Source organism: Vanessa atalanta, chromosome 21 (genome assembly GCF_905147765.1).
Source record: "Vanessa atalanta chromosome 21, ilVanAtal1.2, whole genome shotgun sequence".
In the NCBI taxonomy this organism is placed as follows: Eukaryota; Metazoa; Arthropoda; class Insecta; order Lepidoptera; family Nymphalidae; genus Vanessa; species Vanessa atalanta.
The window spans coordinates 4,969,896-5,101,039 of NC_061891.1; the positions used below are offsets into that span (position 1 = coordinate 4,969,896).

Below are 131,144 nucleotides of genomic sequence, written 5' to 3' on the forward strand. Positions count from 1 at the left end.
TCTTACTTCTGAACTATTAGCATATTTTAATACTGAAATTGTGAAAGTGCTCATTATTGAATAAAATTGTCCAATACGTCTTTGGAAAGACCATTTAATAATGCTAGTATTATTTTGTCGCTTTAGGTGCAAGCCTGGCGGTCTTAAAACTCATGAATTGTTATTCGACGATAGTACTATTAAAATAAAATCTTTTATTTTATTAGAAAATAATATAGATATAAAATATTCTAAGTAGTTGTAAAGGACTGTTTAACAATGGAAGAAGAGCAAGGTTACAGACAATGATATAGCTAGAAATTAAGTTGATGCACCTGAAATGTTTTATTGGGTCTATTCCACTGATTTTTAACTATCTTATGGGTTTAGTGATATCATATATCGCTACAGATTCCGAGATTCTTCTCAAAGTTCAGAGTTCAAACGCCAGGTCGAGCCGATGTAAAGTTATTGAATATTTTAGTTTAAAATTCTCAGATGGAAGCGTGTACACTCCCGTGCCTCGGAAAGCACGTAAAGCCGTTGGTCCTTAACTGGTCCTTTCCGGTCGTGTCGGAGTTGCAGTTCCATCGGATTATGAGAGTGACGTAATAGAGAGTGCACCAATGTTTGCGCAAACACTTACGCACTTTTATATGTCCAGCGTAGTTGGTTGGTCTTCCATAAGATTGGCCAAGGCAGACTGATATTATCACTCAGTGTTCCGACACGGAGATAAAAAATATTGCTGTTTGACTGTAAGGCCGAGAAGGCCTACACAAAACACTGCACACTAAAAGCAATTAAAATACTCAGTAAATTTCGATTTAGAATTATTTAAAAAAATATACAAACATTTACTTTCCTAAATGTAAACGAACGCAGACTATTCTTTGCTAAAGTACATTATTTGATTTCTTCAGTGCAGCTTTAAGGATTCTATTCAATTTTCATTTTTTTCATGGGAAAATTAATTTGCTTCGCGTAATCGAAGTTACACCACCTAACTTTGAAATAATTTATCGTATTTAAACAATAAAAATTGTGTAAATTGTAATGGCTAGGTTTCCTTATATATACGATTAGTTACCATGCATTGACAAAAACGTAGTGAGTATCCATACCTGTATCCTATGAACATGATGAGAAGTTGACTCTCTCAGAGGATACATCCTCTGACCATAGTTTCATAGTATCCATCGAAGAAATAGTCACATCCAATAAAGCATTTAATTCCTCTGAACTACGCTTAGGGTAACTATAAATAGACTCGTCTACAAAGGGTTTCCAAAAAAATGTTTGCGTCATACATGATGATGCTGAATAAATACTATAATAAATTTTTTTGGTCATAATTTTTGCATTATATTGTTAAATTTTATAAGATATTATAACACTGTTGGATTGCCAAATGAAACAATAAATTTAGTTGGATATAGGCAAGAGAATAGTTATTATTATAAATGGAACGGAAAAATAGAACTCCGAAGAAATCTTTTAAGACTTCTGAAGAATAAACTCCGTACTGTATTTGATGTCACACACAAGTTTAATATTAAATATTCCACTTTAGTTCAAGTGAGAATTTAAACAAATCTCTAGACAGACATATAATATTTCAAACAGTATAATTCGAATCAAAAACTTTGCGTACAGGAACGTGTCGTGAAAGGGAGTAGGAATTCCTATTACACGCGAAATTTCCAATTTCCTCGTTCATGCCTGCTTTCATTGGTTTTCAATGGGAAACATAAGTGCGATCAACTGCCGTAATCGGCCCGAGCTAAATTAAAAAAATATTTTTACATTTAATCATTATATACATACACACATTTAAATAATTGTTATGTATGTTAATAAGTAAAACAACATATGTATTGTCATTCATACGAAAAACGGTAAATGAAATCAAATTGATATTTCACAACTTTTAAATAATAAGACAATAATAATTAGACAGACGACGAACATCCAAATGTTCGACCGGATTGATCAGCATATCACTATTTAACAGTTCACGGTCGTATTCTGAGTTTTGAGTTCCGTATTTTGAGTTTGCTATAAAATAGATCTACCGATAAACGTTTTTATTATTGTTAATTTGATACGTGTATTCTTTAAATATTAGGTCCTTACATATGAAATTGGCGTTTTGTCTTACTGACCTTTCGTCAGAAATTCCTTGGTTAAGAATTCCAAATTTAAATTTATAAATTTATTTATCTGGTACATTTCATTTCGTTCAACACTAGTTAGTACATTTGAGTTTTGAAAACAGTCATTCATTTGTTTTTTCCTCATTATTTTTTTCTTTGGCGTCGCTTATTACCGCACAATTGTAAACATGAAATATCAGTATATTTACGAGCACGAGTTCTACCGTGGCACCAGTGCTGCAGAAACAGCTCGAAGGATTAATGATGTTTAGGGCGCTGGTGTCTCAAAAGAAAGCCATTTTTCCGGAATTTGGACAACTTCTTACAAAGTCTAAAAAAAAATCAACTCCGTTGCGGCAGTCCAACCCGCCTTCAAAGAGTTTATTGATTCTCGCCCTCATGGTTTTTTTAGTAAAGGGATCAATGGACTACCTATGAGATGGCAAAAGTTCATAGATAACCACGATGCAAACTTTGATTAATTAAATATATTTTACAAAAAAAATGTCTTCCATACAAAACACCAATTTCATATGTAAGGACCTAACATTATAATTAAGAAAAACGCATGTAAAATATAAGTATTAATTAGATTTTTTTTTATTTTAATGTAATTAAATTAGCGCAACTAAATTTAAAAGTTAAATTGGAATTTTATTGCTTTTTTTTATTTTGTTTATTTGAAAATATCCAAGTTTTAATTTAATATAAACATATAATAAAATAGGAGTGTCTGTTTGTAATATTAAAATAACCGCGTTTTACTAAATGCATATGTATGTATACACGGTACATATACCTAAATATCATTTTTCACAATTTTTGTATGTCTGTCTGTCTTTTTGTTCCGGCTAATCTCTGGAACGGCTGGACCGATTTTGACGGGACTTTAACTGGCAGATAGCTGATGCAATAAAGAGTAACTTAGGCTTAACGTAGTACTTTTATTTTAGAATTATATGTAAAATAATAATAAAGTCACGCTTTTTATTAAATTCAAACGCGCGCGAAGTCGCGGGCACAGCTAGCTTTAATCTAAAAGCCTACTGCCTAAAAGTTAAAGTTCAACATTATCAAAAGAAATTAAAATGAATTCTATTTGAACAGAATACAAACCGATGGTAAAGAAAAAATGATATATTTTTATTATATTACAATATTATTTTAATTGAGAGATTTATATTAAACGTTTGTAAATTAACGATGGTAAACAATTAAAAATTTAATCTAAAAACACTTCATTTAAGATTGAAAATATTACTTCAAAGGATTCGAAAAATTCTGTTTACCTACGTGTGTCTTTTGACTAATGTACCATTTTGACGACATTTAATATTCTTATTTTTGAATGAGTTAAATATTTTGTAGCGAATAGTAAATTATTACAGAGACAGACATAATTATACGTGTACTTATGAAAAATTTTAATAATGACACTGATTTATTATAATATTTATATACGTACATTACTATTCCTTCATAAATTGTTTGATTAATCTTGCCTACACATGTTTGTCTTATATTTTTAAATAAATGAGTTTTGCTTTGCCAATAAAATCGATTTTATACATCCTGACAGAAATCAGTGTAATGGAAATAATCTACCATATACATACATAGTATATATTTTCTATCTCAATAAATATGACAAGCGAAAGATTTTTATATAAATGTTACAAACAGAACTATTTTTCAGTCGAAACTTATTTCGCAACATGGTTTAAAAGACGGATTAGTTTTATTGACTCTGTTCACCTCTCCTGGCGTTCTTACCAGCCATGCCTAAACTACAACATCTAACTAAGATATAATAGGTATGTATATAAGGTATATAGGTAGAAACAAGCTATTAAAAGCAGTAAATCGATGTAATTTAAAATGTTAATTATATTTAAAGCTATTCATGAATGCAGATTGTATCACGATGAACTGCAAGTAATTCCAAGAATTCGATAAGGCCATAACACCCTGCTGAATTTCAAGGCATACTTAGAAATAAAATAATAGCACATTCCGATTAACGATTAAAAATTAATTTCAAATTAAGTATTGAATTCAATTGACTTTAATAGCTCAAAATAAATGAAATGTTAACTGTATTTTTTGGAGAAAAGCTACATTTTTAATTTATATAAATAGCATTAGTGCAATTGATTTGTCTGGAGATATAACTCTTTATGCGGATGACACAAGCTTATTTTACTTTGGTGATAACATTAAAAATATAATTGACGTAGCTCAACGTGATTTAAATGTTATTAGTGAATGGTTTGTTTCTAATTTATTAACTATTAATACCAAAAAGACATCATATATGATCTTCGCGCCTAAAAATAAAAATATACCAAATCATGACCAACTAACAATTTGTAACGAACCAATAAATAAAACTGATCATGAAAAATATTTAGGTCTTATAATGGATAGCAAGTTAACCTGGCAATATCATATTGATCATCTTAAAAATAAAATATCCCCTTTGATAGGTGCACTACGTAAGATTTCCTTATGTATACCTAATAAAATTCGTCCTATTATTTATAATTCTTTAGTAAAACCTCATATCGAATATCTTATTGAAATATGGGGAACTGCTGCGAAGTCTAACATAAAGTCATTACAAACTTTACAAAATAAAATTATTAAAGTTCTTTATAAATATGATTATATGACGCCATCCGTTGAATTATACAAAAAAACAAAATTTTTTAATATAAATCAATTATACACTTTAAAAACCTGCATGTTGATTAGAAAAATAATAACAAATAAAACACATTCACAATTACACTTTCATAAAAAAACACATACATACCACACTAGAAAACGTAATAAACTAGAACTTCCAAAAACCAGAACCAACTATGGAAAGAAAAACATTTTATTTGAAGGAGTTCAAATTTATAATAAATTATCAGACTTAATCATTAATAGCAAGAGTTTTCCTATATTTAAAAAACGTGTAATGGAATATGTGCAAAATAATTTATAAGTTAATGTAACCCCTACCTAAACATGTTTGTGTAATATAACTACCCGCAACATTTTATTTTACTGTATATAATTCATAAGGCAGACTTTTAAATGTACCCCCAAGCAAAATTATTATAATTTCTTATTATAAGTGAACTTTTGTGTTCTTTATGAGAAATAAATGTCTTTAAACCGAAACCTTTCAATTTTTAACCGTCATAGTTTATTTTTAAAAATTCAAATTTCAATTTCCCAATCTTTTTCACTGCGAGTCACAAAATTACTTACCATCGCAAAATTTATTGAAAATAATATCAATATTTTAAACCACGCTCACCGATTATTGCGTCCAATATCGAAATTAAATGTTATAATTTGCCTGAAAAGTTTTCTTTAATCATGTAATTTATTTCAACTTAATAAATTTTTGTATGTTATAAATAATTAATTAGTGAGAACAGACACATATTTTCAGATAAAATATAAGTTGACTTACAAATAAAAATGTGCCAGCCATAGTGTTCGCATGTGTGATGTGTAAAATCTATCTTACGAAATGCCTCCTACTGCTTGTAAAAAAGTGTGACGAATCCGAATATTACAAAGTAGACTCCGTGAGAAACTAAATTATAAGCGACCAAAGCCGCAGCACGTGCTAGTAAGTATTGAAGTTATGTAATGAATACAGTTTTCCTCTGTTAGCACATAATAAATAATATATGTGGACGAAGTTTCCACGTCCGCAAAGTTAAGGCATACGTTAAGGGTGTCACTGTACGTAGGATATCGAGGACAAGAAAAATTATTCAAGGATTTTGGATGTGATTTTTTACTCACAATATTTTTTATAAGCGAATACAAAATCAAACACGAATGCAAATTCCCAGTAGCATGTGTCGTAATTAACAATTTGTTAATAAAGTATTTGTCAAGTATTGTCGTTTCTTTTGATTTTGTATTTTTTGCTGTTTTTGTTGCTTTTCTATAACGTTTCCAGTGCTCCATCGGCCTTTTGTTCTATAATCTGATATGGTATACATTAAAAAGTTCAAAGAGTCCCAGGAAAACCAAAATTATTTGCAGCCCTATCAAACACTAATAGGAAAAGTTGCCAGGATATGACATCATACGACCACAATTCTTGTAATAATATGAATTGTAATTGGAAAAATATTTGAACGATTGTGTAAAGAAAGATGAAACGCACAGAAATGATCACCTATTTATTAAAATTAAGGTACATAATTAGAGGTATTATTTATTGAGTAGACATTCATCACTCACTTAGAAAAGTTTTAACATCATTAAAATGTTAATATATAGTAATAAATAAGAGGTTTTTTTTAAAACATAAATGATAAAACTACTAAATCAACATTTATAACACATAAAATACCTGGTGTTGAGTCATCAGTCCCTTGAGCTAGGTCTCGGTATCGCCGACAACAGTAAAACTACTGAAACAGCACTGTAGTATATGTTTGATAATTTCAATATAGGCCTCAGGCACGCCTTTGAATCGCAACGCTCACGGATTGATGAGGAACTCAGTCAAAGGCCTACTTCCATGCGTAGCGTCCATGGTGCCCAATCCCAGGTGAATCAACTAGGTGTCTCAGGGTGTCACATAAATACTTAAAGGCATTGTTTCAGCACACCCGGCGGAGCCTGAGTTCGATCACTAGTTCCAAGAGCTTTACGATGTGATATATTATTTTGATCCCTCTATAACTATCAAAATCCTGCACACAACCCCTGCATTTCTATATAGAGGCTGATAACATACAATAATTATACATAGATATAATCTCATTGGCAATCTAGAAGGCATTTTTGATTAAGATTTCATTATTATATTTCTGTATCACAAATAGGCAGCTTCGAAATGCACAGAATTGTATACTGATAAGTTGGAAACGAAAAATAAAAATTTTATTACAGAAGCTTTCTATTGACATCATTTTACCATAAACCATATAACCATAGATTATTTTAGATCTCGACTAATGATGTCATACTAATTCAAGGTCAATGTTGTTTATCTCTACTACTATTTGCAGAAGCTATCCGCTAGTAAGTTAAGTTTCATCCAATATTAAGGTATTTTACCTTATTTATATTGAATTAATAAACAACAATAAATTTTAATATCGGATCGTTGTGACGTCCATCGTAATATGCCGTGACATAATTTTTTTCAATGTGCATTCTTGATTTCCACGATACGACAACGCAACGTGCCACATCACGACATCTTCAGTCATCATCTTTCAGTAGTTTCATGGGTTCTTCTCGGTAGAATCTACATTCCGAACCGGTGGTAGCTTTACTTTAAATAGTTTGTTAAATGACGATTAAAAAGTGCTTGTAAAAGCCTACTTGAATAAAGTATATTTTGATTTTGATCGTAACAAGATTTGCACTTGGATGCAATATATCTTTAATAAAAAAAACTACGAATCAAACATATACCTACACCGTTTTGTGTTCATATATAAATTTTATTTAATATAAGGATTACAATTTCAGGAGTTAAATAATGCCTTTTTGATTTTGTACAAATAAATATAAACTTAATGTCCTACACCTTTTGGTTCAATTTCTATCAATTAAGTGAAAATAAATAATATAGATACAATCAAAGAATAATTTTAATTACACTACTATATACTACACTAAATATCCTTAATATTACTGACTTTTATTCACTGATAATATTTAGTGCAAATATAAATCTTACTACCTAATGTACACTAAAATACGTAAAAATAAATAACTTATAAACAATTTGTAAAACAATACCATATAAAAGGCAAAGATAGTTGTCAAATATAATACAGACAAAATTACTTTATGGCACAGATAAATAATAAAATATACATCTTTAATAGATGTATGCCACTATAAAATATCTACAATTATTACTTATAACATCACAATCATAATAAAATAATATCAATAGAAAAAAGCAACAATCTAACAATACAAGACATAAAAAATTTTGTCATGTAAAAAATTATCGTTTATTATTGGAACACATTGAATTCATGCTTAAATATGCATTTTAGAATTTTCAATTAGCATCACATTATTTAGACTTATTTATATTTTCTCTCTTAGTTATATCAGTTACAAAAAGTCATAAGAAAAAGATAGCAATGTAAAACTAAACCGAAGGCGATTATATTACATGTCGACTTCAATTATTACGAAAGGGAAAATTGCATATTAAACCTTTTTACACAAAATTATTTGCATCCAGTAATATAGTGTTATCTCTTTCTTTCTTACACAATTTATATCTTTAGGATTTCAGGATCGTACGATCATTCATGCGAAAGCCTCGATTTTCAAACACCTTTATTATTCTTATTGAATTTGTGCGTATATAAGAGTATTATTTATTATAATAGAGTAATAATTTTGATGAAATCGACGTAATTATTAAATGCAATTCGACTTATAATAATAATATGAAATATTAGGAACTTTTGAGAGTATTAGGAGCGTAGATAGAGGGTTATATAAATTATGGTATTATTATACATCATTCTAATTCTCTTATTATAATCTCGTGCTAAATGTATAATTACCCCCATTACTATATGGGATAATTATATGTTACAAATTATAGTTTAATTTATAATTTGTTACTATATAAATACAACTATTAATGTAAATTATTTACTTGGAAGTAAACTACACGATATAATGTAAGTCAATATTCTATTGACAATGTCCTCACTACAGACAATTCGTGCATATACCTACAAAAGGAAAAAGAATGGGATATAATATAGCAGACAGAAATATATAACATTAGCAGTATAAGAAGGTATGTTAAACTTCAGTATAAAATATTTAAAGAGATAAAACTCTGTATTTTTGCCTCATATTATTGAAAGGAATTTTAAGCTTGTGCTGACTTAGCACAAACACGTAATTTTTTAAATAGTGTAGCAAAGGGCAAATAAATTTTACTCAGAAAAGTACTTTTGGTCCTTTTAACACCAAGTGACAGAAACATTTCTAGTCTATATTCTTAAAATTCACATAAATCCAACTAATAAGACTGGGTCTCCAAGCCATAAAATATAAGCTGGACTTGAAATTAAATTAGATTGAAAACGCTAGAAGTATTTTAAAGCTGGGCACACTTTCAATATATTTAAGGACAAGACTAATAGTAGTATAGTATAACTGTAATACGAGTCGGCATAACCTTTCTATCTGCAAGTATGCTCAGTATAAGATACTGACAACAAACCTAATAAAATGTGCACAGACCTTAACATGTAAATATTTCACTGGCAAACTTGAAGAGCAAGGCCAGACATGTTATACATTCTGTAATATAATGGGTATAAGTAAAATATATAACCATATAATCAACACATCGTAGATTCAACCTGCCCATTATTAACAATGAGAGCATTACATAGAACAGATATTCTACCAATGTTCAATTTCGAACTAGATCACAAAGAACAATAGATTAATAAAAAACACAATTTAACAACAAATACCTTCTACCTCTTCAACATTTTAAACTTATTCTAGACAATTCCAATAGTTTTTCTTCATGTGTGTTTTTTATGACTTTTAAACCACCTCACTATAACTTACAACTATTGCTTTGTGCTTTTAGACTTACTTATATTCGATCATGAAAACTAAATAATGGATCGCTTAAGAACAATTGATTGTACATAGAAAATGAAAACTATACATGATTGAAATTTGAAATCCAAAAACACAACTAAAATTATTATTTATATGATAAAAACATTTAATTAAATTAAATGTATAAAAAAAATCAATAATAAAAAAAGATTTTATTTAGTTTGATTCCTAATTGATTCAATGAGGAAATCTTATACAAAAAAAAATCATTCATTATATTACTTAGACCACCTACAGTTTATAAGAATCAGTTATCTGTTATTAAATATTGTATATTAATACATCAAAAATTGAGAAAATTGAGGCACAGGCTTAAATAACTGCAGTATTACTTAATTTTTTTTAAAATACTGTGTTTTTAAGATAAACTGAAGCTTATTCTAATAAGAAGACACATTCTAAGGCAATACAGACTATAAATTTAAAATTCTATGCCATCTTAATAAATATCTTTGGTACATTTGAATTTATTAAGCTATTTACCTTAAGAAACACGAGGTTTCTATTAAATATTAGATTTAAAAACATTTATAAAATAACATATCAGTTATATTTTAATATATAACTTATACAGTAGGGCTGGTTCATTTTTCGCTAAGAAAGAATCGTAATTGCGATTCAAAGGAGGAAATGCTTGCATTCTTGCCACCAATCCATGCTGTCATTACTGTACACTACTTTTTACACCGCTTGGAAAATGTCAGTTCTGTCAAATGTGAGGCATTTTATTTGACTAAATAAAGGAATTGTAAGATTTGTTTCATAGTCAAGTAGATTGTAGGCTGAGTGAATATGAATCTGTTTGTTTCTAGCTAGTTTGTTCTGCAAGTCTATATAAAAGAGTTACAATATTTCTGTGCATTTTTCAAAAATAACATAAATTTCATTGTTAGCACATATATATTGTGTACTAGTGATACTTATGTACTAGTATGTACTAGTATTAGTATTGTTAAATTTGAGAACTTGTTACAATGTTGCTATTTTACTATAGAATAATAGCAACATCAGGGATAATAATAGTACAATTCTCCTTCGCCAATGGTGATTGTGTACTGTATTTTGGACTTAATTTTTCAACATCAATATGTACTCCCTTCCGTTTTGCCAATTCTAAGATGTAGCGTTGCATTTTTAGGTCACTGAAAATAATAATTTGCACAGTATTAAAATAAAAAAATCAATTTTAATATTTTACAGACAAGCAAATGGGCCACCTGATGGTAAGTGGCCACCACCGCCCATTGACAATGGCATTGTAAGAAATATTAATCATTCCTCACATAACCAATGCGCCTTCAACCTTGGGAACTAAGATGTTACATCCCTTGTGCCTATAGTTACACTAGCTCACTCACTCTTCAAACTGGAACAACAATACTGAGTACTGCTCTTTAGCGGTAGAATATCTGATGAGTGGGTGGTACCTACTCAGACGGGCTTGCACAAAGCCCTACCACCAAGTAAATAACATTTGCATATTTTAAAGTAAAATTATTTCCACCAAAGTTCTACTGATCAGTACATAGCTAAGGAACCAAAATGGCCCAGTGTTTAGAACATGTAAAACTTAGCTGTTAACTCCTAAGCTCCAGTAATCACTACTGAATTTTTATGTGCTTAATTTGTTTTCATAATTCATATCAGGATCAGGAGTGATAGATAACATTTTGTGGAAACATACTGTGTCAGATTAATATTTGCCATAGTTATACTTGGTATTATTGTATTTCAGGCTGTGGAGTGCAGCTACAGAAGCAATTATGAACTAATATGGCACATAGGGAATACCATTGATCCCATGGTTGCATGTTTATGCAATGCAATACTATAATGTGGCACATTTTATAGTCTTCCAAAAATAAATAAAACAATACAATATAAATACTCATTAAACATAAATCATACATAATTTATATAATAATAATCATACATTGAATATAAAAGCAATACACTTACTTATTGATTGTAAAATTAAACACTACCACATAAATACATATATAAGCTATACTAGAATGAATTAAATGAAACAATTAAACAATGATGGGATTAGAATAAATAATAATAAAAACAAGCTTACCTGAATTTCATACACAAACAGCAAAGACAGCTTAATAAAGCCATGGTTAATAAAACACCAAATGTAGTCAAGACTGTGTCAAGTAAACTCATATCCATATTGAGATGGCATTTACACAGTAGGTAAAACTGAAATTTAATTAAAATAAACCTATGTTACTGTGTTTAACATCAGATACATTTATTATAACTAACTCGACAGTACGTTTGTTTATATTTGAGAAAATACTTACTCGTAAAAACATGTAACACTATTTCATAAGCTTAAGGTTCTGAAATGAACATTATATTCTATAAAAATCGGAGTTATTAAGTATTTTTAATTTATTGTTTATCGATCTTTTTCGAAAGACTACAGAGTACAGAGTAATAAGTAGTTTATTTTTTCGTCTGTCATAATAAACTTCAATTCATACGTTTTTTGTTGCTTACAGTAAAAGATGATGATTTAAACAGCCGAGGTAATTCAGGTACAATTATAATACTTTAAATTAAAATATAAACCGTCGACATTAATAAAGTTTCTTATTTTATTTTTTGGTGTATACTTTACGTAAAATTCTAAGCTTTTTAACTTATTTTTAATAAGAACAACATTTAACTAAAAATAGCTAAAAACCTATTTTTAGTTAAATGTTGTTCTTATTGGCAAATATATGGTGGGCTTTGGAGTGTTAGCATAAAATTATCGATCATTTTGTTTTCAATAATTTGACCAAAAGTTATCAGAAATTACGCGTACATCAGTAGGTATGCGTTAATATACTTTGTTACTAAGAAACAAGATAGGCTAGGCTTTATAGTAAGTCGTTTCTTTTAAAAAAACGTGGTGGTTTTTTAAAAAGAAAGTTCCCCAGTCTCTAAGCAAATAAAGCTTCAAAATGGATAACTGTTCTGAATGACTTTTAATAAATTCTAATAAGATAAAACTAAGGCCGACGAAAGCATGTATTGATGACAGTCTAAGAAACATTTTTTATGCTTAAAGATATCTAGAAGTGGCTGGTTTTATCATTATTTTAAATCCATAAAATAAGAAAATTTTATTTTTATTTTTGCCAACAATAAAACATATTTATGAATTCATATAAATATATAATATAAAATAATAAATACAAAAAGGTATGAGACTTTCAATAACTGTTGTGATTTAAGCATAAAATTATGCTTATGTTTAAACATATTGTGCTTCAAGACCCTTCTTGAAAGAATTAATATTCAGGTATTTTTAAATCATATTATACAACAAAAACTCCAGCTTCTTCTACAATAATATTACAACTCTCAGAGGCTGGTTGCGTTGGCTGTTTGGTGGACATGTTTTTAAAGCGACATTCTCTTTTCAACTTGACAGCTAAAGCTTCGACATCGTTTTTAAGGCGTGTATCCCTAAAAAAAAAATAAGAAAATATATATATATATATACGTGCTATAAAATCTCTTATAATTTTAGTATCTAAATGTCGACATTATTTTTTACAAGTTCAGAGAAAATAAAAATAAAAAAAAAACTTGTAAGTACAAAATTCCGACGATATGTAGTATTTCTTTTTATTTATATACTTACTCGTAGTTAATTCGAATACAATAAATACAGGCTGTAATGACGCATAATGAAGCACATGATCCAAATAATATTCCTGAGAATATTACTCCTTGAAAAACTCTTTCAACATTCAGTCGAATCTTATCTGAAATAGCAGCTAATTTAGATTGTAAATCTTTAAATAGGTTGAGGTGAACTTGTCAAATTACCTTGATTATTATATTTTTCCGTCAGCGTTTGTAAAAGTTTCTTTACATTGACAACACATTCATCCAATGTTTCGTTGTAGAATAATACCCTAAAAATTATAAACAACCACTCCCGTCTTATTTTATTCATTAAAATACCAATAATAAATGAGTAAAAATGCATAGAGTAGGTACTTACTCTTGTATAAGATCTTTCAAGACATATAATTATAATATAATATACTTACGCTGATGAACTATCACAGCCGCATTTATTATCACAGTTTATAGTAATACAATCACCAATTTCACCGCATCCAGAGGTCGTTGACTAATAATAATTAAAACCATGTGTTAATTTATAATACAATTTAGAAAAATAACTATGAGTATACTTCAAATTGAAGAACTTACATTTTCCAGGTTGCTAGATTCAGCAACTAAAAAAATAAGAATTTATATTATAAAAATGAATGTAATATATTACATTACCAACGGAATAGTTACAAGTGAACTTACAAGTGTGTGATAATAAACAAAACGAAAAAAATAAAAGTATAAACATTTTCATATAGTTAAATCAAAGTTAACTTTATTGATTAATGACACAATAAAACTTCACACCACTTCTAGTTAAATAATAAGTCATATAATAATTATGTTTTTCATAATTCGTATTTTTCTTATTACTCAGTATCCATTCAAAGGACTTTATTTAAAAACTTGTAGGTATTTAAGAAGACACAGATTTCGTCTGCTTGGGTGGTGACTAAAATAGACTGACCTCGAACGGAATAGTTCGGTTGACGCTACCCAGGTTATTTAGTTAGGATTGTAATAACTTTTATCTTTACACATGAATGAGAACTGTAATCAAGTTGTATTCAAATACTTTAAATAAAATTTAATTACTTGTTTAAAAAAACTCGAATAATCATTATATTTTAGGCTAGTCACGTCATATCAATAATAAAAAACAAACAGATTTTGTTTACTAAAATTAAATATCCAACGTCATTTATTTATTCATTTTCATTCAAGGTTTTAAACGTACAATCAAATTTGGCGGGTCTGCTGCTATTTTGCCTCAGAGTTTAAAATTTAAAACAGTCAAAAATTAAATATATCTGAAATGTTGACACTGCGTTGTCTTTAGAGCTTATAGATTGTATAGTAAAATACATTGACAGACGCTAGGTGGCGTGAGCCGACAAAAAAAATAATACAAACTAAAAATGAATGTAAGCATCTTTTGATCTACAAAGTTAATGTACGGGTTAGATACGGGAATAAAAGATACATTATATAGATTTACATGATTGAAGAAATCAAAGGTACAATTTTATTGGCGCAAGCATATTGGAAAATAAAAAAAAATTCTCATTATCCCTTTTGCCATAAACGTTTAAGAGCTTATGTTAAATCATCATCTAATGTTACACAATACACATAGACATACATTATAACCGGTTCAATCGTTGTTTTTCTATTGTTTTCTTAAATTATTATCGTTCGAATGAATGAATATTTTAGTTTATGATATCTTCGTTATCTGTGGCTAAATATGTCAGTTTTTGATGGTTGTTTCAGGATGCTTGACGTTTGTTTGACGTGACAACACGAAGTTAACTTTTCTTTATCTATGGCATATTAAAGAGTCAAGTCAACTCAAAAAACCAGTTTATTTACTGATCACATTCAGTAAGAATTTACGTCGCGCGCGGCAAAAGTCTACAAGCGCGTTGTGGATCTCATAGGAATTCATTGTTAGCGTAGTTACATTTTATGCGTATTATTAATATGTTTTAAATTACAAATTTGTGTTAACCATTACTAGATACGTTTATTATATGAATAGTTTAGTAACAATTTATTTAAATTAAAAAAAATAGTATTTCAAAACCGAAGGTGTGTCTGTCGTAGGTTTGAATTTCGAATTGCGAGTGAACATTGTTTGTGCATTCAGGTGAAAAGGAAAATTGTTCCGTGCATACAAAGCCGCTAAAAAGAGATGTTAGTTCAGTGTCAAATAGTTCGAAATCAATTGTTTACTTGAATGATTAGTTCGTACTGACATCGGTACGAGTTGTGAACTGAACGTGAGTAAAAGTAACATTTGAATAACTGTAATCTAGCTTAAGTTATTGTAAGTTGTATGGTTGAATAAACACTTTATAATTTCTTAACTAACGATCTTTTTTGGTTCTGGTTACCAAGAAAAATATTGTATCGGTGTTTCTAGTTAGATTCTTTTAAAAAAACACAGTACTTCACAATTCTTACTAGAATTATGAATTATGTTTATCAGATAGATTTCCAAACATTTTCCAATACAAATTTGTATCTTTTAAATATTATTATGAATGTACATGATAGGCTTCTGAAAAAACTTATTTTTTAAATAAATGTATTTTGTTGTAGATGTGCAGGTCACTGGCTTGGTTCAACCAAAAATCTTGATGTTATCTAGAAGGTTCTACGAGATTGGCTAACATGTAGTCATGGCCAGCGGCAAAGTACTATATTCTATAGCCGTTGTAGTACTCGGTTTTATCTGCTTTGTTGTTGGAGCGGTTGCAGTTGGTCTACCGACTTGGGGACATTTTTATAGCTGTAAGTAAACAACATACATTTATTTTCCTTACATATATGCCTAAAGTTTGTAAAGTGATTGATAAGTTGATACTTAATCCCAGTGAGAAACTTGGAAATATGAAATTTGATCTATCTTCTAAAGTTCTAAGCATATATTTATTTAAAGAGGCTGCAGTGTTCATTCAATTGTACAATAAATTCTTTGTTTTATTAATTGAATGAATAGTTGAATGATATTATTTAAAAAAAAAACTATACTTTAGTTAATTTATATTAGATGCTCATATTACATTCTATTATTGGAAGTATGTTATTTTAATTGGTCTATTTCATGATCATATGAAATGAAATATGAATCTCTGTTAAATAATCATGATAAAAAAATAGTGTTATTACTGCTTATTAGCTAATTGTGTACTCGATAATAAATTTTTGATAACAATTTTGCACATCATGGTATATCTGTAATTGGTATGTCTATAAAATGGATGATACTTAATTGCTTGGAATTAACGAGTGCTTAATATAATATGTGCCATGCTCAAATAAATAGATAAATTTGCCACAACAAAAAAAATACAAATTATTAAATGTATATTTACCTATATAAACATAGACTTAAAGTATTAGTTATAAAAGTAAGAGAAAATAAATAATATTAATAAAGATAGCCCAATTCAAGACTATAATCATATTATTTTAATAATAAAATCAAACTTTTACTAAATGTTAACCTGCTGAATTTGTGCTAAATGTGATATTTTTCATTTTTCATAGTCTATATAATTTGAAATTATTTTACTTGACACTTAATGTTTTTCCGCTGTTCTTCACTTTATAAAGTTAGATCTCATTCAAAGTCACACTACCCTTTACAAAAGTATTCTTAATGACTGCTTCATACTTACATTATAAATGCAAAAAATAGATGAATTGATGTATGTTACTCAATAGCACCAGAATGGCCGAGCAAATCTGAATTTAATTTGGCACCGAGATAGATAGAAATCTGGAATAGCATATGTGCTACTTTTTGTCCTCCCATGCCTTTACATTCGGGCGAAGCCGTGTTTATAAACAAGTATTCCACATGATATTACTTTGATGAAATTATAATTGATGAAGCATTTAATATAACAGCTTTGTAATGAGTCTATTAAATATTTTCGTAACTTTGCACATTTAAATCAATTACTAAATACCTTCCATTATTAATTCTACTGGTGTTGTAATGGGAGACCAAAATATTAAATATATTAAAAATTTCAAGTTTACATAATACTATATGCTATATGCATCATAATTAATGCACATCTGAACATAGGCATCTCTGGTGCGCCAATTCTCGCGGTGCTATGCTGAGCGCGCATCCATTGAGTACCTGTCATTTTAATAATATAACCATCGGTTCGTAGGTGTACTATGTCTAGCATATATATCTAGAAAACATGTATGTAAAATTTGATAATTATATTAAAATCTCAGTTGATCTGAAGCCAAGCTGGCTCGTTCGGCTGTTGGGTTAATTCGTATTAACAGCTAACAGTCTGAGAGTTAGCGGTGTTGAGCGGAAGGCACTATCATTATCTAGGTTGTTTTGTAAAGCCATCGATCCTTCGCTTGATCTTCACCCATTGAAGCCGTCGAGACTATTAAAGTCTACAGCATAATACTCTGAAATAGTCCGAACAAAAAAAAAAGTCTACCTGTATTGCGGGTTTCAAGTTGTGCTGAAAAGTGCCTGTAATTTTGTAAAGTAGTATTTTTTTACGTTCAAATGGCCGTTGTGGATGAACTACGTCTTAATCGCTCGATTCTACTCTGCCAATACGGAACCACGATATAAATGATATATTATTTACTGTAAAGTAGTCGTCCGCACTATAGAAACGTCATTTTACGTGACAAATTGTTTTAAAACAATCGATGAACCTTTTTTCTACCGTTTTCCTACCATAATCAATTATATACAATAAAGTTTATACATCCTGTATAGAAACCAACTAATACTAGTCTTTTCTATCGTCTATAAAATTCTGTACTAAGTAATGTATTATTTCATTAATGTTTCATTAAAAAACGATTAAAATTTATAATTAATTTAATATTTAGCAATTATACATGACGCGTAATAATGGTTATACAATAACACAACATTAAAATTTACGAACACTTAGTTTCAAATTGTAATGTATGTATGTAATACATGACGTCACTATTTATCCAAATTTTGATAAGGTAAGGTTAATTTGTATCACTTGTACGTACTGCTTCTCATAGGTCTGGTCTCTTAAGCTCCTTCGGGTCGATTTAATCTCAGTGGTACGTTTCAAAATTGAACCCACGTTCTTTAATTAAGGCCCACGTTCTCCATTTGACCACCTCGGCTATCTAAATGGTTATTATAAAAAGCACATTTATAAAGTTATGTTTTTATTATAAAAATAATTTATACAAAATACAATTCGTATTATAATTAAAACTAAGTTGTTACGAAGAACTTACAATTATAATTTTGTGTTGTGCTCATTTAGTTTATAATTGTTAAAAAAAAGGTAAGCGCACAATAACCGGACTAGAAACGGAAGTTGTACTCAGTGATGTAGGTCAAAGAGGAGTACATACAAATCCAAGTACTGTTATTTTCACCTTTCTAAAGCCCTTCCGTCAGGTATGGGTAACTATTGGGTGTACTATAATGTTATAATCGTGCTAATAATTATTTTATCGATATCGATATAATACTATTTTCAAAAAAGTACGAAAGATGTTATTTACAAGTTATGGTTAAACAGATACATATTATAATACTAGTGTCAAGACAGGCTATATACTCGAATAGCTCGACTATTCGAGTAAGCGTGCATTTTGTAAAAAGTGAACAGTAAGGGCGTGCAATATATATTGAACGAAAATTTTCATTTATGTTTCGAGAAATAAAATAACAAAATAATCATGTTACTTTGTCTTTAAAAATGTTTGTAAACTCTGATGTTACTATCAAAAGAGATTAATTGATTTTCTCAGATAAAATATCTAAGCTTGAAAATTTTATACACCGAAATCTTTAATAATACTCATACCTATTTATTTAAATTTTACTATCATGTACTAGTAATTATTTACTATACTGTTACCTGGCAGCTACGCTAATTGTACGTGGGTAATAACAATGATTAAAACATACAGGAAATAAAAATAAATATATTTGTTTTGTCATCAGTACCAAAAATGTATGTCTATGTTAGGTCATTAGTGGAAGTGGTTCACAAATCAGTTGCAAAGTTTGTCACACATATGAACAGGTGAAGTTACATAATAAGTCATAAAAATGTCCTATTACTAGTATAATTAACGTTCGTGTCCGTTATACAAATATAGCGTGATTGAGCGAGTGACATTCGCATTGAATATTGTTATGTATGTATTTACATATCTAAGTATTATATAACGTCAATTATTAAGCATTTTTATTTGTAACTGTAATTTCGTGTCGTTTATCAAATATTGGTATGAAAAAGATCTCAGCTTTAATATTAGGACTTACTAATCTTATTAGTCTTTTGTATGTTACGTTTGCATATATATATATCTGTTTTGCTATGGCGGCAAGTCGGTCAAATGAAAAACCATTATTCAATATACACACTTCACTTACTTATTGGTTGTCAAGACAAATAATCTACTACGGATTCGGAAAGAAACCTCAGGCCTGAGAAGAACCGGGAAAGAAACTCAGTGGTTAGTGATCTCTATCGTCTATAGACATTAGTGGCGTAAAAAATACTAACCATTCCTTGTAATACCAATGCGACACCAACCTTGGGAACTAACCTTAACAAATCACTATACTTAGTATATATTTCTTAACACAATATTTTTATTAACTGTTGATCAGTCATAGAAATAAAATAAACGAATATATTAGGTCCCTTGTGCCTGTAGTTACGCTCGCTCGAACCGAACCACAATAATACTGAGTATTGCTGTTTGGCGATTGAATACGTGATGAGTGGGTACCTACCCAGACGGGTTTGCACAAAGCCGAACTTATAACAAGTGACGTTATAACATCAATACCAACTTATGTATTACTAGTTTCCCGCGGTTTCGCTTGTGTTTTAGGGGTTGATCGTCCGATGTTAGTCATACAAAGTAGCCTATGTCCTCCTTTGGGGTTCAAGCTTAATTTATGCCAAATTTCATCAAATTCGGTTTAGGGCTTTGACCGTGAAAGAGTAACAGACAAACGGACAGAATTACTTTTAAATTTACAATATTAGTACTATTTTTATTCCGTTAGGAAATCCTACACAACGAATAAAAAAATTATTAACATCTGTAACAGTTACTAGCAGTTTGGAAATGTATACATATAATAATTATATTAAAATATCAATTTAATTAATAATAAAATGTAGTAAAATAATAAATAGATCGAATTAAAATAAAAATCTGCTACTGGAATTAATATTTAGTGTGTTCATTAGACATATTTACATGGAACGAAGTACGAAGTATTGTCTTAACTGGTTTCACGGTCAATAATACAATCACAATAATGGTCGTACCATTGAAATGTAAGATGTATATAATTATAGAGCAGAACAATTCACTCGTTACCCTTAAAACAATGTGGTCTATTGCTATTTATTAAACGTTGTTTTCAATAAACATATATACACATATATAAATAAAAGTGGTTATTTGTATGTGTGCTCTCTTTCAAATCTCTGTTTTTCTTTTTTTATTTGTTTTTAGCTTATTTATTTATTTTTGTCTGGTTTGTTTGTCAATAAAGTTTTTATTTCTTTCGATGCGTTCCAAACCCATTGATCATAACTAGGAACGTTCCCAGTCCCAAAAATCAAGATATACGGTATGATCGGCTGACCTAAACATTGTATATAGACCCTTATTCTACCAGAGCAGAGCTGCCATGCGTAGGTTTAAAAATAAAAACGAGGACATAATGTAAACATTTAAAAAGAGTTTGATTTTACCGATCCAAAATCACATTTTTGTAACGATCTGCAATGTCTGTCTAAACACAGATATCAAAAGTGTACTACTAAATTGTCTTTAATAAAAATATCATAGATAAATAAACGTGATGATTACGTTCATTATCCACTTATTATTCAATACTTAAACAAAAATGGTTTAAAATTTCACACGATGCTAATTTTGTTTATACAAATAACCTCAGTGAGGATTTTAAATATACAATAATGTAGTCTTTTAAGTTGCTTCAATCATCAAAAAGAAAATTTACAACAAAATCAAATTACACGCTGTTATTGTGCAACTTTGAACATGTTTGGCTCTATAACATATTCTTGTGCCTAAACTCGCGTTGCATTTTAAAATGTGGCCCGCCCGCCAAACGGGGCATTGACCCGCGAGACCTTTGTGACAAAACTCGTAGGAGATACAAGAATGCAAACTTATGGAGTCTTTTTGTTGAGATATATCGAACATTCAACTCGATTTAGAATATTAATACGTTTGGATCTAATCGAACACATTTTAAAAGTTAAAATACTGCTAAATAGTTCCCTTTATAGTTTTTACATCGTATTCGTGTACTATAATATATTATTTAGTAACAATATGTAATATATTCTCTTCTCATGAGAAGGTTATGGAGTTGAATCCACTACGCTGCTCCAATATGGGATGTTAGATACATATAGCGTGTAGTGAGTATTTATTGATTTTCAAGCAGGCGTTGTATTTGATTGACATATCTGTCTAATTTAAATGTTAGGAAAGTTCTGCTCGTCATCAGCGTCCTTAATCTCTTCAAAATTTTAAACCGAATAATCTTATATTTGACATAATTTTTTCACGTAATGTTGCTAGAATACTTTTATCTTAACTAGCTGATACACGCCAGAAAAAAAAGCCTCTGAGTTTCTTGGCTGTTTATTCCTGTAAAATCTACGAGTCTTCGGTGGCTTTACATTCATTAGTAAAAAATTCAAAAGGATTTGTAATAGCTTACTGGAATAATGTATATTATGTATTTTAGTAAGTCAAGCGCAAGTGTCATTACAGTTTTCCCTCACAACCGAGTATGAATGAGTAATAAATACAATTTACGCTCATGAAAATTCAGTTAAAAATGTCCGACCTTGAACCCGCAATCTTCGTTAAAGATTCGCGTGTTCTAGCTACTTTGTTATCTCGGTTGCATGCTGTTATTTTTATATTATGTAGTTATATAATTCATTGTCTTTTTGTATGCTTATAAAGATGTGAATTCGTACGACGCTGCCATACTAAGCCAGTAATGCAGTTAATGGATCAAGTAAATATACCAGTCTTCAAAAATACGACAGCTAAGTACATAATATGTTAACTATGTGTAACGTTACACGAGGTTATATGTCAATATTATAATTACAAAATATAGGAGGTTAGGGTAAAATAAGAGACTGGCTCGGTTCTCAAAGATTTATTTATTTAAGAGACTGTCACAGATAAGACATTCACAATCAAATAAAATGAGTTTTACTGGCCAGTAGTAGGCAACTTCTTTAGAGATTCAGTTTTTTCTATAAAAAATATTTGATAAACCAACACAAAACAACTTAATCGTTATTAGTATTATAAATGCGATGGTGAATTTGTTTCGTTGTTGGTTACACTTTCACACATTAACTACTCAATCGAACATAATGAAATTATGCATACACGTTGTCAGGGGTACAGAAAAGGACCCAACAGGACCCCCACGCGGGCATAGCCGCAAGCGGAAACTAATAATTGATAGAAGATCAAGGTTTACCTGTGTAATATAAAGGTTGAGATAAACAATATTTTGTCGTTCACGTTAGAATGTTTTATCAGCGATGACAGAAATAGACAACCGTTCTAAACACCTGCTAAACAAAGCTTGCTTATAGGATTTGGAACGCTTGATCAAACTGATAAAATCTATACGAATGAATGAGGGGACGTTTTTATTTGTGACGTAATGCCTATCTGAAGAAGCTACTAAACCAACATACATACAAGAAAGTGCATCGCGTTTCAGAGAAGCTTTTAGTACTTATATAATTTTATATGTAAGCAGCTGCGCTTCGCAGTTTTCCCTCTCTTTAAATTAAGACTATTAAACAAGTAACAATCGTGAGTTTCCTTTTTTTCTTATAATTACTGACTTATGCGGAAATTAAGGCAAATGATGATCCACGGTACAGTACGGACGTCGTACAAAGGCTTATATATATCACCGTAAAATTGTAAATACCGTTAGATTATAATCTGTGATGTGAACTGTCGAAAGATTGTGAACCGTAACATACTGCTTACAATATAACGCATTATTTTTCGGTAGATTATAATCCTTCGAAGTGCTTAATTTCAGTTAAATTATAAACACTGATCGAACCTAACCGAAATATCATAAACTATCGAAATTTTTGACGTTTTATTTCGAGTTAAATCACCTTTCACAATATTTCGGCAGTTTAAAATCTTGCGAGATAGATTACAATATAACGGTATTTACTATTCTACGATGATATATACAGATTGTATTAGAGAGAAACTGTTTTAAACAATATATTTGTAAACATGAAACACTTTAAGAGCTCTGATTTTACCCGAATGGCTTGCAAATACGGTATTACATTTTTGATATTAGTTTTACATATATTATTGTAGTTTATACGCAATGGCAATTGTGGTTTATGCGAATACGAATATTCTTCTAAAAAGGTAGACGGACGGGCAAATGGGAGATCTGATTGTATATTCCCACAGACATTGACACTGTTCACATTGCAAGAAATTTTAAACAAACCCTTAAATTATAAATGCAATGCCTGCACCACCACACACACACGCACACCTCTGTAAATAAACGCTATGTTTTTACGCCTCTAATTACACTGGCTAACTCACACTTCAAACCGAGAGGTATTATAAGTGTCGTCTAGATGGTACTTATCCAGTTTACGAGAAGTCCCAGTTATATTAAAAACTCTAGGAAACTAATACACCAAACGAAGAAAAAAGTGACTATCATAGAAGTGAGTAAAAAAACCAAACTTCCAACTACAATTACGTCATATCAAGCGCATGATCAATATAGGCGGAGTCGTAGTAAACGGATTGTAGGTACAGTTTAATACAATTTTTATAGCTTTTAGTCTACAGTACCGTTCACATTAACATGCCTAAGTAAAAGTACAGTTATGAAGTTTTTAACTACTCTATTAGTAACTTATCTGTATGTTGCTCTTTCACAATTAAACCACTGAACCGAATTTGATTAAATTTGATATGAAGAATACCTGACGTACAAACCATAAAACGTGAACGAAGCTGCAGGAGCCTACTAGTTTCCCTATATTTATCTGAAAGTAGGATTATTTGTTAACCTAAAAGATCATTGCGATGATTCCAATATAAGTTTGCTAGTAAGAAATTCGTTAGATAAGTAATATTAGTGAAGTTGATTACATGCTAATTCGACTTAAGCGATAATTCATTGGAAACAACGAGTTTTCAACTATAGCAAACTGTAATGTTAAATTTAATTAGCATATACAGTGTATAATATAGTACCTACTTGTTTGAATTAAGTCATCGGTGACTTAATTACAAAATTATTGTCATAATGTTCAATTTATTTTACTATAAGTACTCGGTACCTACCACGACTTGGTACGGTAGAATAAGGGTCGATATAAAACCTTTATATTAAAGAACAAACACACATGTAAACAGATGTATTTTTTGGGCCAGGGTCTTCGTTAGCCTACGCATAACACTTTACAAAAGTTTCATCACGATCGAATGAATAGCTTAGATACGCGAAGAGGACTTACGATCATACAATTTAGTTAATAATAATAAGAAGTGTGTTGTGTATTGCATTTTAATCGAAGTATTTACGATGGATTTCTTAGCTATTATTAGTTCGCCAAGGTTAATTAAATCTCAATTAGTAAAGACATTTTACAGTAGGTGACACGCGAGTCGTTTCCACTTGAACGATACGTAGGCCTAAAGCATTAAGTTACTCGATTGATACGAAATCCACATAAACTTGCATATATAATGTCTTTGTTTCAATGTATTAGAAGATAACAATGTAATTAATACGCACCCACGCTCCTAACGGTATGCGTACAAAACATTGTACAGAAAAAAAAAACGATTTAATTAATAATTAGTATCTTATTTAACGTCTGTTATATAACCATCGATGTAATCGAATGTTATTGAAGAACCTAGAATTCTTTTTTTGAAAAATTCGCATTCGAAATAAAAATAAAAACTTCCATTCATTAAAAGCCAGATCCACATGAACTACATTCGCATTTTTATACTGTATTGTTTCGTTGTTACCTACTTTGTACAAATTCCTACTAGTAAACAAAATTCCTCTTTTTAAATACATAACTGTAATGAGCGATGTTTCGAATTAAATATGAGTGTTACAATAGAATTACTGTTGTATTCGATTGCCTATCGTTTCATCACTGGTCAGTATGACTGCGTCGTTTTTTTTTTTTGCTGTCAGACAATGACCTCGCTTTAAGATGCTCACGAAAAGAGCCTATGAAAGAGATGTTTTTTTTTTATAGATAATTTTGGACTACGATTAGCCGTAGGCATTATTCGTCCGTGACACATGTGTTAAACGTGCAATATGTCTATTATTTTGAGAATAGAATCGATTCCTTTTTTTATTTGCGAATCGCAAATAACTTTCTCTCGTACACATTCTATTGTCAACTATTTATAGCTTTTAATTCGTCTGTTGTGTATTATTTCTTATGCTATACAATAAATAGTTATGAAAATAATAATTCGGCTAAGGACGATTGTTAAATATCTCTATGTTTTTGTATGTGTTATCATTTAAGAGTTTAATCGAATTTCGGAATAATCGTATTACCAATACGATTATTGCGATTAAATTCGATTTTATTTTATATGAAATTTAATTCCTAAGATTATTGAAACAAAGAAACTTTTGCTTATACTAGTATAGATTTAAAGGTGTGTAAGATTATACATAAGTAAGTGTTAGCTTTTTAATCTAGGCCATCGGTAATGAGAACAGAACGCTGTATCGACAAACTTATCGTATATTTAACGACTTATTGTACAGCGTTCGATAATAACCGATCGGTAACCGTGGATAGTAAATTGTAGTTAAGTCACGAATGTTTTTAAATATTTGTGTCGCTTCGTAACAGAGTCGCTGTCAGTGCGTTTGCGTAACCAGTTTTAGTTTGTTTAGTTTTGAAAGGTTGTTCACAGAGCTAAATAATATGCATAGCTTTAAGAAGAAAATCAGGTTTGAATTTCGAATTATTGTGTCATGTTTGAATTACCTAATATTAGTCATGACGTATTACAGGTAGATGAAGATATGTGTACATTGTTTGTTTGTGTGTGTTATTATCCACCTACTTACAGCTTTAATTGTCTAACCGCAATAATATAGGCGTGTTTCGCATAATGATCAGAGTATTTTAGTGTTTAAGATCACCAGAATATGATATCACAAAAAGCAATTGTAGAGATATTCTTAAGAACAAACTCGAATTTCATCGCAGAACACGATGGTAAAATGTTCGAATATGATATGCAATATTGACAACGAAAATTATACAATGTAAAGGACACTCATATCATAATAGCGTAGGTATCACCGTAAATATGTCTTCATAATTTCACAAGTGAGATACGAAGTGAGTGAACCAATGAGAACTGCCTCTTTATTGTGAATGTTATTATAGTCTATTCCAATCGAAGAAGGAATATTGATAAACAAGCCTTAGATTTACGTTTTCCATGAAATTTGCTAACAGTCTAGCTATGTTCACTATTAACTGTACTTGATTAATATATATTTATTAATAATACCGTACTTTTCCACTTAACTACTTTAATTTTAATTCTAAAGTTCCGATAACAGTTTCGTTGACGTTTAAAACGTCATTTTTTGGCAAATCCAATGACATCACGTCAACTCAATGTCAAATGTTTATTTTTGTTTTATTGTCTTGTGGTTGAAACATATTCTTGTGGTAGCTTTTGTGATATATGAAATTTGGCACGGATAAAGTTTATCTGAAGGAGTGCAGGGAGTAAGCATATTTTTCATATTATGTATATATATAAAATAAAAAAAAAAATCACTTCACGCACTGCCATACAATATATATAGGTACCTACTTCATGTCGTATATGAAACTGGACACTGCTACTGATTTTTAATTTAACGTTTTTATATCGACTATAAATTCTATTTCTTAGAACTCCAATAATCTTATTTCCTTGATATCAATAAATCAAGACAATTTATAAATATGTATAAATATGACTCGAGTAAAGTAAATACTGTCTAGACAAAATATAAGCATAGTTTTCAGTATGCGATCTTATTTTACTTCTATAATCAAACAAAGTCTCCTACCGCTGTCTGTCTCTGTGTATGCTTAGATCTTAAAAATTACACAACGGATTTTGATACGGTTTTTTTTAATAGATAGATTGATTCAAGAGGAAGGTTTATATGTATAATACATGCACAATATAGTAGAGAAACACTGGTAATTTTAGAGACATTCTGTAGTATATTTAGTATCAGCATTGCACCCGTGCGAAGCCGGGGCGGGTCGCTAGTAATATTATAAATGCGAATGTAACTTTGTTATTGAACCTGGCGTCTAAAACGCGAGTGAAGGTGCGGTCGACAACTAATCTTATTACTAATGTATGTTCTTATATACTGTTATGTAAACGCTGGTAATTCGCGTTAAGTGATTCAATATTTTTAACTTATTAAAAAAATTAAATATTACGATAGTAATAACACTCATAAACACAATACATGACAATATACCGAGATGATAAAAGGATTTTGTCTTTTATGTCAATTTTACCTGCAGGACATTTAGTTACTAATAATTGGATACTATAGTTTACTATGTGTTTCTTTTGTGAAAAAGCATAACGAATCTTTTGCCGGTTCTCCTCGGTATAATCTACGTACCGAATCGGTGTTGAGCTCAATTCACTTTAAAACTGCAACATAATAGACGTTTTTTTTTTTTTAATTTTCAGTACGCCGATTTCCAAAATATTAATGTATAGTGCGTCCTGCGCTTCTTAAAAGCACGTGAAGTCGTTGATTCTGAGTCTTTAACACTTCCCAGACGTGTTTAATTTGCCGTCTCATCGGATTTAATTTATTTATATTCTAGGACACAAACAGAATAATAACACAATAGACAAAATGAATTCAATAAACCCATAAATCAATGAATTTTCCAGTAATAAATAATACAATATATACAAAACCACACATTAATAAAAAAACATCAAATATATAGCAGCAAGAACAAAAATATGTCAAGTTATATAAAATTGCTTAAAATTAATCATGAAAACGACAGATTTAATAAAATTATAAATAATTATTAAATAATGAAATTATTTTGATTACGATTCACTATTTCAATACAATATATAAATTATTTCATTTCATATTTATTTCTGCAGTTTGTTCTGTTGAGATAGCAATAATAATTAATTATTTATTGTACATTATACAAGCTCTGAGAGGAAGTCTTAGAAATATTTGATTATAGTTTTTGGAATAAAAAAAATAATATAACGTTACTTAATAGATAAGAAGAAAAAAAAATGACGATACAAGTTCCCTCCAAAATAAAACTATGTAATGGATCTTGTGTTAGTGTGAACATACTTATGCATAAAAATCTCTTGAGAACGGTCGTAGCCGAAATCGGTCAGCAGGACATAATTCATTCATACCGAACGATGACTAACGTTATTTCGAGGATGTCAGGTCTCTAGATGTAGGTCATTTTTGATCTAAGCAAGGTCGGTTAATTGACACGTGCCACGTGAGTGAACTTTAATGAGGTGCAAATGTGTCGCCTCTCAACGGAATCCTTCCTAGATACGTGCTAGTAATTAACTACATTGTAACTACTTGATCAATTGTCACCTTTATTACTCACGTCTTAAAGATTATATTTCATCAACTGTAAAAGGTACCGTTCATTGCAGCTAGTACCTTGCAATACGTAAAATGTTGTTAGAATCATTTGAAGTAGTTCGTTCTATGTTGAAGATCAAGAATTTACTTTGGTTTTGCTAATATTAGAACATCAGTGCGTTTCTGTATGAAGTCCCATCGAATCTCATTTGTGAAATGTTGAAATCCTATTCAGATTGTACGCTATTTTTACGCGTATTATATGTTTAAATATTATGATATTTTTTGGCCAGTGTTATATAATATAGGACAGTTTCAATTTTACTTTAACAGAATAGCTCTATGGAACAAGAATCACATAAAAATAATATCTGGGTGGGTACCTACTTCTATTATACCGCTAAACAGTAATACTTTGTTTTACTGTGTTCCGCTTCGTGAGTTAGCCGATGTAAGTTCAGACAGAAGACATTAGGTGTCCTGATGTTTGGGTATAGGAAGTATTAACAAATCCAAATTTACCCAATTTATTAATACACTATAAAGTATTAGGAGTAAAGGAGTATTGTAGTAAAGTATGTGTGATTAAAATCAAGTTATTCTAATCTTACTAATTTATTTAAAAAAAGAAAATAGAAATGCGTAAAGATCTATATTGTATTTGATGCCCGTCTTGATTTCGCACGTACTTCGTAATATCCCGAGAATTCGATCGCAGCTCCACCAATCGTGTCTAAGCTGAACCATCCAAATCAGAAGTTAATTCCTATCATTAAAAAATAAACCCTGGTACCCAATCGCAGCGTAACCTTGCAGAAACTCAGTCAAAACAAAAAAATACAGCAAAATTGATCCAGCTCTTTTTTTTTATGGTATTGGTTGTTGGACGAGCATATGGGCCACCGGATGTTAAGTGGTCACCACCGCCCATAGACAAAGGCGCTGTAAGAAATATTAACCATTCCTTACATCACCTATGCGCCACCAACCTTGGGAACTAAGATGTTATGTCCCTTGTGCCTGTGATTACACTGGCTCACTCACCCTTCTAACCGGAACACAACAATACAGAGTACTGTTATTTAGCGGTAGAATATCTGATGAGTGGGTGGTACCTACCCAGACGGGCTTGCACAAAGCCCTACCACCGAGTAAAGCCTTTAGGCGGAGTTCAATGATATACACACGTCCAGGAGATTTATATCTACACACTGAGACACACAGAACCGTTAAATAAGAAGCAAGCGGATAAACATACAATTTGTACGCAATATGAAAAACAAATACTTAACAGTTTTCGAATGATGATACGAAGTCGTAACACTTGAGTCACTGAAACCGGTTTAATATAATCAAATAATAACAATTAATGAAAGTAATTTGTTTATTAAAATATTCGCTATAATCATGTAAGTATTTTTGCTTCCAATATCACTTACAAAGTTTTAAATAAAAATTTCATTACAATATACTAGTTGGGCCCGTGATTTCGTGCGCGTTCGAATTTACCGTAAAGTCATTGTTATAACTGCCAATGAAAGTCCCGTCAAAATCGGTCCAGCCGTTCCAGATATTAGCCGGAACAAACAGACAGACAGAGAGACACACACACAAATATAAAAAAAATACACTACTTTGGTATATATACCATGTATACATACATACGTATTTAGTAAAAAGCGGTTATTTTAATATTACAAACAGACACTCCAATTTTATTATATGTATATTATATGAATGAATGTATGATGTAGTGACACATTATACATTTTATGGTTCTACTAATTCTGTTTTATAAGTTGACCTACTTTAAGAATGTTAGCATAGTTTTCCGTTCCATTGACCTGCAAGCGATGGAAATATTAAAATGCTTTTATCAAATCAAATCCAAGTTATAATTTATTCGAGTATGGCTCTTAAGTGCATTTGAAATGTCATTTTATAAATTGAATTGAATTTAAAGTTACCGGTTCGGAATATAGAGTGATAAACTGACAAGAAACTCAGTAATCATCAATCTGTAATAATCATATATAAGAAATATATGTATTTATTATATTTAAATCAACGAAAACTAACGGCAAGCGTTTAAATGTCTTCTACCTACTAAGATTTTTTAACAACTTTAAATTTATTCATTGATAAATTAAAATTGATCTGCGCTTTTTTTCCGATAACAGTTTCGTCGACGTTCAAAACGCTAACTCCATAGTGAATATCATAGATTAATCAAGCCCTCGACCAATTATATCGCGTCAATTTGCTGTCAAATGTTGTTTATTTGGCTTTTTTTCCTGTTATGGTTGGAATAGAGTATACAAATGCTTCTTTAAATTGGCTTAAAATAAATATAATACTCCGTAGAATTGAATATTACAACAAGCATGATAGTATAAATCTATACTTCTATACTAATATTATAAATGTGAAACGACTGTACCGAATTTGATAATATTTGTTATGAAGCTAGCTTGAACTTTAAGGAGCAACTTAGTCTACTTTTTTATGCCCAACATCTGATGACCGAAACTTAAGACGCAACCGCGGACGACACCTAGTCTTCGATATAATTGTAAGAACAACTCAAAGTGAATAGCCTGTAAATGCACCTGCGCCTCCTCTTCTCGAGAAGAAGCTTACACGTGTGGTAGAATATCGCCTGACAGATAAAAGATTTCCTTGCTGCATCGCTGAATTCTAAACAGATGAAAACTCAGTATTTGTTCCGTAGTGAACCCGCGACATTCGGTAAAGGTCCACTTGTGTGTCAGCTTTTAAATCTATTACGATGTTAAATTGCGTAATATTTATATCTCTGATATTATAAATGCGAAAGTTTATAGAAGACTAGTTGAACTTGCGGTTTTACCCGCGCGAAAATTATAAAACTTTACCTATAGCACACAAACCGTCACTCCACATTTTATCCCCTCGAGGGGTGAATTAAAAAAGTAGCGTTTTTGCTTCGCCAGGACTCAAACTATCTCCATAACAAATTTCATTTAAATCGCCAAAGCATCTGCAAGCACCCCGGTGTTACAGATGTCCATGGGCGGTGGTAGTTACTTTCCATCAGGTGATCCTTCTGCCCGTTTGCCATCTATAACTACCATAAAAAAATAATAATTGATTTATCGGTTTAAGCGTCAAGACTCTGTCTGAGTTACTTTCGTATTTATAATATAATAATGAATGATTACTGGAGTTAGTCACAGTATCACTGAGTTTTAATAAATGTGCACTACAAATGCGTGATGTTCTGTCAATTAGCTTGTTCTCATAGTAAGGTTGACATTTAGAGTATTGTTTATCTCTGTATGACTTCATACTCCATTAAAAGGTGATCTATGCTAATGAGGCTTACGACGTGTTACACCTGTGTTTTTCCGTTTATTCGACTTAAATTTTATACAGGTATAAGCCTATGTAAGCTTCTGTCGGATAGAATTTTTTTTCATTATATATAGTTATTAAATTATTGCCTTTTTTAGATCTTGGTAGACGGGTTTGCCTATGGACCACTGATGGCAAGTGGTCACCACTGTATATAGACATTGGTGCTTTAAGAAATATTCATCTATATAAACAATGTGCCACCAACTTTAGGATAGGTTATGCTGGCTCATTCGTCCTTCAAACCGGAACTCTACAATACCAAGTATTGCTGTTTGAAGGTAGTTTATATATGATGAGTGGCTGGTACCTACTCAGGCTTGCACAGAGCTCTACCACCAAGTAACCTAAATGAATTAACTACTAAACCAATATACATACAACATATACCAGTACGTTTAGCAGAAGGTTTTAGTATATAATATTTAATGTAAGTACATATATCATTTAAACTGCAAAACGCAGTGTCACACGCTTTCAAAATACTATTTATAAAGATGTTTCAAATTCATTAACGATATGAAATATTTAAGTTACTATATAATGTATTACAAACGTTGGCTTAAGATTCTTAAAATTGAATTAACATTTTCTGAACAATAGACACTCAGACAATTCAATGTCGTCAATCCGACATACATTTGCACATTTTCCTTGAAAGGAAAAACAATTGGTAGTTCTTTTGCAAATATTTCAACGTAAAAAATATTGATTTTCATGATCAATCGTAGACTCGTTACGAAATTAGCTAGTTTCCAATTCACGGTGGAGTATAAATCGAATTAGCATGGAGATGGGAGATCGTGATGGTCACTGTTGTTACATTTAACCTTCTGTCTGTGAGAACGAGAAAACCTAATGCACCTCGTACTTGATTGACTGGTACTGGAGGATTCAAATAAATACTGGTATTTTTATTTTAATCAATGACGATGGTTTGGTCGACGTCCCTTTGATACTAGAGGTCGCGAGTGCATTTACCGCCTAAATAAATATTTACCTAATACCTAATATTAGAGATTTTGAACACAAAACTCATATTGATATTTTATTTAGGATCGAATGATCTGAAATCACTTGAATGTGTCAATTACATAAGAAAATAATTAATAATTATTATAAATGAAACTGTGATCACAAATGTTGATCTTATAATAATACAAGCAAAATGAGGAATAGTAAAATTCAAAGTACAGGTTCATGCAAAATTAATTATCCTAAAAAAAACTTACTTCCCGTATAGGTTTCAATAGATCAAATTGAACGTGTAACGATTTCGTGATCGAGTTAATTCAAATATTATAATATCATGACCATAATAATAATCAAACTATTTTTTATCCTTTTAGACAAATTTGTATCGTGATTGTGAATTTTGGTTATAAGGGGTGTGGCCGTGATTTTGCTTTAATCATTTACAAAGCGTTCCAAAAAGTTTTATTAGTTCACTCCCCCTATTATTTCGTGACTGACTCGAATTTTGTTCCAAATAGCAAAGTGTATTTCTTTACTTTATGGCTCGATAAAATTGTGCGTCTATCGTTTGTCCATGTTTTATTTTGACTGCAGTTTTAATATAACTTTATTAAATTAAAAGACAACAAATCATAGATAGTACAATATATTTATTTCTTAACAAAAACGTTCGTCAATCGTACTATATTACATAAATTCATGTTTATTTTAATCCCTTAACTCATACACTGAAACATTTTGTTCTGTGTAGGTTTTGTAGATCTAGCTGGTTCAGATCCGGTTCGAAGGACCCGATTGATGTTCTTACGCGCTGAGACTACCAGTTTTTGATATATAAAGATACTAGCCTGCCTCGACTTCGTGTTGCTAAAATTCATTCAATTTTACAACCCTCTCTGAAGTTGAAATTTCCTGTTGAAAATTTAAAATCAAAATACTCTTTATTGTACACCAATAAACATATACATAAGTTACGTTCGAAAAAGATGCACAAAAAGCAGCCTTATCGCTAAAACAGCGATCTCTTTCAGACAACCTTAAGGTAGAGGAAAGAAACAGAGATATAATTCTTTACCTATGCTAAATTTTAAGTCAATCGGACTTATAGTTTCGGGGATCTCGTGATGAATCAGTCGGTGATATTCCACGTTATATATAAATATTCATTTATATAAGCATAAATAAAAATTATAAAATTAATGATAGATATAAGAAATCGGTTATATTGATATATAAAATACTGTGTTGTCTGTGACAATACCTATTGAACATTTATAGTTCATAGTTTGATTATTAGAGTTTATTTATAGTAATTTTCCATTTTATTCCACAGTAGAGAATCCGAACTTCGACCAAGGCTACTTCGGACCATGGCGGGTTTGCAAGAGGCTGCTGTACTACAGAGAGAAATGTGGCACGGACGTCTCGAAGTTTCGACCGTCGAGTAAGTCGTGATCAGAGTTTTCTCTTTAACTTAATTTATTGTTATAAATTGCACGATTCAGACTGCAATTTAATCGAGTGTACTCGAGTCAAAAGGGTCTATTTAATAAATTTTCTCATATCAATTCTCATCTCTCCTTTCGATAGAACAAAACGGTATGTTTTCTACTAAATAAGTATATAATATTTGTACTTAGACGGAGTTTGATATTATGGTACGGTATATTTAAAGCGAACAGTAACTTCTTTAGCTTCATTTAATTTGAAACAAAATACTGTGTCGGAGATATATAAAATAACAATAGCTTTAGTATATAAAATAAATTAACTAACAATAAGTCTATGCCATGTTTAGACCAGAATAATAGAATTCGTATTTTAATATAGAAATGATGCAATAAATATTTAAAATAGTATGTTTGTTTGAATCGCGCCGAGCAACCAGTATAGTTATAGAGTAGAAAATTTCCAATGGCCCTGTAGATATCTTCATAAATCTATTCGTAGTCTCAATATTCTAAACTTATAGATCTGACGTGTTGCGCACATGACGTTCACGATCAATTTATTATGCGATCAAACATCACTCTGTCATAATTTACGGTTGAAAATGTTGAAATGGTTATATTCTTCAATGTAATATTTCACAAAGCGTGTCTGCTGTAATATTTGTAAGCACTGGCTTGCTCTCGTTCATAGACAATCTATATATATCAACGATCGTAGTGTAATTTTTAAACTATTTAAGATTTACTAAGTAAGACCTCAAGAAACGTCGTCATCACTTGGCTCAACTCCATAAATATCAACGACTTTGCCTGTAAATATTATTTAGGGGATGATTAGTTATACGAAGTTTTGTCTTCTTCTTTCTAATGTAAAATCTATTATGGCAGAAAGAGATACATCAGTGTTTAACTAAACATCCGATCGGGTGTTAGTTATCTGTCTTATAACCATAAATGAGACTGTTCGGATTGTTGAGATGAATTATTATTTTTTAACGACTCGATGGTGCTCTTATTTGAATTTGATTATCTGAAATTTGGTCGAAATTTAATGGATTTTTAATAAAATTTAACATATTTAAAAAAAGTTCAAGTTAGATAAATTTTCACAAGCATCGATTAATTCTTTTGAAATCATTGACAATTTTTTTATAGGAAATAACTAAAAAGCATTGAATCAATTGAACTGCGAAAAATCACGGTCATAAATAACAATGTAAAATGTAATGTCACATAATCCCTTGGATTAAATAGAGGAAGGAAACGTCTCACTGGCTGCATTATCAAGAGTCCTTTGTTCTTTCATATTGATTATTTCCACAAAACATCCGGCATTGGAGCGCATCAAACGGCAAATTGAAATATCGTATTCATTTAGCTGCAGCAGGCGAACGCTGTTGTCTATTCAATTTTGTCGTTTTATACACACAGTACTGTGGAGTTGACACGTCGATAAATCATTAAATAATAATTAGCTGTACGAAGATTCATGCATTGTTTACTTTTTAAATGAAAACTGCGGGAAGTTGCTTTCTATAAACTAGAATTGATTGGTGACAACAGTGAATACAATAAGTAGGAGCAGAAGTTAGTAACTAATAATGAATATGTAAAGATATCTTTGCTAATTTGTTTTCCTTTTGAGTACTGTTTTCATAGCTTATTGATGGAGTAGAAGAAAAAATTTCGCCATTGTAATTCGCTTATTTTTGTCTATGTAATACTTTCCTTGATTGACGTTTATTTGGTTTCAGAGGTTAGTGTATGATATCAATGTACATTCATTTTCAAAGACAATAAAATACACATATATATATCAGATGTGCTAGAAAGAACTTCGTAATATGTATGATACTTAGGTCGATAATTTATCTAGCAAATGTACACAATATTAGAGCACGTTGTAAACTATTTATTTACATCGTAAAAACAAGCATGCTTATTAAGCCGCAACGAGAACAATTATATATTTCTTGTACTATATCGACAATAATGACTTTGAAATATAAACTAACAAAAAAATAAATTGTTGTATAAAAGTATATGATCTCGTAAATATCTAATTAAATTTGATGGTATGTAAAAATATTATTGTTATCAGAATAACAAGCATTATTACAATATAATTTATGTTAAAATGTTATACATATAGGTACAAACATAAAAACTTACTTAAATTAACGAATGTGCTAATTACATAATATTTGAATATTAGTAAAATAGGTCGATGACATAATGTGTCATATTAACATATTATGTTTGTAAACGAGCTAGCCTTAAAAATATGACAAGCGTGACTCGGTCATTTTCATTAGCACTTTAACATAGTTGACACTTACGTGTTTTAACATTTCGCACGTCACGGAACTGCCTTATTTTAAGTCATTTTTAGATTCTTAAGGGTAAGCTTTTGTTTTTAATAGAATTAATAATGGCCTCGTCGAAAACACAATTCAAATTTTATATAGATTTGTTTTACATGGTGGTATTAAAAATAAATGAAACAAGAACTCATAAAATAAGAAAAAAAATTTTTTGTTATCTAACCAACAGTAAGATATCACAAATAGTTATTTAATTCAACTTAATAACAGCAAACAAAACCCCTATATCGAGTCTAGCCTATGTTGACTGTTTAAAATAAAAATAAAAATACATAGCACACATATAGACACGAAGTATATAATTATTTAAAAAAGAAATGTATATAAAACAATTTCCATTGACAATTCATAAATTATATTTACGACTTTTTAATTAATTAAAGCTACTAATAAACTTCGATCGACGGATTTCCTTTAAATATATCTGTCGTACTTTAAGACACAAAATAAAATATTCATTTTGAATTAACTTTATGGTTTCTTTATTAAGTGGAATAAGTGAAATGTTTGTGTTAAAAAAAGTTGACAATTAAGATGATAATCTACGTGAGAATTATATTCAGGTACTGAATTTAGCCGAAAAGAACAAGAGAGTTCAAATCTCATGACCTCGAGACGAGATAATATTTTAGCAGTTTTAATTACAAATTTACAACATATTTTAAACAATTTAATCCCAACGAGAATGCTTCTACTTTCCGCCGGTCTTTCACACAGGAAATTGATATCTTTAAGCGCGTTAGATTAATTCTCGACCACTTATACTAGTTTAAAATTCAGTCCATTCGGAATTTCTCTTCCGATACTTGAGATGTACAGCAAAAAGTGGATATTGCAAAGTCTAGGCGCATCTTTTGCTACATACAGGGGGTCTATTCTGTTAACAAATTGTCGCTTTATCGCAATCGAATCGAAATGTTTTCGTTGCCGTTTAGCCGTTTTCATATTCTACTAACATCAATATAGTTTCGGTTCGGTAGAAGATTCATAGGAATAGTATCGGGAGCAAAATAAATAAGTAGATTTGTCTCCCTGTTATGATTCACATACGATAGAAGTTTTGGAATAGACTCGGGAACCGGTGACAATTTTACCGGTAAAAAACCGGTAGAATTGTCCCTCAGGTTGTTTCAGCGAAAGTGATAGACTTTCCCTTAAGGAAAAGGCTAGTCCACATTAGGGTAAGTCGTACGTGATTCAGATTAGAGGGCTTAACATACGTTACTGATAAATTAACGCGTTAACTAATTACACTTGACTTTAAATTTGGAATGTGGTGAGTTGTTTCGTTTATTTTCTTTTTAAAGTTCAAGTTCACTAACCTACTGTAACTTAAATTTTGTCTCTTAGAGAAACTGCATTGCAACTATTCAATCCCCGACTTTTGAACAGGCTTAAGTGTGATTATTTGAACTAAAACAAACGAGCAAATTTTTTTCTTGGTGTGCGTGACAGCTACGCCTGATGCTCGCCGAAAGTTGTAGTCTTTTACTAGTGTACGTATGCTTAGTAGCTAACAGCTGGCCACTATTTTATTCGACGCGTTCTCAGCTTTGACAATCTATCTAGACATAAATAAAGTAATGATTATTTTTGACATAAGAATGTAAATAAATATGGCCATAAGCCTTCTTCTTCATAGAGCTGGAGTTTATTCCACCACGCTGCTTCAATATTGGTCCAAAAGACATTAGCAAGTTTCTCACGATGTCTTTCTTCACTGCTCAATACTGCATCAATTATTAATCTATTCACTGGCTTAGGATTCACTTGGATCTCTGGAAATTTTTGGCTCAGGAACACGTGAATATTGTTATTTCACTGATAGTAGTTTCCGCTTAAGACATGTTTTCCAGAGCTCAGTGCTCCCACAACCAATATAACTACTCCCTTAGCTAAACTTATTTAGCGCGATGATTAGCTTGCCATGTCTGGTTGCAATCTAACATGATATAATATGATAATGTCTCAGTATATTTTAAATAAATTCTAATTATCTTTTTAGACATGAGCTGTGTACAGTACACTTGTCTTACAATTATTTTACACGTGCAGGTTTCCTCGTGATGTTTCTTTTATCGACAAACTTGAAATTAATTGTTCAATAATAAACTAAGGGCATGGTCGTGCTTTCCTAGATTTGAATCTGTAAGCAAATCAAATATAATATAAATATTCTTCAATCAATTAGGGTCATATAGGCACATCGTCATGTTAAAATATTGAATTAAATGTAAAGCTACCACCGGAAAGTCGATTCTGCAAAGAACCGGCAAGAAACTGAAAGAGCTTTGGTGAGGCTATATATTATGTATATAACTTTTTATTTTAAGTACGTAGCCCTTCATCCAGGTCGAGCGAATACATTCGTATTACTAATTATATATTAAAAAATATTATTTTAAAATCACAGTCAAGTCTAGGAGAAAATACATATAATATGCCGAAAAATTTTGTGCATTGAGTTTTAAGATCAGGTTTTATTGTAAATGCATGGATGATCATCGGACGAACTGACGGCACACGAGTATAGTGACTTTGTTTAATACTATTAAAATATTTCTGTGTCGTGATTTGACTGCCTCGTGTATCTAATATCATTACAGGTCCCGTGGTCCTTAGTTCAAAACTCAGGTCGAGGGATTATAATATAAGGTCATTGAGGTTTATGTCAAGAAATTCTCAGTAGCAACGTACATTTTGGTGCCTCTAAAAGAACGTAAATCCGTTGGTTAGTATAAACTCTTTCGGGTGTGAGAAAGGGGGAGGGGAGAGAGGGAGATCATCAGATTATGAGAGTATGGAATTGAGATTGCGCACCTGTATAGTTTACTGTAGGCAACTGATTTGCATTTGTATGCAATAAATTCAAATCTGTTAGCCTAAATGTGTGAAGTTGTAACTTAAGATACATTCTCTATTTTTAAATAACTATATAAAACCATTACGTAAATTTTAACATCAATAAGTTCAGTAGAAATGTGAATTGTTTTTTAAACTGGCACTAAACTTCTAAAGACAACTTTATTAACGGAACTAAAAAAACCTACTTTCAAAGTATCCAAACATAAATATAAGTATTAATCAAATAAAAATAGAAACGATTGTGATCTCTAACGAACTATTTAAATTTACGATCGTGTTTATACTTTCCGTTAATATTAAATTAGATTTACCGAAAAAATGCAAAATCATAACGACATAGATCCGACGCTTTCTAATTGACATGGCAAAACTGCAAATAAAATGCGATACAAGCTTGCTGTCCACAGTTGTATTTAGTTTCTATGAGAAAATCTTTTAAGATAATACTATACAATTCCCACATTACATTTAAACTGTAAGATCAACTGTCACTATATTTAATGATTTGAATTGTAGATTGCTAACGAACTGTTTATTATACACTACACTATACATTACGCCATTGTATTGGGTTGATGATATAGCATTTTTTTTTGTACATCTGTGACACGTTACTTTTGACGTTTGTAAATTAGGATTCCACAGTTATTTTTAACTTGGTCTATTCAAAAAAATTAAGTCTCCCGTCAAAAAACATTGGTCAATAAGGCATAATACCCAAAACAAGATTATATTATTGATACATAAGCGTGGATATAGTATTTGTCGATTTCCAGGCAGGATATATATAAAAGTTATTTACTTTATTGACATATTCTGTATTTCAATGGTGGAAAAAAGTAACTACTGAGTTTCTTGCCGGGTCTATTGATAGTGAAACGAGGAGCTTATACTCACGAGTGAGATACGTAAAGTGTCTGCGTATCATTGTGATATTTTCAGGACTCCGCCAAAAAGTGTTACTGTCTGAACTTTCAATAAACAGAAGTATTTAAAAAAAGAAGGAACGGCTGTTTGTAAGTGTTCTACCATTGAACAATACTCCGGTTACAACTCGAAACTGTCATAAACCCTAACCGCATTAGGAGTTAGTGCTTTAAGCGAAGTGGGTGTAATACATGAACAATGTCATTGTTTAAACTATCTAGTCTTGTAATGCATTCATTGTTTTCAAAGCATCCTCAGTTTATGCATTCCCAAGCGTTCACACTGTTTGATGGTGACATGTTTTATTTTACCAGTAGCTGTGTCGATGGCCTACTAACAGTACAAATATAAAATATTAAAATACGGTATTCTACGTCAATAAAATAACAGCAAGGAATACAGGAAACAATTTACAAAAGGCGTCTCATTGCATGAACACCAATATTTTCAAAACAACGTTTTGGACACAGGACATCAGATTTGACATAATAATTTTCTACCGCAGCTTCGCTCGCATTTTAGTGTGGTCGTCAGGTAGTAGGCATAAAAAGAAGCCTATCTCTTTCCTTAGAGTTCAAGCTTCATACCGAATTTCTTCAAATTCGGTTTAGTGGTTTGGCTATGAAAGAGCATTAAATAGACAGACAGAGTTACTTTCGCATTTATATCGATATTCAATTTTTCGAGCTTCACGCGCGTTATTTTACTGCTCCGCTCCCGTTGTTGCGTAACTTTTCGCAATAAACAGACTGATGGAAGAGTGTTTTTATTTGTTTGAGCACGATACCTTAAAGATCTAAAATTTTATTTAAAATTTAACTTTGTTAGAAAATATTATTTCGAGTAAGGTTTTTTAAAGTACATAACGTTACGAACTATGCAGGAAAGTTAACTGACTATCTTTATATACAAATATTATATATGTGAAAGTAACTCTGTATGTCGCTCTTTCACTGCCAAACCAATGAACCGAATTTGACGAAATTTGAAGCAAACTTGAACTTTTTTTGCCTAACACATGACAACCGACCCCTAAAACTCGAGCGAAGCCGCGGGCGACAACTAGTATGTTTATACGAAAATATAAATGATAGAGTCAATGATGAGTAGTTTGAATAAGTGAAATCTTACCAGTATAAAATCTCCGATAAACCATGAAATTAAACAACATATCGAAGTTGTAAAGCTATTAAAAGATGTTTTAAGCGTTGGGAACGGACTACTAGTTTTTTTTTTGTAAATTATTCACATCAAATCTAACCATGGAACGTTTCGAATCGATTTTTGCTTATACTGGAATTATTTTTAATGTATGGAATATTTTTCCAAAATCAGAGAATACAGCCTAGATGTGAAACATTTACAGACGATACCACTAATACGAAAAAGAGTATTTACTGATTTTCTCGAGAAATAAAAAAATTGACCATTCTTAACTGTATTTAATTGTATCAGTATCAAAATATAAGCGTATGATTATATTTCTAACATTTATTAATTGATTTGAAATACATTTTGATTTCGAAAGATGATTTAAAATTTAATTCGAACAATAATCGTTTATACCGTATCGTAAATAGTGTAGGAACAATTGAAATGATGATGATGTCCACCTGATTGATTTTAGCCACGGCAGCCATTCTCAATGGAGACTCCATTAAGCAACAGCGCAGAACATATTATATTTCGCAAGTGTGTGCGTAAACATAACTGCAATATCTGTTCCACAATTCTCTTGACATGATAGGGCGTCAAATCCTACGTGAAATAGCACAGGTGCAAGACCAACGGCTTTATATTCTTTTTGAGTTATGGAAGTATAATCACTTCCAACTTCAGACTCCGGACAAACTTTTTACCTCTAGGTATGCGTCCATACACGCTATCTTCCAGACCAAGAGGCAGTCAAAATAAAGTTATGATAGCGCATTAAAATACAATTCCCTGCCACGTTATTGTCTCGTGACATATATGTCGGGTGCGGAGGAACGCGCGAGGCATTGTAACACCTACTGAACTAACAACAGGTGTTCCGCAGATTAGGGATTCGGTGCGAATTGTTTGTCTTATAAGGAATGATATTGTCATGTCGATTGGATTTTACTATCCTTTTGGATTTCTCGGCGCTTTTCCTTCTGTTTATTGTGACGAAATAATTAATATTTAATATTTATTTCATTTCTTAAAATTTGGGTTTTTTATATCGTTTTTTTATGTTATTTAAACGTTCGTACGTTCGTTTCAACGAACATAAGGTTGTTTAGAAAACAAGAATATTTCTCCTATTATCAATACATATAATCTTATAAAAACATATTATGGTCAGAATATCCTCTATGATAATTAGTAGTTACTATATAATCAAAACATGCTTAAATAGGCAGAAAACAAAAACTCAACTCTGGTTTGATAGCACATCTTAAAAACTATCATGCTATGATAAGACTAACTGAATATTTATGGATAGTTTGAAGGAAACAAAATAGAAATTGTATATTTCGATTTATTCTTCTTATATTATTTTCAAGTGTTTTATTGCTCTAACACGAAATGCCGTGGCTACCAAACAAAATAAAGAATATCGGTTGACGAACAAAGGAGAAAAAGATGCTGAGGTTTTTGTCTTTACCTATTTGTATAAAGATAACTAACTGTCCCGACTTCGTCGGAGTGAAATGAGAATTTTATTCGCTTCCCCATCGCAGTGCCAACTATCGGGTCCAATTTAAAATATACATTCCAATGGTTTTGGAAAAGTTCAGTAACAGAATATGTACATATGTATATAAGGATGGGCTAAGCTTCAACTGGTTATCAGACATATTTAGGTACTTATATTGTTTTTAGACGGTCATAACTTTTTAATTTTTCTATTTTTCATGTTTATATAATATAATACATAGTTTTTCTTATGAGATTATAATTTTATCTGAATGTATAATTTAATGAATCATCGAATCATCAATGTTGAATTTCATTGTTTTCGCCAAATAATTACTATGCTAATATAAATTATTATTTATAATTACGTAGATAATAATTTTCCTAATCACACTGATAGAATATTTAATTACTTGAAATAACTGCAAAACGTCATGGACAAGTATGAGTCATCCGTTTGAAACGTGCCGCAATTTCATCTTACTGTTTTATATCAAAGTGTTGAATGCTGAACTTAGATATCTTGTAAAGATAAGTTCTTAATTACAAGGTCATTCTAGAAGTTGAATCGAATGACGTGAAAAATCATCTCTTATAATAAAAATGTCAGATAGTTTGTAGGTTGTTTTTTTTTTTGTAATAGTCTCCGAGACTTATTTTGTTCATAAAGTAAATATATTTTCCATATTTTAACTATAGGTATATAGCAACGAATTATATAATAAACTCGCCACGCACACACAAGGGGTCGGAAAGCGGTGTAGAAGACGGCATGAGAGATCGTCATTTTTTTAGGTATTTGTTTATTTAAAATGGTACACTAACAATACATACATATTTAACACTAAATAAGAAAAACATAGACTTAGTTATATCCACTGATAATATGTATAACATAACAAGGTTTAAGACTGGTAATTTTGTTATAAAGGCACAAATTTGGTACGTGTAATACGTCGATGTCAGGTATAGAAGTCGATATTTCATTATATTTAACATATATGCGGTTAGTAAGAAATTGAATCCCGGGGCCAGTTTTCGCGGAAGAGATGTCAAAAAATGTGAAAGAGTGATGAGGTGCAATTGTATTTTGTTTGAGATAATTTTAGTTTAATTATATATATAATTTATATCTTTGACGACCTCCATGGTCGGGTAGTGTGTACACCGGTTTTCATGGGTAACGCTACTCTGAGGTCCCGGGTTCAATTCCCGGCCGAGTCGATTTAGAAAAAGTTCATTAATTTTCTATGTTGTCTTGGGTCTGGGTGTATGTGGTACCGTCGTTACTTCTGATTTTCTATAACACAAGTGCTTTAGCTACTTACATTGGGATCAGAGTAATGTATGTGATGTTGTCCAATATTTATTTATATTTATATCTAATGAGATACATACATATATGTATGCTTGTTAGCTACCAGGTACTGTACATTATTATATTTTAAATATATTATTATTTCACTGTAATGTATTCATATATTACGTTTATATCTGCCTTGTACACCCCAAACTCTTTCTATATCTGTTTCTTTCCTATACCCTAAGGTTGCCTGGAAGAGATCGCTGTTTAGCGATAAGGCCGCCTCTTGTGCATCTTTCTTAAATGTGATTCAGCTTTATGTTTACTGGTGTACAATAAAGAGTATTTTGATTTGATTTGAGATGTCATGCCGTTTGCCGTCATGGCGTACGAGTCGCTCCTACTCCCAAACCTTCCAATAAATGTTAGAGATGAAAATAAAATCTCAGTTATATATTTAACATCTGAACATAAATATCGGTTCACGTGCAATGTGAAGATCTGAGAAACAATTACTTTAATGCAATTTTTCAATGTCATACCATTGTTACGTGATGAGTTGTTTTTTCGTGACGCCATTATAAACAAGGTAAACTTACCACGCATAATTTAATATAAAAATTGCTAGTCAACTACCTACCTTGTCCCATATGATACATGTTTCATTATATAGCGTATCATTCTGCTTTATTTCATTTGGTCAAGAAATTCTCAGTATATCTCAGCTTACTTCAAAATTCCGGACTAACCCATTCCTCAAAAATAGAGGAAGCTTCCCGTGGGAGACAGGAGTTCAATCTCTGTGTTTACACCCCTCATGCTTTGGACTCTTAAATCCATTTACGATTAAAATTACGTATTGGAAATATGTAATATTTAGAGGATTATACATTTTCAAACCGTGGTGAGATGCTAGTGTGAGGTGATGAGATCTGTGATAATGAATTCAAATGATAAATAGCATCTCTCTGAAAGTTCAGCGCGTTTAACTTTCTGGTATTTTTGAAATTAAATATTTCTTTGTGAAAAATGTCGAAAACAAGATACTCTGTGGTAGATATCTCAAGGAAAAAGGGACGCTGTCCAAAATATTGTCTTGTGGTTGTACCCAAGACGCTGCCATAATAAATGAACTCGAAAGCGTCAGCTGGGACATCAGTTCGTATTTGGAATACATTCCTAAAATAAATATTACGTAAAAGTATAAATTAACTAATTACATAGCATATTCCGTAATTGAAAACATTAAAGGCACGGCTAATTACAGAACATAAGTTGACACGATGACCACATACAAATTAATCTAAACATTAGTAGATATCGTGAGCCTTGGGAAATGCAAAATTATATATATTCACGGAAAATTGACATGTTGCAAATTACAAATAAATTAACGTAAAGATAGCCTATCCCACTCTTTTCTATGTTTCAATTATAGGACTAGATAAGGACAGAGCTACAATCGTTTAAAGGATATTGCAAATAATTTTGTCACAAGGTATAGGTACATTTAGAATGTTACTACTTGGATTGATGTCAAATAGTAAAAAAACTCTTAGCCTTTATAGAAGTTGGTGAAATTGTACGGCTAATCGCGTGAATCTTATAATCTTTTGGTCCAAATTGTTATTAGCGTTTATTGACTAAAGTTACAATTATAAGATTAAGCTGCTCCGAGCCGTTACGCGTGAAACGTTCCTTCTTCCTCCTTGTGTTAAATTGAAACTAACTAGTTTCAATAATAAGCATTTAAATACTATTCTGTAGTTAATATTTATATATAATTACATATAAAGTATTAAACTTAGAAGTACTACAGACTGCCATACCAAAAATATATTCCTAACTTAGCTCAGGGCATATTTTAATTCACAAGTTTATATGCAGGCGACACGGGTGCACTTGCATTCTCTTAATTCTATGAAACGGCGATCGACTGGAAAACGTTGGTAGGTCCAAAAGCTTTTCGTGTTTGGCGTGGCACGGGATTGCAGACTATCTCAACTTCTAAATTTCACTGATACTGATATATTTTTGACACATGTATATAAAAGTAGCCTTTGGTGCTTTTACGGTAATAGCATAGCAACTGTTGCTATCAAATATTTGTTGCGGATTAATAAATGTTGTAGTCGATAAATCAGTATTATGGAGTATATATATTACTGCATAGGTCCATAATACTGATTAATATTTTTTGATTTGATTTAATTTGGTTTCATCAACAGTTGCTATGCTATAAACGTAATGGCACCACTGGTCAATCCAGTATCTACTGCTGAAGACATCGGGATGTACAGCTTTACTTTACAAGTCTTATTTACAAGTCATTATATATTTCATATTACCGATCGGCAATTTTATTTTTTCTAAAACTAATCTAGCAATAGAATTCATTTTCCAAAAATTCGAAATGAATATCTCAATACAATGCAAACACATTTCGTATGCGTGAACGTAACTCCTCAGGATACGCGGTCGCATAATTTGTAAAGTTGTGAGTAAGAAGAGGAAAGTTGTGTTCGAATGAGTCAGGCTATTCAGAATCTATCAGTCACTAGTTCTATCTGTTCAGAGAAACATCCGGTTTTTATTTTTTTTTTTATTAAAAATAATAATACTTAGGGTATACTATAATAATATTTAATCTGTTTATGTTAAATAATAAAATTAAAGTGAAAATATTTATTCAATCTCGAACTATATAAAACGTTACACTTGCTTGTCAAAAAATTTACCATCTTGGAAAGGATCACTTTAGACCTGGGGAGAAGGTGGTTTTTAATCTAATTACATACTTTTATGATACAGTTATTAACATGATATTTTTCAAAAGTCGTTCGTACACAAGTATCGTTTAGTATACAAACTTCCTAATATATACTAATGTACATATATATTCTAACGCTTAACACTAATGTTATAAATATAGTCAGTGTAACTATTAGGCACAAGGGACATAACATCTTAATTTCCAAAGGATGTTCATTGGTTTTGTAAAGAATGGTACATAGGTATTTCTTAGCGTGTCAAAGTCATTGGGGATTATGACCGCCTATCATCTACAAAACTACTTATTTTTAATAAAATAGTTCTATATTATCAGTCGTAAAATTTATATTTTCTAATTATTATTGAACGTCGCTATTAATTTTTTACAAGTAAATCTAAATTCATTAAAAAATAATACAATCTTTTAAGGCTATATTTGAAGCATGAACAGATTTTGCCATTGATGCATAACAAATGAAGTATCCGTTTAAGCTATTGGTACTTATTGATGTGTTAAATATAAATATTACCAATCGAAAACTGTATTTGATGACTGATTCTAAAAAATGTCTTTGTTCACAGCGGCGGTGTATATATCAGGAGTTGTGGCGTCGGTCGGTGTTTCCGTCTTGGGAGTATTTTGCATACTGTCGGTACTGCAACTGGCCATGATATCTTCGAAGGAGAAAGTCGGTTTCAAGTACACGCATCTCGTTCTGACGAAGCTTGCTTTGGCACTTCTAGCAAGTAAGTGTCTTTTAAACAAAAAAATAGTTATCATTTAAGCTATACATTTGACTGCTCCGATGTCCTGGAGATATTGCGTCAGGGCCAGAAAAATGTAATGTATTTATCATCGATATTCGCATGAGTTGTGGAGTCTGGATGTGCAGTTTCAATACAGTTTGCAAGTAAAACCGTTCGTCCAGCGCCTGAACTCTTTCCGGTCTTGTCGTATTTCTGTCCCCATCGGATTATAAAAGTGGGAAAACGTAGTGCACTTGTGTTTGCGTCTACTATTATATCGTCTAACCAGATGGCTACTATCTCTTGTATGGTTTCCGTGGGTATCATCGATACATTAAGTATCCGATCGATTCATTATTATTAATTAAGTATGTTTATCGAGGCGTTCAATATGATTTTACACCCAAACCCTTAAATTTTTAAGTGAAATTGGAAATAGTCTCGAAACTTTTCGAAGAACTAATGCTTACGTAATTTTCATATTATTATTACTTTTTTGGTAAATTGAGTATTTTATATATTAATGTTAAGTGATAACAGTACGTATATCAAATTGAACTCAGAATATATTGATATTAAATTGTCTTTTTTATTTTCTAGCGTTACTGTCCATAGCAGCAGCTGGGCTGTTCGCTGTGCAGGGCGATGACAGGGGATTTTATCTCGTTAGAGGCGAAGCTTTCTATGTACAGGTATAATTATCTTGTAATATTGAAAATTACTAATAGTTTATTATTATAAGGTCATCATTCGCTAGATGAACGTTTTTTGGAGCGATAATTAGTCAATTTTTTTCACAAATATTTATTTATATATATATATATATATATTATGTATTTTCCTTTTTTTAATGCAATAGTAGGTTTCCAATTAAATACTATCAATAATAATTCTTGGTACAGTTTTATTTCTCATTCAGAAAGTAATTCGGCTGAGTTGGTCCACTGGACTCAAACACGTGAATCTTAACCAAAGTTTGCGCTTTCAAACTCGGGCAAGCACCACAGATTATACGTGTGCTAAATATGTGTTTATCATATATCGTTCGGCAGTGAAGGAAAACATCGTGTTAAAATATTTGCCACATGGCTGACTGAGCCAGTGTAACAGGTACAAAGGACATAAGATCAACCAGCTCGCATTGGAGAAAGTCCTCAAAAGAGGAGAGTAGTTTTTAGACTAGCAGTCTGACAATTACAGGCTTATGCTTTAATACTGTAAAAAGAAAAATTAAATTCCATTAATCTTAAATAAGTATCACTGTAACAGCGGCACTTACTCTATAAATAAATGAACATTTTTGTATTCAAATACTTATTTCTTATAAGTACTTATCTTATAAAAAGTCTAAGTATAATATCAGCACGATAATTTATTATATTTCATAAAATTAAATGACAATTTTTTTCCTATAAATTTTCAGATAGTTAGCATAGTAATAAACTCAGCGTTATTTATTATGTCGTTGTACGACACACTGTTTTCTCGTCGAGTTGGGGGTGACCCAACGAATCCGCTGGGCGAGGTAGAAGATAGCACTACGATAAATAATCCAGGGTTTAAAGAAGGAAGAGGTAAATATATAAATCTTTAAATATTTTATTACCGCACAAGCTATATCAAGCTCGTCTGGGTAGGTACCACCCAGACGAGCGAAATGAGTGGTGACCACTTATCATCAGGTGGCCCATTTGCTCGTCCGCCTACAGATATCATAAAAAAAAAACACTAAAACTGATTTTGAAGAAGCTCGTGACATAACTATATTAAAATAATTTCAATATATATTATAATAAAATGTCTCATCTCTTCGTCTGTCTTTCTGTCTATAAATAATTTAACACTTCATTTAAAATATTTTCAGGTATATCAATGACAGATGCATCTGGGAAGCCGTACAGCACAAATGGTCATGGCAGTGTAGCGTCTATGAACACAACAGCGACAACGTTAACTGGTCTATCTGACGCCAGTACAATAACGAGGTCGCCTCTTCGATCATCGTTGAAGAAGCCTAGGCCACGAGAAGGTGAGCCAGGGGGTATGGGCAAATGGAACCATGGGTACTCAAATAATTCACCCCCACTTAACAGAAACGGGAGTCAGAAAAAGGTACGCATACAAACGCATAGCACTGAAGTTTAATGGACTATCGCTGTATATTTCTATACAAATATTTTAAGACTTAAAGCACCGTCCTATATAAACACCGTTTTTTACTGCTTGAGTAATATGTAATGTGCGAAAGAGATAGGTGTATACAATGTCATTGTGCGTGAAAGAGACGCACTGATTTTTGTTAATATTTATCTGCTGTGCAAGAAGACGACTATATAACCTGCTTAAAGGGACTCGTTGATATTAATCAAGCTGTATAAAGATATTAATTATACAGCGTGTTTTCATCTAATAGAATCTAAGTTATATTAGCACAATTCATTGATGATATTGGATGGAATTAAATAATTACATTTCGTTGATTCAAAATATATGAGGAAAATAATTTATCTCTTGAGGATAATAAAATTTTATTCATAAGGAAAAATAACTAACCTAAAATAATTATTATAAGAAATTTTTATACAATTTATTCTATTTACTGAAATCACATTTACACACATACATATATTGAACTAAGACAATTTTATAACAACAATAAAGTAAAGAAAAAGTTAATTCATTAAGAAGATTTATTAATATACAAAAAAGATCTGAAAATAGCTACAAATTAATCTGCCACTTAAATGACATGGTTTTCAATTGCCAAACCAATTGACCAAAAATTTACTATGGCAACCAACGCACACGATCTGAATGGGATACGACCTAGGCCGCTAGTGTTAGCGTCGGCAAACTCTACTTCAACGCTCGTGAGATTTTTATATGTTGCCGAATAAATTGACATAACAATGACAGTAACTTTTTTAAAGCCAATTACGAGAAATTCTTTGATTATTTATATGCCTAGATAGACTACCCAAGCTGTGTTATATATTTGGATAGACTGTCGAGGCTGAGAATGCGTCGATTAAAATAGTATCCAACAGTTGGCCGATAAGTACACTAGTAAAGTAGTATCACTTTTGGTGAGTTTCAAGCGTAGATGTCACACCAAAATAATAAAAGTTGGGTTGTTTGTTTTAGTTAATTTGTAGTTGTCTTGATATATAAATAATCTAAGATACATAGATTATTACACAGACATCTGCTATAACCACGTCCTACTTTGGTGTTGTCATTTGTTTAGTTATTATTTGCTAACCCTCCTTCACTCAACTACTACACTACTTTGACAAAGTTTCATCCCATTCTAATAGCTCGTGGACCATATTTGTATGTATACATATGATAGAAGCTTAAATGTTAGATAAGGCCTACTATTTTAAATTAAATTCAATAATCTCTGTTCAGCAATAAAGTCATTAAAGATAGAATCTCATTCAATTATATCTGAAGGCGTTTCTGCGCAAAGAACATAATTATTTTTTATAATTATTTTAAATGTAAGTGAGTTGCATTACATACATTTCGTATTATTTATATTTTGATTTAATTTTAAATTGATGTTAGAATAAAAATATACATAAGGATATTACACTGAATTTGCAAAAAAATGCAAAATATACAATAGAATCACAGCTCATGTTAAATGTGTAGACAAATGTTGAAAATACTACACTTTTACCAACCACTTGACGATTAGTGGTCACCACCGCCCATTGACATTAGCGCTGCAAGAAATATTAAACCATTCCTTGTATTGCCAATGCGCCACCGACCTTGGGAACTAAGATGTTATTACCCTTGTGACTGTACTTACACTGGCTGACTCAACATTGACACAAAACCCTCCTACCAAGTAAGAACTAAGATATAATTTTGTTTTATTACAAAATGTTCATTGGTTTAGATTTTACAGCCGTTTATATTCGAGCCAAGTCATTACATTAGTTATTAAACTAAACTGAGGAGGGGAATCTTAACTGAATCTGCAATTCAAATGAGAATCCCTAAATAATATATTGCTTAAATTGATTATAATTTATCTCATGCTCAACACTTTATGCTACATTTAAAAATAATTTATAATATTTTTTTATACAAATTATATACACCTTCGTTTACAAGTTTGTGTACAACGTGGTTTACGTTAATAAATCTAATCTAATTATAGAACAATAAAATAAAATCTGAATTAAATTTCTAAATCATTCCATTATCAGTCTCACCGATGTAATATAGTTCAGTTTAACAAAATTGTTTGAAGTGATTAGTAGGGATGCACGACGTTATGATGTAAATCAATTTTTTTTTATTAAAATGGATCGTATACTTTCGTATCGCTGTTCTCTGATCGGATTGTGTCCTCTTGAATCGATCAAAATCGAATCATTTTGTGTAACCGATTTTGCTTCATTGAGAATCTGTACCTATCTTATTCAAATAAATTTATAAGGTGACATTTTGTTTCTAATATAAGTTACGATTTGGACGATTCGATCTGTCGTACGTTAGAATCGATTCAATTGAAAATCGCAATAAAATTAATCGATTAAAAAAATCGTATCGTATCGTATCCCTAGTGATAAGTTGAACAATACTGTCTTATTTTATCGTATGATAATCATCAATGATTATCTACAGAATATAATCAAAACTTAATTAAACGACATCCTCGTATTTAATAATTAAGAAAGGCGGTAAACAATTTTGCCTATTCCAATCAGAGAAAGTGCAGAGATTAAGATTTACATATTCCATACATACAGTTACAGTAATACATACAGTTCAATAATACAACACTATTCAACACCGTTCCACTGACTTATATGTATGTTGTTTAACTTTTCTTCAAATGTTCCCCTAACAACTTAAGCTGGTATTCAAAAGACAATTTTTGCACGAATCCAATCGTCCAATGTTATCTTCTAACTAAATGTCAAAGTTGTTTATTTTTATCTTTACCCCTTCTGTGATTGGTTTACGCTAAACATATTATATTATACCTCGGTTATAGTAAGTGTGGTATTTGCCATTAATTCTTTACGGTTCCGTATATTTCTGACATTCACACACTTAAAATATAAATCATTACTTTTATATGAATTACTTTATTACAGAATTGTGCAGTAACTAGTTATTCCATTTAAGTTTACAAAAAGTCGATTTCTTCAAATTATATTTGCAATAAACATATTGTATGAATAGTTGATTTCAACCAATTATTAAGTAGTAAATTTTTTAGGTTATGTCAACACATGTAGTTTTTGTATGTAATATTATTATATCACCTGACTTTCTACTTAAATCAGTTATGACATTTTTTTTTTTTAATTATATTAGAATTGTTATAGTTATATATTTTATTTGACTTAAATATTCTGTCTATAGATATAATAGGAAAACTTAAATTAATTGTAATGTACAGAATACTATATCCCTAAAAGTGTGTCATAAATGTTTGTGACGTCATATAACTCTCGAGTTAACAGTGGTACTGTCGGACTGGGAAGTTTAAAAAAAAAATGATTTTATATATCGTATTACAAAAAGCCGATTTGTTTAAGACGTTTAGTTTAAATAAAGCACACATTTATTGTATATGTTGTTTGAACATAGTTCTTAATGTATTCGTAGTACACGTGTATAATACATTATTATGAGCACAAAGTGTTTATTGTAAGAAAAAAAAAATATTTCTACATGTTTTCTCATTGACTGTTTTATTTTTATGCAAAATGGAATTTCTTTTAAATTAAATATTAATTATTTTAACATGATAATAATAAAATAGCATTGTAAATATTAATGTGCCTATCTGTATGTGTATTCGATTTAATTTTCGTTGCTTTGCAAGATGTTATTATTTTTTGGCATGGGAACCATTTAAATCAGGTTATTTTTTTTTTTATATGCAATTGTTTTCGAGTAAAATATTGTTATTTACTATTATTATGCTTAAAGTATTTTTTTTTAATGTCGCATTAGAATTTAAATTGAATGCAATAGATAAGGAATAAAGCTTAGTTATTAGATTATTGTAAATACACTTTCATATTATAAGAGAAACCCACCAGGCTCTTTCCAAGACCATCACATTAATTTAGTTTATAATTATTTTAGAGGGAACAATTTTGTTTTTGTAAAATATTTATTTTTTAATTAAAATTTGTGCCTTGGCCCTTAATGCGTGCCTTGTCCATTGCCGTCTCACGTCATTGTATTGTTTTGGGAAAGTTTTAATGATAATTTATTTATTTTCTCTAAAATTTTCATGTACTAGTGTACTAATAATTTTTTTGTCTATGAGGCATAGACAAACCTTGGAATTTAATTTAGTATGAAATACTTTTACATCTTAAGTTATTTATCCGTCCAAATTCTGGTCCTTGTTTAGTTTGAGACCTTATTGTAATGCTGTAGAGGTGTAAGTAAAAATTGTGTAAAACAAGAATTTTATAATTGTTATTATATATCGTTGGAACTTTTTACTTGTTTGCAAAGCAAATGTTTTTTCGCTTAAGTCTTAGATGTTTTGGAGTATGAAAACAAATAAAATTTTATATGTAATATTATTTTATCTGATATATTTTTTTTTTATCTCAAAACCAATATTTTAATTTAGTTTATGTTTAATTGTATGATACTAATCTCCGTCCGATGTTTGACTACTTAAATATTTGTTTTATTGACATTTTTAATTAGAATATTATAAATATAAAATCCAAATACACACTGTTTTTTATTTTTCAAACCTAAGTTTATGTTACCTAAGTATGTCAAAATCCTTTATTTAATATAGAAGCATAACACTGGCATATATCCTGATCCGAGAAGAAACAGTGAGTTTGGTGTTTATAGGGTTCCGTAGAAAAATGGCAAAAAAGTCTGTCTGTCTGTCCCTCCGCATGTCACAGTCACTTTTTCCGAAACTAAGAACTATACTGTTGAAACTAAGTAAGTAGATGTAACCTGTGAACCCCATTAAGATTTTTTTATAAAAATAGAAAAAAAAACAATAGATTTTAGGGTTCCCCATACTTAGAACTGAAACTGATTTTTTTTCATTTAACCCTATGTTGGGTTCTATGGATTGGTCTTCAAAAATAATATTGAGATTTCGAATTTCGTATATATTTTTTTCTAAATTGAATAGTTTGCGAGAGATGCACTTCCAAAGTGGTATAATGAGTGTCCCCTCCCCCCTGTAACTTCTAAAATAAGAGAATAATAAAACTAAAGAAAATATATGATAAGCAAACTTCCATCGAAAATTGGCTTGAACGAGATCTAATAAGTAGTTTTTTAATACGTCATAAATCGTAAACCTTACGATTTACCTTTCATTCAATTAACTCATATAAAAATAAAAAAATAATTTCATAAACATAAACCATGTTACTTGCTGTTACGGAACCCTTATGGGCGAGTCCGACTCGCACTCGGCTGCTTTTTTTTTACATTATACATATTGTAGCGTATTTAGGTGTATGCGTACGTTGAAACGTCTGTGTTTTGTCTATGGAATGATTTGACGTATGACGTACTTCCTTTTTCTTTTCCCTTCTGGTGTGAGCCGCGGTAACGTGTGATATGTGAGTGCGCCGCGCTTTTAAAAATTAGCTTGTGTAAAGGACTTATCCTTCTCCTATAATATCACCCATCCCTTTGGCTGTGTTCTTCGAGTGTATGAAGACCAAGGGAGCTGTTATACCCCTACTTAGTAAGTGGTAACGCTGAGCCACTGGGTTAGAGCTGCAATGTCAGCAGTATAGGCACGAGAGACAGTAGTAGGGCTCAGCATCAGATCAGTCCTCTTTCAACTTACATCCGTGACGGCTGCCTAAAGATCATTCTATTTCTTATTTTAATTCTATATCTTATTTTAATTCTATATCCAATAAAAATTAAATAAATGTTTAATTCTATTTCATTTCTTTTTTTTAAAAACTGAATGAAGAGGGCCGATATAACATTTGGTGGCAGCGTAAAGGGATCTTTAAAATTAGTGGATCCCCGGTACGTCCTCAATCGTAAAAGTGTGTGAAAGTGTGTGAAAGTGAGTTAATAAAATCAAAAGAAAAAATCTCTGTTTCTGAAAAAACTGTTCCGTAAACAATATAACAAAGATAAACCTACAAAGTGAAAAAAACTCAAGTGATTACCAAATTTATAAACGCACTTTTTCAATATAACATCAAGTTATACATGTGCAAAATATTCAGTGATAAAGTTAGAAACAAAATATATGTTATTCTTGTTAGCAAGAAACATAATCGCATCGTTGAAGCAGGAATTCATTTCTACACCTGATATGTTTTCTATCAAGACCACCGTGATGTACATTCTGTGAGTTTGGCTTATCAAATTACTATAATAATTACTGAGTAATCTATTGAATATAAATCTATATTGAATTATAAAATTGTAATTTGTTTAAACATTCATAAAATAAGTGTTTCTGTTTGTCATTTTAATTTAGTAATTTGTCTTGATTGGTATCAATTATTAAATAATGGAATCTAAAGTGCCAAAAATCAATAGAGGTGAGGCTCTTCAGGTTCCAAGCCAGCTTGAATTACCCTCAGAGTCTGAAGATGATAGACCACTGCACTCCGTAAGCAATGACAATAAAAAACAGAAAGGCAAAAAAACAATCACAACGCCTGAACTAGATTTAAATATTTTACTTAAATTCATCAAGCCCTATGACGGATCTAGGGAAACCCTAAATTCTTTCATAATTAACTGCAATAATGCATACGATCTCGCGACTGACGTACAGAAGCCTATAGTTTTCAAGTATATTTTATGCCAACTCAGCGGGAAAGCTGAACTTGCTTGCTCGATAAAGGAGTTCATATCATGGGATCAATTAAAAGATTTTCTAAAAAACCAGTTCAGCGAGAGAAAACATTCCTCTCACTTATTAATGGAGCTTCAAGATTGCAAACAAGGCATAAACGAAACAGTATCTCAATTTTCCCTTAGGATAGAAACATGTCTTTCGCAACTTTTAACCGAAATTTCCCTTACTACCTCCAAGGCCAAGGAATTAGCAGGCCGAACTGCGGCCATGGAAGAATTGGCCCTTCATCACTTCTTAATGGGCCTCCATCCTAAAATTTCAAATATAACCAGATGTAGGGTACCTAGAACATTAAACGACGGCAACGAATATCGCTATATCGGAAGAGCGAATTCAACAAACCTTATATAAATCAGCTCCACGACCAATAAACAGACCGATTCGTAATAGCTTTGGCCCCAGACAAACCTTCCAAAGTCCCCAATATAACAAGCAGTATCCCCAGAATCCACCGAATTTTATGAAACGGGATTTGCCCATTCCTATTAAAAACCAACTGATTTGCAGATACTGCAAGAATATCGGACATTCTATTGATAACTGTAAAAAACGAGAATATAATAATAGATTATACAATCAAGCTTCAATGTCTAAGCCATAACATCGAGTCAACTTCACCCATGAGGTCTCAGACGAAAGCCACGATGAAATTGACAATATAAATAACTATTCAAAAAACTATTAAATGTCTCGCGTCGGTGTCGTGTGAGACGCCATATAGAGCAAACCGACACCAATAGTTTAGCAAATCATACCAGACCCTCTGTATTTTCTATATCCACTGAAATTGTTAAACCCGCTGAATCTAATAAAACCGCTGAATCTAATAAAACCGCTGAATCTAATAAAACCGCTGAATCTATTAAAATCGCTGAATCTCGTAAAACCTCTGAATCTATTAAACCCGCTGAATCTAATAAAACCGCTGAATCTATTAAACTCGCTGAATCTCGTAAAACCTCTGAATCTATTAAAGCCGCTGAATCTAGTAAAACCACTGAATCTATTAAACCCGCCGAATCTAGTAAAACCACTGAATCTATTGAACCCGCTGAATCTGATAAAACCGCTGAACCTATTAAATCCCCTGAATCTCGTATATCCTCTGCATCTCGTAAATCATTTGAATTTCTTGAATCCTCTGAATCCCTTGAATCTACCAAACCTAGCGAACTTAATCAACCCGACACTACTACGGAACGCAAGCGATCAAATTTCGAGATTTTTGAAATTACTTCTGATCCTACAAAAATTTTACTACCACATATCCAAATCCTTACCTCCATATCTAAAATTCCTTTATCTCTGTTAATAGACTCTGGATCGTCGATAAGCTTAGTTAAAGATAGTAGCATTCAAAACCTTCCAAAACTGACATGCGATGTTATAAATCTAAAAGGAATAGACCCCGCAGAGGAGTGTACCCAAACCATAGGATACTTTAATCTCAAATTACATATTTCAAAATCACCAAATAAATACGTAACACATAAATTTCACGTAATTAAAGAAATTAATTTACCTTACGATGGAATAATTGGTTCCGACATGTTAAACAGCTTCGGTTGTACAATAGACTACAACAAAGATATACTAAAAATTAATAATATAGATATTAAACTTCTGTTTCGTGAACCAATTTATATTATTCCTCCTAGAACAGAGATGGTAATTGAATGTTCCGTAAAGAATCCTGAAATTGGAGAAGGTTTTATTTTAGATCAGAAAGTGTCCGAGACTTTATTAGTTGCGAACTGCATCGCTAGAGTAAAATATAATAAAAGAGTGAATGTATCAATTATCAATATCTCTGATTCATCAGTTACACTTAATTCTAATCTTGATCTTTTAATCACCGCTAAACCTAAATCACTTCCTCATTTCCCTTCTTACCATGTTACTTCTACTAGTTCTGCTAAAGTCACTAATGCATATACGCGAACTCAATCGGTTTTAGATCAGCTTAGGGTATCTCACCTCAACGACGAGGAAATTAACGCACTCTATGACCTATGCTCAGAATATTCCGATATATTTTATCTATCTGGTGAAATATTAACTTGTACTACCGCAATAGAACACGAAATAAAAACGAATTCTGATATTATATTCTCCGCAGCTTACCCTTTGCGTAGCGTTTCTGCTGAAGAGACATCTGATTGTCTTCTCCATTTTATAGCAATGTTTGGTATACCAAAAATGATTTTGACTGATCAAGGTACAAATTTTACCGCTGAACTCTTTCAGAAGACTTGCACATTTTTAAAAATTAAACAATTATGGTCAACTCCTTACCATCCTCAAACACAAGGAGCTTTGGAAAGAAGTCATTCTACTCTTAAAGAATACTTAAAGTCGTATGTTAACGAAAATCAAGATAACTGGCCTCGTTATGTCTTTACAGCCATGTTAGCTTACAATACTGCTGTACACTGTACAACACACTATACACCCTATGAACTTTTATTTGGTCATAAGGCATATATCCCTGATTCTATTTATAATGAAGACCTTTACGTTACTTACCCTGACTATGTGAAGATGCTTCAGCATAGGCTTAAATTTTCCCGAAATAAAGCCCTTGAATACATTAATAAATCGAAAGAAGCTTCTAAAACTCACTACGATCATAAATCTGCAAAGAAACATTATAAAGTTGGTGATTTAGTTTACTTAAAAAACCATCTTCGTCTTCGTAAAGCCCTCTCACCTTTATGGAAAGGCCCATATAAAGTGATAAAGGTACACGGCAACAACACTCTTTCCCTATTAATAAATCGACGCCACGTAAAGCACCATTTCGATGAAGTCAAATTAGCAGAAACATCTAGTAGTTACTCGAACTTATAACATCATATTACTTCTATAAAATAAAGAACCCCAATATTGATCCTAGAAGAAAGCTTATCATTATTTGAATTCTACTTTAGTTCTACTGGTAAGGTTTATTATTATTACTTAATTCTATTATCTATGCTTTATTCCATTACAGTTACATCATTTCAAACTGTTTCGAGATCTCCGCAACTCAAAATCCTAGCCTAGTTCAATCAATCTCATCAAGCTCCGGTATCTATTTTGATTTCATGGGCAAATTAAAAATTATTAACGGTCATTTTAACGTTCTAATGCCAATAAGTATCTCGCATATGAAATCCCATATCGAAAATATTAATTCAGCTTTAGGTACCGTCAGATATCTTTGTAAGCAAACAGATGCAATAGATAATTCAGAATGTCATAATATGCTTGAACCTTTGACAGCACGATATCAAGATCTTGACAAACAATATTCATCCATTTCTCATTTACTTGATAATCGAAATAGGCGAGGAGCATGGATTGGCGGTGTTGGCACGGTTTTCAAACAAATTTTTGGTACTTTAGATGAGGATGATGCAATTAAATATGATAATGCTATTAATACTGTACAAAATAATTATAAACAACTAGCTTCATTAATTAAAGAAAATATATTGGTTACAACATCGACCATTTCTTCTTATAATAACTCCCTTCATAAATTAAAATTTAATGAAGATAGTTTAACTGAAGCTATTGAAAAGTTATCTATTCAAATAAAAAATGTCTCTGTTACATCCAATAAATTAATAATGATTTCTCAAATAAACTCCATCTTAAATAATTTAGAAACTTCACTGCTTAATTTATCCTTTCAGATAGAAGACATTACTAATTCTATTCTCTTTTGCAATACAAATTTACTTCACCCTTCTATAATAACACCTAAACATTTGTATCAAGAACTTATCGATAGCTACAGACACTTGCCGAATGGGCATGAATTAGCAGTAAATTTAGACATAAGTTCGATTTACACTATTTTAAGTATATCTAAGTTAGTTTGTTATTATCTAAATCATAAAATAATTTTTGTTCTACAAATACCACTTGTTTCCTCTCAAGAATTTTATTTGTATCATAATATTCCTTTACCGATTCCTCATAATTTAAAAAAGCCAGACTCATTCAGCATGACCATACCGGATTACAAGTACACCGCTGTTACTAAAGACAAACTATATTACAGCAGTTTCCAATCTCTAGAAATTTGTAAAACAGTCAGTGTTCAGAACTATATATGCAGTATAATGAATGTTTTCTCGTCAAGTGCCAATCCATCCTGTGAAAGTGAACTATTATCCAAAGTTTTGACACAACTTCCAAAAGAGTGTAAAACGGAATTTCTATACGGTAATCTTGATATTTGGAAGACTCTTAATAACAATCGATGGATTTTTGTACAATCTATACCAACGAAATTATCAATAGACTGCGCTAAATCTCAATTAGCAGAAATAAAAATAGTTGGTACTGGAATAGTAAAACTTCCTAATCATTGTAAAGCCTATTGTAAGAATACTAAACTTTATACCAATAACAATGTATTTAATATAAGTTCACCTTTATCTAGTTTCACTAATTTTAATCTTATTGATGATTTATGTTGTAATTTAAGTAAATTTAAAGAAACTGTTAGTAATGCGCCTCCTATTAAGTTACAAAGTCTTGATCAAGAAAATATGAATTTTAATTATAATGATATTATTAAATTGCATATAAACAATCTTAACAACATTATAAACCAACCTCATATAATAAAATACGGGGCACATTATTCTATTCTTGTTGTTTTCCTAATTTTAATTATGATTAGTTTTATTATGTTTAAGTTTTATACTAAAATTTATAAATCCAATTCGCTGTAATACTACTTCTATAGAAATTCAATGTTCTGAGGAAAACCAACAGACATACACAGCAATTGAGGAAATTCCTCCTGCTAAATTACGATGTAAAGTCTAAGATCTGTCACTAATCTGGAAATTAAATCTTTATATCTATTACATTCTTCTACATCTTAGTTTCCCTTAAACTTCTTTAGAAAACCTAGAAGTTTAATCTCTAAGGGGGGAGGTGTTATACCCCTACTTAGTAAGTGGTAACGCTGAGCCACTGGGTTAGAGCTGCAATGTCAGCAGTATAGGCACGAGAGACAGTAGTAGGGCTCAGCATCAGATCAGTCCTCTTTCAACTTACATCCGTGACGGCTGCCTAAAGATCATTCTATTTCTTATTTTAATTCTATATCTTATTTTAATTCTATATCCAATAAAAATTAAATAAATGTTTAATTCTATTTCATTTCTTTTTTTTAAAAACTGAATGAAGAGGGCCGATATAACAGAGCGCTCCCAGGAAGAACGTGACTTCACCGAGCCCAGAGTTTTGAGGTAACAACCCCTTTTATACCAAAAATACAGTCCACTTTTCTCTCGCGTACATTTTGGTCCTTCGTAGCCAAATTTGAGTTTGAAATTATAGTGTAAATCGGCGATTTTGTGTGTTTTAAATCGCGTGTTAATACTTCAAAATCATTCCATGGAGAAACGGATAATACTTTCGTTAGGAGCTAATGTGTAATTTAAAATAGTGTTAATTTATATTTCGCTTTACAACATTACGTAATTTATATTAATTGCGTATTATTTGCATTGTAGAAAAGTGTAGTAATTTTACATAAAAATAATTAAGTCGATTATTTTTCGAAGTACCTTCATATTTTGTTATATTGTCGGTCGATGCGCAACCGCACAATATAGACCGGACGCGTCGTGTTATAACGCAGTCGAGTTAAAAAGTTTAGTATTATATTTAGTGTCATAATAATTGTGTTTGTTTACTTAAGACAACTTTTTAGTTTGAATTTAATATAAATCTTATTCCTTAGCTAGTCTCGTGTTTTGTAAAATAATAATTGTATTGTGTTAAATATGGATTCAAATCAATTATTATTTCATAGAAAATTTTTCGTTAAACAATTAGACCGTATGTTGCATTACGAAAGTTCGGATTTAGTTGATGAGTTCGACGCGAGTTATGGTGATTTAGACTTACTTCGTTCTCAGTTTGAAGAAACACAGACTAAAATCGAATCAAGTTTAATATCTCAAAAATTATTTGTAGAATCCGAACAGGAGGAAATCCGTGATAATTTTATGGACAAAGTGATCGATATTCGTGCGAAATATAATAAATTCTTAAAGCGTAAGTCAATTATTGAGCGTAGTGATAGTGATAGTAATTCTGAGCGTAAATCTGATTGTGGAAAGTGTAGTGCTCCGAGTACAAGTGTTAGGTTACCTAAGCTGCGGTTGTTAACGTTTTCCGGTGAGAATTCAGAATGGTGTAGTTATTTTGATTTCATTAATTCAACCATAATCGGTAATAATAGTTTATCGGACATACAAAAGTTTCAATATTTACGTGGAAGTTTAAAAGGTGAAGCATATAATTTAATTAAATGTTTATCATTAACATCCGATAATTTTTCTGTAGCCTGGAATTCCCTTGTAGAAAGATACTCCGATAAACGTCGTATCGCAAATAAATATATGGATGAATTGTTGAATTTAACTTCGTTGCGTAGTGACATAGACGTCGAAGGTATGAAACGTTTAAGAAATAATTTGGTAGAAAATTTAAGTGCATTGAAGGCTTTAGGTTTTCCTACCGGTGAATGGAGTTTTTTGTTGCTTCACTTAGTATTAAAAAAATTAGATAGTGAGTCGAGACGTCGCTTTGAATTGTCCTTAGAAAATGATCGCGAATATCTGACATATGTTCAACTTCTAGATTTTTTTAGATAAGCAAATACGTGCTTGTGAAGCGTCGAGTCAAGGTTCGATGCGTAGGGTGTTGAGTGTTAAGAGTGCTAGCGGGAATAAGTATGTTTCTTCTTTTACAACCGGATTTAAAAATAATAATGAGTGTGTAATGTGTTATTCTAATCATGAGTTGTATAAATGTCCTAAGTTTTTACATTTGTCTCCGTATAATAGATTATACCTTTACTGTAGGTATTTTTTATAATTTAATTAAATATTATAAGAGGTGCAGAACAAACCACGAATCCAATTTTTACATCTCTTTATTGCGCTTTCTACAGTATGATTGGCTGTACAAAGAAGTTACAACATCGAGCACGACTATCTTATTACAAAAATATAGTGTTACAAAATTAAATACCTATGTGCACACGGCACAGTAACCCTTCAAAAAATATTGTTATTACATTAAAAAACATAAAAAAAAGGAAAATGTATAAAAAATTGTTATAAGTAGAAAGCATTGTTACATTATGTTCAAAATTCTTAAAATAATTAAACATAAATTTTGCACCTAGTCACACACAAAAAAAAATATAGTACAATTTAATATTTTGAACAATTACAAAAAAAAAAAATATATAATATTACGAACATACTCATTAACTAATATCATACAATTAAAAAATACGATTATGATTGAGTACACAATATACTGCTATATTAAAAATATGTATGTGACTTAAACTTATATTTAACACATTCTAAATTTATTACACTTCACTACACAATCACTTGCTGGCATCCCGGGTTCTTCTGGGGGATAGGGTTCTCTGGTTGCCCCCTGACGACAACAAAAGTATCCAGTAGTGTCCTTCTCATAAAGTTTGTGAATTGCATTTTGCCACGTTTCCATACAATATAGAAAATAACACACAATACCAGGGTCAGAATTGCGAGAGTCGTATACGACGACAATAACGATTTCTTCTTTTTCTTCTTTACTTACTGATTTACCCATATTTAATTATTTTCGAAAAATAAAATTATTAAAATATAGAGATACAGCTAAAACAGTCGATACGATGACAGTCGACTAGGGAGTGAATCTTACTGTAGGTTTGCTGATGCGTCCTGATCTCGTTACCATGGGCTCCTTGTTAATGTTACATGGCTCTATACTGGGCGATATTGCTATGTCATCAGAGTGTAACGTGAACGCGGGCTTGAGTCTATCTATACTAATAATTTTCTGCGTATCTCCCTCTTGAATTTTAAAATATTTATTTGTTCGACTTAAAATTTTGTATGGACCAGAATACGGAGGAGTAAGCGGCCTTGACACTCGGTCGCAACGAACAAATACATGTGAACATTTTTCAAGTTCCGGGTGTACAAAAATTTTGTTTTGACGTAATTGGCGCCTTGGTATTGCTGCTATATGCCTTATTTTCTGCCTTAACGCTTGTAAAAATGTTTCTTCACTTGAGATTTCTGGCTTTTTCAGCTCAAAAAAATCACCAGGAAGTCTTAAAGATTCACCATACACCAACTCAGCTGCACTTATCTGAGTATCATCCCTGTAACTTGCTCTTAATCCTCGTAATACGCTAGGTAGCTCTTTAACCCAATTATCTGTGTTACCTCTGCATATAAGAGAAGTTTTAAGAGAACGATGCCACCTTTCAACTGCACCGTTTGCCTATGGATGGTATGCTGTAGTTCTTATTCTTGTTATTCCCATTCTTCTGGCTAGTTGGTTAAATAAGTTCGACTCAAATTGACGTCCTTGATCTGTCGTTACTCTCAATGGACAACCGAATCTAGTAATCCAGCCATAATAAACGACTTCGGCTACACTTTCTGCTGTTATGTCCTTTAAAGGATACGCTTCAGGCCAACCAGTGCTTCTGTCCAACATTGTTAATATATATCGATATCCATTGCAATATTTAAGAGGACCCACGATGTCTATGTGAATATGTTCAAATCTATCACTTTTTTAAAACGACTTAAATGGTGAAATATTGTGTCTTTGAACTTTGGACCTTTAGCATTCCAAACATGATCTAGTCCATGATGCAATATGTTTGTTCATCGATTTCCAGAAGTATCTCTCTCGCATCATATTTCTCGTTGTTCGTATGCCGGGATGACTAATTCCATGAATCGCGTTGTAAGCCGATGCGCGGAATTCCAACGGCATATAAGGACGAACTTTTCCATGCGATGTTTCACAATAAATATATGCATTACAGTTAGGAATTTTCACCTTTTTAATATTTAGAGTTTTAGACTTTAATAGTTCTAGTAGCTCTGCATCCTTACCCTGTGCCTTAGCTAGGTCTTCATAATTAATTGTGGATGAAAAATCAATGGTAGCGATTCGAGATAAAGCATCTGCCACAGTATTCTCTGAACCACTAATATGGTCAATTCTTGTACAAAATTGCATCACGTAGTCTAAGTGTCTCAATCTCCTAGGGGTATCGTTATTTCCAAAAGAATTCTTCGAAAATGCTTGCACTAAAGGTTTATGATCCGTGTAAACTGTTACAGGTCGTCCCTCAATTAAGTATCGGAAATACTTTATTGCCATATATATAGCTAATAATTCTCTGTCGAATGTACTATAGCGCTGTTGAGCCTCACTAAGCTTACTTGAAAAAAAACCTAAAGGTTTCCATGAGGTACCTTCTTTTTGTTGAAGTACTGCTCCAGCACACGCGTTAGAACAGTCTGTCATGATAGAGATAGGAGCACCCGTGATAGGAAATGATAGTGTGACTGCACTTTTTAGGCTCTGTCTACACTGTTCAAAGGCTTCTATCGTCTCTTGAGTCCAAGGTATCAAGCTTTTGTCTTTCTTTTTGCTATTCCTCAAATACATGTTTAATTTTGCTTGAACACCTGCCGCACCTGGGAGAAGACGTCTATAAAAATTTATTATCCCTAAAAAACGTCTTAACTCATCAACTGTTTGTGGCCTTGGAAACTCACTTAATGCCTTAACACGATCTTCTAAGGGGCTTAGTCCTTTTTCAGAAATGTGAAACCCTAAGAAGTCCAGTTCGGTTTTCCCAAACTCGCATTTCGCTAAATTTATCGTTAAGCCGAATTTATTTAACCTCTCAAATACGATTTTTAAATGTTCTTGATGTTCGACTTCTGAAGATGACGCTATGATGACGTCATCAATGTATGAGAATAAAAAATTGAGATTTTGAAAAACTTCATTGTTTAAAAATCTTTGAAACGTTTGAGCTGCAATTCTAAGGCCAAACGTCATTCGTGAAAACTCGTATAAACCAAATGGCGTTGTTATAGCAGTTTTTTCTATCCTGCTCCGCTATACCGATATTATGATAAGCTCTTTGCAAGTCTAATCTCGTATATATGTTTTTATTAGCTAATAAGTATGCACAATGCTGTATATGAGGAATCGGATATCTGTCCGGCTTAGTAATAAAGTTTAAACGCCGATAGTCTCCGCACGGTCGTAATTCTCCATTTTTCTTGACTACTACATGAAGTGGAGAAGACCAGTTACTCTTGCTTGGTCTACATATGCCCATGTCTTGCATCCTTTGGAATTCAGCCTTTACCTTTTCAAATTTATCCGGTGGTAAAAGAAGCGGGCGCGCGAACACAGGCGGCCCGTTTGTTTCTATATAATGGAGTACAGAGTGGCGTGGAGTATCTTTGAAACACATTGGCTTAGTAATATCGGGATATAATGCTAATAAGTCACTATACGGATGGTTAGAGTTTATTGTTGTTATCGATCCTTGACCATCTAATCTTACTGACGCTAACACAGATAAATTCGTCATTTCGTCTATTGGTTTCTTCCTGAATACGTCTACTACTAATTTATGGTGGCTTAAAAAGTCTGCGCCTAAAATTGGTTGATTTACTTCTGCTATAACGAAAGTCCAACGGTAGGGTCGCCGTAAATTTAAATCTAAAATAAGAGTTTTTACACCACATGTTTTTATTTCGGTCCCATTAGCTGCGTACAATCTGTACTCACTACAACTGTTACTACGGTCTCTTAATCTAATGTTAATAAGGTCTCTTAGTCGCTGGAATAACTGAAATATTCGCACCAGTGTCCACTAAAAAATTGTAACCACTGTTTTTGTCCATAACACATAGGCGTTTAGAAGTCAAAATGGTGCCAGTCTCCGTCTCCGATTGCACCATATTTAGTTTTCCTGATTGATCTTTTTCCAAGCACACGGCTCCATACATTTCGTTGCTCTTTTCCGGTAGCGATAATGATACGAACAAAGCCAATCCGCACTATCGGGCGTGCGCCGGCTCATATTACGCCGTCGCGATGTAGACCGAGAGCGTGCGCGCCGAAAGTTGTGTATGCGATTTCTAAATGTAGGTTTTTGTGTTTCTAAATAATTTATCCGCAGATTTAATTTAGCTATTTCGGCCAAAATTAAAGCTGTGTCATTAGAACTTGAAGTATTATTATAGCCCTTATTTCCGAAATTTCTTGTGGCCTTGACGTCTCTATTATCTTGTCAGCGATAGCGGCCAGATTTTCTACATTCTTTACATCTGTAGCCGCTAAGACATCTCGCACTGAGGCAGGAAGGTGTCCTTGCCACATAATAGATAGGGTTTCGTCTGGAATTTTATCTCTCGCCAAATCCTTTATTTTTCGAAGTAATTGAGACGATTTTTGATCTCCCAATTCCATCTCGCTGAGTAATTTTTGAAATTGCCGAATTTCAGATTCTTCATATACTTGCAATAAGATTGATTGCGTGATTTTAGAGCTTCAAATATCTTAGTCTCGGGCGGCTTTAATAAAAGTCACTTACTTGTTGAATCACCTCCTTGCCTAATTTAGCAACAACCAAATTGTATTTTGCTTCATCGCTCAGCTTCTGCGGTCCAAGTATTGCACCAGTTTGTTTCCCTCTATCATAAGAGACGGTCGTGTCGTATGTGCGTGTGGGGGTGTTGGTTGGTTATGGGAGAGGTGAGAAATAAAAATCTAAAGAACCTGCAGAAGGTATCTATGACTAATTTTATAACTGATGAAAACCTCGATTCAATTTTGAAAAGGTTCTGGGAAATTGAATCCGAACCAGTTGTTGGTTCTTTTTTAAGCCTGGAGGAGAGGCGCTGTGAAGATCATTTTGTTTCAACTCATTCTCGTGAAAAGAATGGGAGATATAGAATTAGATTGCCTTTTAAAGCTGATCGACCGGACTTAGGTAATTCGCGGGATATCGCTTTGCGGCGTTTATTAGCTTTGGAAGAAAGGTTAAACAAAAATAAATTATTGAAAAGGGCGTATAGTGATTTTATGAAGGATTATTTGGATTCGGGTCACATGGAATTGGTTAAAAATAATTTGGATGTTCGTTATAGGCCTAACTACATTCCACATCATTGTGTTATAAAAGAGTCTAGTTCAACGACTAAACTACGTGTTGTCTTCGATGGTTCTGCGAAGTCGGGTAATGGTGTGTCGCTTAATGAATGTTTGTTGGTGGGGCCTAAGCTTCAGAAGGATATTGAAACTATTCTTTTGAGGTTTAGGTTACATGAGATAGTTTTTGTAGCGGACATAAAACAAATGTTTCGAGGAATATTAGTAAGCGAAGATGATAGGGACTATCAGCGAATTTTGTGGCGAGATTCATCATTTGATTCGGTTCGTAAATATAGACTTCGAACGGTCACGTATGGCCTCTCTTCTTCTCCGTAGCTCGCAATACGGACTTTGCAACAGCTGGACTCTGATGAAGGGCACAATTATCCAAATGCTGCTAAGGTTCTTGTTAACGATATCTTTGTCGATGGCAACGTGAGGGGAGCAGCAGATTTGAAGTCTGCACTAAAATTAAAGGATGAACTCATAGCTTTATGCTCTCGTGGGTGTTTTGAACTTCGCAAGTGGGCAAGTAACAATCCTTCTGTGTTGATTAATATTCCTGAATGTGATAAGGAACTTAGTGTGAATTTTATTGCAGCAGAAGATGAAAGTGTCATCAAGGTGTTGGGTGTGCAATGGAATCCACAAAGTGATGTGTTCCACTATAATGTTAGACTTGATTCGTGTGAGTGTACCAAACGAGCAGTGTTATCTCAAATTGCTAAGTGTTACGATCCCTTAGGGTGGTTAAGCCCAGTCACATTGTTTGCTAAGTGTGTGATGCAACAATTGTGGGTGCGTGGTTTATCGTGGGATGAACCTTTACCAGATGATCTTAAAAAAGTGTGGTTACAATATACTAAGGAGTTTTCTTTCTTGTCGAGTGTGAGAATAAATCGATTTGTATCGACGACTGCAGCTTCGATTGAGCTTCATGGGTTCTCAGATAGTTCTGAGCGTAGTTACGCTGCTGTTGTCTACTTTCGGGTTACTGCTGCTAATGGACGCAGTGAGACGTATTTACTTATGTCGAAATCTCGTGTTGCACCTCTTAAAATGATTAGTATACCACGGTTGGAGTTGTGTGCTGCAGTAATTCTATCTCGTTTGATTAAATATGTTATGAACGTGTTCGAAGATATAATAAAGATCGATAGAGCTTTTGCGTGGACTGATTCTACTATCGCTTTGTCCTGGATAAAGAGTTCATCTCATCAATATAAAACTTTTGTGGCTAATTGAGCCAGTGAGTGTCAGTGTAATGTTAGTCCTGAAAATTGGTTTCATATTGCTTCGGTTCATAACCCCGTGGACGGTGCTTCACGAGGAATTTTACCATCAGAGTTACTTTCATACAACCTTTGGTGGCAAGGGCCTCCTTGGTTACGTTTGTCACGGGATCAGTGGCCTGTGTCTATGACTAATGACATAGGAGATAGTGAAGTTAATATTATAAATCGTGAAAGGCGTGTTATTAAAGCTTTTGTTTGTGTGAATGACATTGATTTTGATTTGCTACATAAGTACTCAGATCTTTCTAAGCTAGTTTGTGTTACGGCGTGGTGTTATCGGTTTAAAGTTAATTGTTTAAATGTTGAAAAAACTAAGTGTAATTATATTACTGGGTCGGAGTACAATTTAGCGTTATTGAATTTGATTAAGTTAGTTCAAAGAAATGAGTTTAGCGATGTGTTTAATTGTTAGTTCAAAGAAATGAGTTTAGCGATGTGTTTAATTGTTTATCAAAAAATAGACCGTGTGCAACTAATATACAAAGGCTAAAACCCTTTATAGATAGGCGGTTGTCTAATTCTTCGTTGAATAATGATATAAAAAATCAAATTATCTTACCTAAAAGAAATCATCTTACAAAATTAATTATTGATTAATACCATAAAATCTATTTACATGTTGGTGTACAAACATTACAATATTTATTGCAACAGAAGTATTGGATACTGTCAGCTCGTAGTATTGTTCGACAAAGAGTATTTCAGTGTATTATTTGTTTTAGGAATAAGCCAAAAGCTGTGCAACCGCTTATGGGCGATTTGCCTTCTTTTCGAGTGGATAGGTGTCGTGCCTTTTTACGTGTTGGTGTTAATTATTGTGGGCCTTTTATGATTAAACTAGGAACTCATAGAAATGCCAAACTTTATAAGGCCTATGTGTGTTTGTTTGTGTGTATGGTGACTCGTGCAATCCACTTAGAGTTAGTGTCAGAATTAACAGCCTTTATTGCTGCTTTAAAACGATTTTGTAGCCGTCGAGGTGTGTGTACGGATGTGTACTGTGATTGTGGTCGAAACTTTGTGAAAGCGAGTAAAATGTTGTGTGAATTTTGTGTCTTGCATAATTCTAGTGATTTTAAAGACAAAGTTTCGAAGGAATGACTAAACAAAATATTAATTTTCATTTTAATCCACCATATTCACCACATATGGGTGGTATGTGGGAGATACAAGTACGTAGTTTCAAACATCACCTGAAGCGCGTGATAGGTCAGCAGACGCTTACATATGAGGAATTCTATACTATCGTATGTCAAATAGAGGCCGTGTTGAACTCTCGTCCAATTTGTCCGTTAAGTTCTGACCCTAGTGACCCACAAGCGCTAACACCTGGTCATTTTTTAATAGGTCAACCGCTTGTAGCTATACCTGAACCAAACGTAACAAATGAAAAATTAAATCGTTGGACTCGATGGCAACTTCTAAGTAATATCGTGCAGCATTATTGGCAACGATGGAGTCAAGAGTATCTCCATACGTTACAACAAAGGTCCAAGTGGACAGAGTCACGGAACAATGTTAAGATAGGCTCATTAGTGGTCCTCAAAGAGGACAATTTACCACCCTTGCAATGGCGTCTCGGTGTTATTGAGAATACGCATCTCGGCAAGGATGGTGTGGTTCGAGTGGTTTCTGTGCGCACTGCACAAGGTGTTTGCAAGCGTGCAGTTGTTAAAGTGTGTCCGCTCCCGGACAGTGAATAATATATTTTTGTATTTTAGTCAATAATAGTATAGTTTAGTTATAGTGTAGTGTAGATGCCGTCCGAGTGTTTATATTAGAGTGAGTGACTCTAAGGCGGGCGGTATGTAGCGTATTTAGGTGTATGCGTACGTTGAAACGTCTATGTTTTGTCTATGGAATGATTTGATGTATGACGTACTTCCTTTTTCTTTTCCCTTCTGGTGTGAGCCGCGGTAACGTGTGTTATGTGAGTGCGCCGCGCTTTTAAAAATTAGCTTGTGTAACGGACTTATCCTTCTCCTATAATATCACCCATCCCTTTGGCTGTGTTCTTCGAGTGTATGAAGACCAAGGGAGCGCTTCCAAGAAGAACGTGTCTTCACCGAGCCCAGAGTTTTGAGGTAACAACCCCTTTTATACCAAAAATACAGTCCACTTTTCTCTCGCGCGTACACATATGTATATTCATTGCGACAAACAAACAGTGAGGTGATCGTCCTAATATATCGTAAAATTGTAAATATTTTGATATTCTTTGGAATAGGAAAAATAATTTATAATTTTTTTTATAGTAATCAGAATACTAATATAATAATAATTGTTTTACCGCATAGATAACACATTATTGTTACTTACTAGCTATCGCGATTTTGATGATAGATTGTTTGTCTCAAATTAAAATTCATATTTAAAAAAATGATTAAATATTTAATTATTGTAGATTAAAATTAATATTCACCAATTATCACTTTTTAAATCGTCAAGAAGAACTAGGTTTTTCAAAAATTAAATTATGAAAAATATTAAATTGGTGCCAACATAAGGGTTAAATATTTTTTATTATTTATAAAAAAAAAAACTAAAAACAATAAAAAATATTCGTCGCACAATGAAGAACGGTTAAAATAAAACAAAATATAAAAATGTATCTTCCCTGTCAATTTATGAGATCTATAATACTCAGTGCAGTGGTATTAAATATGTTTGATGTTGGTCCTACTGCTACTGCCAGCCTGCAACTTATACGCTGAATGCTGATGAACGCACCTGTTCAATAATTTAATTCAATGTCATTCGAGTGCCGGATCGGATCCTTTTATTTGTTACTGTCACAACAAAAAATATAGAAATACATTATATTTATGAGACCAACATAACAATTCTAAGAACATCAATCATGATCATGTTACTGTTAGTAAGTGCTTACTTGCCAAGTTCTTAGGCATAAACTTTTTGTCTACGTCAAGTCGCGTTGTCCCTAACCTATAAGTTTTACAATACGAGTCCGCAACAAGTGAATTAAGAAACGAAGAGTTTTGATTATTTAAAAGAAAAAAGCTCAAGCTCAATATTTGAAATATTGAAGATGATATCTGAGGCTACTATTAATATATTAATAATCGCTACCCATAAACATCAAGGTAACATGAATAGTTTTAAGTAAGTGAATTCAAGAGCATATTTGTTCAAGTTATCAACAACTAATTTTAGTTAAGGTTAGTTTTTAGTTATTAGTCATATTTATCTTAATATATCTTAATCTTTGCAATGTACAATATATAGATAACAATAATCTCTATTTGAAAAAATATAAGCATGTACAGTATTATTACCTATTGAACAAAAACATTACTATGGACAAATGAAATAAAATTTATAAAAATTTAATAGTAGTAGTAGTAAATTTATTAGTACCTAAACAAAACAAGCTTATATATATTAAGGAACTACAAAACTAATCTTTAAAATTCTGAAATATATGGGCCTTTCTCAACTATCTGGAAACTTGTCTATTGACAATTGTCCGAACCCTATTTTTCTATAAAATTTAAATATAATATGTTAGGTCGATAGATAGTTAAAATATAAATGAATATTAACAAGAAACCATTGTAATTTTTCTTTATTTTTCGAATTATAGACAATTTTGTAAAAAAAATTGCAGCAGAGGACTGTTTTGCCACACAGAGGACTGTTTTTTCCACCCAGAGAACATTTTATGTCAATGTTTATATGGAGAAAAACACAATATTAATTAGGTATTAAATGTAATCCAATTAATTTACTTCTCTATTGAATACTGTATTACATACAGAATTTAAATACTTAAATTTATCAGGAAGAAATTGCGACCTTAACTTTCTAAGTAGCAAATTAAAATAATTATAATCAAAATTAAGCTTAGTTACTAAGAATTAGCCTTGTTTACTTATCAATGCAGGCTTATTTCTCAAAAACAAAATATATATTTGTTTCCCTTTTAGGGCAATATCTAGGTTTGGCAACTTCTTTAATATTTGGTCAAAGGACACATCAGAAAAATATTTTTTATTGACTCTGAATATCTAGTCTTTTGTCATCACAATTTTTTAAGAAGGTAACTGTTAGTTCGTCTTCTTCTGTGTCTATCTTATTGATTACTGCAGCATAATAATATTCGGTGTTTCTTACTAGAAATTTAACCAAGACGTAATCACTGATGGTGTAATTCTGTTGGTTGATTGAACTAGGTCCTACCAGTGCAGCGTCGTCGCCGGGCTTAATTGTGGAATCCTGTGAGTTGTCTATGTTTTCACGTCCAGAGTCTGTTTAAATATCAGGTATGTTAAGTTTTATCTTGTTCTTGTACTCTAACACTCCCTAAATTGAAATGCCGGCACTCGTTATCACAAGAGCAACTTAAACTTTACATTATGAGTTTAGCGGCTTTTGGAGTTGATTCCAGAGGACTTCTTAATATTTCAGCCTTTATTTGATTTGATTTGGATGGGTTTATCGTCGATTGTGAGCAAGGTCATTGCGGAACATCTTCGTTAAATAGCCTGTACAAATGATTCCAAGCTATCAATATCACCTTCTGTAGCGATGACGGCATCAGCGGTTCTCTTGCAGGTTGCTCCAATGCCACTAGGGGCCCTTTTGCCATGGCCACTCTGAATAGTTCCAGGTAAACTTCTTTACATTTAAAACCTCTTATCGAAACCATATGTATGATATGGATCCATATGTATGATAGCGTCTTTGTCGGTAAGGTTTTGTTTGTATTTCTTGATAGCATTGTATTGATGGATAATGTTTCTCTCGTGTTGATAATAGGCTTCTAAATCCTCGTGCAGCTCTTTTATTAGTTCTCGAAGGCGAACCGTGAACGTTTTCATTAGGTATTTGGTAACTGTTCGAGCATTCTTGGTCTTGGGGTTGTAAGTTTGTTTCTCAGATATAGATTTTTTTAAATTCAATAAGCTTGCTGTCATCAAACTCCCTGTAGTGAAGATTCTTGTGAATACAGCGTTGGCAGGCTCGTGACAAACATAGCTCGTCATAGCGATTACAACAAGTCTTTCCAAGCAGTGCAGTGTGACTGTTGTAAGTTAAAATTATTCGCCTGTGCAATGCTGACAGTTTCAGATTAATGTTCGCGTGCTTTATGCACAGGCACGTGTCACGTTCGTTCACATTTTGTATTATGGCCCAGAAAGGACGTAGACGACAAAACGTTGTGTAGCTTATTTTAATGTATCCGATAGATATCGTTTCTATTTTTTAACCCCTTTTCTGTTCAAACATTCTCGTTTTAATGCACCAAGTTTACCATTTGTCTTCATGCTTTTACCTAGGTAAGTCATCTAGCATGTATTTTGTGAATTAATCATGTGTTTACGGCATAGTACCTTATTTGGTAAGCGTGAAATAATTAGACGCAGCAGGAATCAAGTCTGTTTAATTGAGTATCTATTACAACACTGAATAATAAAATTATGTGACATAGTATTTATAGGAGGCACAGTACATCCCCCTTTAATTTAAATAATTGTATACACAATACAATTTAAAATTATTTGATGACAAAAGAAATTAATAATATTTATCACACTAAAAAATTAGTCAGATATAAGTTTACATTAATTGTTTTTTGTAATTTAATACTTGACTGTAATTAAAATATTGTTTTACAATGCAATAATAAAAATATAATATAATGTATGTATAAAGTAACGTAAAATTTAATTCACTCTCATCATACGCTGTTCAATAGTTTCATTCATTCGTAATTTGGAATGACGCTCACGATCATTACTTAATCGTTCATGATGTTCTTCGAGCGATTTTATCATTACTTCTAAGAACGGCTTGCATAAAACGATAATAGTTTTGGCGACATTCTCTATGCTCATCAGTTTTATTTTTTCGTAAAATTTTAGCACGTTTTCTATTATTTTTTAACCTCTTCTTTCGATTCGCTGAATCCTCTAACAACCGTCTCACTTTTTTTTTTGTTTAGAAGTTCTTGTGACTACGTTTAGGTTACTTTTATTTTTTCTGGGCATCTTAATACATGTAAATATAAATAAAAAAAAACAACATGTAATTGTGAAAAATATCAATTATAATTTAATGTAATTTAATTTATTACTCCTGTTTTTGGATTTACTAATCACTATGACCCAGGAGAAACATACAGCACTTTAAACAACATTTATTGATTATGAATTTTCATTAAAACAGTTGAATAATGCTTCTTAATTTATTTTGTTATAGCTGCCATGAGGTTTACCTGCACTGTATATAGTCTATCATTTGCGCAATCACACGTTCTTACTATATACCAATTTTTATAAAGATCTGTTCAACCGTTCTTGACTTATAGCGGGACATGACAGACAAAAATTTCAAAAATGATAAAACCGATGTCAGTGAGTCATAAAACGAATATTTATGACGAAATTCGACAAAAATTTAGTTACATTCACACATTGATCTTTTTTGGGGGGCAAAAACGATTGTTACATTTTCCATTAAATATTTTTCTTTAAATATGAACCATAATGTAGGGTAACCCTATTTTACATTAATATAATAATTTTTGTAGTCAGAATAAATATCTGTTAAAGTTTTGGGTTATGGGTCCTATGCATAACGGCCAATATGAAAATTGATAACTTTTCAGTAGACGCTCTCAAAGTTTCATTCGGATATCATTTTTACATGCTTCAACTTATGTTATTGAAAATTTGCACAGTTATTATGACACCTAATGTTCATATTTTTAGCTAGTTTGATTTATTTATATATTATTAGTTTTATAGTTAATGTAGATATGACTATATTCGTGACTTTTCTGTTTAGTAATATACTGAAAAATTAATAATAAAAAGGCCAATGAGTCATTTTGGTCGATTTACACGCCAAAAACTAATTTTAAAAGTACGCGTATTTTCTTCAGATAGATCCAGTTTGTAAAACAGAATGTTTGCTTCATATTTACTGACACGAATTGTTTGATTTTAGACCAAGGTACTTTTTGTCTTTCTGAATTTTTTGTCCAATTAAAACAAACACTAGCTTGCATCTTTTTGAAATCAAAAATCATATTTTGAGAACATCTACTATATTATAAGGAGCTACTTTCACTTTAGCCCATCTTATTAATAACCTCCACTCACATGGTGTATAAATATTATTATATTTTGAAGCTTTCTCAATTGTGGCATGTATGGAATCACCCTCATTCTGTCCTTTTTCAAGAAAAGTATGGTTAATATTAATACTAAGGTGATGGTTCATAATTTTCATCACCTTGCAAATCATCTTACACCATAAAGTCTTCAGTTTCGCTGGCAGAACTATTATCAAGGGCACCGCCAGTAATTGTATAGCAACTTTTTAAATGTAGGTACCCGATTTGGAATCCGCAATCCGCCGCCAATTAGCATTGGAATTATACCGCTATTAATTAATGTCGATTAATAACATGGTCGAAACCGGTATTGAAAGTGAGGCTATGTCACACGGATAAAACATATTATATACGGCAATGAGAAATCCTCAACGGAATCCATTAGTAATGGGATACAGAATGTCGGATCATAAACAAAGTGGCATAATATTGGGACATCAACCTATAACAGACCTGATTGAACCGCCATTAGAACACCAACCGGAACCAATATCGGAAAATACAGGGATAGCGTCAAGAGCCTGACGAGCACTGACGGAAGGAGGTTATGATCATTCAAATTTAGAAAATAATCAAAGATTTTTAGAAAAGGAAGTAAGATCTTTACAAGCAGAACAAAATTATGAAAAAACGAGATTTGAAGAAATGGATAGAAATAAAAAAAGTGAACAAACAACAATTACTGAATTAAAAGAAAAGCACAAACAGCATTACCTGCAATAAAAACATTGGAAGAAAAAATATTAAAAATGAACAAACTAGCGGCTCCTAATCCGGCTGCAACTCCAACTGCAACAATCTCCGGCTGCATCTCCAGAACCGGTTACGATAGTAACACCGACACCACAAACAGCGACAACGCCAAAAGCACCAACGGCTCCGCCTCCGAGACCTCGACCGCCTCAAAGACAACACAATAGACCCAGTCATGTATGACGTTAATAAAACAAGCATTAAAATCAAAAACTTTAATACATTGTCATTCAATACGTAGTACAAGTCTAGGACTTAGATGTAAAAGTAAAATATAAGCTCTTACATTGTCATTCAATACGTATTACAAGTCTGGGACATGTATTATGTATAATAATAATAAAAATAATAAAGTTTGCTCGTTTGCCATCTATAATGAAAAAAAAAGTGCATTTCGTGGGATATTTTGAAGATTTAACCCTAGATAGCTAACCTCCATCGATTCGACGGGCAGTGCGAAGAAATATCACTGTCTGTAGTGGTTAGCTTAACGTCAGTATTTTAATCGAGTGCTCGTGTTTAGTTTCAAATAAATTTGTGTTTTTTTAGATTTATATCATGTCTTAGTTACAAGAAGATGAAATAATAAATCTACTACAGTCAGAACTTAAGAGCGGTATAATTCCAATGCCAATTGGCGGCGTAAATTCCAAATCGGGTACATTTAAAAAGTTGCTATACAAGTAATTATCAACTGTTGCATGTTCGTATTTTATTGGTCCCGCTGCCACGTATGATACGGCGGTTTGTGTTCCATCTCGTAATATAACATTATGTATGGGTACTTTTGATTTTAAGAATCTCACAGCATTATTTTTTTATGGAATATACCGTCTGTCGGTTTGTGCTCCTTTTCATATAATTATCCTATTGAGTTTGTCGCATTTATAAATTTTGATGCGCTCGCTATCATTGCTGGTAAATATGAATACTCCAACTCAAATTCCTTTATTCAATATAGAAGTATTACACTTTCTTATTGATGGTCAAATTAAACACTACCACCGGTTCGAAAAAGGAAACACCCTGACCTGAGAAGAACCGGCGAAAGAAACTCAGCGGGTCTTTATTTTTTTTTACGTCAAATTTATTATAAAATATAAAACTTTTTCCAATACATTTTCAAACAATACAACAATGACACGCTCAAGCTCTGCACAGGCTATTTCTATAGTTTGCTCAATAGAAATATCTTTACGTTCCTTAAATTTAAAATTTTTACTCGTAAATATTAAAGAGCCACCGCGTATACCTTTCTTCCTACTGAACAAACTAGCCATCTGGTGCCAACTAAAGTTAAACATGACCTGATAATTTAGAAGCCAATGTTCAGTTAAACACATAATATCAATATCATTACAGGTCAAAAATAATTCAATTTCTAGGTCCTAACCTAACCTAACCTAACATTCCTTGAATATCTTGGTGCACCAGGTTTACAATTTTATTATTTGCTATTTTCTTTTTCTTTTTATTGGCTTCTATGGAAACTATACTATTGGTGCCAGAGACTACATCTATTGTCTTAGAACTTAATTTAAATTATTTGGAACATGTTCCAAAATATATGTTCTTGTGTTATACTGCTCAATAGAAGCTGTAGTGTTTTTTGTGTTAGTCTGGTCAACCAAACAATTGGTTGATTTTGTAAGTATAAAATATGATAGCGTGCTTGCTATCTGTCTCTTATAAAAATTTGATAGGTGACACCTATCACATGTCAATAAAAATGATTTTTTATTAATTATATTATTGATATCAATTAATTCCATTTTATTATTGACGTCATTTTTTGATACATAATTACTATTGGTCATTACATATAACATATTATTTAATTTAAACCTAATCTCATTTTCCTGTGGCATTTACTTAATATAAGGAAATGTGAACATTAATATTCTTTCTACATTTAAATTTAATAATTTAGAGTAATAATAATCAAGAATTTTTTTGTTCACATTTCCCCTTCTCTCAACTAATATAATTAGTGTAATAGAAGGATCATGAGTACAGTGAAAAATACTATTCATTATATGTGAATAACTTGCACATGGCATACTATAATTTGTTACTAATTGTCCCTTACACATGCCATTGAGCAAAACACCCATATCTCTTCCCATTCCATCACTATAAATTTTAGTACATTTTTTGGTAGAAACATGATGTGTTTTGCTTGGTATAGCGTTGACATGAGCTGTTGACTGAGATGGAGGCATACCAGTACACAGCCCCGAACGATCCCCAGAGTCAGAAGCGCCCTGACAATCACACGCATAGTATTTTATGAAGTCAAAGCGCTCCGAATTATATTTACTTAAGTTTAGTAGATCGTTCATGGCAGCGATATGACCAGAAATTTCCTTTTGGGACTTTCATATTTTTTTATATGGTGTCTAATGAGTTTTTTAAGTATGATATCTCAGCCTGAAGAGCATTCACATCAGCCTCATTACCTTGTCTCATATCTTTCACATTCTTATTATACTCAATCATTTTTAATCTGAGTGTATTTCTTTCCTTACAGATTTTTTCATAATTAAGGCAATCATTTCTAGATTTTATAAATTTTCGTGTTTTCTTATTATATCTATTAATTTTAATGTATTTCTTGAATTTATTTTTACTTAATACTAGACTGGAAGAACCCATGTCATCACCAGCCAAATCAATTGTCGAAATGTCATTGTTACTAGTGAGCGGGGACACTAATGTGGTTGTATATCCAACCAGTTCATCATATAGACACTGGGTTTGAAAGGCCTTCAGGATGAGGTTATTGTTTTCTAATTCTAATATATATTGTTGGGCCTTATGTAATTTAACTTTTAACTTGCTCATATTCATCTCTGCAATTATCAAACCCACTGACGCGAATATTGTTCAACGTTGTTTGTATGTACAGTGCCATCTTAAAAAATTCCATTGTGATACCAATACTCCATACGATTATCTATAAATCTCCCTTGACAAGCACCACTTTATGTGTCTCCTGCTACTTGTCTATAGTCTATGTCTATTATCCCTGCTAGTGAGACTTCCGTCCATGAAGTTGTCTTTTTTAATATGTGCTCTAAATCTGGGACATATAGTGCCCAAAATCCATTCTCCTAAATATTTTGTTCCTATTCCCGTTAGTGCTGCTACTCTAGCTGCGCTATCGTATTTTGATGTTGGCGCGTATTGGTAAACTTTTTTTAAGAATGTCTCGTCGGCTTCTTTTATTTTTGTTTTTGCTAATTTTGTTATGTTTCTTTCGTTTTTTCCCGCTGCTATGCCCGCTTCGTATTCCTCTTGAATTTTGTTATATGTTTCGTCGTGTTCTTTTGCTATTCTGTCTAATTCGTTTGTCGGTTCATCTAGGTTCAACTCGTTACCCGGTCCTAGATATTTATAGCCTGGTAATGTGTATCCCGTATGTGGTGTAGATTGTTCTGGTAATGGTTCCATACTAAGTGTTCCTTGACATGTGTTTCCCTTTTTATAGGTGCCACGTGTTTGTAGTCCGTTAGGGTTAGGGTTAAAGTAAACAACTTTTATGTCTTACATTATTTTTATTATATCAAACTTATCAATTAATTATGTCTTACATTATTTTTATTATATGCAACTTATCAATTAATTACATTTATGTTGTATGTTCTAACAACAAAACTATTATTTACTTCTTCTATTTTTCCGTAAATATTCCAAAAAGATTCCCATATAAATGGATTCAATTTGAAATATTTTGTTGGTCCTGTAAAATAAAATGTTATTGTTCTCGTTTCGACCGCATCTTTTGCGTCTGCTGTACTAATATACGCGCATATTGGATGATTACTCGGTGTATATAGTATGCAATTTTTTATGTCCAGTCTAATTTTATATTTCACATCGGTTGATATCGGTTGTCGTGCTGCCAACAATGCAAAGTCAAAGTCAAAAATCTTTATTCAATATAGAAGTGTTTACCACCGGTTCGGAATTTAGCACCTCGGACCTGAGAAGAACTGGCGAAAGAAACTCAGCGGGATATATATATATATATATTTTTTAACCATTTTCCATGTACAATGATAGTTATATTTTAGTTATTTGAAACAGTCTGGAGGCGATCATTTCATTCCCAAGGTGTGCAGTCAACTAAAAAGTCATTAGTGTTGTAATATCCTTTATTTATTTATTTATTTATTTATTTATTTGGGAAACAAACAATTTTAAAAACACTGTAATATAAAACAAAAATAACATAAAACACAAATCAATCAAGTTTCCACTGGAGAGGGGGGCATGATGGGGTACTTAAGGTTTGAAGGCCAATAAAATAAAGAATGTAAATCTTATCTACCTTTTAAAATTTTGTTAAACATATTTGCTAATCAGTGTTACATAATTACTACTAATTTGTATCTCTTGTTTAATAATTACACGAAAAAAAAAAAATGCAAAAAGTCATATCTCCCCATCTTGCCCCCTAGGTAGGGTAAAATAAGATAAGATTGCCCCTAAGGGGCAAGATGGGGTAATTGGATGGATTAGCTGTGCTGGTCACTCGTCAACCTATGGTTGCTGGCAAAATTCACAAGTGAATTCCGATTCCTCATCTTCATCCTCGATTCCAGCACAGCTGCAATGTGCCCATTTTTTGCAAGCAGAACAAGCTACCCAGCCTTCTGTTGACTCTAAATAGCGACCGTGACAATATAAATATGGTGTATTTTCGGAGTCACTATTTTCTGATGATGAGGATTTGACAACTCTTTTCTTTTTAATAATTTTATTTTTCTTAACCACATCTTTTTGCGTTTTCTTCATTTCTTTTAATACTTTCCTTTTTTCTTTAGTATCATCTTTCAGCTTCTTCTTTTTAATTTTCTCTTCTAATTCAAATTTATAGGGTGATGAGGTGATAATGGCGGTTTTCCCCCTCTTTCTTGTTACTCTTGCAGTTCTTCTGGTAACTTGTTGGGGACTAGCAACAGTAAAATTTGATTCCTGTGGCGTACTTGGTCTATAAGTAGAACATCCCGGTTCCAGCGATATGGCAGCTGTACTCAGAATCGGTGTATTTGTGGTACCATGAGTGGTTTCGATCAGTGGTTGCGTTTCAACTCCGGGAGGTGTGGTTGATTCGGTTTGGGATTTCATAGGCGACGGAAATACACATAAAGCTTCCGATGTAGATGCCGTGACATTAGTGGTTGTTGACGTCGATGTCGTTGTTACTGTTATTTGTGCTTCAGTGATAGGCGATTGCTCAGGCTGCGGAATATCTGTGGTTAAGGAAGGAGCGAAATCAGTTTTAGTAAAAACTGTAGGGTCGAATGGCCAAATTCCGCATTTTCTGAAGCCATTAACTGCTGTAGACATCGATGATGCTCGTATAAAAGCCTTTCCAAAAATCTCAGTAACTTGGCGTACTGTGACGATCATTCCTGGATTACTGCGTAACCATGCTGTGACCTCATGGTCATAGTACGTGCTTAGCGGCCGCATATATGCAACATCAGCAACCTGAAGTCGGTGGGTAGTGTGTGGAGGGAAGCATATAATGATCACTCCATTGGATCGAGCTTCATTTATGAGGTTAATGTTTTGGGTGTGGGTACTATGCCCATCCAACAACAATAAAACGGGTCGTTCAATTGTTGCTCCACTAAATTCCACGAACTTCTTAAACCAGCCCGCAAATAGTTCCGTTGTCATCCAGCCAGAATCACTGCATACCCCCCAGGATCCAGACGCTTCCGAGGAAACACCATCATAGGTGGCATGTATTGACCGCTTGCGCTAAAACATATTTCTATTGTTATTGTTGTCCCTTTCTCTGTTGAAGTGATCGCCCCGACTTGCTTGCGACCTTTTTTGGCTATAATTTTTGACTTGGTTTTTGGCACAATTGATATACCCGTCTCATCGCAATTGTAAATTCTGTCAGGTGTAATTTTATGTTCATCGTAAACATTCCCCAAAAAGTTAAAAAATTGATCTACAACCTGTTTATTAAATCCTGCAGCTCGAGCCGCTGAAGTACTTTCGGGCTGTCTTATGGACAGTTCAGGATGTCTTTTAACACATATAATGCCTCGTCAGCCACATATGGTTGACATTTTCCTAACCAACTAAGCCTTGTCAGTCATATGTGGCTGACAGAACAGACCGGTTTTCAAAGTAAAATTTAGGCGTCGTCGTCCACGTTTTTCGTATAAAACTGTATGTCGTATGGCTGACGAGGCCTGATAATTTATAACTTAACTGATGGCATAACAACTTTTACTAACATTTTGAAAAATATTAAGCTTTGAAGTGGGAATGTCAAGAAGGAATTAGTGATGAGAAAGAAAAGAGGTTTTTACATAATAAAGCGAACATATAAAATATTTTAATTGTTTTTAATGGTATTCAAATGAACATACAACATCAAAATATATAATATATATTCAAATTATACATATCTGTGGTCTAAATTGAAACAGTTGATATAATAATGCGGCTGATTTGGGCAATCTTCACAGTATGTCACTACCCTTTTGGTTTTGTTTCTCGCATGCGTTCTTCCAAATTGGGCACAATTTTCTTTGTAACATCTGAAACAATATTTACGACAGGCAGAAGCCAGCCCTTTCTTCTTTTTTAATTCGTGCTTCAATCGTCTAGGCCTAACGGGGGCACCAATTTCTGAGATTCCTGAGCTCACCAAGTACTCAACCAATGCTGTTCTAAACTGAACAACTGTAATCTTTTTTTTAGTTGTTAATTTATACAGTATATACGAATTTACAATAGATGTATTCAATAATAGCTCCATCGCTAATCTTTTGGGCCATTTAATTGTCTTGCGAAGAAGGGTCGTGTACGATGACATTTGATCCGATAGATCAACCGCTGATTTTGCACGATTATAATCAACCACAATTTTTGGCTTTATTTTTTCTTTTCCTTTCTTACTGATCCTTCTAAAGCTCACGGAGTGCTTGGTAGACAGAAGCAGCACATCTCGTTTGTCCTTCCATTTCATGACTATAATTCCTTCACCATTTTCTTGAGCTGAGAATTCGCCTGCTTTGAGCTTGGCTTGAACGACCGTTTGAGGTAGACCTCGCCTGTTTTTTCTGAGTGTACCTATGAGATGTGTGTGCCCTGCTAGCAATTTCCGTGCTAGATCCAAGCTGGTGTACCAGTTGTCTGTACAAACTGTATGTCCTTTGTTCAGATAATCGTGACACAAAGAAAGGACGACATTAGTTGGGGTAGTGTTCACATTATCATAGTTTTTTCCGGCATAAACTTGCACTTTTACAGTGTATCCTAGGTCTGAGCACAGTTTAAAAAATTTTATTCCATATTTGTGTCGCTTATTTTTGTTGTACTGCCTAAATATAACACGCCCACGAAATGGAATTAGACTTTCGTCGACACAGACTTCTTCATTTGGTGTGTAATGAAATTTAAAATTATCATTCAGCATATCTAACAAATGCCTAACTTTGAACAATCGGTCTTTTTTACTGTCATTCATTTCATTATTAGCAAAATGTAACATTCTCAAAATGACCTCAAAGCGATTTCGGCTTATAATGGACTTAACAAATGGTTGCTCAAAACATTTATTAGTGCTCCAATACATAGACAGTTGAGGTAGTTTTACTAATCCCATCCAAATCAAAACGCCAAAGAATCGCTTTATTTCATGGCAATCTGTAGGCACCCATTTTCGCATTCTGTATGACTGTGTTCCACTCTTGTTCAAGATTCTTTCCAACGTCGTTTGTGGAACAGAAAATGTTTTTGATGCTAACATGTACCCTATCCTGCCTTGTATTACAGCATCTACCGCTTTTTTCATGTCTTCTTCTGACCACTCTCCTCTATTTGACTTTCTTTTATAAGTTTTCACCATTCTACAAAAGAAAAAACAGACACATTTAGATTTATAAGGCATCAAACATCTTAACATTTCGAAGGGGCAAGATGGGGTACCCCATACCCCGTCTTGCCCTCTCGTGCCTAACAAACTAAAAAAAAATATTTAAAAAAATAAAACGCTATATGAACACAATCGAGTCCTTACCTGTTTCCGTGATTGTTGACGTATATTAATAACTTTAAACGGTATATTGCACTCGTGATATTTAGCAACAAACACGTATCAAACAAAACACAAAAATGACAAGGAATATGACAAAAACTGTTTTTTTCAATTAAATTATGAATGACGCAGTTTCGTTAGCCGGTCCCTGTGCGTACTGATTGGCATCATGGCGGCGCATCATCACGCGCTAGCGGGATTCGGATTAGTCAGTTGTATCGCCGTATAAAGCCGCTACCCCGTCTTGCCCGCCACCCCGTCATGCCCCCCTCTCCCCTAAAGCTAATACACAAAAAATATATATTTACAATTAAAATTAAAACAAAAATAAAAACATCATATAAGTACATTATCAATTTAGAAACAGTTAACATTTTAAGATATCACGAACTGCTCTGAACCAATTTTTGGGCAAAAAATGTCTAATTTTTGGAAGTTATTATTATGATTTAAGCAAGAACGGTACAAAAACTCATTTTTGTAAATTTATTTCTACATGAGGGTACAAAGAACAATGAATTATTTCTAGCACTAAGACGAGGACATTTATATAATATGTTACTTAGAAGATATTTAGAGTCAACCATGTTATTAATTATTTTATACAAATATATTTGGTCTCTTAATTGTCTACGCACAGTTAATGGGACTATTCTAGAGATATCTTCGTTATCAGATAAACCAGCTCTGAATCGCAAATGTTTTAAGAACTTATTTTGTAATCTTTCTATCTTATCTACATGGATGTTATAATTGGGATTCCAAACTGTAGAACAATACTCAAGTATAGACCTCACGTATGCGTTGAATAAAATAATAAGGGTGGAGCAATGTGTAAATTCTTTACTCAATCTTAAGATGAACCCAAGCATACGATAAGCCTTGGAAGTGATATTATCAATATGACAAGTAAACGCTAACTTGTGGTCTAAAAGTACACCCAGATCCCTAACCTCTGATATTCTGGCTAACAAGGTATCCTGCAGAGAGTAATTATATACGATAGGGTTTTTTTTCTTTGTGAACGTAATTATGTTACATTTTTAAATATTTAGATACAAAAGATTTTTAATGCAATAGTTACTTAAGTTATTAAGGTCAGATTGAAGTGATACACAGTCTTGAGCCGAATTTATAGTTTTAAAAATTTTCGTGTCATCCGCATAAAGTAAAATATGGAATTAGATATGATGGGTAATGAATGGGTAATATCATTAATAAAAATATTGAACAATAAAGGCCCAAGGTGCACACAAACGCTCTTTAACGATTCTTTTGAATTTTATAGTTGAATAATTTTGAACGTTTTCTGGGATCCTGTTGTAAAAACGTATACATTGCCCCAAAAAAGAGTTTCTAACCCTGTGTAATCGGGTACTTGGAGTAACAAGTTTATTCTTGTTCCTAGTGTTAACCCTATACTTGGCAGAGAATTTAACCTTTAAAAAATTATAGTTTTACAACTTATCTATGTTAATTGGATTATAAGGATACCAGGAAAATTATAATAAAAAATCTCTGAATTTCAGTTTTCAGGATATATTATGTGTCTTGCACACTGCCAAGCTCACAAGAAAAAAAAATATAAAGAAGAACGTGGTTTTACATGCACACTGCCATCTTATAACTAAACTAAAAAATAAACAAAAATGTAAAAATAATATAAATCTTAAAAAATATTAACAAGTTTTGAGATCTGTTAGGAACTAGGTCAATAAGTAACGCATGTTACAATAGTTAAACAATTTATTTCAAAAAAAGTTAAACTTCTTATCATTATTTATCACAATATTCAGTCCTAAAGCTCTGAGATCAAAGTTTACTTACACATCTATCTATTATGTAACAATATGAAAAACTTAAATATTACTTTGTATGAAAATCTATAAAGCAATTTCACCCTTCAACTATACATAGCCGTGCGTTACACTTTGGACAAAAAAAAATGGTTTGATGTTTCGTACATAGTCTACATCTGCCTTTTGTCGTAAACGCAGGAAGATGTCCCGTTAGGTCGTAACGAGTAGCATTATCAGGCCTCTCCGCTACTGGTTTTTTATTATTTTCACAGCTTTGTATAGAGCATCAGGTTGTAGATTAGAACTTCTCTCAAAAAAACGCAGTTGCCTAAATAGAGCGACTCGAAACTTTTTAAGTGGCAATTGTTTTTGTTTCCCACTATTCTCGTGACGATACAGCAACCAAGCATTATTGATGCATATGTCCAAAATCTGTGAAAACAATACTAAATACCAACGATGGCCTTTCAAATCAGTATAAAGCAACTAACATATCGGCTAGATCAACTCCACCCATGTTTCCATTATAGTGCTTTATTAAATTTGGGCATGTGACCAAAGCTTTCTTCTTTTCTTCTTTCTTGTACCGCATTATATTCTGTACAGGGTAAGCGTCCACATACGTACTTACAGCCACAAAAAACTTGTTATCGAACCACTTCACAACAGCTATATTATGTTCGTTAGAAACGACTTGTGCAAAATCTCCCCTGCCCTTTTTTTTCAACTTTTTATCAGATGGTAATTTTTTTTCTGCCTTACGAAGTCGATTTGTCCTGACTGTACCTAAGGAGAATATACCGTACTCACTCCTTAGGTGATGCATTAATTCAATTGACGTAAAAAAGTTGTCAAAGTATACAGGATGTCCCGTAGGTCGACGTCAAGCCGAAATTTTCTGTTCCAAGAAGGAAAAAGTCTATTCCAAGTCGATTGAAAATGTAGAAGAGCTTAGACAGAGAATAGCGGAAGTAGTAGAATTTGTAAATAATGGAAGATTTGCCCGCCTCATTTCACGATCTTTTTTAAGGAGATGTCGAGCTGGCATTGCTGCTGAAGGACGGCAATTTGAACATCTTTTATAAAAAAAAGTAATAAAAATCATAAAAAAGAAACTGTCTATTACTCTACTCTAGTTAAATTTGCGTCCGTTTACTTTGCGTCCGTATGTCATAAGCGTCACTATCTGTCTCGCTCACACTTTATGGAATGCCTCTCTCCATCTTATTTAAACCACGCTGTGGTCATTAGGAACGCTTTGAGTACACTAGAATCGTTTTTTGTAATTTCAAAGAGATTGTTGAAAACAGACTTTGTTTAACAAAAAAAATTTTTATGGCCGATCTAAGAAATAAAGGAGTAAGTGTTATACCACGTTAGAATCCTTATTAAATGCGCTAACTTTTAAAGCTGCTTGCCAAACTGCAGTAGTACATTTTTTTTTTCAGGACGATCAGTTGAAGTAGAGCGAAAAATTAATTTTGAAAACTTGGTACGGTATAAAATGACATTTTCCTACAAGTTGGAGTGATCGGCACAGGGTTTAGGATCATAGGTTACATAAAGCACTATTCGGGATGACGTAAGAGAAAAAAAAATTGGCAAAAAGTAAATATTTGTAACAACAGGAATGAAAAAACGGTCACATGGTGTACATTTTCTGGAATAAAAGAAAAATTTCCATAACTTCAAAAATACATGACTTAAATTTTTTTTTTAATTTTTCTGATAACTGGTGTGGCATTACCTGTCAGGAAATTTCGGCTTGACTTCGACTTTTGGGACACCCTGTATGCGTAAATAGCATTTAATATTTGATATTAAATGCTATTTACGCATAGATTTCTGATAATTCTGGAATTGTTATTTTGCGAATATCTTCGAGAATCGTTTGTTGTCTGTTGTATTTTAACTGAATCGAAAAAATACTCTTGACGGAGTGTGAAATGGAGTTGGCTGGTTTGCGAATTAAAGCATAACCTCATTGATAATGAGATTTAGTGTATATATCTCGTAGAGCAAGAGTGCTTCTATATCATGTTCATGTCAAAAAAATAAATATTAGTTTTTATACTAAGACAAGTAGTCAATTTTACTTGTGTACCTAATTAAAATTAATAGATTTCATATCAACGACAAAAAGAGTACTTTCGATCAAATTACTTTCGAAGTACAAAACACTAAAAACTCTCGTCGGGTGTAAAAAAAACAATCATTTTTAGCTCTAATTATTTATTTAATTAAAATCGTGTATAGCCACCATCTGCTAGAATAACGTCAGAAAGACGTCTTCGCATTGATGTTACCGCATTGTAACAAAAATTGTCTCCTCTCATGGACTCCCAAATTTCTTCTACCTGAGTTCCTAAATTTGCGGCGGTTCGTGCTCGCGTACTGTCCCATACCTGAACCATTTTGCCCCACAAATTTTCGATCGGGTTTAGGTCGGGGCTATGAGGCGGCATTGAAATTAACTCCAGGTCTCTATTACCTTCCAAGTAATTTTGAACAACTCTGGAGTTGTGCACCGAACTGTTGTCTTGGACAAACTTAATCCTTTCATCAGGAAAAAAAATTTTAGCTGTTGGGAGCAAAACGTTTTCGAGAATGTCTTTGTATTGTAATGGCCCCCGGGCCATTCATTCTTCCTCCAACCTCTACTAGCTCTCCTGGTCCGTTTTGGTTCATCCATCCCCAAAATCCTAATGTGATTCGACCACTGCGATTATTGGGGAGGACATTTCTTTCATCATACCTTGTGTTCGATGTTCGGTATAGAGATAAGCGTCCCTGGGCAGACGAGCAAAAAACTTTCTCATCTACAAAAATTACATTATCAAAATTGAAACTTAAATAATGTTGTGCAAATTGTAAACGCTGCGCTTTAAGCCTTGGTGTTAATATAGGCTTCTTGGCGGGAATGCGATGGCGTAACCCATGTTCTCGTAGCCGTCGTCTTATTGTGCTCTGTGACGTGCCAAATTCCACAGATAAGCTCCTGGAGTTTATAAAGCGATTAGTAATAGCAGGCTGCACTATATTTCTATCTTGATTTGCACTTGTTTGACGTGGACGACCAAACGAAACATAGTTTTGCAATACACCATCACTTTGCCATATCTGGAGCCAACGGTATACGGTGTTTCTCTAAATATAAGAAAGAAGAAAAATCTTAAGAGATGCTAATAATTCGATATGTATCTCATAATGCGATACTTACGGATATTCCTAGTTCATTTGAAATATCAGTTACGGAGACACCTTCCTTCTTTAAAAATACAATTTGATGTTTTGTGGAGTCACTAATGCGATATGTAGACATATTTAAGCATGAAACGCTATTGTTACTGCTACTAACTTTCTTTAATATTGCACTTGATATTGATATAACTGACAGATAATTGACATACAATGATAGATAAAAGAATGACATGTAAACAATACTAGATTGCCTAAAGAGGTTTTCATCTTTGGGAAGAAGTTTAGGTCTATAATATGCTAGTTAATTTTTCTAATGTGTTCCGTATTTTTGAACACTCAGAATGCTTGGATAACATTGGCGAGAAGACTGTAACCATATTTATGGCGGTTTGACTGAAACGATCTATATGACATTTTAAACGTCTCGACCTTTTGAGCGAGTATATTGTTGACAACAATAAGGGAACTTTGTTTGTACCGATATTATTGACTTTTTGGTTGCGTCTATTTATTTGAATACTCTGAGCGTCTCTAATTATTTGACGCTGACTTTACAAACTATAATCTGGGTTTATCACACCAGAACTCCGGAATCCTCGACGAAACTGTTATCGATGCTAAACCGGAGGAGTCATTTTGCGCTGCTGCTCCTGAACTGTTGGCGCTCGTCATTATGTAGGTTCTTGTGTCGGGGTCACCAACTATACCTTTACTGTAGGTATTTTTTATAATTTAATTAAATATTATAAGAGGTGCAGGACAAACTACGAATCCAATTTTTACGTCTCTTTATTGCGCTTTCTACAGTATGACTGGTACTGGTATATCTTATTACAAAAATATAGGGTTACAAAATTAAATACCTATGTGCACACGGCACATTACTATTTAACATTAAATTATTAACACTAAAACAATTTACTATTTCAGAGAGAGTATTGTTCACATCATCATACATTGAAAGACGTCTTTTTATTTTAAAAATTAAAGAAGTATCATCAGCAAACAATACTTTCTCGAGTTTATCACCTAGGAGATGTGGCAGGTCATTTATATAAACAAGGAAGAGAAATGGTCCAAGAATTGATCCTTGAGGGACCCCCACAGTAACTGGAGACCCGAGAGATCTCTTTCCATTTACATCAACCCTCTGAATCCGATTGCTCAGATACGAAATCAGAAGACTGAGTGCAGTGTCCCTAATTCCATAATGACGTAGCTTCCATGAATTAAACTGCAAATTAAACTTGCATTCGTATGAATTAAACTTGCAAAGTTGAACGACGACGTTGGCGTTAAACCGGTTAGTCTGGTAAAGTTGTAGTGCATGTTGACCAGACTTTCCATTATCATGGTTTTACCGCTACTCGGTGGTCCCAAGAAGATTAAGTTATTTTTCTTGTTTGTCATTCCATAGAAATGTTGCTTTGTTAATTTTGCAAATTTGTATGGATATATTCCATTGTTCTAAGCCTTGTTCTATTATCTTCGGGTCATTAGCTAGTGGGTCTTGTTGTAGTTCGTACTGTTTTGCCCGTTGTAATTTTTGTTCATACGATTCTTGAAATCCCAATGTCCTGGCGATACATAGTGCTAAGTCGTTCTCCGAAGTTTCTGTTGAATTAAATTGCAATCCCTTCAAGCGTGTTGCATAGTAGTCTTGTAGCTTCCCCTTCATCGAAAGCTTTGCTTTTACATAAGAAAAGCACAAGCTCTTGATTTTCTCGGACAAGTTTTGCACGTCTGTTGCAATTGTTGTATCCTCGCGATTTAGGAAGGGCATTCTGTTCACTTCCAGTATCATTTTCGGAGCTTGCACGCTGATCAACGAATTGTTCATGATCGTAGACATCTTGAAGTATGATTTGATCAGCAGCAAGAGCGTGCTGATCCATTTGTCCGTGAATTAGGTTTCGTGCTGTGCCTCTATCTCGAAATAGATAATTTCCCCCTTGGGGATTTCGAGTTTTTTTTGCTTGTTTAGGATCAAGTCCCAATGAATGAGCGACGCACATTGCCACATTTTTATCACGCTCGGTGAGAATTTGCTTAAATGTTGCCTAAAGTAGCGAGTCCAGGATGAGGTTCCAGAAGGTCGGTCCACCTATTGAGCCCTGGACGCATCCCTTCGTGGTTCCCTTCTCGCTGGTCGCTCTGGCATACTTCACTATGACTCTCCGGTCTTGGAGGTATGATGCCACCAAGGCGTATAAGTTCCTCGGGCAATGTTTGTAAACCAACTGCTTTTTAAGGGCTGGCCACAATGCGTTATCGAAGGCGCCCTCTATGTCAAGCGATACCAGAATTACTATTTTTTTGGATCTTATTTCCTTCTGGATATGCCCAACCAAGTCGTAGAGAGCGTCTTCCGTTCCTCGCTGTGGCATGAATCCGTACTGGCTGACCACCAGCTGACCACCAAGAGTTTCTCTACTATCTTGCCGAGGATTGTTAGAAGTCCTATCGGCCTATAGGATTTCGGATGGGTGTAGTCCTCTTTGGCTGGTTTCCGGAGGATGCACACGTGGGCGACCTTCCAATGATTGGGGAAGTACGATAGCGACAAGGATTTTCTTTGCCAACGCCAAAAATACCTCCCTCTCAGTTTATAGCCGCAGTGCATATGTCGGACGTCAATCCATCTGGGCCTGGAGCTTTCTTCGGATTTAGGTTCAAAAGAACCATTTCCAGTTCCGCGGCGGTGAAAGGTGGATCATTGTCCGACAGATCTTGAATTTCCTCCGGTGTTTTGTTCTCAGCGATCGCTCTTATTGATCGCTGTTTGTCATTTTCAGTTTCTACAGAGTCGTCGGGGTAAAACGTGCGCGCTAGTAATTCAGCTGACTTTTCAGGTGGTAGTGTTTCTCCAGCTGAATCTCTTAGGAGTAGGTCTTCGCTCCTTTTCGACGTTTTCCTTATTACCCTGTATACACCGTCCCAGACACTTTCACGGTCCTGGGTCGAACAAAACTCTTTCCAGCTTTGAGTGACAGCTTCGATCTCTCGCCCTTTGTAGTTTTCCCTTCCCTATACGTACTCTTGGATCACGAGATGCCTTCGGCAGGGTGCAGCATTCCGGATTCGGCGTTTTTTCTTAAGCACATCCTTTCTTAGGTCTTCTAGGATGGCGGACCATCATGGTGGCCTAGGATCGCCTTTCCACGCCTTCATTTTGGGGATCGTGCTTTCGCAGGATTCATGGATGATTGACGTGTAGGTGTTAAACATCTCCTCCAGCTCCTCGGATGTTGTGAGGGCTGAGACGCGTTCCAGCGTTATTCCATTGTCGACGAGCTTTATCCTGAAGTTGGTGGAGAAGTCAGACCACTTCGCTTTCTTGGTGTTGTATTTGCGCGTAGAGATGGGCTTCAAGGGTTCTAGAGCCCTCTCTAGGCGCAAGCTGAAGGTGATAGCGTTGTGGTCAGATGTTATGAGACTGCTGTCCACTCTCCAGCCTTCCACTCTGCCCAACAGTGATTCGCTGGTCAACGTCACGTCCACGCAGCTGGCGTACAACTTATCCCCTCGATAAGTTTCGAAGGTCGGCACGCTGCCGGTGTTTAAGATGTGGAGGTTCATTTCGGTAATGAAGGCGTGGTATTCCGCTCCGCGAATGTCCTCGGAGTTGCTGCCCCACCAGTGGCTCTAGGCATTCACGTCTCCTGCCACCAGCAAGTTGTTGGTTGGAACCTTGTATATGGCTGCCCTTATCTGATGTAGGTAGGGGAGTAGGTCTTGGTCTCCCTCGAAGTACACGGACAGCAGGCATAGCCTCAACTGACCCGCTCGCAGGAAGACAGTCGCAACGTTCTCGGTGACAATCTGGGGGTCGTGGATGACTTCCAGCCTATCACCGAAGACGACAATAGCTGCCTTCACTGGTTTTTGACGACTCAGGGTGCACTGGATGACTTGTGTGCCGGGGTGTTGCTTCATCACACCTGTCCTTCCTACGTAGGGTTCTTGGACAAGTGCGACTGTAATTCCCTTATCCCGAGCCGTCTGGAGCAGCTCAGCCGTGGCCAGCCTTGAGCGTTGCAGGTTTACCTGTATAAATGAAAGCCTGCCCGCTCTGCCGTCCGCGCACTGAGGTGAGACCGGTGTAGGGGGTAGGAGGGACCCTTAGCAATATTGGATCCGGGATCTCGCTATGTGGTCCCATTTCTGTCTTTCCTGGCACTCTTCGCTGTAAGCCGTGTGTGCCAGGTCTGAGGCATCCCTTTTGGCACGTACACAGTTCGCGCAACGTGGTGCTTCGGCTTTTGCCCTGACTGGACAGTCCTTTCCTACGTGGTCGCCGCTGCAGAAGCCACATGTTTCTGTTGTGGCCTTGCAGATATGTCGGGTGTGCCCGTAACCCAGGCACTTGGCGCATTGGATAAGGGGAGATTGATCCTCTACCGAGCATCTGCCGAAGCCCACGTAGATTTTGGACGTCTGCGTGAACCGCCGCCATACTTCAGGGGACACCTCCAGGACTGGGTGACATTCGTGGGGGTTTCGGGCACGCTTCATGTAGCGTACCCTCATCTTGAGGTCTGCGTCACCAACGCCTTGCAGGAGGTGTTTATTCTGCGATTTTGTATAGTCTATTATCTCGTCGTTGGTGAAGCAGGCCAAGACTCCCCGCACACAGACGAGTGGGTTCCGATTTGCCGGCTCCTTGATGTTTAGGTCCTTGTTGGTTTGGACCCGGCTCCTCACTAGGTTTAAGTCCTCTTTTGATGCGCACCTGAGGACTACCTTCTGGTCCCTGGCTTTTCGGACCCTGTCAGGGCGGTTCTGATCTTGGTGATCACAGCTTCATTGGTCTCTTCCGGATTTTTTGAAGAGATAATCAGCGTGTGATTGGGGGGTTGAGCGGGTTTTGATCGTTTGGCAGCCGCTTGTGCGAAAGTGAGCGGGCCGGTTGTCGGCTTTTCGCTCAACTCTGTAACCCCCTTTTTGATGGTGGCCAGGGTCTGCTTCACCTCCTTTACCGCCAGTTCAGTCTCTAAGGGCGGTCTCGGAGGCGAAGCGGACTTGGGTTTGGTTTCTTTTAGGGTGCGCAGGTTTGAGGACATGGTTGTCAGTGTTTTTTTAAATCCTGTAAGTGGGGAGTCGGGTCTTGCGGTGGAGTGTGTGGCTTTTTCTTTTCGAGTTGGATTTGTATTGCTGTGAGTTTTTCTTGTAGTATGGTCATGTGTTCTTTGAGGCTGCTGTCGACCTCAGGGGGGGATGGGGGGACGACTATTTGTGGCGTAGACGGTAGGTCTGTGACAAAGCATTTGGTCTTCTCCGACTCCTGTCGCAGGACATCAAGCTGGTTACTTAGGGAACCAATACATCGTTGGATCCCTATGATGCCGGCCTCCATCTTCTCCCATTTCTTATCGTCCTTTGTGGTGGTGGTGATGGGAGTTTGGGTCATTAGTCGTCCCTACATCCTCCCCTGCACCTCTCCGATCATTTTGATGTTAGAGAAAGGCTCTGCGGTCTCGTAGCCTAGCCAGCTTCGGACCGCCTGGGTTTCCTTTAAGACCTCTTTAATAGCCTTCCTAGCCTCTAGTAATTCTTCCGCCACAGATGCCGCTTCGGCCTGGAACAGTTTAATTTGTTTGTTATGCGCCCTCTCGGCCTGCACCAGTTCTCTAGCGTGCCCGGAGCGCTCCTGTTCCAGGTTATTTTTGTGGTGGTTTCTTGAGTCCGAGAGGGAGAGTACGGTCTCATACAGCCCCTGCAGGCAATCGTGGACGGTTATTTTTGCCTCCTTTTTCATTGTGACAGCAATTTCCAATGCCTCCTTGCCCTTTCGCAGGAATTCATTGGCTGCTCCCGTAACCATGTCCATTTCGACTCCGGTACCTCTCCTGGGAGTTGTATATAGGAGACTAACTCTCCTTTTGTAAGCAGAGGCACCCGAACCGACTGAGGAAGTCTCTATATCCTCGCCAATGTCTGATTCTGCCTGCTGTAACCGGTCCTCTAGGTGGTGTGTGAGGACAATTTCTGCCACGTTTGACTGTGACGGTTGTGGCTGGTCGGAGGTTGGTCGCGATGGCTGCGAGGATGATTTTTTAGTTTTGGTGAGGACCTTTTGCCTAAGGGTCCTTTTTTCGGGGGCAGCTTCCGCTGTTTTGCGTAGGCTGACAATGTCAGATTTGGATGACATTTTTAATTCACTACAATATACTATAATATACTATATTCGCTACTTATATGCTATTTATTTGTTTATGTTGGAATTACGTGTGTTTATTTTTTTTTTTTAATAAGTCAGTACGGGCTCACCTTTTCTTGATGTTGTCCTGAGACCCGCTGAGTACGCCGAAAATCGCCGTGTGTGGTTGTTCGCGTGACTTGCGCGTGATCCAAACCGGAAAACCGTTGGGACCAGATGATAGGGCACGTCTTGCTGGTTCTAACGAGCCCAAGCTCGGCATGCCTAGGAGGCTCCGTTCCCGAGTTAAGGCTCGCGGGGGTGAGGTATTCCAACCTTGGATTGGGGAGTCAGATCTCGTGTGTCACACGAATAAAGGATAATTTTTTTTTTGTAGAGGAGAGGGGTTGGTTTGGTTGGGGTGGAAAATAAGGGTTAGGATAAGGGTTAAGGGTTTTCCCTTGCAGACTTCTCTGCGGTGTTTACCCTTGGGAACTGTGACTTAAGGACACAGTAGGGGTGGATTTTTGGGGGTTGGGGTGGTAGAGGGTAGTTTTTTTTTTAAATGGATATCTTTGGAAATGGCTCCTCACGCCGGTTCAAATGAGTCCTCGCAAGGGGGGTTAGGGTGCTGGGAAGGTTGGATTCTTCTGATCCTCACCTGCCGGCCTGTTCTGATGGTGGTTGAAAAGCTGCTCCTCCGATGGGGCGAAGTCTTTACACTGTCTCGGTTCTGTAGCGGCGTCCTACGCGGTGTCGGCGCTTGAGCACGTGTGCCGCGTGTTAGAGGTTATGAGTGCAGACCGCGTGGTTTTAAGGTTATATTGCTAATAATTATAACCTTAATATCTTCGCCAGATGTTACCCGGAAAGGTCTTATTCTCCTCTGCTTGGCGGTGATTTTTACAGCTGTTTTTGGCACACCTCCTGGGAGCAGCTTAGGGCGAACTTTGGTGTCCTGTGACTCGGGAATCCTTGGTCCTAGGATGCTGCCAACGATAATCCTCGCGAATCAGACACTTGTTATTCACGCGAACACTTTTTTATTGCGATCGGCTCGGAATTCTATTATTAGCGAAATTTTTTTTCGCGGAGCCGATGTGTTTTTCTCAGATGTTAGGCGTGTACTCCAATGTATGCCCATCCCCGCCATACCCCCGACTGCAGCGACCACGAACCCTCTGCCCCTAGCTACCACTTCGATAGCAGAGGAACCAGCTAGGGCAGGGGCAACGATTGCCACCACTCCCTCGTGGTCGGACACCCAGTCGTCCCGTAAATGAACGACATAGGGCTCCGAGACCACCGCCACGTCGATTTGCCACTCTGCCATGCTTTGTACTAGCAGGTCCTGGGCCCTGGCAGAGTGGTTGATGTTCGCCTGGAGACAGCGCAGGGCCATTATTGGGCGGTCTCCATAGGCTCCTCCGCAGTCCTTTGGGACGCGATGACGGGCCCTTTCGCCGCCGCTCCTCCCTTCCTTGAGGCGAGGCGAGCTTTGCCGCCCTGGCACGCCTTACTGCCGACGGCATGTGCCGCAGGCTTACCAGCCGCTGAGCAAACGATACAATTGGCTTCAGCGGCGGTTCATTCGATGGCCCTGTGATCGGGAAGGCCGCAGCGGAAGCACAGACGGTTGCGGTCGACACCCCTGTATATTTGGCCCCCATGTGGTCCCCCTCTAGGCACCTGAAGCAGCGCAGCGGCCTCGGCTCGAGCAGTCTTACTCATGCCGAGACCCACCCCACCTTGACGCGGCCCACCTCCAGCACTCGTTTCGCCGCCGCCATCGGGCAGCTCATCCAGAGGGAGCCGGAGCCGCCGGAGCCGCCGGGCAATAACACCCGGTTTTATTGCTCCGGCGGAACAACCCCCCTCTTCGGCGACCGCTGCCACCACCTCCTCCGACGTCACCGAGTCGTCCAGATCCATGACCCTGACCTCGACGCACTTCGTCGGTCGATGGATCTGGACCTCGTCCGGACTTGTGACTTCGCGGAGCTTGGCCGCGAGGGCATCCGCCGACTTCTCCGCGTCGACGGTCCCCGGCGGAATCTCCAGCATCCGTGCCCCCGTTGCCGTCGTGCGGAAGCGCACAGAGGTGAGGCTGACCTCGCCGAGTTTGATTCGGCTTTTGGCCCCGGCGAGAACGTCCTCGTACCTCACCTTTATATTTCTCGTGGTCGTATTCTTCTTCTTGGCCGCCTTGCTCGGTTGTTTTTGAGCACCGGCGGCCCATGACAGCGACGAACTGCCTGGTTCCGCAGATGGAGGGGCAGTTCTCTTCTCTGCTGTCGCTGCTGTTGCTGCCGCTTCTTGGGCAGCCATGTTTGGTCTTTTTGCCCCCTTCTTACATTTGCCTTTGTTGTTCTTCGTGACAGCAGCGGCGGGCGACTCGGATGGTGTCGTCACCCTTGCAGTTGCGACAGTCTACGCCGCCTTGCGGTCTGCGGCCAGCGGTGGCCGCAGCCGAGGCTCCGGAAGGAGGCGACGCTCGATGCCTCCTTCCATCCGGGCGTTCAACATGTTGCTGAACTGCTCTCGTATGGAAGCGCCTCCTCCATGATGCGTTTAAGGCCTTCCTCGTTGGTGTCTTGTGGCTTCTTGCGCATCTCGGCCACCTCTCTCCGTAGTTCGGCCAACTGACCCGAAAGCTGTGCGTTGGCAGCTTCCAGGCGGGCCACCTCCTCTGACATGGTCAGAGCTCTGAGTTCCGGCACCGCACCTTTGATGGTGTCAGCGGCAGTTTTCAGAGCCCTGACGAAGGTACCCTTCAGGCTGCCCGAATTGTCGGCAACCTGGAGCACCACGTCTAGCGCCTGCTGGACGGTAGCGTCCAAAGCGGCGGACGTCTTCGGTGCATCTTCGGTATGTGCTTCTGCCTGTCGGTTCGCTCTGCGGGCCGCTCTTTCTTCCAAAGCCAACTTAGCCGCTTCGTTGTAAGCGGCTAATGCGTCTTCTGTTTGGAAGCGATCGGTCTTCGCTTTTGTCTTCGCTTCACGGAGCTCCGCCTGCGACTTCCCTATACCCACGTATCTTCCGTGGGTGGGCGGTCAGCCACGCCCCGTCTTAGTGGCGGGTTTCAGCCACCTGCTCGCTGAGGATTCCCAGTTTTCACTCAACTGCACGCTCGCGTCACTCTCGGAGCCTGAGCAGCTTTCCTCAGCGTGGGTCTGCTTTTCACCCTTCTGCCTCTTCGGTGTCACCTCCTTAGGTGGTATGTCTCCCGACTCCACCGTCATCATGCTGCAGGCCGACGAGTCCGATTCGGAGAGTCGCACAGGCCGGGCAGCCAGTCCTTCGTTTAAGCCAAAATCATCGGTTTCAGCGCGCGCCATCGGGGCGCCCACCTCCACCGCCATATCGCCAGTTTCCGTTCGTTTAGCACTTAGTTGTCCTTTGTTTGTTTTTGTTTTTTTAAATTCCACAATTAATCCCACGAGTAAGGGGGAAGTGACGGTCCGTCCAGGTGGTGCCCCCTGTACCTGGATAAGCCTAGCGTAACTCGTCGAGGGTGTCGGTCGGTACCCTGACGAGGATCGCAGTCACGACTGAACCTCCCATCAGCCATGCATCCCCTCGCGCTGCGTCGCCACTTGGGATTCGGGGTAATTTTTATAGAGGTTTTCTTCCTCGCGGTCCGGCCGGTTAAGGCGAGACCCGCGGTCCTGCACGAAGCCACGAGACATGTCCACGACACCTCACTGTGCAGGATTACGCGTTACTCCTTCTGGCTCCGAAGGCCAAAAGACCTCGAAGACCCAGCACAAAAATGATGCTATTTACACTATATATACAAATTTACAATTTATTTAAACGACTATATACAACGTGTAACGAAAAGTAAAACAACAAACACAACAACAAAACAAGACGTTACAACACTAACCCCCCCTTTGCCACGAAGCCGCTCTCATAGTCCACTCTGCTAATCAGAGAAGTACCAGGAGCGGTCCGTGGCATAACCTCCGTGTCAGTCTTAGCCGTTGCCGACGAAAACGTCGTCGACACCGTTGCCTCATGCAAAAGGAGCTGTTGCACCTTCTTTTCTCGGGATACCGAAAGCCTCTTTATGAGTTCCGCCTTCAACTTATCGTATCTTCCGGTGTTAGGAGGTGTGGTAATAATGTCCTCCACTTCGGCTGCGTATTGAGGTTCGAGATGCGCAATGGCGTAGTAGAACTTCGTCGTGTCGCTGGTGATTTTGGCGAGGACGAATTGGCCTTCCAATTGCCCAAACCAGAGCGCCGGCTTTTCAGGATAAAATGGCGGCACACGTACGCCAACTCGGCATGACTCCGCTATTTGCTCGGCGCCATCTTTCTTTCCGTCTGTCGTCATTGTGTAGGGCACTTTCAGGATTTAAGCAGAAGAGAATAAGCGTCGTGCTCTACGGGGTCACCAGTTTAGTGGTGTTGGTATCACTACTGAGAAGGAGTACTAACGCAGGATATATATAAACCACGATATTTGCGAAATATTGTTTTTATTAAATTCACCAACTATTACACTAACTAATTTAAGTTTTTAAACAAACGATGAGACACTTTAAACTATACGTTAACAGATATAGGTACGTATGTAGTAGGCTAGCGAGCATACGAGCGACGTGCAGTTCGACCCGGAAGTTCGAGCGTACCAAAAAAATTAATTATTATAATAATTTTAGTTGTGAAGCGCCTGCGACGGCTGGCCGGCCGCAGGGCCCGCGGGTGGACGTCGCCCCGCAATGGGGCGCCGTCCGTCGTCTAACCGCGTCGCTGGCGCGCTTACGTATATATAAACTGGTCGGATTTATTCTGTCCGTTGAAATAATAAAATTTATAAAAATTAATTAAAACATAAAATACACACTTAAATCAAATAACACGAATCACACAAATATAATTTAACAATAGTAAAAATAGAAATAAAAAATTATAAAAGAAAGATAGGCTACGCCACACCCGGTGTACCACATTCACCCATGTTTTGCAACAGCTCCGTGAACGCGGTGTATTGAGTGGGCTGGTTAGACGTGATGGGCTGGTCTCTCTTTACGAGCAATCTCCGTAGAGTATGTGGGAGAGCCTGTAGTTTTTGACTAAGGGTGTTACCGGTGGCCCGGGTTTGACTTTGTTGGGAAATCGACATCGGGTTTTTATTTTGAGTTTTGTGTTGTGTGCTTTGTGGTGTGGTCTGTGCTGTTGATGGTATTGTATTTTGAATTTGTGGTTGTGGGAGAGTTAAGGATGGTGCAGCGGACGAATTATTTCTTTTTGCAGCTACTTTACACGGCTTTTCTGGCGTGTTTTATCTCTAGTTTCCCTTCAAAACGAATAAAACACGGGGTCTTTGCATTATTGTCATAAACAAAAATTCAACAGTATTGCTGGCAGTGGTGGACTCTGATTATAAATTTCTAATGATTGACGTAGGCAGTTCTGGCAAAGACAGTGACAGCACTATTTTTTTAAATTCTGTCTTTTACAAGAAGTTGATTGACAATGAGCTTAATATACCACCAGCAAAGCCATTGCCAGGGATGGAAGAACCTGTGCCTCACGTATTTCTTGGAGATGGTGGTTTCAAGTTAGATTTTTTTTTAATGAAACTATTTCCTTCTGACATAGTAATTCGAGACCATAGAAAAGTAAATTACAATCATAGACTTGGTGGTGCACAGCGTATAGCAGATAGTGCATTTGGTATTTTGGCTCAGAAATGGAGGTTTTTTATGATTATGATTTTTGTGATGATATACATATATAAATGGGCCACTGACAAATATTTTCAGAAATATATCATAAATATTTACAGAAATAGTGGCATGATTTTTTTTTTTTGGAAAATCGTACTCTTTTGTAAGGTTTTCTTTAGATGTTTGAGGTGGATTCTGCACGGAAACTTGACGTTGAGCTGTAATTTCGTTAAATTCTACAAATTGTGTTAGTATGCTATCGAAATCTTCGGTACAGTTGTAGCGTCCGACAATTTGAGAATCTGGCATAAAAAACATTTCCTGAAAGCCCTGGCCAGACCAAAGAAATTTTCCAAGCAATCATTATTAGCATCCTTCGTGTGAAAATGTAATTGTATCCTTCGGATCTCATATCATTATATAACTGCCGAATTGAATTAATTGTGACGTTGAAAGAATTTATAAATTGATTGATTTTGGTTACGTAGCAGCCGTTATTTTTATTTTTAACTCTCATGCTATTAAATATAAGCTGTGATTTGTCTAGCATTTTTTCGTGCTTCGTAGTACTCCTATATGGTTTATTGGTAAGGGTTTTGGTGAGTCAATGTTGCTTGAATTTAATAAATCAAAGAGGTTGTTGAGGTTGAGGAAAATTTAATTTTCTTTGCCTTAATATGTATCTATTACACAAGCCCACTCGCGTATCGATTTTTATCAAACACCATTTGTTTGCCATCTCAATCAACTTTAGCTATGAATCATAGCTTATGTTGTACCTTCCTATGGCAACTAAACGCAAACAACAAATCTGGGATGTTTTGCTGCAGGGTATGCTTTTACCTTAATGCTTCGAGGTATAATAACATCAAACTGGAAACAACCTATAGGCTTCTCTTTTATTTCCAGTAGTAAAATATGTAAAGTACGATTTTTAATTCGAGTCAGTAAAATAACAAGTGCAACTGTCACTGATACAAAAAAGGGTTACCCGCTACAATAGTGATGTTCGGCAATCAATAGACTTCGACATTTAGTCATGCTTTATTTTATTAGGTATCAAAGCGTTTTTTTTATTGTAAATTAATACATACCGTATAAAATAATACGATTTTAGAAATATGGACCTTACCAGTGTATTAAAATTTCTCACTACAATATTATTATAAAGCTGGGAAAAAATGTATAAAGAGGTTCAGAGGAATTAACACTAAAAGGTCATGAAAATACAAGTAATTTTATACGTTTTTATTCATTACGATTGTTATTGATTCCGACTCCGATTCTGAATCGGTATACTCAGAATCGGAATCAGTTACATTTATAACAAATGAATCCACATATTCGTCTATGATGTGGTCGAGTTGACACATTTTGTCTTCGACTTTTATGGCATGGTTGATGCACTGTCTCCAATTTTCAGGTGTCACTTCCTTCAGGCCTTCTTCAAATAATTTTTTCACGTCATTTATTTTAAAAGTTTTATTGTTCCTGGTGACGTACCCCTTTGCTGGAGCCCAAATTAACTCTATCGGGTTGAGCTCACAGTGATAAGGGGGCAGTCTCAGGATTGTGACACCGTATTCAGCGGCCAACTCTTCCACAGCATAGCGTTCGTAATTCGATTTTTGTAATTTGACTATTTCTATTAATTGAGCCTTTATCATTGAAGGTTGATATTGAATTTGTTTTTGATCCAACCACTGAATAATATCAGCCTTCCGCCAGTTTGAAGTCGGAATACGCTCAACCTTTCTTGAATGATACGGTGCGTTATCTATTACCAGCACCGCATTAGGCTTTAAAATTGGCAAAATGCTTTTAAGCCAATTCTCAAAACACTCAGAGTTCATTTCGTCATGGTAGTCCATACTATTTTTCTTGGATTCAAAAATTAATAAACCGCCTTCTACAAAACCTTCATCACTGCCTATATGTGAAATTATTAGGCGTCGACCTTTGCCGGTTGGGCCCTTTAGGCCTGTAGTCAAGGCTTTGGAAAACGCTTGTTTGGAAGATTCTATTGTTGTATCCACCCAAACTTTACCAGTTGTATGACCTGTTAATATACAAAATACTTATAAATAATATAATACTGACACAAATTAATTTTGAAACTGAAAAACTATTCACTAAATACAGTTGTAAATAAAAATATTCAATTACCTTCATTGATCCAGGTCTCGTCTTGATAATAAATTATTTTTCCTTGTCTCCGATATTCTTTGATTGTCGTCAAGTACCTTGTACGCCACAGAATTAAGTCTTGACGGTCAGTCAAGCAGCTGCGTCTTTTGCGACTGGCAAATTTAAATTTTAAATGTTTCAAAACTGCTCATTGACAGCCTGATGAACCTGCAAAATAGTACAAGTATTTAATTTTTGAAAACTACAGCAAGACTATGACAATGTGTGTTAATATTTATTATGTATGATGTGCAATTATGTATTTTGTATTGTTTTATAATTTTATAAATTTACATACCTTGGCAATAGTTGGAGGGTCCTTCGCATAGTAGAATTGGTGAACTTTACGACGTATCGCCGAAAAGTCAAAATCATCAATTTTATCTTTGAATGTAAGTTTGGGGCCGGATTTTTTCTGATTTGATAACTGAACATTCTCCTTTTGTGCTTTCAGTATCCGATAGACAGATCTAGTCGAAATTCCCAAAATTTCAGATACTGTCTTCACACACTCATCCTGCTTTAGAACCTCAAATGGTATTGCTATATTTGTATTTTGATTCCATACATAATTATATGCATTGAGAACCATTTGTTTTTCACTCACAACAAATGATCGACGCTTTCTTTTTGGAGGGAGACATCCGTCTTTAGAGGTGGACGGTTGGGGATCCATCTCAAACGGTAACAAAACTCAACAAAAACGGTAACAAAACTTAAAAAAACGGTAACAAAACTCAAAAAAAGGTAACAAAACTCAACAAAAAAATAACAAGTTAACAAGAAATTGCAGAGGACACTAAACACTTCTGACACCGTCGGAATTCGGGAGCAGAATAAAAAAGAAAATGGCGTCCATAGCGTGACAAGTGATGACAATAGTGCTTCAAATAACAAAAAAAAAAGTTCGAAAACGAATACCTGACTACTGAAATGTATGAAATAAGAAACTCCCGTAAAATAGCTGTGGTCGTATGCCACTTATTCTAATAAAGTTATATCTTCTAAGGAAAAGAACCCGACTACTATTAGTTTTTTTTTACATTATTTGGGTTTGGGATACCTCACTGTTTAGAAATCTTTTTGCTTGCTTATTGAATAAAAAAAATGTAATCTGGACTAACTTTTAATTAAATTAAATAAAAACTCATTCTACCACATCACTATTTATTTGGGATTAAAAACCTGCAACACTGGAAATGTCATTTTACTGACTGGAATTAATAATCTTATTTAAAAATGTAGATTCGTTTGTTATAAATGTAACTGATATCGATTCCGATTCTGAATATACCGATTCAGAATCGGAGTCGGAATCAATAACAACCGTAATGAATAAAAACGTATAAAATTACTTGTATTTTCCTGACCTTTTAGTGTTAATTCCTCTGAACCTCTTTATACATTTTTTCCCAGCTTTGTAATAATATTGTAGTGAGAAATTTTAATACACTGGTAAGGTCCATATTTCTAAAATCGTATTATTTAATACGGTATGTATTAATTTACAATAAAAAAAACGCTTTGATACCTAATAAAATAAAGCATGACTAAATGTCGAAGTCTATTGATTGCCGAACATCACTATTGTAGCGGGTAACCCTTTTTTGTATCAGTGACAGTTGCACTTGTTATTTTACTGACTCGAATTAAAAATCGTACTTTACATATTTTACTACTGGAAATAAAAGAGAAGCCTATAGGTTGTTTCCAGTTTGATGTTATTATACCTCGAAGCATTAAGGTAAAAGCATACCCTGCAGCAAAACATCCCAGATTTGTTGTTTGCGTTTAGTTGCCATAGGAAGGTACAACATAAGCTATGATTCATAGCTAAAGTTAATAGAGATGGCAAACAAATGGTGTTTGATAAAAATCGATACGCGAGTGGGCTTGTGTAATAGATACATATTAAGGCAAAGAAAATTAAATTTTCGATTCGAAATTTTTTTTAGTGCTGATCCGTTGGGCAATTCGTGATGAAGGACCCGCTAATGGATGGTGTCTTTGAGCCATTTTTTGTTTTAAATACCTGGGTTTATTTGTGTAGATCCAATTTTACGTCACTTAAAATTTATTTAACGAAAGAAAGTAAGAATTTTTTTATTTGTAAGCATCGTTTTGAGACATCAGTGACATAAACAAAACAACAAAAAAAAAAAAAAACAAAAACTTAAAATAACAATACAATTAAATAATATCTAAGAAAGATTATAAAAAGAGGCATAAATAAATAAAAACAAAATGCTGCCTACACAGCAGTACGATGCCACAAAAAGGAAAATCACTCAGCATTTGCTGTCGTCCTAGAAATTTCACACACAGAAAAAAAAAAGAATAACAATAAAAAAAGAAATTAACGATTTAAATTATATAGTTTTTTTTTTTTTTTTCTTCCTATACTTAAATTAAAATACGATTCATACTATGCGTGAAATTCGCAAAGACGGCAGCACCGATTTTCAGTGATCACCTTATTTCCGTACGTCAAGTGAACGACATTGACAATAGTCCACTATTATATCGTGTTAAAATCAAATAAAAAAAAATAAAAAAATAACAGAAATAAAAACAAGTCTAGGATGCGCTCAGGTACCTCGCGGCGGCAGTGGAGGTTGGACGTGTCGCACAATAGATTAAAATTTAAAACTAAATTATATTACGCTGAGATCACAAAGATGCAGAAACGTGAACCTACCTAGGTACGAATTATTTAAGGAGAAAAAAAAAATTAATAATAATAAGTGAGTAATATATACTAATTTCTGTTTTTCTTTTTTTAAATGTGTTTTAATATAATCTAAATCACAATAATATTACTTTTGATTCTTTGCATTTATCGTAGGTATAAATTAATATAGCGAACATATTATTACAGAAGGTCGCAAGCAGGTCGAGACGTACCGTTTAACAAATATTATAACAATCAAATAGAGGTTGAAATCTATTCACTATTGAAATAAAACTAGTTTTTAACGAATTTAATCGCGTATATTAATTATTTTAACATCCCGACGTTTCGAGCACTTTGCAGTGTTCGTGGTCACGGGCAGACTAAGGTGACATTTGTCTGTTCGAATGGTTGTGGTTTATCTTACATAGGTCAAACAAAGAGACGTATCGGTACTAGGGTCAAGGAACATATAGGAGATGTCAAAAATAGGCGTTCTTCAAAGTCTGCAGTCTGTGAACATGCTCTGGATAAATCTAACCATTTTATTCGATTTGATAAACCACAGATCCTCGCTAGAGAACACAGATTTATTCCTAGAATGATACGCGAGGCTATTGAAATTCAAAAACATCCGAACTTCAATAGAGAAGATGGTTGGAGACTTTCTAACACTTGGGATCCACTTATTAAAAATTTAAATCCCAAATCCAACAGACTGCAAGACCTAAAGATACAATTAGTGCCTTCTGCGTGCAACCGGAACGCTACTCAAGATATCAATTAAGAAATTGTTGGCGGTAGTTGTAAATAATATTTCTTTTGTAATTTGAACAGACAAATGTCACCTTAGTCTGCCCGTGACCACGAACACTGCAAAGTGCTCAAAACGTCGGGATGTTAAAATAATATACGCGATTAAATCCGTTAAAAACTAGTTTTATTTCAATGTGTAATAATCGCGAAAATCTAAGACAACATTATCTATTCACTATATAGATCCGCCTTTACGATTGCACTCAACTTAGCGGATAAAAATTGATCGCAACCTTTCAAAAATTGTTCCTCGGTAATATCTTTATTTTTCAGTAATAGTTTTTAACTTATTGCTTGTTTTGAATAATTGTTTTCTGAATTTTTTTCTCGGAGAGTGTGATCAGTCAATCGTGCTGGTGTCTGAGAACTATAATCCATGCTTATGTATTTTTTAGTGCTGATCCGTTGGGCAATTCGTGATGAAGGACCCGCTAATGGATGGTCTCGTTGAGCCATTTTTTGTTTTAAATACCTGGGTTTATTTGTGTAGATCCTATTTTACGTCACTTAAAATTTTGACTGTATCATCGGTCTGTAGATGGATGGACTCTTTAGTTGGTAGTAATAACGTTCTTTTTCTTCCCATACATACCAATCTCAAAATGCAAACTGCAAACATATATGACGGAAGATGAGCCTCAGTTTCATCGGTATGGTCCATAGTTAAGTTTTATTGCTGGGCTGATGTTGAGGATAATGAAAGTCACTAACTGGTTCACGATTTATTAACGAGACGGTACAATTATACGCAATTAGCCGTCTGGGCCCAGTTCGCCCCTGCGGTATGCTACCGACGTGTAACCCTCTAATTCTCTATATTTTTCACATCACTTGCAAATAGTTTATAAAATTAGTTTAAAAATATCCCTCAAGTGTCTGTTTTAATCTCGTATAATGGCCGTCCACATCTGAGGCACAGCCATTCGTGCTCCCGCGGTAATTCCCACAGTTCCACGAGGCAAAGGTTTTGCTCGCCACTTTTTGGGTGGGGTATGCACGTCGCGAAGCAAAGGTCAAGGCGCTTCTCCTTTGCTTCGATGTTTCTGAGAAACTGTAGCGCGCGAACGGTCACCTTCGCGCGTAGAGAGACTGGTGAGCTTAAGCCGAAAACAATTTTCGTAATTCTGGATAACGCGACTACCAACTGATCTAACGGTACCGGGGAAACCACGCAATTTTCCAATGTTGTCTCGCTTATTGTATAAAGGGAATCCATATCTTTGTCTATTTTATATTTCTATTTTGTATTTTATGTTTCTTTGTATATTTTTGGCAAGAAGATGTAGTGCTTATAGATTGAAGCGAACTACTGGTTTGCTAATTCGACCAGATCTTGTAATCTTCGGGTCAATTGTTCCTGTGTTTACATTAGCCGTGTCCTTATATGGTGCGCTCTTGCATTCTTCTGTGTCAATTGTAAATGCGGGCTTTAATCGGTCAATACTAATACATTTCTCCGTGTCTGCTTTATCTATTTTAATATATTTGTCTGTCCGTTCGATCACTTTGTAAGGACAGGAGTATGGTGGAGATAAGGGTTTTGTGACCTTATCTTCACGTACAAACACATGAGTACAGTCTTTCAAATTAGCGTGAACAAACATTTTCCCTTGCCTCGCGTTTCTCCTAGGAACAGAGGATAAATTCGCAATTCTCTCGCGTATTTTTTTAACAAAAATATCGTCATCGGAAATGTCTTGCCTTTGTGGTTGAAAGAAATCTCCGGGTAATCTGATCGCTTCTCCATAGACTAACTCTGCCGCGCTTATTTGCGTGTCATCGCGTAAGCATGTTCTTAGCCCTAGTAAAACTGATGGCAATTCTGAAACCCAATGAGTCGTATTTCCTCTACACAAAAGCGCTGTTTTAAGACTACGATGCCACCGTTCTATCATCCCGTTTGATTGAGGGTGGTAGGCAGTGGTTCTAATTGATATGCCCATTTTCTTTGTTAAGCACCTAAATAAAGTAGACTCGAATTGACGACCTTGGTCCGTGGTTAATCTTAAAGGGCAACCAAATCGGGCTATCCAACCGGTGTAAATTACATCTGCAATAGTTTCGGCGGTAATGTCCTTGACAGGGTATGCTTCTGGCCAGCCAGTATTTCTGTCCATCATAGTAACTATGTACCTATAACCATCGCAATAACTTAATGGTCCGACTATGTCCATGTGTAAATGCTCGAATCTATTACTATGCATAAATTTTCCATGTGCCGATATCGTTTGCCGTTGGACTTTAGACTCTTGACATTTAAGGCATGCTCTTATCCATGCAGTAACATCCTTATTCATTGACTTCCATATATATCTAGTCCGAATCATATTTCGTGTTGTTCGTATACTGGGATGACTAATTTCGTGTATGGCTTTGTAAGCTGAAATGCGAAATTCTTTCGGCAAATAAGGTCGTGCTATGTCTTTCGACACTTTGCAGTATACTTGCAATTCGGCATTAATATTTGTTTAAACTTTAATGGTTTCGATTGCAATAATTGTTTCAATTCGGTATCATTTTCTTGAGCTTCTGCTAAATTTTTATAGTCACCTAATGACGGAGTATCTACAGACGAAATTCGAGATAAAGTATCCGTCACTACATTATCTGCGCCGCTGATATGTAGAATAGCTGAACAAAATTGCATAATGAAATCTAAATGCCTTATACGTCTGGGAGTGTCGTTTTTTCCAATAGAATTTTTCTCTAAAGCGTATATGAGCGGTTTATGATCGGTATACACTGTTAAAGATCTCCCTTCGATGAGATACCTAAAATGTTTTATAGCCAAGTATATAGCTAGTAATTCGCGGTCAAATGTGCTGTATTTCTGCTGAGCGTCGCTTAGTTTAGTGGAAAAGAAACCTAATGGTCTCCAACTATCGCCTTCTTTCTGTTGGAGAACTGCCCCGGCACATGTGTTGGATCAGTCTGTCATCAGTGCAATAGGCGCGTCGGCCGATGGAAAAGACAGAGTCACTGCCTGTGACAAGCTTTGTTTACTTAGTTCAAAGGCTTTGATACTTTCTTGCGTCCATTATATCAAGGTCTTGTCTTTTTTCTTAGCATTAACTAAAAAAACATAAGCTTGGCATGAATTTCAGCTGCTTTAGGCAGATGTCTTCTGTAGAAGTTTATCATACCAAGAAACCGACGTAATTCGTCAACGGTTTTTGGTCTTGGAAAATTAGTGATGGCTGTTACTTGTTTTTCTAAGGGTCGCAATCCCTCTTTAGAAACACGAAAACCCAAAAAATCTAATTCCTGTTTTCCGAATTCGCATTTGGCTAAATTTATTGTTATTCCGAAACTATTCAGGCGCTCGAAAACCTTTCTCAGGTGTTTCTTGTGTTCGGCTGCACTCGTTGATGCGATAATGACGTCATCAATATATATAAATATAAAATCCAAGTCCCCTAATACAACGTCGTTTAAAAATCTTTGGAACGTTTGGCCAGCATTTCTTAAGCCGAATGTCATTTTTGTAAATTCGTACAGGCCGAACTGGTTCGTAATAGCAGTTTTTGCAATATCATCCTCAGCTACGCTTATATTATGGTATGCGCGTTGCAAATCTATCCGTGAAAAAGTGTTTTTTCCTGACAACAATATGTACAGTCTTGTATCCGTGGAATGGGATATCTATCTGGAGTAGTGATAGAGTTTAATCGACGGTAGTCTCCACATGGTCTAATATCGCCGTTTTTCTTACTAACCACATGTAATGGGCTTGCCCAGCCACTTTTAGAAGGTCTACATATTCCCATTTCCTGCATTCGTTGAAATTCCTCTTTTACACGCTTATATTTATGTGGTGGCAGTGGTCTAGGTCGAGCGTAGACCGGGGGACCCGTCGTTTCAATGTGATGGACTACACAGTGCCGTGGCGTATCTTTAAAACTCATAGGTTTTGTGATGTCCGGAAATTCTGCGAGTAAATCACTGTATTCACTAGAACTGTCTATTGTCCTAATTGAACACTGTCTACTATACGTCACTTGAGCTATCGAATGTAAATTTGTCACTGAGTCTATAAGTTTTTTTCGGTGTACGTCGACCAAAAGTTTATGGTGATTCAGGAAGTCTGCACCCAGGATCGGTTGTTTAACTTCAGCGAGAACGAAAGACCATCGATAAGGCCGTCGTAGTTTTAAGTCTAAGGTTAAAGTTTTTGTGCATATGTCCTTATTTCACTACCGTTGGCCGCGCACAGTTTATAATCACTACACTCAACATTAGAAGATGGTTTTTTTGTTATGGGTAGCACTGATATATTTGCTCCCGTATCTATTAAAAGACTAAGTCCACTATTATTATCTCTAACACATAGGCGGTTAACTGGAATGATGGCGCATGTCTCTGCCTGCGAATGCGCCTGATCTAGTTTCCCGAACGTTGTTCATCCTTTTTCCACGCACACGGCTCGACACATTTCCTCGCTCTATTGCGAAATTTATAATGATAATAACAAAGTCGGTCAGGAGTGTCCGGCGACCGTTGAAATGTACTCCGTCCCCTTGAAATGGATCGTCTAGGATTATATTTTCTATTAAAGTTTCTCACGTAATTTCGGTTCCTATCCATGTTTCGTAACTTCATACTTAATTTAGCTATTTCAGCCATAATTAACGATTGATCGTTGTTATTGTTATTACTCGATGAGGCGTGCACTCCGGCTACTTGTAAGGGTTCCGAAGTTTCCATGACCCTGTCTGCAATTGCCGCAAGGTTACCTAAATCCTTAACCTCGGCAACAGCGAGCACAGCACGAACTGATGATAGGAGGTGTCCCTGCCACATAATCCAAAAGTCAGGCATTTTGTCTCGAGCCAACTCTTTCATACGACGCAAAAGCTGTGAAGGCTTTTGTTCACCCAACTCCATTTCGTTTATGAGTTTTTGAAATTGCCTTAGCACAGATTCCTCGTATACGGCTAGCAAACGGTTTTTCAGGGCTCCATATTTATTTGTTTCTGGCGGTTTAAGGAGAATGTCGCTAACTTCCTGGACAACGCTTTTGCCAAGTTTCGTGACTACAAGGTTGAATTTGGCCTCGTCGCTTATTTTTTGTGAGCTAAGATTTGGTTCGCACTGCACGAACCACAAGCGTGGTTGGTCATTCCAAAACTCAGGAATCCTCGATGAAACAGTCACTGTTGCCAATTCTGCCTCAGGTTGCTCTTTTGGTTGAGTGGTCATTGTACTCAGTCTCGCGTAGTCGGGGTCAGCAATTATTGCTGGGCTGATGTTGAGGATAATGAAAGTCACTAACTGGTTCACGATTTATTAACGAGACGGTACAATTATACGGACTGTGACGCACTGTTTTACATATGCAATGTTTCGACTTTTATACATGATATCAAAGAGTAAGAGATACACAGATGTGAAACATTTTAGTCATAGAAAATGTGAGCTTTATCAATTGTTTACTTTAATACCTATGTGCATATACGGCACAGTTTCAAGCAGTAAACTAATGAACTCGTTTATTATTTAAATTCACTTAGTTGTAACTTGGAACGCGCATCGGTTTCAATATTCGACCGCACTGGCCATAGATTATACATATATACTGAAATAGATGCGACACAAGCGAATCAGCTATTTATTATTATATTACCCGCCCTCTGCGCTCGGTGTGCGTAGGAGGCTTTTTATTTACTTCGAGGAAAGTTGTGTAAAAGATTTACTAAAAGAGAATAACAAAAATTGGAAATAAATGTATCACATTGTATTTTCTGGTTTAGTAGAACTTTTACATGTTGTATAAGATATTTTGAATATAAACAAATGTAAAAAGGTAGAATATTTTTTTATTGTTCAGTATGTTTCGTTATGCCTACATGATTAATCAAGTTTTTATATTTATAAAATGCTCAGAAATTAAGTCTAAACAATTCTTCAACAAATTGGCCACTCTATATCTTAAAAAGTATATCCCATAAGTTACATTTCTACATCAACCATAGTGTTACTTAAAATCATGGTGTGCCCTCGCACCATACAATTACGAAAATCACATTATTTATGTTTACTTACATTATTAATTACACAAGTTGGTAATTGTTGATTGCTTAGTTAAAAATATAATTAAATAATAAATTATAATGAGGTAGAATATAAACTATACATATATGAATATAGAAAACATAAGCTATAGTAACTTTTGTTTCCTATTACTTTTATTGTAATTGAAATATCAATTTATGGTTACGACAAGTAAGGATTGAGAAATCACACCTGCAATTTATTAAGTTTTTAGTAATTTTTATATTTTTTAGTAGCTTGATCCATCAAAACTGTTGTACCTGTCTCAATAGATATTTTTGTGGATGTTGATGCACTAATAGACATATCATGTATAACAACAAGAATTATGTTATAATTTTTCTCTACAAGTAATATTTTTATATAAAGTCCTGAGATGTGATTCATGGTACAAATAAAAATTGTCTTGCATATAATCTTGTAGCAGCTTTATGTGGGTGGACATTCTTTGTTGGAACAAAAAGTTGCCTACATTTTTATACTGGTTATAAACATAGACATTTGGCACACAGATAGTGTGCCAAATGTCATCCAAATCCATCCAAACAAAAATACAAATCTTTTGTCTTTATAATATTAATATATATATATATATATATAAGACAATTACTAATTTTTATTGCAAGAGGAGAAATAAAACTTCAATTTGTTGCTCTGTAAACAAAGAAACGACAATAAAAGTTTATTGTTATCACCTCTCGATTGCACTAATTAAACTTATTCAGTTTAAGAACTTTATTCTTATTACGACAACGTCAATTACATGAGAACTTATATCTAACTTATAAATATAACAATTCGTTCGGATCAGCAAAGCAGATGAGATAACAGTTTCAATTAATTATTTTAACAGAGAATCGTTACACAGAATATGGTTATAAAGTCGAGATTTAAACATAGAAAAATTTGTTAGAGTTTTTACTTGTTTAGGTAAATTGTTATAAAGTTTTGCTCCCTCAAAAATAATCATCTTTTTTCCACTCTTAGTTCTAGTTTTAGGCAGTATTAGATGGCTAGCACGTCTAGTTGCATATTTGTGAAATTGACCTTTGCTTTCGAAAGATATTTCTGTATGTATTTTTTTGTCTAAGATTTTACGTATAAGAATACAAGTAGTGTAGTTGTATAATTGCTTAATGTTCATTAATTTGGTTTCTTTATAGAATTTATCTGAAGGTGTTAAATAAGGGTAATGAAAAAGTAATTTAATTATTTTATTTTGAGCAATTTGAAGTTGGGCTATATTGCTTTTTGATGCCACACCCCATATTTCGATGAGATACAAAAGATGTGGTTTTACTAAACTATTGTAAATCATTAAGCGAACTCGACGAGGTAAACATCGAACCGTTGATCTCAATGAACCGATTAAGCTAGAGAGTTTGTTTGTAATATGTTCTATATGTGTATTCCATGTTAAATATGTATCAAGTCTTAGTCCTAGATATTTTTCTTGCTTTTTCTCTTGCAAAGGTATATTATTTATTGTAATTACATTAACTTTATTAATCAAAAAACACCAATTCATGCAAATTCTTCTTTGACAATGACAGCCAGCTTGACGCGACGCGCCGCAGCTATTTATTATTTAAACAATAATTAACTGCAATTAAAATTGAAAAAAGTACGAAAATGTTCGCTTTGCCAGGTTCCCCGGGTAAAATGAACACAGTACTTAGGCAAAGTGACACCCATATTCGATCTCTGAAATAACTTTGATAAACTGAAAAAAAAAAACCATAACTTGACCATAAAATTAGAGAGAAAATTAAGATTGGCAATTAACACAGCTATACCCTTGAGTGATATCAAAAGCAGAACAATCTTCGTGACACCATTATTGACAAATGTCACATTTAATCCAGTTTCCAATTAGTTTACCGTCTTCTTCAATATATATTTTACCGCAAAAAAGAACATAAAATCTGTGGTGTCAAGGAAAAAGGATATAAGTACATACACTTGAACTTTTCAGTAGAGGCAATTTAAGAAAATAACTCATGTGTTTTATTAGAAAATTGTAATTTACTTAATGGTAAATTATCTTAGTGACACTTTTAGTATTTATTTAAACAATCGTTAGTGTTACGAAGTTTTTACTTAAAAAAATATTAAAAAATAATTATTTTATATTCAAATAATTGACATGTCCCATTCTACCTTAACGGAAAAAACATACAAAAAATGTGATTTAATTACATATCTCGTTAATACATATCAAATGTTGCAACTGTAAACATTTAAACTGCCAAACGGAATCATTTTAGAGATCGTTAAATTCTTCTAAGTCAGGGTCCACATCATGGCTGTTTGAATTGGTGTCTAATTTCTTATAAAATTCGTGGCAATCACTGTCGATCAAATGAAGAATACTAAGATCTTTTTTCTTTTCTTGGCTTACAGGCAATGGTTTATCGTAACATTTCTGGGGATTTAACGGTTCATTTGCTTTGCATCTTCTGCAAAAAGAGATATTTTTGAATTCAGTCGAGTCTAAGCTTGTTTTAAATTGTATCACACCTGATTCGTTTTCGCCACTGTACCGAAACCATGTCACATCATGCCATATAAATTTTTCGCCAGATGAATCGACTTTCCTCAACTGCAGTGGACCCTTGTACAAACTTGCAAAACTAAACTAAATATTATTATGACCTGTACATTAACTAAAATAATCACAAAAAGAACAGTTTCAGTATTAAAACGGTGCAAAACAATAACTTAAATATGCAAAACAATAATAATTGAACTGGGCATTTCAAATGTTTTGGCGGTTACCTAAAAAAAATTGTAAAAATACACAACACTTACGTTCTGTGGGTCCCTCTTTTAAGGCTAATGACATTATCTGATCAATTCTCTTCATATTGATATGTATCAACACTTATAACGTGATAAAACGAATTTTGAAACACAATTTCTGTCAGAGCAACACACGACGAGTCCACGCACACGTCACAACTGATGCAAAATATCGTCGCGTACTTTAGGTACGAATCGACTCATCTCACTAATCATAACCGAATTATTGGCGGTAAAAAGCGCGATACTGAGATTACTCGACTGAACTCTCTTTACTTATTTATGTATTTTGATGTTATGACCAGGGCTTGAATAACCGAAAAAATATCGGTTAAAACGGTAATCGGTATGACGTCATACTTTTAAATTGTGATATCTAAAAATAATGATACAGCTATTTTCTGGTAGCAATAAATATACCTACCGAAATTATTTGGTAGGGCAAAATAACGGTAGCATTATACTAGCATGATACCTAAATTATATAAAAAAGGTTTTCTTTATACAATGCCGCCGCCGCTGCGTTGCCACTGGTACTGCCCGCCCCGACTACCTTGGCCCTTGACTGAGAGAGTCCGAGCGGAACGAAACAGCCGTGTCGCACACATAGTCTTGCTATTTTGAACTTTTATTTTTATTAATAATTTATAATACGTCTTACGTAAGAATAAATAGAACTAAATATTATATACACTCTACACACGTCATACAGTTATATAGGTACGCAAAGATGAATAAAAGTAAGTACATACCTACAATTTTTATGATTTAACTGTCAACTAAAACAGCTTATAAAATTTGTCTCTTTTTAGAGTATCCTAATGACGTAGTATATTTGTGCAACAATATTTTAAAACTTTTCCTATTTTCTTATTTAAATTATATTAGTCGCTGCAGCTCAAAATATATAATACATAAATCATATTTTGTGATTAATTTTAGAATCAGCAATAAAGCGACACCACTCGTCAGACGTTTTAGTAGATTCGGAACGACCACCGTCTCCCTCCATTCTTCATCCTAAAGTAGGTAAAATTTTGGAGAAAAAAAAAGATTGTTCTATTTGTTCCCACTGCCTATCAATCAAACAAAAATGAAAGGACCGAAGAAACGAACTTTTTGGCTTTCTTATAAATGAAGAAGTGAATAACATAGAACCTTGTATGAGAGCCCGTGTATATTCAAGAATCTTAATGTTTCTACATTCCTTAGAAGGAAAACACTCTAAGGAAGTTCCTTTAGCAGACTCTGAACTGCATGATTCTGATTCTTAATTTTGAATTTTACCTACGCTCCATCTTTTGTCATTGTCAAATTCACTTAATTTAGAAAATATATTACAGGTCGTTCTTTCATAGCACACTTTTTGTTTGTAATCACTTTCCCTGTCTAACGACGTCCTTTACAAAATTATTAAGACAAACATCTTATAAACAAAATAATATTGCAAACGTATTAACTCGCTCTTCACTTCGTCACGGTTAATTATCTGTTAATTTTATATTTTGTTAATTTTTATTTATTTCTTTGTTGATCCAATGTAAGTAATTTTGTTTCCTAAAATAATGTTTTATTTCTTTTTTTTCTTTTTTTAGGTCGTATAGGTAAACGGAGTAGCAAATAAGCCACCTGATGGCAAGTGGTCACCACCCAATCATGTTACCAATGCGCCACAAACCTTGGCACACTACTGACTCACTCACCCTTCAAACAGAAATACAACAATACTAAGTATTGCTTTTTGGCGGTAGAATATATGATGAGTGAGTGAGTTACCAAGTGGGTGGCACCAAGTAATTTACTGTTATATTTTACTTTAAAACAATTAAAATATTATTATAGGAAAAGGCGAATGTTTTATGGTATACACTAAATCACTGTGTAAATAAATTAAAAATGCTGGTTTAAAAAAAATATTTATAAAAAAAGATTAAAGTTAGTAATTGTAACGCAAAACACAAAGTTCACGGAGTATGTAGTATAAAATAATTCAACCTGTCTCCTATATCCTTTACGTAAATTTTACTTCTGAACAATATTCATGTGGAGCTATTGGTACATTAATATTAATAAGAACTCCACACTTAGATTATTTATTATTTTAGGTTAGTTATCCACCCTTAAGTTATTTATTATTTCTTATAACTAAAATGTCATCAACAATATTTTCATTTAAAGAGTAGCGCAAATTATTTATCACATATTTCAAGGACGAAAACAGACGCTCCACACTCACTTACGTGGCTGGCACAGCAAACACCACTTTGGCTAAACGGTATAATTGAGGCTCCAACAGAGCTTTCTTGTCCCAAAATGATAATATATTTTCTTTTGACGGTAGACGGGGATGATTTGAAAAATTTTGTAATATAGTTGAAATATCAGCACGTGTGTTAATATAACGGGCCCGTTGTTGAGGTCTCCTCGCTCTTTCGGTTAGTGCCAACATCATTTCCATTTCATCTGGTATTTCTGGAACAGCCGAAGAAGAAGTTGGATATCTAGTTATAAATTATTTGGAACATGTTCCAAAATATACGGTCTTGTATTATTATACTGCTCAATAGAAACAGTTGTCTGGTCAACCAAACATTTGGTTGATTTTGTAAGAATAAAATATGATAGCGTGCTTGCTATCTGTCTCTGATAGGTGACACCTATCACATGTCAATAAACATGAATTATTATTAATTATATTATTGATATCAATTAATTCCATTTTATTATTGATGTCATTTTTTGATACATAATTACTATTGGTCATTATATGTAACATATTATTTAATTTAAACCTAATTGCATTTTCCTGTGGCATTTCTTTAATATAAGGAAATGTGAACATTAATATTCTTTCTACGTTTAAATTTAATAATTTAGAGTAATAATTATTAAGATTTTTTTTTGTTCACATTTCCCCTTCTTCCTACTAATATAACTCACTAGTCTACTACACTTAGTAGAAGGACAATGAGTACTATTCAAGATACTATTCATTATATGTGAATAACTTGCTCCTGGCATACAATAATTTGTTACTAATTGTCCCTTATTGCTGGGTGTTTGTTGTATGGACGATGAAGAATTACTGGGTGCTTGCTGTGTGGATGATGAAGCATTATTGGGCGCTTTTTGTGTGGATGAAGTCAAATCACTGGGTACTAGTTGTTTGGTTGAAGCAAAATCATTGGCTAATTGTTCATCATTTGATATAGATTCATTCACATTGTGTGTGTTGTTGCTGGTAGTTGTCTGAAAAATAGAATGAGAAAAGACGAAATATTTTTTATAGCTACCCGAGACTGAAAATGAATGGATGGCCGTTGCAAAAGAATTTGAAGAAAAGTGGAACTTTCCTCATACAATGTCCCCCTTGAGTGTCAAAATAATCACTGAGTTTTAGGGCGCTTTCAATTTAGACGGTTGGTGCCGGACTGCTGCCGCACGAGTATTACGACCATGAGCCGTACTGCTGTCGTCCGGCAGCAGTACGACGTAAATCGTCTTATTTGAAGAGATACGCGGCTGCAGTCCGATCGAATTTTAGTGATTTCCATCGAAACCCAACTTTAGTCGGTGCCATGGACTCTGACGAGGAAGTGTTATTGTTAGTTCTCTTGCTTCGGCAGAAACATAAACGACGCCGTACTAGGGCGTCGCCAATGTTTTCTTTAAAATATAAAACTGGTGATTTTTATACACTTTACCCTAGATTAAAAGAAAGCTCAGCTGAATTTTTGAACTATTTTAGAATGTCTAGAGAATGTTTCTATAAATTATATCACTTTGTTAAAAATGGAATACAACGTCAAGAAACTAAATTCAAAAATACTATATCCGCCGAAGTGAGACTTGTGATAACGATAAGGTAAGTAATATAACACATTTAGTATTTTAATAAGTATTTATTGCTACTCTTAAACAAATTTTATTAATATTTTCCGTTGAATTGTCATCAATTTCTTTAAAAAAATCTTTCGATTTTTGACTGTTATTGGTAACGATTTACCTGCAACATCATGGGGTGGCACGAGAGAATCGCATGGTTTGAGTCCAGTTTTTGCGACCCAGGAAGCTGCGCCACCAGATGTCTTGAAACTTATTTCATGCAGATGCGCGAAAGGTTGCTCAACCGCATCATGCAGCTGCAGAAAAAGTGGGCTAAAATGCACAGAACTTGCTGGTCTTATCATGGCGAAACTTGTTCGAACATCAGAGAAATTGAAAACGATGGCATGGACGATGATAAAACAGAATCATTTAAGAACAGTCTGCTAAATGCCGAAAATAACAATTTTGGAGAGCCGGAAGATCCATATCTTGATAACGAACCCGATGAGGCAGAAAACTCACCTGAGGAAAATGCAGGTGAGGTGGATATACTCGAGGACGGCAGCCCATCTGGACCAACGACCACGAAAAAAAGGTGATTTTTATGATGAGTTATTTGCGGGACAACAATCGGTTTGGAAAAGTTTAATTACAAATTTAAAAGCTGAACTAGTTTTTCTTCCATCAGTAAAACTGATAATGAAATACAATATTTTACCCTGTTGTATTTTTTTACCCTGCTATTCACAAATATCAATGTTTTTCAATAATAAACAGTGTTCCGTATGTTGCAAAACGCTGCCAATTTAATAGATGTTATAAAATGCTATTAACATGATAATTGCAAATTTGCAGCGTGTAACAAATTTTTTTAAGAATGGTTTTAACAAAAAACGTTTTTCACACCTTTTCAACCCTTTCCCTTCAACCCACGACGCTGCAAAATCGCACGGTAAGTTATTTTACCTTACTAAACAAACCCACAAAATTTCGCCGAGGTTCGAATTTGTTAGGAATCCCTAAGGGCTGTATTGACTGGACTACAAGTTACTAGACAGCTTTTCTTTATCGTAAATCTTAATATGGCATTTAACTCCTTCGATTAATTCTTCAGGCACTTTTTATGTTTTCCTTGCTTGCCTCTTTGTTCTGCTTTTAGCACAGAATTTTTTTTCTCTATAATAGTTCTAATACACCTGTCTGTTATGTTTAGTGTATTTATAAAGAATGTTATACATAATTGAAAAAATACACTATGCTATATGTATTTAATAGTTCATTAGACGAATACCTGGCATTAGGTTAAAAGGGGCACTAAACACAAAATGTTACTTTTTAATTCACCAAAAGATCTATTTCGGTAAATCTTTAACAACATAAATGGCCTTAAGCTTGATATATAAAAACTGGGTATATAAGAAGAAACCAGTTTTGTTTATATAACTTTTTAGTAGCAAGTTACTAAATATATTAGTGGATTTTACAGAATGTTAATACGATTACAGATCTTAAATTAGTTTTATAGTAACAGTATTTAAAACGGGATATTTACCATGTTTTTTATTTTTATTTGTTGGAGCTCGATATTTCGACATTATCTACGAATGTCTTGTTCACGAGACTGACGTTTGCGGGTAGATGTTGACGGCATTAGAAGTGTCCATATCGGACTACCTCCTTTCTCGTACGTTAAAATCTTATATAGTTTTATAGTTTTTAAATTTAGTTATAATTGTTGAGTTATTCTATAACAAAATATTATGTCAATTATAATCAGCGTGGGTCACTTGGGATAAAAGAACATTTGAAAAAACAATGTACTATAAATGAGAATAATTTATCTTCTATCTTAGATTAGAATAATCTATCCGATGCTAAACCAATGATATATAATGCAAAAAGAACGAATACAAATGTTCTTGATACTTTGAAAGGCTTAGAGAGTGTGGCCAGTATCACCACCAAAATTACCCTAAATTAAATAGGAATTATATATAAAGATGGAATAATAAAATTTTATTTAATAAACACCAATTGTAAGGCAAAAGAAGTCTGTCACAATAAATTTCCAACAATTTTCATACAAATGCTAACCTTTATATGTATTGGATGACAGCCAATAAATTGATCTGAAACTATGCAAAATGACTTCCATACAAGTACAGTAAACCTAAATTTAAGAATTTTTCACAAAACCCCTCAACAACCCAAAAGAATTAAAAATAGACCTTTTTCGCATAGTTTTACTTTTGTTTTTAAGGTGCGATATTATACTTACTCATTTGCAATAGCCCATCGCTTTACTACCTACCATTGCATAAGGATCTTTGTCATCATGTAAGTATCTAAGCGGGATATTTACTACGGATTTATAAATAAATTATAATAATAATCGATTTCTTCGAAAATTTTCAGCTTTATTTTTTGTTTTGACTTTTGTTTTTTGTGCCAAGAGCAAAAAAATGCCTCAGCTTAGAGTTTCTGATGTCTTTCTGTCAACAAGTCTATCACTGATCTATTTTCAAGAGTACTTTTGATAATTTTTATCTAAACTCCACTAAGTGTTGATTCATTTTAAAATCATTCTATAAAATAAAAGCAATGATTAATATAAGTTTTAAAACTAGATTCATAACTAAGGGTTTTTTGTAATACGGACCTTAGACTTCAGAGTAACCGGTAAAAATAAATAACCTGACCCATGAGAACGTGATTCATTAGCCGTGTAGCTATTGTAATGTGGTGCCCTAAGAGAGAAATGAAAGCCGAGACTGCTGAGTAGATACTGCCTTTATTTGCAATAGATCGTACATTAAATAGGTACAAAAGTAGGTTTTATAATGTATAATAGTTAATAAGTATATTTAGTTAATATAATCTATTCACTACATCTCACTATATAGGAAATATCGGATGTGTCAAACCTCTGAACCCTGACCGACAAAATGTTGACCTAAATTAAACCCCAAAGCATAATAAACCGAAATCTAATAAACAAAAAAACTGTTCCTTATAAATAGAAACTACGGTAAGTAATCACCACCGCTCATAGACATTAGCGCCTTAAGAATTTTTAACCATTCCTTACATCGCCATCGATGTTATCATCGAATTAAAAGCTTCGATGCACTATAAATATCGATTGAAAATCATCGCTATCTCTAAAACATTGACCGGCAGCGGTCAATTTCTTTGCTGCCGTAAAGAGACAAATGACGCGGACCATTTCCATCTATCCAGGTCTACGCTGCATAACTCCGCATTTCACCGCCTTGGAGGAGCAGTCCAGGGTGACGGAGTCATCGTCACCTTTAGGTCGACCTTCATGACTGGTTGGACCACGTCTGCGACTCCTTCCAACACGGTGTAGAGCCTCACCGCCAATCTTTTGGCCTGCTCCGCCTGGGCCTAAGGTAGCTCGAGTATCCTAGCCCCGGTCGTCGTGCGTCGCACCTTCTGGCCGCCGCTTATTCCAAGGTCCTGAAGCTTGACGCCTTCCTTCCCGATCCAGGAACTGGGTGTAAATTACGCCCTTATCTTCAGCCTCCAGAATTTTTCTTTAAAAAAATTAATTACTCCTGAATGGAGACGCCAGTCTGGGAGTTAGATCGTGACGGATGCAGGGCAGAGGGCCCCAAAATTGTACCAAAAAAAGAAACAAGGTAAGAGTAAAATTGAGCTAATTAACCCTTAATCAAATATTGGGAAATTATTTCCCACATGCCACTACTGTAATTTTTTTGTTTTATTTCGCTTTTGGCAACTCTAATCAGTACCAACCTTAGGGAAAAATAATCGTACAGAATTTTTTAATTTTATTTATTTGCAACATTTTGTCTTAAGGCGCGAACTGTCATTGTATGTCAATGTCAAAAACACAGTTTGAAATATTTTGTGAAAAAACCAGTTCAAACGGAAGATTTAAAAGTTTTTGAAGAAAAAAATCTGGTAAGTGCATAAACACAATAATCTTGTAAACTAGACTTGTTTTCTGAATGTTTCTTACGGTTTTTGGGCTCGCAGCATTGATATTTGTTGTATTTTCTTAGGTTTAATTATGTGGGAAATTATTTCCCATTGTTTGTTCCTGCATTTGAAAAATACCAATTTCTATATATACAATAAATAATTTGTCTGTTGCACTATATAAGTACCTAAACAGGTATAGTTACTTATAATTTTATCTAACTTACACAAAATTGTCAGCGAGTAACTCATGTATGGAGCTTTCTCGACAGTTATGACTGCGTTTTTGTGATTTCTCACTTGATTTTTATAACTATTATATTTTAGAACTATTTGTACTGCTCAGACTACCAAGTTAGTTTAGACTTCCTTTTATTTGTTTTAGCTATTTAAATATGGACGCTAAAAAGTTACAAAAAGTTCTATCAAAGAAAAAATTGGAGGAGGTGGTGCAAAATTTAGACAACTTGTCTGATTTATCAACCTCAGATTCTGAAGATGACTCATGCTATGTCAATAGCATTCATTCTCCATCCGATACTTACCTCAATCAGCTTGACGATAACCTAATTGAACAACGTCTTGAATATATCTTCGGCTTCGAATCGAATGAAGATAAACAAGAAACGCCTACTATACAAGCCCAACAGATTTCAACGGATGCCTTACTGACAGCCTAAGGAGAAACATCTCATATCACAAACTCACCAACAACAGACAGTCCTTTGCTAACTTACTTAGATACAGAAAATGACGAATGTAATATACAACTTCAAGACATTCACGCATTTGAAGTTCAGCAAGACTTAAATGTCATTGACGTTCCCATGGAAGAGATTTTGGCAGATGATGAACAGACTGAAACTAACAACGAAATACGCAGAGATCGTTCTAAGCCAAGAGTATGGGAGACAAAATCCGAAACCCATGATATTCCCGTTTTTGAAAAACGTTTTAAACCCAAGGCGAATGACACGCACAAAACTTCACCACTAAGTATTTTTGAACGGCTTTTTCCTGATGAACTGATTGTTATAATTGTGGAACAAACAAATAGATACGCATATCAGAAAAATAGCAACAAATGGCAACCAGTAACTCAACAAGATATTAAGGCGTATCTAGGAGTTTTAATCCTCATGGGCTTAAATCCTCTGCCGGACATGGAACTGTACTGGTCTTCAGATCCTTTTTATTACAACAAGGAAATTGCCCAGGTTTTCCCAATCACAAGATTTAAAAAAATTGATGAAATGGAACCACCAAGAGGCTCTTCTGAATACGACAAATTATATAAACTGAGACCCCTCCTCACAGAACTGAACAAGGTTTATCAGAGAGAAGCATTTAATTCTGAAGTACAATCAAATCAATCAATTTAGGACAGTTTGATTGATTGGTCGAAGTTCGTTAAAGCAATATATGCCGAAAAAGCCCATCAAGAGAGGATTTAAAGTCTGGGCAAGGTGCGATGCAAAAACCGGGTACTTGTACCAATTTGAAGTTTATACTGGAAAAGGCGATAGCACGGAAAATGAAGGATTAGGATACAATGTTGTCATGAAACTCTGCAGTAGTGTACCAAAAAATACTTTAGTCGCATTTGATAACTTTTTTACAAGTTGTAATCTTATGGAAGATCTTTATGATAAAAAGATTTATGCAGTAGGGACAGTCAGATGCAATAGAAAAGATCTACCTGATATAATAAAGAAAAAGCAACCAAAACCATTGCGATTGGAAAAACATCAGTTTGCAGCTGTTACTGCAGAGCCAATCACAGCCATTAAATGGCTTGATACGAAAGAAGTCGCTATACTTACGACAGCCCATCAGCCACTAGATACAATGCTTGTAAAGAGGACCCAAAAGGATGGTTCTAGAGCAGACATTCTTTGCCCGAAAGCAATTGCTTCGTATACACTTAGCATGGGTGGAGTTGATCTATTCGAGCAACTCCACCCTTCACGGACACCGAGAATTTAGCTTACGCTTAGCACGTGCCCTAATAGATAATCACACAACAAGGAAAGGTAAAGCACAAACAGATGTACTTTTTAAAAAAGATAAGAAAGGGGGTAGGTTTGGCGTGCCAGAGGAAATTCGTTTATTGAATGTGGGCATACACTTGCTAGAAGAGACTAATACTTACAAAAGGTGTCGCTTTGGCAGTACCAAACAGAAAGAACAGAGAACAAAAATACAATGTTCCGCCTGTGGAGTAGCTTTGTGTGCTAAAAATTGCTTCAAAACCTTTCACACTGTTCAACCTCAATAATATTATTTTTCTTAGTAATTAAGTTTCAGTTTATATTAAAACTATATATCATTCCTAACGTTGTTGTTTCATTTTATAACTTTATTCACTCATATTACAGTTTTTTCAATTTTATTATATAGGACAAAAGAGAAACAAGTAAAGTAGGAGCAACTTACATGTATAGAACTTGTAGTAAAAATATATCAAAAGTTGAGAGCTATTCCGGATAATGGGAAATAATTTCCCACTTAATTATATTTTGCTTTGAAATACCGGATACTGGGAAATAATTTCCCACTGCAAAACCCTCATTTCCCCCCTTTTTATAAAAAAAGGAGTTGTTTTTCGAAATCTACGGCACCCACTTACATAAAAGCCGTGACCAGATTTCAAATTACTCGAAAAATAAAGTTTGTTTGATTAAGGGTTCAAAACAAAAAACAGAAAAAATAAATAAAAAAGGCGAACAAAATTTTCGGTTTTTAGCCGATATCTCCCGTACGGAGAGGCCGATCCGGGAGGTTGAAGTGTCGACGGATGCAGGACAGAGGACCTCACAATCGCGTCGAACACGGACAAAAGATTGGTGAAGAAATTTAAGCGGACAAACCAGGAGATATAACGAAGTTTTATATTAATAAAATGTTGTTAGTGACGAGAACTAATGAACATATTTTTTTCAGAATTTTAGGACAGAGTTTGCGAATAAAAATTTGAAAAATGTAACACAACACACATAAATAACCAAAACAACATAACCCTGATTCAGATATTTCCATAACATAATTGTAACATTAGTCTAAGGCACACACTACGTTCTTTAAAAGTTGTTGGAGTTGAGGATGGTGTAGATGGCTTATAAATTCGTACCTGGCCATTAAATTTGGATGCTTTTTATCAAAATCACATTTCAAATTGGTAATGTTACTAGCAATTTTCCACGGGAACGACATTTAGCGCTGGCATTATTTATTTTTTCAAAATAAATAATTATAAATAATTAGGTATTATTTATTTTTTCAAAATAAATAATACCAATTCATTGTATAATAGCTGTAATGATGGCAGTGGCAGTGGCATTTTATAATAGCTGTAATTAAAAAATAAAACAATATATAAACTTTTGCATGCTACAAGGAAACAATATTGAGAGGAAATGCAAAATTTTAGATGAAATAGAGCTAATCTTTGCCCTTAACCCTATGCAATCAATCTGTTACTGGCCCACCATGCAAATTGCATGGTGCAATACAAAATTGCATGGTGCAATACAAATTTTTTATTTATTTATATTCATTTTTAGGATTTAGTAATTCACTCACTTGCATGCAAAGCCAACGACACCGAAAAAAGAATCCTTAGCAGTCCTTCAATAGAAAACAAAACCAGCAAGAAGGAAAGTTTTATTTCATGTAATTCATTCATTTTCTTCACAAGATTATTTAGTTATTTTACTGCAAAAGCTACTGAAGAAAGAAATGATAATATAATACAGAATAAAAACATATGTATGTTGCCACAGCTGTTATTTCGTTTCCGAAGTTTCATTATTTACAAAGTGCTAGGTTCGAAATAATATTACAAGATAAAACAGGAGTTGTTTGGATTTCTCTTGGAGAATCATTGGCATATGAATTATTCATTACTGATACAGGATTTGAAGATTCTTTATTTACTACGTCAGTTTGCTTACTGTTGGCCCAAATCAAATAAAGAGATATATCTTCATTAGGCAAAAGTTCTTCTAGCTCAGAGCGACTTTTGTAATAAAGATCTTTAATAATTTTAGCTTGTCTTTAGACAAAATGGTTTCAATTTAGTTTTCTAAGGTTTTCAAAAATTTTCTTTGGCATGTAGTCTTGAATCTTTTCTCTGTTTTGACTCTTAATTTTGGTCATGTCAACGTACTCTGGGCCAAATGGGTCCAGCACCCCCGTGCGAAACCCACTTTTCCTGTCTCGCCAGAAATTTTCACTTTCACTTCGGCTGTCTTCAAGAGTGGAGCAAAATATTGTTTTTTTAAGGACTTGTTCCAAATGTTGTTTTTTCCAATTTTATTCACTTCTTACCATAACGATTGCAAAGGCCTGGATACTGCCAATTCCATAGGTTGTAAGATATGCGTAGAATATGGGTTGAGTGCTATGACTCAATACCATTGTTAAAGCAGAAATCAGACAGGTGCAAAGTTAAATGCGACTTATGTTCATCTAAAAAGAATATAATTGGTTTTTCGATATTTTTGTTAATCAGCCAAGGATGAAAAACGTTTGTTATATATTCGTAGGATGTCCCTGAGCACATCCATCCACTTACTGTATAACCAATGGCCCAGTCATCAGAAAAATAATCTTTTTAGGAGCCATTTCTAAAACAAAGAATAAGTGTCATTTTCTATCAATATCTGTTAAAAATGAAAAACTCGTATATTTAAACTCGAAACAATAATAAAATCATAAATCTCTTAAGCACATCCATGAAATTATCTTTACAGCGCGATTTAACAGAAGGCACAACGCTATTTATTAATAGATAGAAGAATTATATTGGTATTTGACTCGGGACGATCAACATCCAATACATTATTATTTAAATAAAATCAATCTTATCTTTAATCTTTTACTCAATGTCCATTAAACTGAATTCCTATAAAATACCCAATACCCACATACGCCCATTACTGGTCCATTACCATATACATCTGTATTTATCAAATTTTTCAAAATTTGATATATATATCAATATAAAATTTATATTTCCTACCATTTAATTATAGTTCACCAGTTGTAAACATTAATAAAATATCAACAAACATAACCTCTCTGGAGTAATAACATTGTGCGTTAATCCCATAGTTAACCCAACCGACAAAACACATTCTAATTAAAACAAAGCAATGCCAGTT

At 34.2% G+C, this 131,144-nt stretch overlaps 3 protein-coding genes and 1 long non-coding RNA gene across 4 annotated transcripts; 2 read left to right on the forward strand and 2 right to left on the reverse strand.

Annotated features, from left to right (window-relative positions):
* Positions 1–9,953: 9,953 nt before the first annotated feature.
* LOC125072367 lies at positions 9,954–12,235 on the reverse strand. Its single transcript, XR_007119956.1, has 3 exons — positions 12,104–12,235; positions 11,872–11,999; positions 9,954–10,933 (listed from the first exon to the last, which is right to left on the reverse strand). It is a non-coding gene; the product is annotated as an uncharacterized LOC125072367 (long non-coding RNA).
* Positions 12,236–13,007: 772 nt separating this feature from the next.
* Positions 13,008–14,962, reverse strand: LOC125072206. Its single transcript, XM_047682731.1, has 7 exons — positions 14,943–14,962; positions 14,659–14,690; positions 14,019–14,044; positions 13,853–13,935; positions 13,626–13,714; positions 13,438–13,573; positions 13,008–13,259 (listed from the first exon to the last, which is right to left on the reverse strand). Exons 1-7 carry the CDS (start codon positions 14,960–14,962, stop codon positions 13,109–13,111), a joined length of 537 nt encoding a protein of 178 aa, XP_047538687.1. The 3' UTR covers positions 13,008–13,108.
* Positions 14,963–15,272: 310 nt separating this feature from the next.
* On the forward strand, positions 15,273–51,224 carry LOC125072332. The gene is made up of 7 exons (XM_047682936.1): positions 15,273–15,703; positions 16,026–16,217; positions 34,901–35,011; positions 48,513–48,677; positions 49,278–49,369; positions 50,101–50,251; positions 50,542–51,224. Exons 2-7 carry the CDS (start codon positions 16,106–16,108, stop codon positions 50,820–50,822), a joined length of 912 nt encoding a protein of 303 aa, XP_047538892.1. The 5' UTR covers positions 15,273–15,703; positions 16,026–16,105; the 3' UTR covers positions 50,823–51,224.
* A 9,786-nt stretch (positions 51,225–61,010) lies between these two features.
* LOC125072207 lies at positions 61,011–72,574 on the forward strand (the record flags this gene model as incomplete). The annotated part of the gene is made up of 5 exons (XM_047682733.1): positions 61,011–62,065; positions 69,573–69,798; positions 69,913–70,108; positions 70,178–70,264; positions 72,219–72,574. Coding segments are annotated over 5 exons (1,920 nt in total), but the record flags the coding sequence as incomplete, so codon positions are not given.
* Positions 72,575–131,144: the final 58,570 nt, after the last annotated feature.

What these genes read in the sequence shown, in the direction of transcription:
- LOC125072332 (XM_047682936.1), top strand. Translation starts at nt 16,106, where the DNA reads ATGGCCAGCGGCAAAGTACTATATTCTATAGCCGTTGTAGTACTCGGT. An exon ending in TGCTTTGGCACTTCTAGCAA is followed by an intron (nt 48,678 to 49,277) that starts GTAAGTGTCTTT and finishes TTTATTTTCTAG; the next exon opens with CGTTACTGTCCATAGCAGCA. An exon ending in AGGGTTTAAAGAAGGAAGAG is followed by an intron (nt 50,252 to 50,541) that starts GTAAATATATAA and finishes AAATATTTTCAG; the next exon opens with GTATATCAATGACAGATGCA.
- LOC125072206 (XM_047682731.1), bottom strand. Translation starts at nt 14,962, where the DNA reads ATGCTTGCGCCAATAAAATT. An exon ending in GGAAAAATATAATAATCAAG is followed by an intron (nt 13,574 to 13,625) that starts GTAATTTGACAA and finishes AATCTAAATTAG; the next exon opens with CTGCTATTTCAGATAAGATT. An exon ending in TGTATTCGAATTAACTACGA is followed by an intron (nt 13,260 to 13,437) that starts GTAAGTATATAA and finishes TTTTTTTTTTAG; the next exon opens with GGATACACGCCTTAAAAACG.